Consider the following 121,896-nt stretch of genomic DNA (forward strand, 5'->3'; position numbering starts at 1 on the left):
CAGAAATGGTTGTCATTTAAAATGATATTAAATCATTACTGTTCTCAATTTATTCCATTAATAAGAAAAAGTACAAGTGTTAAGAATCACCCTATGTGGCTTAACTCTGAGGTAAAGAAGTTAATAGGGAGAAAAAGGAAAGCTTTTAAGAAATATAAGTCAGAGGGGACAGTAGCTGCGTTTAATGATTATAAATACTATAACAAGTGTTGTAAAACAGCAATCCGGAAGGCAAAGATAGAAAATGAGGAGCGCATCGCGGCCGAGGCCAAGACTAACCCCAAAACGTTTTTTAAGTATATTAATAGTAAAAAGATGCAGGTTGAGGGTGTGGCCCCATTGAGTTATAATAACAATATGGTTACAGCGGATACAGAAAAGGCAGATGTGCTTAACCAGTTCTTTTCTTCTGTGTATACAGTAGAGGAGCCAGTGGGCCAAGTCCCACCCAATAGCTGCACTGTTGCCTCAGCTCCAACTACACAGTGGTTGGCACAGGATATGGTGCTTAAAGGGTTACACACGATAAATGTAAACAAGGCACCTGGGCCAGATGGCATACACCCTCGGGTACTGAGAGAGCTAGGGGCAGAATTGCAGTGGCCCTTGTTTCTGATATTCTCAGACTCTCTTTCATCAGGTATGGTACCTAGGGATTGGAAGAAGGCGAATGTCATTCCCATATTTAAAAAGGGAGTAAGATCTCAGCCTGGCAATTATAGGCCTGTAAGTTTGACATCCGTGGTGGGCAAGTTATTTGAAGGCTTGTTAAGGGATCACATTCAAAATTATGTAGTGGAGAATGCCATTATGAGCAGTAATCAGCATGGCTTTATGAAGGACAGGTCATGTCAGACCAATTTAATTGCTTTTTATGATGAGGTAAGTAAGAAGCTGGACAGTGGGGATGCAGTAGATATAATCTATTTAGATTTTGCCAAAGCATTTGATACCGTTCCCCACAAACGACTGCTTTCTAAACTAAGGTCTATTGGTCTTAGTGAAGCCGTTTGCACATGGATAGAAAACTGGCTACAGGATCGGGTACAGAGGGTGGTTGTTAATGGTACATTCTCTACTTGGAATAAGGTCCTCAGTGGGGTCCCTCAGGGTTCTGTACTGGGTCCACTTTTGTTTAATTTGTTCATAAATGACTTAGGGGAGGGTATTATGAGTAATGTATCAGTGTTTGCAGATGACAAAAAACTCTGCAGACCAGTCAATTCTATCCAGGATGTGACATCCCTGCAGCAGGATCTTGACCAACTGGCAATCTGGGCAGCTAAGTGGCAGATGAGATTTAATGTGGATAAATGTAAGGTCATGCACCTGGGATCTAAAAATATGCAAGCCCCGTATACCCTTAATGGGACTGCACTAGGCAAATCCATAATGGAGAAGGACCTTGGAGTCCTTGTAGATAATAAACTTGGCTGTAGCAAGCAATGCCAGGCAGCAGCTGCAAGGGCAAACAAGGTTTTGAGCTGTATTAAAAGGGGTATAGATTCACGGGAGGAGGGGGTTATTCTTCCCCTTTACAGAGCGCTGGTAAGGCCCCATCTAGAATATGCTGTTCAGTTTTGGTCTCCAGTGCTCAAACGGGACATTATTGAGTTAGAGAGGGTCCAGAGAAGGGCAACTAAGCTGGTAAAGGGTATGGAAAGTCTCAGTTATGAAGAAAGACTGGCCAAGTTGGGTCTGTTTACACTGGAGAAGAGGCGCTTAAGAGGTGACATGATAACTATGTATAAATATATAAAGGGATCATATAATAACCTTTCTAATGTTTTATTTACCAGTAGGTCCTTCCAACGGACACGAGGGCACCCACTCCGTTTAGAAGAAGGGAGGTTCCATTTAAACATTCGGAAAGGATTTTTTACAGTGAGAGCTGTGAGGTTCTGGAATTCCCTCCCCGAATCAGTCGTGCTGGCTGATACATTATATAACTTTAAGAAGGGGCTGGATGGATTCTTAGCAAGTGAGGGAATACAGGGTTATGGGAGATAGCTCTTAGTACTAGTTGATCCAGGGACTGGTCCGATTGCCATCTTGGAGTCAGGAAGGAATTTTTTCCCCTCTGTGGCAAATTAGAGAGGCTTCAGATGGGGTTTTTTGCCTTCCTCTGGATCAACTAGTAGTTAGGCAGGTTATATATAGGCATTATGGTTGAACTTGATGGACGTATGTCTTTTTTCAACCCAACTTACTATGTTACTATGTTACTATGTTACTAAGATTGCAAATATCACGAAAATGCTTACCAAAAAATCGTATTAGTCACGATAATATCGTATTGGTGATCCGAAAGTCACAAAATTTTCGTACCAAACAATTGTAAACAGCGGTAAAATCTTTCCGATTTTTTCGTGCAAACGTCCGAAAAAGTCGTGCGGCGTACGAAAAAGTCGTGGTAGCAAAGATTTATAGTAGGCGACTAATCTCCTTGTGTGACAGTTCCCTAAGGGGTCATTTTCGACCACGTAGTGCAGTTGCCATCAAGCATTTTTGGTGCACTCATTTATGAGTGCAGTGTCAATTAAAATGCCATACACAAAGTTCTTGTACCTCTTTAAACTCATGTTGAAGTGCACCATTTTCTTGCTTTTACTACTTTGGCTTGGGCACAAGTGTTGCTCCAACCAGTAAAATTGCCAGCAACCTACCTCTTATGACTTGGGACCAAGATGGCTGCCTTGGCTACTAGGAGAGGCCCTTTGCTGGCTTCTTGTAAGGGTGATTACAAGATAAACATATTTATCCATATATGAAAAAATCTTCATATGCTAATATACTTTACAGAACGTTTACAGAAATAATAAAACCATAGTTATACAATTAATCTCACAAGATGTTAGTTGAGTGAATTTGGCAAATATTTGTGCATAGTAATAATTAACTAAACTATGTAATGAAAAAAGCAGAAGGTCATTGTTATCTCTTTATCACTAGACAGTGTAGAACTGTAGCCTTGGTTGGAGATTGCAAATCATCAATGTTTTTTTTCTAGGCTACAATTAATGAAAAATAGTGTATTATTTAATGTAATAGCAACAAAACACAATTAGATCTTAGCTCAACACATATTTCTATATTACAAAAATACACTGGCATTTATTGTTCCTATAATGGAGCGGCATAAAGACTGGGCAGGACATGGGATTCCCCTTGCACACCCCTAGCTTGCACAACAATCAGGGCATCTGAGAAGCACCATCGACAGATACAAGATGCTAGGGATCCCTATACTTACTACTTCTTTATGGCAGGCATTTAGTGATAACTTGCGCTTGTCAGATATGAAGTCTATGCTCTACACCATAGACCATAAGGCGAAGAGCAAATAGTATGTGTACAGGTTCTACAGGGTCATATTTGTGACCTACATTTTGCGCGCATGATCATCATAAATAAGATAAGATGTAAGAATGTATAACTTTGTCTTGGTATTATAATGTTTAATAATGCAGAGGAAAAGAATATATTGCTACCAGTACCATGCTTCGTGCTTTCCAGTGCAGATTTAGTGAAGCTCTATTCAGTCATATGACCCTTAGCTCAAAAATATCTGGAGTGTGTTTTTATCTATTTTCTTTCATTGTGAATTTCTTCTACTTTCTCTTATGTACAAATGCTACTTCTACAGTAAATGGCAGCATTATCCCCTATATCTTACAAATCTATGAATAGTTAAGCCAGAATGCTATTTAGTTATAATATTCACTCACTTTAGTAAACCTGCTTGTGCGTTTTTTCTGGGGCAAGTCATTATCGCTGTCTATCTTAGTAAATGGATGCCCAGAGTTTGCCCAGATGCAAGCCTATAGAACCTATAGCACAATCTGTTTTTGTGAGTATTTGTGCGCAATGTACATTTCACTGCAATTTACAAAAAAAGAAAGACAGGCACGGCAGTGCAAAATTTAAATTGTTTGTGAATAAATATGTGCTTTGCCAACTTTATAAATAACTGAGTAGAAAATGGTTTAGTATGGCCTGTATGTCAAAAGTCTTCAAGCTAGGTTTGTTAGGATCTCTAAGAGTGACTTGAAAGGGTTTTTGCACCTTTAAATTTTTCCCTATTATTTTTGACAGTCAGTTTATTTCTTTTAGTACATGAATGGAGTCTAAATTAAAAAAAAATACATCAGTATTGCTTTTTATTTTTGAAAAATAATAAAATATAAAAGCCCGAGTGATGTAATTACCCCCTAACTTCATCATCTTATTAAGGGGTAATTAGGACCAGTGCCTTGAATAATGTCTCATAAAGTCTCATTTGGGCACGCCCTGCCAAAACTACTTAACATCAAGGATAAAATTTTCAACATGAAGATTTAAAGAAGCCATTCTAAAAGTATATATCTGAAAGCCTCAAAAGAAGCATCTGGTTACATACCAATTTCTATGGTTCTGTATTGCAAGTGAACCATGGTCAAAGCCAGACTTATCAAATGGAGAAGTGAGTCTACCCAGGAGTGCCCATCCTGCCAAAACCTGTCATCAAGCAAGGCATAATATATTATTAAGCTGAAAATGTATCCCCAAAAGTTCATACAAACATTTTAGGCCTCTCTTGCCTCACCTCAAGTAAGAGGATAGCCAACTCAGGTTTTGTAACTAAGCTGTAAATGTACATGCCCCCAGAATCTTTTTGCTATTTACAATGAGTAATGTATTGGATGCAGTATACTGGGCATGCTTTAGTATTCAGTTTGATTCAGCTACTGAGAATCACTTTGAAGGTATTCTCACAAAGCCTTTTACATGGGTGAGCTTTGTTTAAAGGCGTGCTCTTGACGCTGATATCTTGGATGAGCTTTGCTCCGATTATCAGTTGATAAGACATGCATTCTATAGAAGCACAGGCACCTGAGTGCAGAGAGCAGTTTGAAGTGTTTCAATAAGAGGATATTAAAATGGATAGGATTTGGTCTGTATTAGTACTTCTTCCAGTATTTATGCAAATAGCCATCAGCAAGCCTCTATCTGTATATAGAAAAGAAACTACTAACAAACTGCTTGTTATATCCTTTGATGGATTTCGCTGGAATTATGATGAAGATGTTTATACACCAAACTTGGACTATCTGACTGAGATTGGAGTAAAAGCTAAGTATATAAGTCCTCCGTTTGTAACAATGACATCTCCATCTCACTTCACCACAATAACTGGTGAGTACAATCATTTTTAAAAAAGGAAATTATTTGTTTTTATAATGTTTGCCATATACTCTATGTACATAATCAACTATCCTAATAATACTCTCAACCTTACAACTGTAAGATTAGAAAAGCAATACAATTATATTAGAAAAGCATTACAATTGCCATAACAGATATATTAAGATGGGTACACTCAACTCAACATTAAAAGCTAGGGTTTAGGGAAACAGCAGATATTATTACTATAATAATAACAATTACTCATAAACATTGAAATAATATGACACAGTTTTTAAACATACATGTGGCTGTCCAAGATGTGATGTTACATTAAAATGATTAAGGGGCTACAGTTAACATGGAGGTGGTTGTGTGAGCAAGCAAGGAGCTTGACATGCCATAAGTCTAAAAGCTAGAGGAAGCATAAATGTATTTATTTAATGAGAAACAATTTCTTCTGTTACAGGTAATAGAAAAGTCTCTACTATAGCTGTGTCACTGAAATCAAGCATAATTTGAACACCCACATGTGGGGTCAAATTGCAGAGAGGTTTGGTTAAGGAGGAATCAATCTTGTGCAACAAGTCTTACAACCAAGTCTTTATGATCCTTTATCTAGTAAACAGTAACAAGAGAGAGAGAAAAGAATCCTTTGTGAATATAAGGAACTGGACCAGTTCCTAGATCAACTTTTTTACTGACCTTATTATAAGGTACCCTTATATATTTATACATGATTACCATGTATATTATGCTTATTTTTTTCAGCTTGGTTGCCCTTCTTTGGATTGTCTTAAAATTAATATCCTAATTCAGTACAGGAGACCAAAAGTGCACTGAATATTCTAGATGGGGCTTTACTGGTGTCTCATAAATGGGAAGAATAACCCCCTCCTCCCATGAACCTATACCCTTTTTTTTCCCTTGCAGCTGCTGATTGGCATTGCGCGCTTTAGCTATATAATCCACAAGCACCCCTAGGTCCATTATGGATTTGCTTAACACAGTCCCATTAAGTGTATAAGTGGCTTGCATATTTTTATATCCCAGCTGTATTACAGATATTGGATCCCTTATTTGGAAACCCGTTATCCAGAAAGTTCCGAATTACGGAAAGACCAATTCCCACAGACTCCATTATAAGCAAATAATTCTAATTTTTAAAAATGATTTCCTTTATCTCTGTAATAATAAAACAGTACCTTATATTTGATCCCAACTGAGATATAATTAATCCTTTTTGGAGGCAAAACAAGCCCATCGGGTTTATTCATTATTTAAATGATTTTTAGCAGACTTAAATTGTGGAGGTCCAAATTACGTAAAGATCCCTTATCCGGAAAACCTCAGGTCCCAAGCATTCTGAATAACTGGTCCCATACCTGTAACTTATATATCAACAATGAACCTCATCTGCCACCCAGATTGCCAGTTTGTAAAGATCCTGCTAGAAGGCTGCCACATTCTGGATAAAATAAACTGGGTTGCATAACTGTGTGTCATCTGCAAACACTGATACATTACTTATAATACCATCCCCTAAGTCAATAAATTAAATAAAAGTGGACCCAACACAGAGCCCTGCAGGACCCCATCAAGAGCCCTTCTACAAGTAGAGATTGATAATCACCCTTTGCACCTGATCCTTTAGTCTGTTTCCTTTTCATGTAAAAACATTACTCAGAACAATTGACAATAGTTTATAAAGCAGTTATGTGGCACTATATTAAATGTTTTAGCAAAATCCAAATAGATCACATATACTGCAACCCCACTGTCCAACTAACTACTTACTTACAACTTCATCAAAAAAGCAATTAAATTTTTCTGACATGACCTGCCCTTCATAAAGCCATGCTGATTACTGCTCATAATGCCATTCTCCATGAGATAATCTTGAATGTGTTCTCTTAACAAACCATCTACCAATAACTTTTCCACCACAAATGTCAAACTTATGGGACTATAATTACCAGGCTGAGATCATAATCCCTTTTAAAATATAGGAATTACAACCTCTTTACTCCAATCCATAGGTACCTTATCAGATGAAAGTGAGTCTAAAACATCAGAAAAAAGGCTTGGCTAAACCAAGCTATGGATGTATTCAATCAGGACGTGGTGCCTTGTTCATATTCATTTTAAGTAAACCTTTATGTACCACATTCTGTGTCAGCCACTGACTTGACTGAGCTGATCCCTCTGTGAACTGAATAAGTACATTTTCTTTTTGTGTATCCTTTATAATCAAATTATTGGCATTATTTAATGGAGCAACACCCTGAATTTTTTACATTTTCCCAGAATTTATGCTGCTTTGACGCCATCCCTTGGCAAACATAAAATTGGTTTCCTACTGTATTTTGAGGTTAGTCTTAGCCTGTGCTGCACAAAAGTTTCTCATTTTCTATTTTCATCCTCCTGATTGCTCTTTTATATCTCTTGTTATAGTATTTCTATTATTTAAGGAAAGTTTTTGTCACCTTAATGCTGCCAAATGCTGCATCTGATTGACCACAATTGTTTTTCCCAAAAAAAAGTTATTTGCATGCTCTGTGTGTTGGGAATTGCCTTGTATTTAACCCAAATTAAGAGAATATTTGAAATGTCTCTCTCTTTCATATAGTATACAAAACAATTCTTTTAAATGCTTTTTCCTAAACTATTTCAGATGTAAGTGACTTAGATATCACATTAAGTAATTCACTTTTTTACTGTTTTTATCGGTTATTTTCTGCATGTTGCATGTTTTTAATCTACATAAATCATATTGTAGAGGAATTTTTAGAGCAAATTGACCAATAACTGCTGCTTGGATTAAAAAACTGATCCTTACTAACCGACTTCCAAAACCTTTAAAATAGTTCATAGCAACCTTTTACTAGATGTTCATATGTAAAGTGTCTCATTACGTTCTGGATATACAAAGAATTATGCTGCCAAATGTTGGCAATCCAGATGAGGCTAGCCAACAGCTAAACAAATTAATGGTTAAAAAGTCTTTATAAAACTTGTATGTGTGGCAGACCTATAGTTTTTACATTTGAATGCAGCTGACCTGTGGCTCCTAAATAACTTTCTCCTATCGAAATGTGATAAAAAAATTTTGTTAAGCAGACTGATAACAGGCATATTCTAATATTTTTCCTCAAAACTGCAGGGCGCTGGATAGAAGATCATGGTGTAATCCACAATTTGATGTTTAACCCTGAGACTCTAGAAAAACTTAGCTTTAAAAAAACGCAAACTATGTCGGAATGGTGGGACAATGGAGTATTGCCTTTGTGGATTACTGCCCAAAACCAGGTGCTTTTCCTTACCCAGGACAGGCTTATGTGTTTTTATTTTGATGATATATACAAATAATTTATTCGCACATAAATGAGATTTTGTAGATAAAAGTTCTTTGTATTATTAGTCATGTCTAAACAGTGTATTCTTACAATTTGTGTGTGTAAAAATTATACCGGCTTGTATTTAGGTGCTGCCCTAGGCACAGGACCTCAACTCACCTCCTTCTCTCAGTGATCAGCACACATGCACCAATCACAGCATACATGATCCACCCCCTCCACTGGGCCTCTGCCAGATCACTGTGGTTTAATCTGACAGCAGGCAGGGGAATTTTTTGTGCACTCTTTTAATTTAGCATATATGTACCTGCCCTCCTTCAACATTCACCCTAGACATGGTAATACAGCTCTGGTGCGCACACAGCAGTGGCTGGGTCCAAGGTAATACTGAATTATATATTCAGATACATTGTTTATTGAGTGCTACATTATTTCCTGCACAGCTTAGTGGGAACATTGAGGCTGACCATACACCAAATGCATCTGACATAAAAACTATACAAACTATACTGGAGAAAACTTTTAGGATGCAAACTTCTGAAAAAGCTGCAGGAGTAATTTCTTTATTTTAATATATGTTTTATTCCTTAGCCAGAACTAAGACTTGAAAAAAAATTAATGTCTGTTTACCAGTGCTGGGTCAAGCTGGTCAGCGACCCTGGGCAAGGGGTAGATGACAGAGGGGAGGTACATGCCTAGTGCCCCCCCCCCCCAACATTGTGTCCCAGGCACATGCCTCTCCTGCCTACCATTAGTAGTTTACAGCAGTCCACAATCTTCTGATCATTTCAAGCTATCTTTCTGATGTCAGTGTCACTCTCCACATATTCTCTCGGCTGCTGTAGAGCAGTTAAACTAAGAGACACATGAGCCACCTGTAATGTACCTGACACCTTGAAACAGGCTAACGGCATAGGCTGCTACCATAGAAATCTGTATTCTAATGCCTACACCATGTGTTTAACTGAACACTATAATTGCATTCAACATAAATGCATGTAAATTTAAAGATCAAGATAGCAAATATTTTTGTGTATTTCCAGTTAAAGATTGATCAGGTTGAATATGTAGTAAAATTATGTGGCAAACCCAAGTGGCTGATTTTTGAAATAGTGAACTGGGGAAATTTTGAAGGATTCCCATTTTTGCTATTTAACAAAATTTGTTATTTTCAAGATGGGCAAGACAATTTCTAATGGTTTGACACATTTATAAAAGCTAATTGGGTTGGGATATTTATTTTCTGTGCTGACTATTCAGGCCTTTCATCAATTTGGCAGCTTATCTGCCCATGTATGGGGCCCTCCAATGGGCCTATGCAACTGATAAGTGGCCGCAAATCAGGCCGGTGACATTCAGGCAAGGTTCAAATCAAGGACTGCACCAGCTCATTAGTTAATTTGATTGTTTGGCGCTAAAGCCAAACCATTAACTGAAATATTAATTTGCCTAGAGTTCACAATATCTGGGATGGTTTAGGATATCCTTAAAGCTGTTGGATCTTTATGTAATCTATTTAAAAGACAAACCACATCTGTCAAAATAAAACCGACATTTAGTTTTAAATAATGCATAGATCTAGCAATAATGCATAGAGCATTTGGTACTACATGGCTGGAGACCCAAGGGAAGACACTAGCCATGTGGGCAGTCAGAAAAAAGTAACATTGATAGAGTGGGGTGTTCATATCTAAAGCAGCATAGAACTGCTCTGTGTGAAAAACAGTATAACACCCATATGCATCAAAGAAAACAAAATGAGCAATTGTTAATGAGCATTTCTTTTGGGTGTATTTTGTTTTCCTAAAAATGTGCAGGACTAGAATGCGAAAATATTGCTGTAAAAAATCAAATATGAAATCCTTTACCAGTGCAAAGATATTCTAATATTTACATAGTCATAAAGACAACTATTTTATCACAAATTAATATTTCAATGTGATATATTTTATTTTTCAGGGTCTAAAAACTGGATCCTTTCATTATCCTGGTGGAGGTGCAAAGTATGGTGAACAAGCAGTGTTTAAATCTCTGGTGGAAGAGCCTGACCATCCTGACAGCAATGAGACTGAGTGGAGGGAAAACATAGACATAGTTATGAAATGGTTCAACGAAGAAAATTTAGATTTTGTAACGCTCTACTATGGGGAACCTGACAAAACAGGGCACTTGATAGGCCCCGAAACAGAGAAGAGAAAGGAAATTATTCAACAGATCGATAGAACTATTGGATATCTGTTAGATGCAATTCAAAAGAACAACTTAAAAGACAAATTAAATGTCATCATTACATCAGATCATGGTATGACCAATGTTAAAAAGCAACCAGATGTTACTGAAATAAAACTAGCAGATTACATTAATTTTAAAGATCTCGTCAAATTTGACATATTGGATTATGGCGGTTTTGGGATGGTTTTACCAAAAGAAGGAAAAGAGGAGGAGATATATCAGAAACTAAAGAATGCACACCCTCATTTAAATGTATACAAGAAAGAGGAATTTCCTGAACATTTTCATTTTTCCAAATTTAAAAGAGTCTTACCAATCTTGCTGTATGGAGATCTTGGCTACAGTGTAAATGGGGTAAGTAATGTATACAAAATTATGGTTAAAAGGAAAACTATACCTTCAAAACAAATATTTAACCAACAGCTAATTTGTATAATAATAGGTGACATATTAAACAATTTTACTGAATTGGCATGTATATATCTGTAAATATTGGCATTTTTACATGTATTACTTTAAATTAAGTGATGGCCTGTGTGCCGCTCACTGGTCACCTGACATGACATAATGTAGGGTCTAATTGTGCCCTTGGTTTGTGTGTGAGCACAGTGAACCATACCAGATGTCCTTAGTACTTAATATGACAATTTTCCTATTTAGGATAACACAATGGCATATACTGCTAGAAAAATATATTTTTATGAAAATAGTTTATTTAGATGAAGCGGTGTTTTAGATATGGGTTGTTTTATACCGCATATGTACTGAAAAAAAATATGTCACTGTAACATTAAAATACTTAAGGTAACCTACTGTACAAATGCTAGCTATAGATAAGAAGAATTACTTACTTACCAGTTCTTAAGTTGGTTCTTTGCATCTTTAGCATAATTGCTACTATACCTTTCTATAAGAGTAATATACAACAAGTGCTAAAATGGATGCACATTTGGAAACCATTCATTAAAGGTACTTGTGTCCAAAATTGCTCCTTGCACTTCCTTCCCTGAGCACCATTGCATCTGTTTGAATGAAAGCTGTCTAAATGCAAATTGATCCAAAGAAAGGTGAAAAAGTCCCATCTGTAGCCTCTCCAATTGGCCTTAAGGAGGCCATACATGTTGGTGGCCAAATGAGGGGATCTTCTCCCAATATGCCCACCAAAATTGAGTAATATTGGGCTAATTATCAGGCATAGACACTGCCTGATCTAGGACCACATCAATGAGTCAACACGGTCCTTGATCCCATTGGGTTTCACGATAACGGATCCCTTACCTGTATGTACAGGGTGTATGTTATCATACACCCTTAAAGTGACCCTTTTCCTGGGTAAGCAACCCCAACTTGACCAGACTTTATTTATCTTCCACCTACTTCCACCTTTTTAGAGAACTTTAGAGACCTTCCACACCCTTTTTAAAGTTTAGGAATCATCATTGGAATTCCTCTGTTTCAATAATATCTCTTTTGAGCACTGGGGACTAAAACTACAATACACTCTTACCAGTGCTTTATAAAGGTGAAGAATTACCCTCTCTTTCCTTGAATCTAAGCCCTATATACCTATAGCAGATAAGTATAGGGAAGTGGCTCCAATTGCTGTGTCTTTCATCTTGTACTGGTTCTTGGTGCAAAGTGCAGTCTGGCACCAAATCTCTTGACAAAAGTGCTCTGTAACTGAGCACAAAGGGGTATGATTTTATACTCCTTAATGCTATGTTGCATCAGGATATTTAATAAATGGCCCCTATGATATCTCTCTGTATGATAAGCAAGCAATTGTCCCTTGGATGAGGAGTGATATTTATGGCTCTGTTCAGGTCATTCCCCAAAGATATGATATCTCAATCTAACCTGTTAACTCTCAAATGAGTGAAATTCCAGCAATAAGTACAACAGTCCAGCCAAGATAACATAAGAGAGTTAATAGGAATATTCATATATACGGCGATATTAAAACAAATCTGAGAAAATGTTGCCTTTAGCTACTTTGTTTCCCACTTCTTAGTCAGTTTATATCTTTATTTACATTTTATTTCTCTCTCTCCTTTATAATGTTGATAAACAAGAGTGAAGTTCATTTTTATCTACAAAATATTAGCTAAGTTGTTACTTCTGGAACATTTGTTTTTATTTATGGTTTTATTATTTAAAAGCATTCTGTAAGTAAGTAAGTAAAAAAAATGTGTTTTCCTGACATTTTAACTGTTCTGAATATTAGCTAAAACTAGCAAGAAAAGCCACAGTCAGTAAATTATTAAAATGTGCCTCTTGCAGCTTGTTATAAAAGTTATCAGGAACACAATTCTCTTGGGTTTAAATAAGGTAAAGAAGAAGCAGAGAAAAGGCAAATAAGAAAAGCTTTAAAACATAGAAGGAAAAATGGAAATTATTATATTTAAGAAAGATAGACTTGTATAGTGCTCCTGCAAGCAAAGCCTTAGAAATATTTGAATTTCATATAAATCCAGAAGCTCTTAAATCTACAATTAGATCCAGTTAAATTATTTCCAATATATTGTCTGTTTTAAGAATGTATTTTTTAGCTTGTTATAGAATATCCTATTCTTAGTAACTTTTTCATTGTTTTAATCATTAGTTTTTTTATGTGTTCTAGTATTTCAATTCTTTTTCAACTTCTTTTTCTGCCTCTTTATAGCTTTCAAATGGGGGTCACTGGCAACAGAAACCAAAACAGTATTGCTCTGTAAGGGTACAAATGTATTATTATTGTGGCCTTCTCTACTTATAATTCTTTTCAGGCTTTCTCCTATTCATGTCCCACTTAGTTATTTAAAACACTGCTAGTTGCTGGATAAAGTGAACCCAGGCAACCATCTAGTTTCTAGAATTCTGTGCTTTAGGGCCGCTGAACAAAAAGCCAAATAATTCAGCAAATGAAAGATGCAGATGAAAGATAAATACTACTTGTAAATTGTGTTAAGTTAAAGGTAAACTACCCCTTCTCACCATAAGAGAAAGCAGAATGGGCAATGCTATGAACAGGACAATATTTCCAGCAATCGTAGGAAATGGGAAGGTAACATAAATCCTTCTTCCAGACAGAACACAGAACAGCAGATAAAACATGACTAGATGTCATATACTGTAGCCCCCTATATTGTACAGTAAGGTGCCGCACAGCTCCCTTGATAAAAGATATTCATAAAACAATGCCAAATGCTGCTTGATTATCAATAGAACAAATACAGACACTTGTACCAAAAACATTTTTCTTATTAATTGTGAGGAGCACCTGATGGCACGCCTCTCCCATCTGGTGCCATGTCCAAAATGGCTGTTACGTGGGACACGGCACCAGCACAGTGACATCAACACACAGATATGTGATGTCATTGTATTGTGCATGGCACAAAAATCAAAATAAACAGAAGCCAAAGTCCTGGGTTTAATGCCCCAATATAGGTCTTACCCTGTGACTTCTGACTGTGATTGTTTGATGTCTGCCTTGACCTTTTGCCTAAATACCATCAAGAGCCTTCTTAATCCCTTGGACACCTCAAACTGGACTTTCTGTATAGAGGCTTCTTTCTTGGTTCAGACATTAATATTACAAATTTAACTATAAGGTTATGGGTTAATCCAAGTGTATCTCACCATTTTTGGGGAAAAACAGTGCTAAATGGTCTACCTTACTTCATATGAAAGTCTCTTCTGATTATTTGATTTCTTCCTTAACAGCTTATACTGATCTAATTAAAAAGGAAATATTGCGACAACCACACAGAGTTTATTGTATTCAACTTTTATTTGCCACAGGTCAGAGATTAATTTTTAAATATTGAATGAGCCCCTTTGCCCCAAAAAAACTGATACTCACCGGTTAAATTGCATTGTTTGGCCATAGGTGGGCTTATCGGGAGACGATTCGCTCGTTTGGTGGCCAAACAAGCAGATTGAACCATTTATAGCCACCTTATGGCTTACCTTAATTACCTATGGCTTACCTTAATTTCTTACAGGTTAAGATACACTACTAACACTCCGTTTTAAAGAATTTACTTAATAGAGACAAATAAGATTTATGCTTCAGTAGGTAATGCCAATATCTGTGGATATATTATATCGTTCAGCACTAGTGACTAAAAGTAAGCACCTGAAAGTTGATCAAGAAAAAATAATTAATTACAGTAAGGAATGAAAGTAACTAATGCTGTAACATAAATGACTGATTTACTAGAAAGAAATTTTAAAGACCTAGAAATAGAAGCAGTAGGCAAAATCTGGGATAGACTGAACCCTTGGGATCTAGATAATTTAAAGATTGCAGCATGTATTCAACAGTATTTTGGAAAAAGAGTCTAATGTAATTAATTTAGATTTAGCACTTTGGATAAACAAACCCAAAGAAATTTCCTCACATGATCCCAAAGATGTTATCTGCTGCTTATATATGTAAAGAAGTACTGGACAAAAACAAAAACAGTACCAACAATTTCCAAGAAGATGTGGATATTACTATTTTCAGGATGTATCCAGGACCACCCTATAAAGGAAAGGTCTATATTTTTTGGATTTCATTTGAATTAAGCAAATACATTTGGACATGAAAACACTAAGGGGCACATTTACTAATCCACGAACGTCCGAAAAGCGTCCGAATGCGTTTTTTTTCGTAATGATCGGTATTTTGTTATTTTTTCGTAAATTGTCGCGACTTTTTCGTAGCCATTACGACTTGCTCGTAAATTGTCAAGCTTCAGTGTCGTGACTTTCCATGGGCCAGGTTGGAGCTGCAGAGTGCCATTGAGTCCTATGGGAGGCTTCCAAAATCATGCAAAGTCGCAAAGGTTTGCCCGCCGTTTACGAGCGTTCAATACGAAAAAGTCGCGACAATATACGAGCAAGTCGTAATGGCTATGAAAAAGTCGCGACAATTTACGAGCAAGTCGTAATGGCTACGAAAAAGTTGCGACAATTTACAAGCAAGTCGTAATGGCTACGAAAAAGTCGCGACAATTTACAAAAAAATCGCAAAATACCGAAAAAATTTACAAAAAAAACGCATTCGGACGCTTTTCGGATGTTCGTGGATTAGTAAATGTGCCCCTAAGAGACATGGAAGCATTTTTTTGCTAAACTGAAATGTATCCCACCTAGCAAAAACTGGACTTTCACACTCAGATAGTGGACTGTGGATCATGATACCTGTGCTACAAGTTCCTATCTGAGTCTCACAGACCTCAGGCCAGAGCGAGTAGCATCTTTTCTACTTTGAAATGTTACTTTAGTACACTATTTATCATTTCTCTTTATAGAAATAGTGCTGCTATATGAAGTTAACAGTGCTCCTGCAAGCTAGATCACTAGTATCATCCCCATACATTAAACTACAATGCAATGCTAGCACACAGAGTAGTAATATTACAAAAAAATCTCACATATTTGCACTCTATTCTGTTGCCTATACTATATGATTGTTATGAACAATGAACATGCCAAGAACAATAGCAGTTTGTCCCGCGCTGCATATTTCCATTGTGGCAACTTGTACATTTCTGTATGGAAGTCGTTGCCACTGAGATAAGCTGCCTTGATCAGATTTTTAAAAAATTGAACTGACAATTGCCCATCTGTCTTCATCCTGCCACTAGTATCCCCTGGTTATAGGTAATGCTCTACCCAAATAAGTCATTGATAATATCACAATCCTTTGTGAACTCTTTGCCAGCTGCCACTTCATTAGCATAATAACAATTATTACAATTTTAAATTTAAGCTGAGGCCATTTACATATATTACATATATTATCATAATGCAAGCTCAGCACACAGTGAAGTAATACTACAAACACTTTTACATATATACACTGTACATGCACTTTATTGTCTTAAATAATTTCTGTGTTGCATAAAAAGTAACAAGAACATCTATTCACCTGATATAGGAGGGGACCCCCTTTAACTGCTGCTTATATATAGCATATGGAATATGCATGTTTTTATTTCATTTTGTTTGATACCTTTAAGAATAAAACATACATGTGTTATATTTAGCAATGATATCATTCTGAAATGAAAGATTTAAGCCTCAACTTTGTGGTTTGTAGTTTCAACATTTGTTTAAGTAATTTGTAATAATTTGTAATTAAGTAATTTGTTTAAGTAATTTGATAAGTAAACAAATTCAACATTTGTTTAAGTAATACTATAGCACTAGTAACACTGTGCCTTTTATTAAAAGCATATTACTTATCTGATATATATGATGTTGAGGGGTTTAGGAACATCAGCAAATATTTTAATATTAGTTAATCACAATGAAAAAATAGCTTATATTATTCTGACAAATCTAAATTTGGTTTGCCGCAACCACATTCTGACTAGGTAACATTTTTGTTTGACTGGAAATACAAGAATAGATCTAAAATGCTCAGGACATGAAGTTTTAGGTATCTTTCCATAATTTGTAAAGCCATATCTTGTTTTGGGAAAAGGGATCTGTTTTCATCTTACACATTTTTCTTCCTGCTGTCTGGTGCTTGCTGGCGACCTGACATGTAGGGGGGCACATTAAACCACTCAATATGACTGTTTGGAAATGGTGATAAGAATTTTCATTGTTATCACAGTATATAAAGTCAAGTTAAAGAACTTTCTGTTAGTGAAAGTGGTGACTGTATGTATGCATACCTAGTTTTGGATTCTTTTATAGCAAATGCAGTCCCATATGGATAATCATAAATGTATTCTTGTGTGCAGAGACTCATTTTGTATGTGAATAAGGGCGACCATGGATTTGATAACAATGAAATGGATATGAAGATGATATTTCGAGCATTTGGTCCAGATTTTAAAAAGAACTACATTTCAAACCCATTTGACAGCATTCATATATACCCTCTAATGTGTAAACTCTTAGGGGTTATACCTGAGCCTCACAATGGTTCCTTAGCCATTACACAGGATATGATTACAAGTGCTGCAAACCCAGGTGACCCAGATGAGCCAAATCAAGACAATACAAGTAAGTAGTCTAATTAATGAAACCTCATAGACATTGGTTTCTTTTTCCTCCAGCAATGGTAAATCCTTTATTTTTACTTTGTATTCTCAGCAGCATTTGGCTTACAGAAGCCAAACAGTCCCTAGGATGTCCATGCCTTCAGAATAAAAACTATTTACATTTGTTTGGGTTAACAAAAAATTAAACAGAGCCAATGGGATTGTTCTGCAACCAATATGAATTCATGCAACTTTGTAAGAATCAATTTCAAAGGTTCTGTTTTATTATTACAGAAAAAGTAAGCATTTTTATGAATTAGAATGATTGGGCCTCTAGTAGGGTTGCCACCCATCTTGTAAATTACTAAGGCCAGCACCAGTATTACAAATTTACAAGCAAATTTTCCATAGTGGTACAGGTACTCACATTTGGGCCAGGAATCTATTCACCTGGCCCAGACCCACCTATGTTCTGCCTCTGTTTTGCACACTCTCCACCCCTTTGATATGATCAACCTACCCTGGCACATATCACCTGCTTCGAATGCTGGCTGGAAAGTTTTGGCCAAAAGGTGCAACCCTAGTTTTAAGAACAAATTGCACGCATTGCTTAATGGGTTTCAGCAAGAATATGACATTCAAAAGAAACTCCTATGTAGGAACTCACTGCAAATGTGTGGGCAGTACAAGTGTCAAATTGCTAAAAGTACCATACAGTTGCTTAATTTAATATAACTATATAGCACATAAACTGTTTATATGGTAACAAAGTACACGCTATCAAAGGTCAATAGGGTTTATAGTTTCTTGATTTTTCTATAACTAAAACCAAATGTCTGGTTGGCTGAAATCTTCCAATAGTACATGACAGTGACAGGCCAAAAGCAGGCTACAATGGCTGCACCACTTACCTGCTTTTTACTGGTAAGTTTTGGTCAGGTCAGTAAAAGCAGCTATCTACATTATATAACGCTTTTGTCCAGGTTTAGAGTGGGAGCCAACAGGCCCCCCACAGGCCCAATAAATAGTGACTGTCTATGGTATCTTACAGCAGCCCTTTTGGCATTTTTGTCACAATGGAAGCAAAGCAGTGATTACTTGTAAATGGCAACTTGACACAGGCTTTTTCTGTGGTAATTAGACTATTATTTTTCATAGCAAACAAAGGAACTTTCTAGCTGGAAAAGAAAAATAACTTATGACAGAATTCATGAAAAACTGGAGACTAAAAAGTAAAAATAATTACCTGAAAACAATTCAGATGACAGCATTGCTAGTAAAAAAAAATAACATATCAAAATAGTTTAACAATTTAAGTTATTAAGGCATTTTATGTAATACTTTTTGAGATGTGCTAACATTTGTCTTTTGCATTTAATAGGCAGTGCAGCCTTTATTGCAGGGATAATAATGAGTGCACTTCTTGGAGTCCTTCTGCTGGTTTTTGTCATATATGTACCTTACACAGTGGTGAAAAGAAGGAAAGTGTGAGTATTTGAAAAACTAATAACACAATTCAGTTTTTTAACAACAAAACAAAAAATGCATTTATACAGTTCCACAAGTAAATATTTACCATTTGTTTATTTTGAGTTGACAGCCATTTGGCAGAAAAGGTACTAATAATTGGTGTAATAATTGACTTTTACTTTTGGCTACCAATTCCAAAAGAATTACAATATTTAGGAAACTAAAACAGGCTTTACAATAGACCTTCAACTAATGACTTTAACATTATTAGGACTCTATTACAGCAATAATCAGTATGTTACTATAGTACTGGGTTGTCATACTTATCGCCACAGGTGGTAGATTCTCAGTCTGTGAATAAACACATACCAAGAATTTGCCCCTCCACTTCTCCACTGAAAAGTGTGCGTGCTTCTGGAAGCATTGTTTATTATTTCATCCCGAAACTGCATACTCGAGCATGACATAGTACTTTATACCTTCTGTCATCCTAACCTTGGAACATATGATTAAATGTATGACCACACACAAACCATCCCTATTTTGCATTGTGTAAATAGTCACGTATATTGTATACCTTGTACATTCAGTGTCACTTATAAAACATTAGTAAGATTTTTGCATTAAGAAAGGCATTAAGAAAGGTGTCCAGAAAGCTTGGGTTATAAAGCTTCTTTTAGTTAACAATTAAAAGGCATCACATTTGTGCCACTTGTTTATCTGAGTACAAAAGTGCAGGCTTTTGTAAGAGATATACATTGAGGTCAGTATAGATAAAATGCTAATGAATTATATTGTGCAAGGTATGCTCCAAAAGCTGATAAAATTGTAAGTCTCATTTAGAAAAACAGATTTTTTATCCAGTTGTACTTTAGCCAGCGGAAAAGTGTTTCTGACCCCTGCACGCAACTTTAATTTAAAAAGGAAATGAAAGTGCATGTGTGAGTTCTTTGTGGTCTGAAAATGGGAAAGTTGGAGCTTTTCAGCTGGCCATTTTTAGCTGCTTATGACAGTAACCTAGCAGAAACGTACAGGTAACCCCAGGCATTCCCCCATACCAATATTTTCTTACCAGGAAAAGAAAAAAGTAAAACAAGGCAGATTGCAAGTATTTGTCCAGTCCAGCTTAACTTTGGGAAAAGAACAAAAACAGGTGCAAAGACCCTGTTTTTTTTTTCTTTTAATCCTTCATGTGGCACAAGGTGCAGTGCACAGCCTGAACAAAGCATTGCCCAAAATGCAACTGATGAGTGCATAGACCCTAAGGGGTACAATTTTAGAGATGTGCCACTGTCAGTGGTAAATGAGCACTTCTATCTTTTCATTTCATGATTTCTTATATGGCTGACACTTAATTTCCATTGGTACCATTTTGTACAGTACTTGACTATGATTGTTGTCTGTATCATTACTGTTCATTTTGGTTGTCTAATGTTCACCATAACACCCTTAGAAGGTACTCTAGCAATAATTTATTAATAGGACAAAGCCTTCATGGCCATTATTACATAGTTACATAGGGTTAAAAAAGACCAGAGTCCATTAAGTTCAACCCTTCCAAGTAAACCCAGCACACACAACCTATACATATCACATTGACATATATTTTTTGTTTGTTTTACAACTTAAAGGAGAATGCAAGTCAAAATTTAAAAAAAAGCATACTGCCCAATAGTCCTTCTATTGTTTAGTAAAAACGCCACACTTTTGGCTCACCTAATCAAATATTTACAGGCAGCCATCTCTAAAAAGGAATTCTCCCTTCCTTTCCCTCCTTGCTTCATACTGCACATGTGTTTCATTCCCTCCCCCCTTCCCTCTGCCAGATCCGCTTCTGATTGGCTGGTGGGTATGTGTAGCTCAGAACAGGAGACAGGATCAAGCTACACACATGCTCAGAGAATAGGAAGGCTGCCGCTGGCAGCCTATAGGAAGGACAGAGAGATTTCAGTGATGTCACTGTAGTCTTCACACTGCTGTAGGCTGCCAGCACCATATCTCAGAGAAGCAAGCAGGGATCTAGGAATTTAGATATGCAGTAAGTACTTAAAAAGAATGCCTCATTGTCTTTTAATTATTGACCCACACACTGAACAGCAGTAAATTGAACAACAATCTACTATGTTATAAATCCTATGCACAGGGCCATATAATGCATTGGTTCCACATTGCCAAAAGACAGAGATAGAGGTAACTTATAAGCATTTAGTAAGATCTGCAAAGCTACTAGAACTTTAACAGGAAATACTACATTATGTCAGAAAGAGCAGGTCATTAATTTGTTCCTCATTCAAAAGATTTTTGAGCATGTAATTAAAATGTATTTGTTTTACTACAGAGAAAAGAAAAATCAGAAAGCTGGAAAACAAGTGGAGGAACATAAAGAACCAACAACACCATTTTAACCAGTTATGAATTGATAATTGTGTCTATAAGTAAAATATGACTTAATGTACAATGTAATATGTGATTTGTTTTACATTCTGAATGCTATGTCTATTAATAACTATTATTATCGTTAGGGTTATGTCACACAGTTTATCCTCTGCCTTCCCTCCCGACATCCACACAATTTCAGCACAAAAATGCATGCTTTGTCATTTTCTTATTCCACAATTGGGTTGGAAGGAATAATATTATAACAAAACATGACAATGCGTAACGTGACATAGCCCTTACAACTTCCTAAGCTTATACTTTCTTTACTAATCAATGTCATCAGTGTCATGACCAGAATATAGCAAGTTTGTGTATTCTTGTTTTCAGCTCAGCTCAACATAATACATGTCCTTTATTCATACAAATAATGTCCTTATTCCAGGGTACATTTATAAAAGTCTCATTTTCAGTGTATTATAATGGCTCCTAATAGACAGCTCTCTCTTTTGTTAGAGAAGTCATTAACATGCAGGACTGTCAAGGGTTGTCTGCAGTGGCATAACTTCTTTGTGCCGACCCTCCCAGCAAAAAAACATCATCACAGGGTCCCAGCACAGAGTAGCAAACCCTAATTGGCCCCCTTCCCTCACCCGCACATGTCCCCCCACCCACTTGCATATAAACTTCCTGGTCTGCTTATTCTATCGTTACACCACTGGTTGTACGATTCTAATAGAAGCACAACATTTCCTACATCTTTTCTGCTTCCTGCACATGTATCCTATTGCAGGGGCAATAGATTTGATGCTTATGATTCCCCCCCCCCCAAAAAAATAAACCTGACAAGTCTGTTTATAATTATAAACAGACTTGTCAGGTTTATTTTTTTTTGAGCTAAAACAATTACTATAATATCTCTATGTTATAGTGGATATTACATATAGATGTATTTGGATCACTTACATATTTATGTAACTATCCATTTAAAATGGCAAAAAAGATCATCTTTATAGAGCAAAATTAAATGATTACTCTTTTTCATGCACATATATCTAATATATTTATAAGAATAAAGAAGGCAAAAAAGCAAAGAATCCAGAGGAAACCTATTTCAGTCAATAATTCCATGCCTTGTCTTTCATCAGCCCTTGAACTTCACTGGAAAGAATAATAGTAATATAAGTAAGACTGTGGAGAGAAAATGGACCACAAACACACAACCTGAAAAATGGGATTCCTGTGCTTCAACTTAAGAGGAAGAAGCTCATATCACAATACAATCATACATCAACATAAGGCCTCTAATGCAGGAAACAAGTGACCTGTTGTCTTATATGGGGAAAGGCACAAACTTTGCACAAGTCTTGTAGCCCATAGCAACCAATCACCTTACCAGTAAGGTATCTGCCAATTGTTTGCTATAGGTTCTGGATCTATAATTGACTTATATTCTAATAGAGCACAAATTCCTACATTATCCCAAACCCTGCAGCTAAATTTTTAAGGTTACAACAAATAAGGACAGCACTTAAAGTAAATAGACGAAAAAGTATTAAAGAAGAAGATATCTATCAGAGTGTCGCAAGGTTCATTCGGCTTTAAAGTGAAACTATAATATATTTTTAGTAGGATTTACATTTCATTTATTTTTCTAAACATGTTCAGTGAACTATATTGCATAGAGTGTTCTGTCCAAGGTGTATTTTATTTGCAAGCCTCTGATGCTTTGACAATTTAATTTTAAATAGGATAAGGGTTTGCACACAGAAAACACAAGCACAGTGGTAGTATTAAAAAATATAATCCTTTATATAGAATGCAAAAGACTTAACAGCAATCAATTTTAATTACAAGATTACAAAAAATAATACATAGATTTGTAAGATAATACATACCACAAAATGTGCATAGGCAAAAGAAGACACACAAGTTAGCGAATACACTTGCCAAAGATGAGAATTACCCCAACATTTCGGCAAAGAGCCTTTCTCAAGGGGAATTCTGATGCATAAGTTCATGCGGAAGATATAAATATTTTCTCTCATTAAGCGCCAATTTTCTCTCATAACGTGCACCTGGCTTACTTCCGGGTACGTGACATCACGTATGCCGACGTCACGTATGCCGACGTAACTTCCGCAGGAACACTTTCCCGCAGAGTAATGCAGCTTTTTCACGTAATTTAGCACGCACACATAAGCGTGCAACTTTACGCACGCACACACAGGCGTAAAATTTGATGCATGCGTGCATAATTTAATGCATGCACATAAATGTGCGAATTTGCACCCGCTCACACAGGCGCGTAATTTCCTGCATGCGAATATAGGCGTATTATTTCACGCACATAGAGAATTCTACAGGCACTACTGACCAAACTCGTATCATAGTAACCGACAGCCCTTATTCAAGAAAAACCTCATTAATCTCACACTACATATATAGAGAGAGGAATATTCATACAATAAACAGTACAGGTTTAAAACATAGCATGATGATGGCACATCATTTACTTAGTACGAGGCATAAAATCTTTAGAGAAAAAGAGTGAAAGTGCATTTTTTGAGAATTAAATATTGCATATAAAATTAATAAATAATTATAACTTGATAGGTAAACTATCAATATATATACCATATCATTCAAAGTACATATGTTATTTAAATCTCTCTCTCACAAGGATTCATTAATCAGTGAAGTAATCAAAATTTGTATACTTAATAAACAAAGTAACAATGTCTATCATATCATAAGCATGACATAGGCACCATGCATGCATCAAATTGCACGCCTGTGTGTGCGTGCGTAAATTTGCACGCTTATGTGTGCGCGCTAAATTACGTGAAAAAGCCGCGTTACTCTGCGGGAAAGTGTTCCTGCGGAAGTGACGTCGGCATACGGCGTACCCAGAAGTAAGCCAGGTGCACGTTATGAGAAAAAATTGGCGCTTAATGAGAGAATGTATTTATATCTTCCACATGAACTTATGCATCAGGATTCCCCTTGAGAAAGGCTCTTTGCCGAAACGTTAGGGTGATTCTCATCTTTGGCAAGTGTATCCACTAACTAGTGTGTCTCATTTTGCCTATGCACATTTTGTACTATGTATTATCTTACAAATCTATATATTATTTTTTGTAATCTTGTAATTAAAATTGATTGCTGTTAAATCTTTTGCATACTATATAAAGGATTATATTTTTTAATACTACCACTGTGCTTGTGTTTCTGTGTGCAAACCCTTATCCTATTTAAAATTACTGTTTTAGGTGCACTGTGGGGGGGTACTGTCTTTGGGTTTCTTGCACCAAACACCTATATTGCTGTTTTTTGCATGTGAAGTGAGTGCCCTCCATTTATGTATATTTACTATATGTTTTGACAATTTAATCTAAGTCAAAGACTTATGTATGCATATAGCAAAATTATTAAGCAAATATGAAATTATTATGCGTTGCATATGATAAAGGTGGTTGATTACTGAGAGAGAGATGTGTTGCTATACAAAAATTGAGTATACTGAAGTGAGTATTACATTTATCCCATACCAAAACATAATTATTTTTATTTCCACGGTTTATTCTATCTTTAACAAAATGGGACAGCTAAAGGTAGAACATTTGCATTTCCTTTTGCTAATATTTACTAGATCAATGATGGTCATATATTGAAATCTGAGCTAATATTGGGGGACAACATTTAAACTACAGGAGAAAAACTACTTTGAAGGGTCCCCTAGCATTGTCTATGGAATTAAGAACATCACTTTTTCTATTTATATAGAACCCAAGAATTTACTTTGTTTAAAGAGAACATTTAAGTTTCATGGCACACAATGCTGTGTGTGTTTTTAGATTTATTTTACTTTCATTATGCCAGTATATTAAAGTGTGTGTAAAGGGGGTAAAGGAAAATACTATTATAGGAAAATTATACCCCCAGAATGAATACTTAACCAACAAATAGTTTATATTGTGTTATGTGACCTATTACAGAATCTCGCCAAACTGGAATATATATATCAGTAAATATTGCCCATTTACATCCTTTCCCTTGATCCACCATTAAGAGATGGGCAGTGTGCTCCCTCAGAGATCACATGACCAGTAATAATGCAGCTCTAACTGTAACAGGAAGAAGTGTGAAGACAGCACTCTGTCCATTAACCCTTTTGCTGCCAGCCGTTTTGAACAAAGTGAAACTTCTACTGCCAGACTGTTTGACTTTAGGGGCTTTTCCTCGGGGGCACTTTTAGTTTACCCAAAATATATATTATTTTTTTCAGGACAACCTAAGCTTTCAAAATATGGTGGAATTTTTGTGTAATTCCAATTCTGTAACAAGATATAGATATATAAAAAATATATATTTTCCATAATATAAACACATACACCAGAAACGAAAATTATTTTATGCATGAAAATACAACTGATTTGGAAAGTTCCATGTCTCTTGAACGTGCCAATACCAAATATATATAGTTTTATGGAGATTTCTCACTTGTATAGGTCAAAAACTCCCAGCAGTACATTACACTACTGCTCCAGAAAGCTGCATACTTTAGATTTAAAGGTCAAAAATTCCACTAACAGAAGGTTTATCCCAGAAAATTATACATTTTTAGAAAGAACAGATTCTGTGGAATCCAGAATAGGTAGAACTGCCTGTCTACTCAAAACTACCAAGTTGCAATGCTTTCCTAAAGTTATTGGTTTTTATCAAAATTTGTGAAATTTCTTAAAAAAAAGCTTCTGCAAAATAAACACATTTACATAATTTTATGAAGGATAAAGCTACAAAAAGTACACTCACCCCAGAAAGCCATATATTTTTGGAAAGTACACATTCCCCCGAATCTAAAATGGGTACCCGTGTCTTTCTACTCCAAAGTACCAAGTCACAAAGCTTTCCTAAAGTTGGCATTTTTGATAACATTTCCAAAGATCCTTTCAAAGCTTCCAGTTTAGGTACCAAGATAAAACACCCTAAATTTGAATGCCAGGGGTCCACTGAACAGTTTGATGCTCAATATGTATAGGTTTACCTAAGTATGTGGCATGTAGGGCCACAATGTGAACATACCACATATGATCTGCCATTTCTGTAATTTCAGCTTCTGCAAAATCAACACATTTACATCATTTTGTGTGGGACAACGCTACAAAAAAGTATGCTCACCCTAGAAAGCCATATATTTTTGGAAAGTACACATTCTCCCGAATCTAAAATGGGTACCCATGTCTTTCTATTCCAAAGTACCAAGTCGCAAAGCTTTCCTAAAGTTGTCAATTTTGATAATATTTCCAAAAATCCTCTTAAAGCTTCCAGTTCGCAGCATCTTATCTCCCACATAGCATTAGGTACCAAGATAAAACACCCTAAATTTGAACGCCAGGGATCCACTGAACAGTATGATGCCCAATATGTTTAGGTTTACCTAAGTATGTGGCATGTAGGGGCCCCAATGTGAACATACCCCATATAATCCTTAATTTCTGTCATTTCAGCTTCTGCAAAATCAACACATTTATATCACTGTATGTGGGATAAAGGTAGTAAAAAGTACACTCACCCCAGAAAGTCATATAGTTTTGAAAAGTACACATTCCCCGAACTCTAAAATGGGTAAGCATGTCTTTCTACTCCAAAGTACCAAGCCGCAAAAGTTTCCTAAGTTTGCTGATTTTATGACATTTCCAAAAATCACCTCAAAACTTCCAATATGCAGCATCTTATTTTCTATAGGTGATTAGGTATCAAGATAAAACACCCTAAATATGAACCCCAGAGGTCTACTGAACAGTTTGATGCCCACTGTACATAGGTTTATCAAAGCACATGGCACTTAGAGACCCCAAAATATACCTTGTGCACACTAATTTCATGGCTTACCTTTACCTAATTCATAAACACATGGCAGTTTTATGTGGGATAGAAACTGCAGAAATGTAGGGTAACCTATATTTATGGAAAGTACACGTTCAGACAAATCCAACATGGGTAAAGAGTCCTTTCTACACCAAAGTAACAATCTGCAAAGCTTTCCTAAAGCTAGTGGTTTCTATGACATTTCAGAAAATCGCCTAAAAATGTTTTTTTTGCCGCATTTATCTCACACAATTTCTTGCATACAAAGGAAAATCACCCCAACTAGGAATACCAGAGGTCTACTGAACAGTTTGATGCCCTATATGCATAGAATTACCAAACTATATGGAGTACAGGGGCACCCAAATAAAAATAGTGCATATGAATTTTCACGAATGATGCTCCGATGCACCCGGTATGTGTATTATGTGCCATAAGACCCCCTAACAGTACGGAGACCCTAGAAACCCATACATTTTTCCAAAAGTACACATTCTGACAAAACAAAAATGAGTAAATACATCTTTCTACTGCAAACTACCAAACTACAAAGCTATGCTAAACAGAACGGTTTTTATAACATTTCTTAAAATTGTCACAAAGCTAGCATGTTGCCCCGTTATGTACCCCACATTTCATAATGTACCAACATAAAACACCCTAAATATGAACGCCAGGGGTCTACTGAACAGTTTGATGCCCAATATGCATAATTTTACCAAACTATGTGGGGTACAGAGGAAGCCAAATTGAAATACAGCAGACAAAATGTCCATGTGCAAGACAAGTAACAAAGAACAATATTTAATGCAGTAAAATCGCTAAAATCCCCTCCAAAAAAACTAAAATCAATGTTTTTTTTTTCCTATTGATATCTGCAGTCAGAATCACAGTTTGAGTATTCTGGCTTCGGCAAATTAGTTTTACAGACAAAGTCAAGCAAACAACAACTATGCATAACTGAAAATGCAATAAAATGGCTAAAAATGCAATAAAATGACTAAAAATGCTCCAAAATCAGAAAATTTAATAAAAACACCAACATAATACACAAAAGGTATTGTAAGGGTACCTGGTGGTCTAGTGGGGTGGCTTGTGTTCCCCCACCTTCCTGTCATACAATTAGTTCCCGTGCCTGCTCAGAACTCTCTCCTCGGGTCTCTCACAACAAGTCCTGGCGGCATCCGAGTAGCGAAGGGCTCCTCCCGACGTGAAAGGCGGCGGTTATAGGCAGAAGCGTGAGCCGAGACCGGGTCCTTGGAGTCTGTTCTGGGTTTTGGGATACTGATCGAGACATTACGTTGGGCCCTTAAACATGGACCCTGAAGGGGCTGCTGCGTCACCTCCATCCCCTGAAGTGATTCGAGCAAATCTCCTCCAGCGTCTTAGGGAACAAGAAGCCCAGCAGGACCAGATTATCCAGTGGCTCCAGAGACTATCTGAAAGGTTGGATGCGCTCCAGCAACAGCCTGCCGCTCCTACTCCCGCTTCTCTCCCAGGAGGCAGTTCACCACACACAGCTTCAGCAACGTATGTATTTGAGCCTAAGGTCCCGTTCCCTGAAAAGTTTTCTGGGGAGCGTAGTAAATTTTTTGCTTTCCAGGAAGCATGTAAGTTGTACCTTAGCTTCCTCCCTCGTTCTTTCCCCACGGAGGAGCTGAAGGTTAATTTTGTTATGACCCTACTGCTTGGGGATCCTCAATTATGGGCGTTTTCCTTACCACCCTCCGATCCAGCCCGTACATGCCTCGATTCCTTTTTTAAAGCCATGGCGATAATCTATGACGATCCTGATCGTTCTGCCTCTGCTGATTCCGCTATTCGTAACCTTAGGCAGGGTAAACGACGGGTTGAGGATTACTGTACTGAATTCCGCCGTTGGGCAGTAGAAACGGGGTGGAATGACATTGCCTTACGTAGTCAGTTTAGAATCGGGCTATCTGACGCTGTGAAAGACAGCCTGATCAATTTTCCCACCTCATCCTCCCTAGACTCCCTAATGTATCTGGCTATTCAAATTGATAGGAGGCACAGGGAGAGACATCAGGAGAAAGTATCCGTAGCTTCTCCACAACCCTCTCATACAGAGTTTATACCTAGACCTGAGGTTGCCTTCTCTAAGCCCTCAGAAGAACCTATGCAGCTGGGTTCTACCCGTTTATCCTCTGAGGAAAAGGATCGCAGACGGGCTAATGGGTTGTGTTTGTACTGTAGGGATAAAGGTCATTTTCGTAGTACTTGTCCCAAAAGGCCGGGAAACGACAGAGCCTAAGCAGATCTGGGGAGTTCTGCTTGGGCAATGTCGTTTCCACTCCCCAGCCTAGTTTATCCAAAGTCATGGTTCCGGTCCTTTTGGGATGGGAGACGAGTAGTGTGGAAAGCTTGGCATTCATTGATTCTGGGGCAGAAGGGAATTTCCTAGATTCTAATTTTGCTTGCAGGCACGGAATAACCACACTTCCTTTATTCCCTCCCATCAAGCTAGTTGCCATTGATGGTACGTCTCTGGGTCGTGGGCTTATTTCCTCTAAGTCCGTAAGTTGTTCCATGTCCATAAGGTCACACCATGTGGAACAAATCTCCTTTCTCATCATAGATTGCCCGCATACCCCAGTGATCCTAGGTCTCCCTTGGCTGCGTAAGCACTGTCCCCAGATTGATTGGTTAACTAGTAGTATACTCCAATGGGGAACAGATTGTCAGACCTTATGTATGAAACCCGTCCAGGCTCTGGCCGCAACCTCTTTACAGGGGCTACCTGCTCCTTACTTCCCTTTTGCGGACGTCTTTTCTAAAAAAGCTGCCGAAACTCTTCCCCCACACAGGCCTTATGACTGTGCCATTGATTTAATCTCTGGTTCCTCTCCTCCTAAGGGTAGAATTTACCCCTTATCACTACCCGAGACCCAGGCTATGGAAGAGTATATAAAAGAGAATTTGGAGAGGGGGTTTATAAGGCCCTCTTGCTCCCCAGCAGGAGCAGGGTTCTTTTTTGTAGAAAAGAAAGATGGGGGTCTCAGACCATGTATTGACTACAGGGGTTTAAACAAAATCACGGTTAAGAACCGTTATCCTCTTCCCTTGATTTCCGAACTCTTTGATAGAGTCAAGGGTGCCACCATTTTTTCTAAGCTCGATCTTAGAGGCGCTTACAATCTAATACGAATTCGGGAGGGGGATGAATGGAAAACTGCCTTTAACACCCGCGATGGGCATTATGAATATCTGGTAATGCCCTTTGGGTTATGTAACGCCCCCGCGGTTTTTCAAGAATTAGTGAATGACATATTCCGTGATCTTCTAGGTCGCTCTGTAGTGGTGTACTTAGACGATATTTTGATTTATTCTAATAGTCTCTCTGATCATCGTGCCCATGTTCAGGAGGTCTTATCTAGATTAAGGCAGCATCACTTGTATGCAAAAATTGAGAAATGTATCTTCGAAGTTTCTTCAGTTCACTTCCTGGGCTATATTATTTCCCATAAAGGTCTAGAAATGGATCCAGTCAAGGTTCAGGCCATCGTAAATTTGGTACAACCTTTGTCTCTACGGGCGATACAGAGATTTCTGGGTTTCGCCAACTATTACAGACAATTTATTAAGAACTTTTCTACATTAGTGGCTCCAATTACCGCTCTCACTAAGAAGGGTGCTGATCCAAGCATTTGGCCAATAGAGGCCTTAACAGCCTTTAAACTATTAAAGGAGGCTTTTGTTTCCGCTCATGTACTCCTGCACCCTGACTCGGCTCTACCTTTCCTACTGGAGGTAGATGCTTCTGAAATTGGAGCAGGGGCAGTCCTGTCTCAACGGCATCCTGTAACGAATAAGATTCACCCTTGTGGTTTTTTTTCTAAGAAGTTTTCTCCTACGGAAATAAATTACGATATTGGTAATAGGGAGTTACTGGCCATAAAATTGGCATTTACTGAATGGAGACACCTCTTCGAAGGTGCCAAACATGTAGTAACAGTAATCACTGATCATAAAAATCTCGTGTACATTGAATCTGCTAAGCGTTTGAATCCTAGACAGGCCAGATGGGCATTATTCTTTTCCCGTTTTAATTTCATTATAACTTATAGACCTGGTGAAAAGAACGTCAAAGCAGATGCCCTGTCTAGGAGTTTTGACCCCAACCCTCTGGAGAGATCTCCACCTGACCCTATTGTCCCTAAGGAGTTGATTATAGCTGCTCTGAATCCAGATCTGCTTACTTCCCTGACGGAAGCTCAGGTTGACTCACCTCCCAATGTGCCCTCAGGGAAATTGTTTGTTCCAGAAAACCTCCGTGAGGCAGTTTTTTTAGAGGCTCATGATGCTAAGGTAGCTGGGCACCCTGGTCGCAGTAAGACCTGTTCTCTCATGTCTCGTACCCTTTGGTGGCCAACATTAAGACAAGATGTTAATAATTATGTTGACTCGTGTCCAACTTGTCAACGTTCCAAGCCGTCCAGGTCCTTGCCTCAGGGTCTACTACAGTCCCTTCCGATTCCTGAAAGGCCATGGACTCACATCTCCATGGATTTCATTGTAGATTTACCTCCTTCCAAAGGGTATACTGTTATATGGGTGGTTGTGGACCGCTTTAGTAAGATGTCCCATTTTATCCCCCTTCCCGCCCTCCCTTCCGCGAAATCCCTAGCAGAACATTTCATGGTGAATATTTTTAGACTCCATGGGGCTCCGCTGAATATAGTCTCCGACAGGGGAGTCCAGTTCGTTTCTAGGTTTTGGCGGGCTTTCTGTTTATTGATGGGTACTGAGTTGTCCTTCTCCTCAGCATATCATCCTCAGACCAATGGGCAGATGGAGAGGACAAACCAGTCTTTGGAACAGTACCTTAGATGCTATGTTGCCAGTAATCAATCCCTTTGGGCTGATTTTCTTCCGTGGGCTGAGTTTGCTTTCAATAATTCCACTCACGCATCCACTGGGGAGTCACCGTTTTTTGTTGTTTTTGGCATTCATCCCAGAGTTTTTTCATTTTCCACTGTTCCTTCGGAGGTACCTGCAGTCAATTCTATAGTTGATAATTTCTCTAACATTTGGCAAAAGGTTCATAGTGCATTGTCTTCTGCAGTAGCTGTTCAGAAGAAAGCCTTTGATAAGCGTCACAAAACATCACCCACTTATCAGGTTGGTGAAAGGGTTTGGCTTTCTTCCAAGAATGTTCCTCTGAAGGTTCCCTCTTCCAAGTTTGCGCCCAAGTTTATTGGTCCTTATGTGATTTCTGAAATTATAAACCCTTACACGGTCCGACTAAAACTTCCTCCCGAACTCAAGATTACTAATTCTTTTCATGTTTCTTTGTTGAAACCCGCTAGAGTGGTTCGGCAGAGATCTCCTCCTCCTCCTGTTTCTATTGAGGGACAATCCGAATATGTGATTCAAAGGATAGTTGACTCTCGCCTCTCTAGGGGTAAGCTACAATACTTGGTGCATTGGAAAGGTTATGGTCCCGAAGAGAGGTCTTGGGTTCCAGCTTCTGATGTTCGGGCAGATTGTCTGGTACGGCAATTCCATGCTAGGTTTCCAAATAAACCAAGGGGTCCGGTGGCCCCCTCTGGAGGGGGGGGTAATGTAAGGGTACCTGGTGGTCTAGTGGGGCGGCGGGGACGCCCGCCGCCTCCTCCGTTGCGGGGACGCCCGCCGATTCTCCCTAGGCGCGGGCGCGCGCGACGTGCGGCCCTTTAAGGCTTCTGCCTTGTGCGCATGTGCGCTTGCGTCCGGCGCCTCTATGCATGCGCACGCGCGTCTACGCTCGGCGCGCGCATATGACGTCACGATGGCGCCAAATTCAAATATTTAAGGTGCTTCTAGCTTGAAATCATTGCCCAACGTAGGTTCTGCTTCCTGTAAGTTCCTGGGTGTGTTTCTCTGGTGTTCCTGCTGTGTTTGACCTTAGCCTGTACCCGACCTTCTCTTGTTTGCTGCCTGTATTGACCTTGCCTGTTCCTGATTATTCTTGCCTGCTGCCTGGACCGACCTTTGCCTGACCGACTATTCTACTGGATCCTGACTTTGTACCGCTTTGCCCGATTGTTGCTGACCCCGGCCCGTCCTAACTACGCTTGTGTTCCCCCACCTTCCTGTCATACAATTAGTTCCCGTGCCTGCTCAGAACTCTCTCCTCGGGTCTCTCACAACAAGTCCTGGCGGCATCTGAGTAGCGAAGGGCTCCTCCCGACGTGAAAGGCGGCGGTTATAGGCAGAAGCGTGAGCCGAGACCGGGTCCTTGGAGTCTGTTCTGGGTTTTGGGATACTGATCGTGACAGGTATTGCGCAGTGTGGTTAGCAAATACGCTATCCGCAATGGCAATAAAACATTTTTTTCAGGCAAGAATAAAAATGATGCAATTAAAAAAAAAAGAATTTACAAAATTACATAAGTGTGTAAGTGTGTGTGTACACATGGCAAAATGTGTTTTGTGTGCATGTGTGTGCAAGTAAGTGTGAGTGCTGTAAGTGCTGTGAATGTGTGAAACCCCCCAACCCCCCCCAAAATGTATGTGTGTGTGTAAGTGTGAGTATAAGTGTGTATTAGTGTAATATGTGTGTGTATGTGGCACCTACCTGGGGTCCAAGGAGCTGAAGATCGCTGGAGATCACAGGAGGGAGACAGGAGACGCAGGAACAGCAGCTTCAGTGGTGAGTAGCCGGCACAGGAAGCAGGGGGGCGGAGGGGGGAGCGCAGGAAGGAAGGGAGAGAGCAGAAAAAGTCTGGCACGTAGAATCTATGTGCCCAACTTTTTCTATGGGGCACCAGGCAATTGCGCCCCAGGGGCCACTAGTAACCCCCCTCTGCTCGTTTTCTAGAGGGTCCTTTACCTTGCGCTCGTTCTCTGCACTAGGATTAAGCAGCGAGCGCAGAGAACGAGCGCAAGGTAAAGAAAACGTAGCTCCTACGTGCTCGGCGGACGTGCCAGCTTGTAGGAGCTACATGATTGGCAGGGAAAGGGTTAATTGGCAGATGTGGCCTAGCATGTGTGCCTTGGCTTGTTTGTGTGCACTGTGAATCCTGTGATCCGAGGAGGCAGCCCTTAATTTAGCATTATGCAATAGCACATACTACTAAAAAAAAAATGTTATGAAAATGGTTTATTTAGAAGAAGCAGGGTTTTACATATTAGCTTTTTTTTTTTTTTTTGTAACTTACAATTTTTATTGAAAGATTTGGGGGGTACAGAAAGGAAGAAGGGAAAGGGTTAGCAGTTTCACTTCCACAAATGAACAAAGCATAGTGAAGCATTTTATATCATTGTTTATACATTTGTCGTCTGTTACAGTCATACATTGAGAAAGAAAAAAAAGGGACAATAGAAGGGGGATATATGGGTCGGGGAGGGGGAAGTTGTTTAACCATAGATTAAGGGGAGAGGGCCCCGGGGGGCTTTGTCTTATCTATATAGGAGTACACAGGTCTAAGTTTGTGTTGGCTGTATGAGTAGGTCCCAGGGTGACCATATTTTTACGCACAGTTCTGTTTTGCAGCCGGGCCAAGTTATACTCAAATTTTGATATAATTAACTTTTTGTTTTACTTCTGAGAGGGAGGGGGTAGTGGTCGTCTTCCATTTGGCTGCAATGGAAATGCGGGCCACCGAGAGCACCTGGTTGACCAATTTCTGTGTGTGTTTTGGCAGTTGTTTATATGGCTTACCCAGGAGTAAGGTGGTGATGTCTTTTTCTAGAGGTGTAAGCGTGATCTGGTGTAGCAGTGCCAAGATCTCGTCCCAGTATGGTTGTATCAAGGGGCAATGCCAAAAAATGTGGGGTAAGTCTCCGGGCTGCCCGCATTCCCTCCAACAATTTTGTGTTGTTTCCGGGAATAGTGCATGGAGTTTGACTGGTGTATGGTACCAGAACATATTTATTTTGTAAATGTTCTCTTGCTGCCTTACACGTGTAATACCTTGTTTCATGTTGTCCCATATGGATTCCCATTCAGTTTCCTCAATTTCTCTGCCTATGTAAGTCTCCCATTTACGCATGTAATTGTGCTTATAATTCTCCTCTGTGAAGGGGTTAACTAATAATTTGTAAATAGAGGAGGTCAAGCTTCTTTGTGGGAGGCCATGGACCGCCAAGTGTTCAAAAGGTGAGAGGAGATCCCTTCTGTCAGTTGACAGCATAGGCCTGAAGAAACGTTTTAGCTGAAGATACTCATACCATGCTAAAGTAAGGCCGGGGCTTTGCCGTTCAAAGTCTCCCGCGGGAGAAACCCAAGTCTCAAGCGGTCTGTCATGTCTCTCAAGGCAAAAAAAGGAGTATCTATCCATCTCTGTGAGTATTGCAAGGATAGTGCTGGTTGGAACCTTGGATTACCCAGGTGGGAAAGTAGTGGGGATGTAGCTGATGCCAGCTTAAATTTAAATCTGAGTTTCCACCAGAGTTTTAGGGTATGCTCTGTTGATTTGAGCATTGCTATTTTTGGCTTTTCTTTCCCTAGTGTGGACCATATCCAGGCGTTGGGGTGTTAGGGTTTAAACCAGTTTGTTTCAATGTTAGCCCATACAATATCCGAGGACCACCTTGACCATGCCAGTATCTGGCGAATTTGGGCTGCTCTATAGTACTGTTGGAGGTCTGGGACACCCAGGCCCCCTGATTTAGTTGGGGAAGTGTAACGAAGCACTTACCAGCGCGGCGGGGACGCCCACCGCGCTGCCATCGGCGGGGACGCCCGCCGCGCCGTTCTCCTCCTGTGCCGGCTCCTTCCTAAGTGTGCGCGCGCGCGCATTTCCGCAATTTAAAGGCGCACGCACGCTGGCGTCATGACGTCATCGCGCAATGGCGCGAAATTCAAACTATTTAAAGGGACTTTTGCTTACATTCATTGCCCGTGATAGGATTCGATTTCCTGGTGCCTTCCTGAGCCTTGTGCATTCTTGTTCCTGTATTCTGATAGTATTTCTCTTGTTTTGACCCGGCTTGCTCCTGACTATTCTGATTGTCCATATCTGACCTCGGCTTATACTTTGACTACGATTTCGCCTCATTCTGCTGTATTGATTACCCGGTTTTGACCCTTGCCTGTCTGACTATCCTCGATTGCTGCCCGCCCCGACCTAGCCTGCCTGAAGACGACCTTGTTTAACCCTATTTGTACCGTGATCTTTGGCCTAACTGACTTTATACAGTCGTGCCCCATTGCTAGCCAGAACTCCTGCTTTGCACCTCTCGTATAAGTCCAGGTGGCATCCGAGTAGCTGAGGGCTCCTCCCGAAGCCAAAGGCGGTCACGTTACTGGTGAAGCACGAGCCGAGACCAGGGTGCTTGGCACTAGTTCTGGTATTGGGTGCCGACCGTGACATTATCACGGGCCATGGAGGACCAAGATCACGTTGAGTCCGCTGCTGCTTCTCCCGCTCCATCTGCTACTACTGAAGCGCTTCTTACTGCCCTGTTATTGCGAACACCTTACTAGAGGGTTTACCTGCAGCCTATTCGGCCTTCGCCGATGTTTTTTCCAAAAGGGCTGCCGAGACCTTACCTCCGCACAGACAGTATGACTGTCCCATTGACCTGGTTCCTGGTGCCTCACTTCCTCGGGGTCGCACATATCCTCTTTCCCTACCTGAATCTCAGTCTATGAGGGAGTATATTCAGGAAAACCTCGAAAGGGGTTTTATTCGGCCCTCTAGTTCTCCTGCAGGTGCGGGCTTTTTCTTTGTGGGTAAGAAGGATGGTAGTCTTCGCCCTTGTATTGACTACAGAGGTTTAAATAAGGTCACAGTTAAAAACCGCTACCCCCTTCCTCTAATTTCAGAGTTGTTCGACCAGGTCAAGGGGGCTAAAGTCTATACCAAGCTCGATCTGAGAGGGGCATACAATCTCATTCGCATTAGGGAGGGGGATGAGTGGAAAACTGCTTTTAACACCAGAGACGGCCACTACGAATATTTAGTAATGCCCTTCGGGCTCTGTAACGCCCCCGCAGTTTTTCAGGAATTTGTCAATGACATTTTCCGTGATTTACTAGGGGTATTTGTAGTTGTCTACCTAGACGATATTCTTGTTTTCTCGTCTAATCTCCATGAACATCGTATCCATGTCTGTGAAGTCTTAAAAAGGCTAAGGGAGAATAACCTGTATGCGAAGCTTGAAAAATGTATCTTTGAGGTTGCTTCAGTCCAGTTTTTGGGGTTTATTATTACCAGCAAGGGTCTAGAGATGGATCCTGGTAAGGTGAAAGCGGTCCTGGACTGGGCACAACCTCTTTCTTTACGTGCAGTACAAAGGTTTCTTGGGTTTGCCAATTATTATCGGCAATTTATTAAGAATTTTTCCCTTATCGTAGCCCCCATCACGAATCTAACTAAGAAGGGCGCCGATCCCAGTATGTGGTCTCCTGAGGCTGTTCAAGCTTTTGAAACTCTTAAGAAAGAGTTCAGTTCTGCCTCTTTCCTTAAATACCCCGATTCTGCACTCCCTTTCATTGTAGAAGTAGATGCATCTGAGGTAGGAGCTGGGGCAGTCCTTTCTCAAAGACACCCGATGACTAACAAATTGCATCCCTGTGCTTTTTTTTCCAAGAAGTTTTTACCCGCGGAGGTAAATTACGATATAGGGAACAGGGAGTTGTTGGCAGTTAAATTGGCCTTTGAGGAATGGCGTCATCTTTTAGAGGGGGCTAAGCATCCGGTGACGGTCTATACGGACCATAAAAATTTACTTTACATTGAGTCCGCTAAGCGCTTGAACCCAAGACAAGCCAGATGGGCTTTATTCTTTTCAAGGTTCAATTTTGTTTTAACTTTTAGGCCTGGTTCAAAAAATACCAAGGCAGATGCACTCTCTAGGAGTTTCAATTCTGTTTCCTCCGACTCTAGTGAATGTACTCCCATCATTCCCAGGGAGATTGTTGTTGCAACCTTGGAGTCCGATCTCTCTTCCTTATTGTCTCCCTTACAATCTTCTGCCCCTGTTGAAACCCCATCAGGTAAATGGTTTGTTCCTGAAGAGCTTAGGGAACAAGTTTTAAGAGAGGTTCATGATTCTAAAGTAGCAGGCCATCCAGGTATTACAAAAACTGTTTCTTTATTGTCCCGTCATGTTTGGTGGCCTTCCTTTAAACAGGACGCTAAAACTTTTGTCAATTCCTGTGCAGTCTGCCAACGCTCTAAGCCATCTCATCATCTGTCCCAGGGTCTCTTAAATCCCTTACCCATCCCAGTGAAACCATGGTCTCACATTTCTATGGATTTTATTGTGGAATTGCCTCCTTCCCAGGGTAAGACAGTGATTTGGGTGGTGGTCGATAGGTTCAGTAAGATGGCTCACTTTATTTCTTTACCACAACTCCCTTCTGCTAAGGTCCTGGCTGACTTATTCATCACACACATTTTTAAGTTTCATGGGTTTCCTGAAAATATTATTTCTGATAGGGGGGTTCAGTTTGTTTCTAAATTTTGGCGTGCTTTCTGTTCTTTGGTTGGTACAGAATTGTCTTTTTCCTCTGCCTATCATCCCCAAACGAATGGTCAAACCGAAAGGGTGAATCAGTCCCTTGAGCAGTATCTCAGGTGCTATGTATCCGATAACCAGTCCACATGGTCTGAGCTGCTTCCTTGGGCAGAATTTGCTTACAATAATGCTACCCATTCCTCCTCAGGGAGGTCTCCTTTTTTTGTCGTTTATGGGTTGCACCCCAAAGCATTTTCTTTTTCTGGCTCTAATTCTCCGGTACCCTCTGTCAATTCCTCTGTCTTAAAATTTTCTGAAATATGGTTGTCAGTTCATGATTCGTTGTCGGCAGCTTCCCTAGCCCAGAAAAAAGCTGCTGACAAATCCCGTAGGGAGGCGCCCCAGTACAAGGTGGGGGATTTGGTATGGTTATCTACCAAAAATATTAAGTTGAAGGTCCCCTCTCCCAAACTGGGTCCCAGGTTCATTGGTCCATATCCCATCATTGCAATAATTAACTCATCTTCTGTCCGTCTTCAGTTACCTCCTAATTTCAAGATTTCTAATACCTTTCACGTTTCTCTCCTAAAACCTGCTTCTAATACTCGTTGTCTGTCTATTCCTCCCCCGGTGTTGGTTGAAGGTCAGCCTGAGTACGAGATCCAGGAGTTCCTCGACTCCCGTCTGGTGAGAGGTAAGTTACAATATCTCACCAGGTGGAAAGGCTTTGGTCCTGAGGAGAACTCTTGGGTCTCAGTTGATGACATCAAGGCTGATCGTCTCAGGAAGCAATTCCATTCAAGATTTCCTGAGAGGCCTGGGGGTCCAGTGGCCCCCCCTAGAGAGGGGGGTAATGTAACGAAGCACTTACCAGCGCGGCGGGGACGCCCACCGCGCTGCCATCGGCGGGGACGCCCGCCGCGCCGTTCTCCTCCTGTGCCGGCTCCTTCCTAAGTGTGCGCGCGCGCGCATTTCCGCAATTTAAAGGCGCACGCACGCTGGCGTCATGACGTCATCGCGCAATGGCGCGAAATTCAAACTATTTAAAGGGACTTTTGCTTACATTCATTGCCCGTGATAGGATTCGATTTCCTGGTGCCTTCCTGAGCCTTGTGCATTCTTGTTCCTGTATTCTGATAGTATTTCTCTTGTTTTGACCCGGCTTGCTCCTGACTATTCTGATTGTCCATATCTGACCTCGGCTTATACTTTGACTACGATTTCGCCTCATTCTGCTGTATTGATTACCCGGTTTTGACCCTTGCCTGTCTGACTATCCTCGATTGCTGCCCGCCCCGACCTAGCCTGCCTGAAGACGACCTTGTTTAACCCTATTTGTACCGTGATCTTTGGCCTAACTGACTTTATACAGTCGTGCCCCATTGCTAGCCAGAACTCCTGCTTTGCACCTCTCGTATAAGTCCAGGTGGCATCCGAGTAGCTGAGGGCTCCTCCCGAAGCCAAAGGCGGTCACGTTACTGGTGAAGCACGAGCCGAGACCAGGGTGCTTGGCACTAGTTCTGGTATTGGGTGCCGACCGTGACAGGAAGTAAGTGTCTTTTTGTTTATTCTATGCCTCTTTTTCCCCCAAATGAATACATATTAGCTTGTTTATGCAACATATTTTTATAGAGACATTGTTTGGGGGCAGACCTGTACTATTATCTTCTTATTGTAAGGTTCTGTCAAATAAGTGGACTCTTTTTTTATCTTTCAGGTGATACAAAGTTGTAGCAACTGTAATGACAACATATAATAATCAATTTTTATGTTTAGTATATGTACAGATATGAATTAAAATAAATTTCTGCCACAAGATGGCAATATAAGATAGTCTATAAGGGAATGCAGCATTAATTGGCAACATTTTAATACTCTTATCTGCTAAAGGTTGTGTAATCATGTGAATATTCTAAAGCTCTTCGAGTTGGCTGGTTTTTGAGATGTCTGCCCTCTAAATCTATAAGGCTAAGAATCGTTCAGCCAGATTGCACCAACAGAAACATAAATCCTCAAAAAAACTAATAACCATCTAGATGAGACTAACTGACATTTTGATGCATCAGAAATGTGCCAAAATAGCAATATAGAAATAGGTCTGATTGTGCACAAAGAGGTTCTTTCACCCTGAAAAAAAAGTAGACCGGTGTCCTGGGTCCATTTTTACTGTATTGCATTTAAATGTGTGGGCGATGTTAAAGATATAGGTGGGGCACCAACACTGCACCACCCACAGCTGTATCGATTCGTAGCGTAGGACCAAATTAAAACTTAAAGGAGCAGGAAAGGCTAATAAAGAGTTAATCTCAAGATACAGGCATACCTTCAGTTGTCTCAATAGTGCCCTTAAGTCTCCCCATATTTCAACTGTTCAGATGATCAGAAGCCAAACAGGAAGAAAAAACGCTGAGCTGTGTAAAGAAAGTTCCCATAATGCCTCACTCCTGCACCGAGACCGAGTGTACATGCTCAGTTTGTAAGACTATGGGGCCTATTCATTAAAACACGAGTTTGAATCCCGAATGGGAAAAATTCAGATTGGATACGATAATTTCTGAAGATCGCAAATATCACGAAAATGCTTACGAAAAAATTGTATAAATCACGATAATATCATGTTGGAGATCCAAAAGTCACAAAATTTTCATACCAAACGATTGCACACAGCGGCAGAACCTTTCCGAATTTTAGACCTTTCTGATAAAGCTTACTTAGTTTTTACCTTTCTATCTCCTTTAAAGGAGAAGGAAAGGTAAAAACTAAGTAATCTTTATCAGAAAGGTTGATGTAAATACAGCCATGAGCACTTGCATAAACACTGTGCAGCTCTCTCTTGCTCCCCCCTCCGACTAGAATGCTAAGAACCCCCTTCCCCTCCCTTAGGAATAGGTACCGGGGTCTTGGTACAGGAGTGTGGCATTATGGGAATTTTCTTTACAGAGCTCATCGTTTGTTTTTTTCTTTGAGGCTTCTGAACAGGTGATATATGGGAAGACCAACGGGCACTATTGAGAGAACTGAAGGTATGCCTGTAGAGATTAACACTTTATTAGCCTTTCCTTGTCCTTTAACCTTTAATTAAACATTAAAATATATCAAAAAATTAAAAGTACGGCTCGTGACACACTAAGGTGCCCACAACAGCACTCTGTGCCTGGCTCAAGGAGAGCAGCTGGGGAGAAAGGCAAGTGCGGGGGTTAACTCTATCTGTGCTGGTTTGTATGACACACCATACCGCCCACATAGTTCAGGACGCACATTTCGCATGCGTCAGGCACTTATTTTAACCTAGCTGGGTAGGCAGGTGTTGAAGTGCCGTGGGTGTTAATGGTGTGGTAGGGGGGAAGAGGGTACAGTATGGTTTGGTAAAGGGTGCGTGGTGGTCCTGAACAATGTTGGTGGGTGGTATGGTGTGTCATACAAACCAGCACAGGTAGCCGGCACTTACCTTTCTCCCCACCTGCTCTCCTTGAGCCAGGCACAGAGTGCTGTTGTGGGCACACCTTACTTTTAGTTTTTTTATATATTTAATGGTTAATTAAAGGTTAAGTTTTAATTTGGTCCTAGTCTACAAATCGATACAGCTGTGGGGTTTGATCTTCTTTCTTTCTCCTTTTTTTACATTTAAATGTGTGTTCAGCACAGTCCATGCACTCAAATCACTTGATAAATTCATGAACATGCATTATATGCAGGTGGCTCCTCTTGTTCTGTTCTTGTGCATCTGACCCTGATAACAATGCAGGTAGCTCTTAGAACAAGCTACTGCTGTACGGTAAGCACACAATTCAAGTGCATGCATGGACCCAAAGTCTCAATCCCTTTCCCTTTCATTTATGAGGGATGACTTTTGCTGATGTACCATAAAGTCAAGGGTTTGCCTTAACGACTCTTCTTCTTTAGGATAGCCATTGAAGAACTGTGATTATTATTCTTGCTAACCATACTTCCCACAAGTGTAAACTTGCTGTGGTTAGATATATACAGTAAGTGGGTCCTAGCTGAGGAGGTGTGTGAGCTTTATAATGCATGCATCTTGACACAAGTGAGAAAGGTGAGAGATTGTGAGAGATTTCTGTCCATGTAAAAATGAAAGAGTATCAGTGGGTTCCTTTACGATTGTGGAGCAAATACTATCCTACTGATGTCAGATGAAATACAAGTTCAGAATTTACAGAAATACACCCGTTAAGAAGAGTCTTCCTGCTGAAGAAAGCAGAGAAGATGGAAGCTCTTGCATTCGTTCTAGAATCCTGCAGCACTGTAGTCTATCTGAAGATAGACCTTTTCCTATATACTTTTTCCTAGATAGGTTAGTCTGTATGATGTAGTAAGGTGGAAGACAACATGTGACAACTTGGTATTCATTTGTTCAATAAGACAACACAAACATTAACTCCCCAGACTATTGTAACTAAAAATATACCATATAGTTAGCATTATAAATTATAATTTTGTGATTCTCCTTTGATAAACTTCTACTAACTAACCACTGTTTCAGAAAGACCTGCTCTAAATGGGAACACTGCCATTAAGAGTCTTTATGCTAAAGAAGATTGCATAGAAGATGGAAGTTCTTGCAGATATCATGCAGCATGGTAGTCTGACTGAAGAAAAAGCTTTTCTCCAGATAGCATTGGTCTGTACGCTTTAGTAAGATGGAAGAGAGAAATTTTGTTCCATCCATTTCTGTAAAACTGTTAAATGTTTATTTTAATATGCATTATCTGCTTAGCATTGGGGGGAGTGAAAAAAGGCTGTGTACATAGGAGAGAAAAGTGAGGAGGAGGTTGAGTTGCCACCATACTGGCCAGCGCTGAGAAGGGGCTGGGCAATGATATAAGGGGCAGGACTAGGAAGGGAGGAGTTGTGATGTAGAAGTGAGTTGAGCTGAGAAATAGTTGGGCACATCAAGTGCAGATTTGTTGAGTAGGCAGGGTTAAAGAGCTGTTGGGGGTTAGACAGAAAATAGGGAGAGTTAGATGGAATTGAGGTTGGACTGGGAAAAGAACCATTGGGGATTACATATTTACTGCAAAATACATTGCAAGTAAATTTGTAATACCAACTAGGCCAATGAAATACCGGGCCGGATTAAAGCTAAATTCTATGCTGTAGTCTGGCATCCCTGTGGATTTTTCTAGTTCTGCTACACCCCGCATTAGGGCATCAAAAAGAGGATATATAATAACTTGGTATCCATTTGTTCTCATTAAAATAGCACAGAAAATTCACTCCCCATCCTACTTTAACTACATATAAAATTGATTATAATTATGTATAGTAAACTTCTGTCCTCCCCAAGGTGGGACTTATTCCCTTTTTCTCTAAAGATGATTAAAAGGCAGAAAAGTTAGAGATTTAGTAATTTCTGCCCCTAGGTTCCTGATGTCATAGCCTTCCTATAAAGGGACCAAGAATGATGATTATTTCATAAGGATCCCGCTCAGCAGGGATGCCAATGCCCTGGCACTGGTTGAAATGCCTGTTTGCATAGCACATAAGCTACTAATAGGCATATACTGTACATAAAAGTGTGTAAAAAAAACCTGTAATAAAATGTATTAAACTTTAAACCTATGATATGCTATTATAAATCTATGCTTATTTATAAAGCCGTGTAATAGTTTAATGCAAATTTTATGTAGATTGCATCCAAAATTGTACTTTGCATATTATGGTGCAGTGAGCAGTGTGTCTGCAGCTGATAGCAGTTACATTGCCAATAGCTTTCTGTTTATACCCAATGCAGAGTACAACTCTACTGGACCCTGTATACGGCTACTTCAGCTGCTATAAAAAAAAAAACCTCAATTTTATAAAGGATATCTGAGCTTTAAAATGCATGATATCTTCAAATTTTGTGATGATACATTCCCTTTAGAAATTAATTGTGATCAAAATTCCAGACCCGCAGGTTTATGACAATAACAGGGCACTTTAGATTAGTGGCCCTAAAGGTACATCTTTCTTGGACAATACAAGACAAGAATGTACTTCAGCATATTGTTCCACCTGATGCTTGCCCTAAACAGAAAATACACTGGGTATAATACTTCTTTACTTTTCGGTGTTGCTGGTCCTTTAAACTACAATTTCGTAATCTCCAAATTGAAGTCTATTGAGCTGACAGTAGAGGGCACACTAACAAAGCTTTAGGTTCGCTGCCATAGCTAGCAACTAGAGGTGGAGCGGAACGGTCTCTGTATTCCTAGGAGCAGTGTTTTGTGGCGGCCGCCCTAGGTCACATCTGTTCCCCCACATTCGGACATATATACTGGGATTTACACTTTGCAACTGTCTATGAACACGGCCATGGAGCCTGAGCCGGAAGCTCTCAGCAACACGTTTCAGCGCAGCTTCTTGGGTTGCCGGCGCCTCGCTTCCTTTCCGTGGCACGTAAGTAGCGCCATGTGCCCCCTCTTCTGCCTTCCGGGTCCTTGTCAGTTTTTCATTTTCAGGGAGTTGCCTCTAACCTGAATCGCACTTGTCAGCAGTCCCAAAGATGTATGGGCAATTTCCCTCCGTTACCGAGCTGTGTGTTGGACCGGAGGATGTGGGAGATGTGTTACAGAAGCTTCTGAGCATGTTTAGTTTACGTAACATTTATACCAAGTCAGTTGAAACATCAGGTACACGTATCAATAAACACTTAACATTTTAATTAAATGCAAACAGATTTTAGTGGTATTTACACTTGCCCAGTTGCATAAGACAAAGTTAAAGGGGTTGTTCACCTTTAAAATAACTTTAACGTGATGAAGAGAATCATATTGTGAGATAATTATTATTTGTGTTTTTTAAGTTATGTTTTTGTGCAGCACCTCTACAGTTTGGAATTTCAGAAGCTATCTGGTTGCTAGGGTCATATTTACCTTAGCATCCAGGCAGTGGTTTAAATAAAAGACTTAAATATGAATAGAAGGGGGCTGAAAAGAAAGATGAGGAGTTAAAAGTAATAGAAATAAAATTGTAAGCTCACAGAAAGCGAGAACGATGTAGAGGAATAATAGTAATAGAGGTAATAGTTTAAATACTATTAAACATAAATATGAAAGACCAATGGCAAAGTTGCTTGGAATAGGACATTCAGTAACATGTTAAAATTTACTTCAAGGTGAACCACCCTTTCAAGAACATAATTTATGGGGGTGCCTGCTTCTACCATAATGCGCTAAAAAGGGGGCTGAAGTGCTACACAATCCAAACAATATATACCATGCTTAACGGAACAGAAACCCCAAAAATGAAAGTGTTTTAAAGTAATTATATTATAATATACTGTTGCCCTGAACTGGTAAATGTTGTGTCTTTGCTTAAGAAAGACTACTATAGTTTATATAAACAAGACACAGGTTACATAGCTGGTAACAGAAGTTCCATAGAATTTGTTTGTATGTATTTATATCTTTATTTATAAAGCGCTACTTATGTACGCAGCGCTGTACAGTAGAATACATTAATACAAACGGGGCTGTTAAGATAATAATAGATAAATACAAAGTATAGCAATAAATACAAGATAAATACAGTGCAATAAGTTAAGAGTCAAAGACACAAGAAGATGGATGTCCCTGCAGACACAAATAGGCAAATATAAATGCTGTAGGTCACAGTGGGTGACACTACAATATAAGTGCTAGTTTCCAAATCAGGTGCAGGTATTATTATTATTATTTACATTTATTTATAAAGCGCCAACATATTCTGCAGCGCTGTACAATAGGTGGGTTACATACATTGGACATACAGAGTAACATATAAAGCACTCAATAACCGATACAAAAGGTGAAGAGAGCCCTGCCCAAAAGAGCTTACAATCTACAAGGAGTAGTCTTTAAGTTTAGTTTTAAAAAGACTGAGGGAGGATTCTCTCTGGAGGAAATCAGGGAGGGCATTCCAAATGTAAGGGGCAACAAGGCAGAAAGGTTTAAGGCAGGAAACAGCAGTAGTAGTGGGGGGCGCAACCAAGCGTTTGCTCTGCGAGAGTGAAGAATTTGGCCAGGAATGTACGGAGACACAAGGGAAGAGATGTAGTGAGGAACAGAGGAATGGAGGGCTTTGAAGGTTAAAAGAGTAAGATATTCTTTGTTTAATAGGAAGCCACGATAAGGACTTTAGCAGGGGAAGGGCCTGAACTCTCCTGGATGACAGGAGAATTCTGGCAGCAGTATTTAATATAGACTGTAGGGGGGAAAGATGGGAGTTAGGGAGGCCGGTTAGTAGCAGGTTAAGTAGTCAAGTCGGGATAGGATGAGAGCATACATGAGCAGCCTAGCTGTTGCAGTAGAAAGAAATGGATGGATTTTGGCAATATTGCGTAAGAAAAAGTGACAGGTTTTGACAGTGGTGTTAATATGGTCAGAGAAGGAGAGACAGGAGTTAAAGATCACCCCCAAACAATGCGCCAAATCGTCAGGGTTGATGAGGGTGCCATCAATAGAGATAGTAAAGGGGGGGGGGGGGTGTAGGACCAGGCTTAAGTGGAAAGATCATTAGTTCAGTTTGAGGTGGCAATGGTTCATCCAGTTGGAGATACCTAGGAGGCAGTTAGAGATTTGAGTCTCTGTTTCAACTGTTAATGATAGGGTTGAAAAATAAATTTGGATATCATCAGCATACAGATGATATTTAAAGCCGAATGAACGGAAAAGATCTCCCGAAGACAGCATGTAGAGGGAGAAAAACAACGGCCCAAGTACAGAGCCTTGGGGTACCCCCACATTAAGAGGAACTGGAGATGAGGTTTTGTTAGCATAGGAGACAGTGAATGAATGGATAGAGAGGTAAGAAGAAATCCAGGATGCAGCCTGACTACGGATACTAATCAAATGCAGAATTTGCATCAGGAGTGGTCGACCGTATCAAACGCAGACAATAGATCAAGGAGGATTAGTATAGAAAAGTGGCCTTTGACTTTGGCATCCTGAAGATCATTTGTAACTCTGCACAACGCCCTCTCAGTAGAGTGCACAGGCCGAAAACCAGATTGCAGTGGGTCCAATAAATTATGGGCGTTAAGAGAGTTAGTTATACGGGAGAAGACCATACGCTCTAAGATTTTGGAGGCAAGCAGTAAAAGCGATACAGGACGGTAGTTACAGAGACAGGACGGGTCCAGTGTGGCCTTTTTAAGGATAGGCTTGACACAGTCCTATTTGAGCGAAGAAGGGAAACTTGCAGAGTTTGAAGAGTTGAAGATGTAACATAGTAAATTAGGTTGAAAAAAGACGTACGTCCATCATGTTCAACCATAATGCCTATATATTACTTGCCTAACTTCTACTTTATCCAGAGGAAGGCAAAAAACCCCATCTGAAGCCTCTCTAATTTGCCGCAGAGGGGACAAAATTCCTTCCTGACTCCAAGATGGCAATCGGACCAGCCCCTGGATCAACTTGTACTAAGAGCTGTCTCCCATAACCTTGTTTTCCCTCATTTGCTAAGAAGCCATCCAGCCCGCCCCTTCTTAAAGCTATATATTGTATTAGCCAGTACAACTGATTCGGGGAGGGAATTCAACAACTTCACAACTCTCAAAGTAAAAAAAAGCTTTCCGAATATTTAAATGGAACCTCCCTTCTTCTAAATGGAGTGGGTGCCCCTTTGTCCGTTGGAAGGACCTACTGGTAAATAAAGCATTAGAGAGGTTATTATATGATCCCCTTATATATTTATACATACAGTGGTGTGAAAAACTATTTGCCCCCTTCCTGATTTCTTATTCTTTTGCATGTTTGTCACACAAAATGTTTCTGATCATCAAACACATTTAACTATTAGTCAAAGATAACACAAGTAAACACAAAATGCAGTTTTTAAATGAGGGTTTTTATTATTTAGGGAGAAAAAAAATCCAAACCTACATGGCCCTGTGTGAAAAAGTAATTGCCCCCTGAACCTAATAACTGGTTGGGCCACCCTTAGTAGCAATAACTGCAATCAAGCGCTTGCGATAACTTGCAACAAGTCTTTTACAGCGCTCTGGAGGAATTTTGGCCCACTCATCTTTGCAGAATTGTTGTAATTCAGCTTTATTTGAGGGTTTTCTAGCATGAACTGCCTTTTTAAGGTCATGCCACAACATCTCAGTAGGATTCAGGTCAGGACTTTGACTAGGCCACTCCAAAGTCTTCATTTTGTTTTTCTTTAGCCATTCAGAGGTGGATTTGCTGGTGTGTTTTGGGTCATTGTCCTGCTGCAGCACCCAAGATCGCTTCAGCTTGAGTTGACGAACAGATGGCCGGACATTCTCCTTCAGGATTTTTTGGTAGACAGTAGAATTCATGGTTCCATCTATCACAGCAAGCCTTCCAGGTCCTGAAGCAGCAAAACAACCCCAGACCATCACACTACCACCACCATATTTTACTGTTGGTATGATGTTCTTTTTCTGAAATGCTGTGTTACTTTTACGCCAGATGTAACGGGACACGCACCTTACAAAAAGTTCAACTTTTGTCTCGTCGGTCCACAAGGTATTTTCCCAAAAGTCTTGGCAATCATTGAGATGTTTTTTAGCAAAATTGAGACGAGCCTTAATGTTCTTTTTGCTTAAAAGTGGTTTGCGCCTTGGAAATCTGCCATGCAGCCTGTTTTTGCCCAGTCTCTTCCTTATGGTGGAGTCGTGAACACTGACCTTAATTGAGGCAAATGAGGCCTGCAGTTCTTTAGATGTTGTCCTGGGGTCTTTTGTGGCCTCTCGGATGAGTTGTCTCTGCGCTCTTGGGGTAATTTTGGTCGGCCGGCCACTCCTGGGAAGGTTCACCACTGTTCCATGTTTTTGCCATTTGTGGATAATGGCTCTCACTGTGGTTCGCTGGAGTCCCAAAGCTTTAGAAATGGCTTTATAACCTTTACCAGACTGATAGATCTCAATTACTTTTGTTCTCATTTGTTCCTGAATTTCAAAAATGAAAAATTATTGGTGAACTTTGTATAAAGTACTTACGAAAAATGCTTTAGCTCCTAGTTGTTGCTCTGTGCTGCAACCAAATACAACTGCAAAAATCCAAAATTAGGAAAAAAAAGCTCCAGCAGATTAACTGCAAAACATTTATTATGGGTTACCACTACCCATAATAAATGTTTTGCAGTTAATCTGCTGGAGCTTTTTTTTCCTAATTTTGGATTTTTGCAGTTGTTCCTGAATTTCTTTGGATCTTGGCATGATGTCTAGCTTTTGAGGTGCTTTTGGTCTACTTCTCTGTGTCAGGTAGCTCCTATTTAAGTGATTTCTTGATTGAAACAGGTGTGGCAGTAATCAGGCCTGGGGGTGACTACAGAAATTGAACTCAGGTGTGATAAACCACAGTTAAGTTATTTTTTAACAAGGGGGGCAATCACTTTTTCACACAGGGCCATGTAGATTTGGAGTTTTTTTCTCCCTTAATAACATAAACCTTCATTTAAAAACTGCATTTTGTGTTCAATTATGTTATCTTTGACTAATAGTTAACGGTTTTGATGATCAGAAACATTTAAGTGTGACAAACATGCAAAAGAATAAGAAATCAGGAAGGGGGCAAATAGTTTTTCACACCACTGTAGTTATCATATCACGTCTTAAGCGCCTCTTCTCCAGTGTAAACAGACCCAACTTGCGCAGTCTTTCTTCATAACTAAGACTTTCCATACCCTTTACCAGCTTAGTTGCCCTTCTCTGGACCCTCTCTAATTCAATAATGTCCCGTTTGAGCACTGGAGACCAAAACTGAACAGCATATTCTAGATGGGGCCTTACCAGCGCTCTGTAAAGGGGAAGAATAACCCCCTCCTCCCGTGAATCTATATCCCTTTTAATACAGCTCAAAACCTTGTTTGCCCTTGCAGCTGCTGCCTGGCATTGCTTGCTACAGCCAAGTTTATCATCTACAAGGACTCCAAGGTCCTTGTCCATTATGGATTTGCCTATCAAATGCTTTGGCAAAATCCAAATAGATTATATCTACTGCATCCCCACTGTCCAGCTTCTTACTTACCTCATCATAAAAAGCAGTTAAATTGGTCTGACATGACCTGTCCTTCATAAAGCCATGCTGATTACTGTTTATAATGGCATTCTCCAGTACATAATTTTGTATGTGATCCCTTAACAAGCCTTCAGATAACTTGCCCACCACGGATGTTAAACTTACAGGCCTATAATTGCCAGGCTGAGATCTTACTCCCTTTTTAAATATGGGAATGACATTAGCCTTCTTCCAATCCCTAGGTACCATACCTGATGAAAGTGAGTCTGAGAATATCAGAAACAAGTTTCAATCATTTTTATTGGGATTTTTTAAACATTATAGCCAAATAAAGGCATTAACCTTTTTAGTGCCATAGGACGTAGATTCTACGTCCTAGGTACTAAAGGACCAAAGTGCCATAGAACGTAGAATCTACGTCCTATGGCACTATCTGGTTTACAAGCGCTGCGCTCGCTTTTAAAGCAGCGCAGCGCTTGTAAACCCTGCACAACCCCCTAGGCAACGAGCAATGAAGAACATACTCACCGATCCGGTCCCCCAGCCGCACCGATCGGTCGCTCCAGCCAATGACAGCAGTGGACACGCATTGATGACGTGTCCACTGCTGTACCTTTAAATATCGCCGCCTACTGTCGGCTCTTCATTCCTGCTGCGCACGTTGGACCTGCTAGAGCTCCCCTGCTGCCTTCCTGCTGCCTTCCTGCCAGATTGATCGCCCCTGATCGCCTGCCTGCCTTGGGTAAGCTGAACTACAACTCTCTACCACTATTTATTTTGCTTATTTCTATCTCAACTGTCTAAAAAATTTTTTTATTTTTTCTTCTATCTTTGTCATTATTACACTTTTGCACACATACACACTTATTTACAACTTTCCCAAGCACACACATACACTTACACACACACTTACACTTACACTTTTTTTTTTTTTTTTTCTTTCTTTTCTTTCTTTCTTTGCTTTCTTTGGCAGTCTTTTTTTTTTTACTAAAACTTTATTTCTGATCTTGCTCTATAATTATCTGATTTATTTGGTTGCATTTTAGTGTTTTTTTGGCATTTTCATAATTGATTTCTGTTTTTTAATTATTTTATTGCACTGTAACTTTTTTATTGCTATTGGGTGCTGAATTTGCAGTGACGTTTGTGGATCCAGGGCTCTGGCCACTGATTTCATTGCAATAATTGTTCTTCTGTTGGTTTGGGTGGTTTTATTGGATTTTAGGGCTCTGGCACACGGGGGAGATTAGTCGCCCGCGACAAAACTCCCTGTTCGCGGGCGACTAATCTCCCCGAGTTGCCATGACCCGCCATCCCGCCGGCGAACATGTCAAGCCGGCGGGATGGCACACGCGGCGGCGCGATTTCCCGAAATCGCCGGAAAAGACTCGCGAGTCATGGCAACTCGGGGAGATTAGTCGCCCGCGAACAGGGAGTTTTGTCGCGGGCGACTAATCTCCCCCGTGTGCCAGAGCCCTAACAGATTTTACTGTGTTTTATCTTTGCATTGTTCTTTATTGTGTGTTTAGTGCCCCCAAAAAGGTTGCTTTTGCAGTGACATTGGTGGATCCAGGGCTCTGACCACCGATTTCATTGCAATTATTGTTCTTTTGTTGGTTTGGGTGGTTTTATTGGATTTTACTGATTTTACTGTGTTTTATCTTTGCATTGTTCTTTAGGGCTCTGGCACACGGGGAGATTAGTCGCCCGCGACAAAACTCCCTGTGCCCGCAACAAAACTCCCTGTGCGTGGGCGACTAATCGTCCCGAGTTGCCATGACCCGCCATCCCGTCGGCGAACGTGTAAATCGACTTACACGTTCGCCGGCGGGATGGCGGGTCATGGCAACTCGGGGAGATTAGTCGCCCACGCACAGGGAGTTTTGTTGCGGGCGACTAATCTCCCTGTGTGCCAGAGCCCTTATTGTGTGTTTAGTGCCCCAAAAAAGGTTGCTTTTGCAGTGACATTGGTGGATCCAGGGCTCTGACCACCGATTTCATTGCAATTATTGTTCTTTTGTTGGTTTAGGTGGTTTTATTGGATTTTACTGATTTTTACTGTGTTTTATCTTTGCATTGTTCTTTAGGGCTCTGGCACACGGGGAGATTAGTCGCCCGCGACAAAACTCCCTGTGCGCGGGCAACTAATCTCCCCGAGTTGGCATGACCCGCCATCCCGCCGGCGAACATGTAAGTCGATTTACATGTTCGCCGACGGGATGGCGGGTCATGGCAACTCAGGGAGATTAGTCGCCCGCGCACAGGGAGTTTTGTTGCGGGCGACTAATCTCCCCATGTGCCAGAGCCCTTATTGTGTGTTTAGTGCCCCAAAAAAGGTTGCTTTTGCAGGGACATTGGTGGATCCAGGGCTCTGACCACCGATTTCATTGCAATTATTGTTCTTTGATTGCTTTTAGTGGTTTTATTCCATTTTAACTTTATTTGATTTCAGTTGTTCTAGAAAGGTCCAGAGGTGCTAAGTTCAGATTGTTCTGGTAGTTTCTATTGCCAAGGGTTAGGCTGATGCCACACATGGCGTAGGGCTGATTTTTTCAGCAAGCGGAAAAACTCTTGCCAAAAATTCAGCCCTACGCCTGCTACTTGTGCCTGCACCTGAATGAATGGAATACGCTCGAGTGCAGGCACATGTAGCCGATATACGCATGAAAACGCGAGAGAATGCAAAGTATGTGCCTGCACCCGAGCGTATATCATTCATTCGGGTGCAGGCACAAGTAGCAGGCGTAGGGCTGAATTTTCGGCAAGCGTTTTTCCACTTGCCGAAAAAATCAGCCCTACGCCACGTGTGGCATGAGCCTTAACTCCTGGTCATCTCCTGCTGGCTTGAGTTTATCAAAAGGTTACAGTGAGTTTTTTTTTACAAGTGTTCCAAGTGTTGTCTTGCTTTTTTTTTTTTTTTTTTTTGCTTGCTTGTTTTGACTTTGCCTGCTGATTGGATTGCTAGATTTGCAGTTGTCAGTATATTTCTGGCACAATGGCCAAACGGTTTTACAGATACATGACAGATACATTACAGTTTTTTGTGCTTGTAGTACAAATTGAATATCTACTGTATGTTCTGGTTAGGTTACACAAGTTGCAGTGGCTCTCTAAATATAAAAACTTTGTGTAATACTGGTGTGCCACTGGTGACTGCTGCACGGCACGTAATGGTGCACATAATTTTATTTCTGATGCTAATGTCCCAAGCTTTATTGTTGGCACCTAAATTCCTAACCTTTAGTGCAACTTCTAAGGGCTCTGACACACGGGGAGATTAGTCGCCCGCGACAAATCTCCCTGTTCACGGGCGACTAATCTCCCCGAGTTGCCTGCCATCCCACCGGCGGCAATGTAAGTCGCCGGTGGGATGGCACACGCGGTGGAGCGATTGCGTGTGCCATCCCGCCGGCGACTAATCTCCCTGTGTGCCAGAGCCCTTATTGTGTGTTTAGTGCCCCAAAAAAGGTTGCTTTTGCAGTGACATTGGTGGATCCAGGGCTCTGACCACCGATTTCATTGCAATTATTGTTCTTTTGTTGGTTTAGGTGGTTTTATTGGACTCGCAAGGCTTTTTTGGCGATTTCGCGAAATCACGCCGCCGCGTGTGCCATCACACATCATTACTTACGTGCCGTGCAGCAGTCACCAGTGGCACACCAGTATTACACAAAGTTTTTATATTTAGAGAGCCACTGCAACTTGTGTAACCTAACCAGAACATACAGTAGATATTCAATTTGTACTACAAGCACAAAAAACCGTAATGTATCTGTCATGTATCTGTAAAACCGTTTGGCCATTGTGCCAGAAATATACTGACAACTGCAAATCTAGCAATCAGCAGGCAAAGTCAAAACAAGCAAGCAAAAAAAAAGGGGTGCATAGAGTGCAGCCCCAATATTATGCATTTTCAGGTTCGGCGGCCATGTACTTATGTGCAACCAGACATATGGGGTGTAATTTTATTCTGGGTATCTTGCTAATTGATATTGAGCAAGTTTTTGATAGTTGCCATTGAGATTTTGGGGAGAAAACTAACTTTATATTTTTTTTCAGACTAAAGTCCAGCTTGTATAGGGAACTGCATCCACAATTTTGCCTGTAGAAAACCAAGAATGGTGTCTCTAAATAGCTGAAGTTGTCTATTTTTAATCAATGTACAGTTTATATGGGTTTTTTCACAGGTAAGGGGCAATTTTGTCTGAAAAGCTTTGAGATGTGCACATAAATTGCAGCCCGATTATTATGCATTGCCCCTGTTTTGGGGCATGTGGTGGCCACGTCTTTATGTGTACCCATACATATGGGGTATCGTTTTATTCAGGGGAACTTGCAGATTGATGTTTAGTAAGTTTTTGGTAGTTGCCATGGAGATTTTGGGGAGAAATCTAGGTTTGTATCCGTTTTTTCCTTGATTTCTGACCAATGCGCTGACTTCTGCAAGGGACTGCGGCCACAATTTTCCATGTAGAAAGAGGAGAGTGGCGTCTCTGAATAGCTGAAGGTGTGCACTTTTCAGAAATATATACAGTGGAGGAAATAATTATTTGACCCCTCACTGATTTTGTAAGTTTGTCCAATGACAAAGAAATGAAAAGTCTCAGAACAGTATCATTTCAATGGTAGGTTTATTTTAACAGTGGCAGATAGCACATCAAAAGGAAAATCGAAAAAATAACTTTAAATAAAAGATAGCAACTGATTTGCATTTCATTGAGTGAAATAAGTTTTTGAACCCCTACCAACCATTAAGAGTTCTGGCTCCCACAGACTGGTTAGACACTTCTACTCAATTAGTCAACCTCATTAAGGACACCTGTCTTAACTAGTCACCTGTATAAAAGACACCTGTCCACAGAATCAATCAATCAAGCAGACTCCAAACTCTCCAACATGGGAAAGACCAAAGAGCTGTCCAAGGATGTCAGAGACAAAATTGTAGACCTGCACAAGGCTGGAATGGGCTACAAAACCATTAGCAAGAAGCTGGGAGAGAAGGTGACAACTGTTGGTGCGATTGTTCGAAAATGGAAGGAGCACAAAATGACCATCAATCGACCTCGCTCTGGGGCTCCACGCAAGATCTCACCTCGTGGGGTGTCAATGATTCTGAGAAAGGTGAAAAAGCATCCTAGAACTACACGGGAGGAGTTAGTTAATGACCTCAAATTAGCAGGGACCACAGTCACCAAGAAAACCATTGGAAACACATTACACCGCAATGGATTAAAATCCTGCAGGGCTCGCAAGGTCCCCCTGCTCAAGAAGGCACATGTGCAGGCCCGTCTGAAGTTTGCCAATGAACACCTGAATGATTCTGTGAGTGACTGGGAGAAGGTGCTGTGGTCTGATGAGACCAAAATAGAGCTCTTTGGCATTAACTCAACTTGCTGTGTTTGGAGGAAGAAAAATGCTGCCTATGACCCCCATAACACCGTCCCCACCGTCAAGCATGGGGGTGGAAACATTTTGCTTTGGGGGTGTTTTTCTGCTAAGGGCACAGGACAACTTATTCGCATTAACGGGAAAATGGACGGAGCCATGTATCGTGAAATCCTGAACGACAACCTCCTTCCCTCTGCCAGGAAACTGAAAATGGGTCGTGGATGGGTGTTCCAGCATGACAATGACCCAAAACATACAGCAAAGGCAACAAAGGAGTGGCTCAAGAAGAAGCACATTAAGGTCATGGAGTTGCCTAGTCAGTCTCCGGACCTTAATCCAATAGAAAACCTATGGAGGGAGCTCAAGCTCAGAGTTGCACAGAGACAGCCTCGAAACCTTAGGGATTTAGAGATGATCTGCAAAGAGGAGTGGACCAACATTCCTCCTAAAATGTGCGCAAACTTGGTCATCAATTACAAGAAACGTTTGACCTCTGTGCTTGCAAACAAGGGTTTTTCCACTAAGTATTAAGTCTTTTTTTGTTAGAGGGTTCAAAAACTTATTTCACTCAATGAAATGCAAATTAGTTGCTATCTTTTATTTAAAGTTATTTTTTCGATTTTCCTTTTGATGTGCTATCTGCCACTGTTAAAATAAACCTACCATTGAAATGATACTGTTCTGAGACTTTTCATTTCTTTGTCATTGGACAAACTTACAAAATCAGTGAGGGGTCAAATAATTATTTCCTCCACTGTAGTTTGTGGGGGTTATTTTACAGGTAGGGGGGGTTAACACTGAAAAACTGCAGGAAGTGCACATAGAGCGCAACCCCCAAAATTTCAACTGAAATTGCCCTTATGCATTGCCCCTGTTTTGGGGCATTTGGTGGCCACGTCTTTATGTGTACCCATACATATGGGGTATCGTTTTATTCAGGGGAACTTGCAGATTGATGTTTAGTAAGTTTTTGGTAGTTGCCATGGAGATTTTGGGGAGAAATCTAGGTTTGTATCTGTTTTTTCCTTGATTTCTGACCAATGCGCTGACTTCTGCAAGGGACTGCGGGCACAATTTTCCATGTAGAAAGAGGAGAGTGGCGTCTCTGAATAGCTGAAGGTGTGCACTTTTCAGAAATATATAGTTTGTGGGGGTTATTTTACAGGTGGGGGGGTTAACACTGAAAAACTGCAGGTAGTGCACATAGAGCGCAGCACCCACATTTTTAGCTGTAATTGCCCTTGTGCATTGCCCCTGCTTTGGAGTGTTTGGTGCCCATGTCTTTATGTGCACCCATACATATGGGACATCATTTTATTCAGGAGAAGTTTGTCTTTCAAATTTGCCTTTGTTAGAAAATTTTTATGAGATTTTTTTTGTCAAATCCACATTTTATCATGCGTCCAAGTTTACGTTTTAGAAAAAAAAAAAATGTCAAAAAAAGTTCCAAATTTCACAATGCACTGACAAAAGGTATTTGGCTTTTGAGTGAAAACTACATTGCACCTAGAAACCTGAAGGTCTGTAGTTTCTAAAGATACCAAACATGAGGGGATATTTTAGATTTACATATAAGTTATGCTGCATCAACTGTTACAAGCGCTTTTCCGCTTTGTTCTGGTGTGATATTGTACAAAGTATTTCTTTAGTTTGGGGGTTACTTCTGGACAGGAACTGTGGGGTACCACCACATATTTGGTATCGTTGGACTTGGGAGTATCAGGGCTTTTATAAACAACAAAAAAAAGTGTGTAAAATTAACTTTTCTGTGGAAAAAAAACTCAAAATATACAGAAATTTTTCATAATTTTTTTTTTTTTTTTTACATATTTCACCCAAAATACACATCATATCTCCAGAAAAGTTATAAAATTTGGTATGTATGTCGAAGCCCAATTAGTGACGAAAAAAACGATATATTATTTCCCTAGTTTCATGGAGGTTTTCCTACCAAAAAACATTGTTAAAGTGAATGAGTACAAAATGCTTAAAAAACGTCTGGCATTGGGGGGAACCGAAATGACGAATTCGGCTGGTACTTAAAGGGTTAAAATATTTTCAAACATTAATATTTACATTATGCAGAAAAATAATCTGCAGTACAAATAATAACAGCCGTTGAAAATTTATACATTCAGTATTGGTCAACATATGATAAAATGTGATATAATATAATTTAATATTGTTGGTTAAGAAATTTGTTATGTACACGTATATTTATACCCGTATACTAATCACGCGTTGAAAACGTGCAAAACACGTATAAACTGACACTACTGAGATCCTAGGGGTCGCATCCATCTAAGGATTGATTGAACATCGTGAAGCTGTATCATTAAGAAATTTTGCTTCACCAAAAATATAGAGCAATATTTTACTATAATAAATTGATATATCCCAATAAGGAAGTATACATATAGTAAAAACTATAACTACAACTACACCTAATACTACAACTAATGAAGTTGTATTCAATTGCTAAGAGTTAAGAACAGTACGCTCTCCTCATAAATTATTGTGTTATGCAGAGTACACAACTGGAAAAGTCTCTGTGAGAGGGTTTATAGGATGTATTGGATTTATGGGATTTATAACCTCTAATTAAGATCATTCAATTTAGTATCTGGGTATATCGAATGCCATAAACTTGATCTCACCAGAAAGGACTGTAAATTTCCTGATCTGATTGCCCAGGTTTTTTCTGCATTGAGATTAAACTCTACAGTTTTAAGAATATCTTCAATTTTAGGAATTATTTTAGATTTCCAATTTTCTGCTATCTTACACCTGGTAACCACAAAAATGTGATTAAAAATCAGTCTCTCCTTGGGACGCAAGTCCATGGTCTTTATGTGGAGAAGGGCAATACTGGGAGGAATACACATCAAATTCACAGGTAATTTCCTAAGAAAAACCTCTATTTCCTTCCACAATCCTTGGATTTTAGGACATTCCCAAAAGATATGTTCCAAAGAACCTGCTTGTTTACAGTCTCTCCAACAAAGTGGAGTAACTTTGGTATCGAATTTGGCGATTTTTACTGGAGTGAGGTACCATCTCCATATCATTTTTAAGAGATTCTCATGATGAGACACACAGTGTGTGGACTTTCTCAGCGAACTGTAAATATTCCTGCCATCTTGTCAACTGACACCTAGGAGGTTCTACTCTATCCGATAATAATGTCTTATAGAACACGGATAAGAATATCAGAAACAAAGCCCACTGTAAATCTGACCCTAGCTCTTTCAGTACCCGAGGGTGTATTCCATCTGGCCCAGGTGTATTGTTTACAAATGTAAACAAATTTTGTGTAACCCTTTAAGCACCATATCCTGTGTCAACCACTGCATAGTTGGAGTTGGAGGCAACAGTACAGCTATTGGGTGGTACTTGGCACTCTGGCTCCTCTAACTGATTAAGCACATCTGCCTTTTCTGTATCCACTGTAACCATATTGTTACTATAACTCAATGTTGGCACACCCTCAACCTGCATCTTTTTACTATTAATATACGTAAAAAACTTTTTGGGGTTAGTTTTGGCCTCTGCTGCAAGTCTCCTCCCCCATTTTCCCTTACTATGCCCACTACCTCATCTATCCTGTCTCCCACAGAATTACCCGCTGTACCCTCCACCCCCCCACTTCTAGTTTAAAATCTCCTCCAACCCTCTAGCCATCTTCTCCCCCAAAGCAGCTGCCCCATCATCACTGAGGTGCAGCCCATCCCTGGAAAACAGCCTGTAGAGAAATCAGCCCAGTTCTATAGAAACTCAGAACTAGAGTAAGAACTAGAGTAAATTCAGCAGCACAGTGTTTAAGCAGAGAAGAAGGCATAGGGTCAAGAGAGCAAGTGGTGAGCAGAGCTGACAATAGAAGCCGGGAGACTTCGGAGACAGTTACAGGACCAAAAGAGCTAAGACATGCAGAAGGGGGCTGAGGAAGGAGGAGCTGGTTTGTATTAGTAGAGGGAGGTATCTGATTGCGGATAAACTCTACTTTGTTCATGAAGAAATCAGCAAAGTCCTGGGGAGAGTGCATAAAGTTAGGTAATGGAGTCTGTGAGGGACACAGAAGGGTATTGAATATAGAAAACAGGTGTGGCGAGTTAGATTTATTATTGTTTATAAGGTTATTGTAGTATTCCTAGCCTACGACAAGGCAGAGTTGAGGCTGGCCAATAGGAATTTATAATGGAGAAAGTCCGCTTGCATACGGAATTTCCTTCACATACGTTCCGCAGACCTCGCACAGGAGCGTAAGAATTTGTGTAGATTCAGCCAGGGGCGAGGGTTTTGAGCCAGAGTATGCTTAGGCTGGGGTGCAAATGAGTCAATGGTGGAGGCTAGTATGCTGTTTTACTCGCTAACCAGGGTATCAGGGTCAGACATCTTGTTAAAGGAGGAGAGACTGGACCTGAAAGAGTGAGCTAAAGCCGGGAGGTCTACGCCACGTGTATTTTGATTTAATAGAGTGGGGGAAGGAGCAGGTTGGGAAGGAGAGACAGAAAATGTAACCAGGTGATGGTCAGAGAAGGGGACACTGTTAAAATGAGAAAGGGACAGATTTTTGGTAAAGACTAAATCCAGAAAGTGGCCATCCTTATGAGTTGGAGCGTTTTCCACTGCTGGAGTTCAAAGGAGGAGGTTAGATGGAAAAAAGGTGAGGGCCAAGGTTGCGAGGGATCATCAATGTGGGAGTTGAAATCCCGAAGGATGATTGCAGGGCCATAAGTACAGAGGAAAAAAGAGAGCCAAGTTTCAAAATCAGAAAGGAAGGTAGCAGAGGGGAAGGCTGACGGGGGTCTGTAAATGACAGCCACTCGTACAGAGAGAGGATGGAAGATTTGAACGGCTTGCACCTCAAATGAGTTAAATGAAAAAGCTGGAGGAATAGGAATAGATATAAACCGACAACGGAATTTAGACTTTATCTGTTAACTGCTATGTAACCTGTGCCTAGTTTATTTTAGTTGAATATGTATCCCTTGGTGACACAACAGCTTTAATTATATAAACTATAGTAGTGTTTCTGAAACAAACGCTAACCTTTCTATGGTCAAACCTGTATAACCCGTGTAAAGGCCAAGCTATTTTAGTGTATTATCAGCTAATGATTTTGCTTGTTTTTCTTCTCACCAGGATCTTGATCAAGCAGTTAAGCAAGATCCATTACTGATATCACAAATTTTGAAAAAGGTAAAATATGATTTATTCAATTTCATCCATTTTTGTCATTTATGAGGCTGAAGATTCTTTAGGTTAATATAAATACAAAAACAAAGATATAGTGACTCTTTAATTGACTCTTAAAATTACCTTGTCCAAGTGGAATGTTACAACAGTGCTTCGTCAATGAATAGAGTGGGGAGGCAGTTACTAAAGCAGGCACTACAATTCGCATTATGCAATCATACAAATGAATGCTGTCTGTGGTTAACTAGACTTCTGATGCAGAGAAATGCTATTAGGAGACATATAGGATGAATGAATCTGGTAGGCACTTATGAATAAGTTAGGTCAGCCTAGCTGCTGATTGGTTACTACCCTTCAGTGCAGTGTGCTGAGTGCTTCCAGCTCCCCTGCACAACCTTGGAAAGGAGGCAGATGGAAAGAAGTGAAACAGTTGGGTGGGAGAAATGTTCAATAAATCAGCCCGAAACACTACTTTTTAAAGCACATTCCTTCTAAATTTATATGAGTAGAATTCATTGGCACAATATTGTTTTACACAAAAAGCATTGTGTACCAGTTATTACAAAAACAAAAATTCATGGAGTACATTAAATTGGCATAGCAGACTCCATATTAAGTTAAAATGAATAACTGTGTATCCTTTAGCACCCCTTTAGTCAGTGGCAGTAAAGAGCTTATCCCAGCACTGTAAATGGACTGCCCACCCTCATGTAACACGCAAACAGTTGTGGTGGAACTTTTATGTGTTTCACCGTAAGGGAATGCCTCTAAAGCAGCTCTGTGCTTCCTATCAGATTGTACTCACTGTGCCCCAAGTAAGTGCAAAAGCAAGTAAAAAAGCAATGATGCAGGCAGTGAGGACATGGCTCTCCTGCAAACTCCAGATAAACAGCAGAGTGCAGCTTTCCTCAGGATGTAGGTGCTTGCTAAGTGAGCACAAAGGGGATTGCGCTTGCACCTCTTAGAACTCTAACATGTGTGCCCCTGAATACAGATAAACAAGATCAAGATCTACTTTTTTTGCATTTAAATTTGGTGTTATTGTGCATGATGTGCAATCACCTGTAAAGGCCTGCATCCAATGTGTTGGCTTGATAGAAATAAAGGATCAAGATAATCTATACGTGCGCTTTCATGCTATGTAATTGTTAAACTGCATTGCAAATGCATTTAAAACAGGCATGAATATGTGCTCGTAAAATACTATTTGGCAACTGTAGGGTAAATTTGTATTAAATTAAATGATCTCATCAGCCAGCAAGTATTTCCCCTTTAAATACATATTCACTTCCTGTACATGTCTTAAAGGGGACCTGTCATCCTAAGAAATAACTCCAAATTATTTTCTATATTGTTAGTTGAGCAAAATAAACTTTACTTACTCTATATAAATAATATAAATCTTGTTTCTTTCTGTCTTGGAATTACTCAATCAAAGCAAGCAGGCAGGTACCATTTTGTGGACACTGTTATGAAGGCAAGCTTTGTATAATGCCAAAATCTTGTTTATGTGCCAGAATGGGGGACCAGATGCCCATATCCATGCACTGGCTACACAATTAGATGAGGAGGAGGGAGGGGAAAAGTGAGATGTGCAGTGACATCTAGGTAGTACTGAACGGAAAGCTAAAGTTATTGTCTGCCCCGCCTCTATGCCTAAGGCATAGAGGCGGGGCAAGCAATCTATGATTGACAGCTGGGATTTTTAAATGCCTTTATAATGGGTTTGGATGTGTTAATATAAAAATGAATTTGGGTTTCATTTTTAATTTGAAAAGGACTTTTATTATGCAGCTTTTTATGTCTGGGTGACAGGTCCTCTTTAAACAGATCACAAAGGGTTCATATTTTAAGTAAATGTTCTGGTTTGTGTTCCTTTTTCCTTTAGACTGCTCTGCACCCACTGTGCCAAAAATACCCGCCATCACCACAGTACAGAAGATTGTTCCTGTCAGAATTGATCAAAAAGGTGATAAAAATAAGACTTTCTGTACACTGACATACAAATTTACCATTTGAAATAGTTTAGTTTATACATGTTGCCTATTTTATCATATTTATTAATACTTTCCATCATGTATACACCCTTAATGTTAGAAGCTGCCAAATAATAGTCCAAGGGGGACAACTTAAATTCTTTCAAGAGCTGAAAATGGAATATTAGCTGCCATCTTGTATGTAATTTAGGATGTGTCCAGCTGAGACATGCCTTTCAGTCCCAGTTCCCAACTAGACTCACTGACACATCCCAAAACACACTGGAACATTACTTCCGACAGCCTAGATTATTAAAAACGGTTACCCTAATATATGCCATCCTTCAAAAACCTCTGGACACCCACCTGGAAAGACTCTGCTTGAAGTGGGCAGCAGACATTCCTGCAATAGGCGAGGAGCCCTGGAAGGGACTCTTGGAGCAGGTCCCTGAATTTACAGTAACCAATAGGCACCAGCTAATCCCGAATATACGCTCACCAGAACTGTGTCTGATGGGCCATACATGAAATTTGATGAAATACCTGAAAATCACATCAAATCTTCCACTTTCAAGCACCTTATCTCCCACATGGCATTAGGTACCAAGAAAACACACCTAAATATGAAAGCCAAGGGTCCACTGAACAGTTTGATGCCCATTGTGCATAGGATCACCAATGTATCTGGCATTTATAGACCCCAAAAGGAAGTTAGTGCATACAAAGTGTATACGCTGTAATATAAGCTACCGGTATGTGCATTATGTGTAGTGATGAGCGAATTTTTTCGCCAGGCATGGATTGACAGCGAATTTTCACATTTCGACACTGGCGAATTGTTTCACAAAACTTCTGTGAAAATTTGCAGCGGAAAAATTTGTTGCGCATAATTTATTTGTGGCGCGTCAAATCGGACGTGGTCGCATCGAAAAAGGCGCGGTCGCCTCAAAAAGTGCGGGCCACAAAAAAAGACGCAGGCCACAAATAAATAGCGTGGCAAATGAGTTTCGCGAATTTTATGGCGAAGCGAAACGGGATAGATTCGCTCATCACTAATTATGTGCAAAAAGACCCCCTAACAGTACGGAGACCCTAAAAAACTATACATTTTCCGAAAGTACACATTTGCATCAGTATGCATTTTACCACATTATGTTCCCCCAGATTTTGTAAGGTATGAGCATAAAACTTTCTAAATATGAACGCCAGGGGTCTACTGAACAGTTTGATGCCCCATATGCATATATTGGCCAAACTACGTGCCATACAGGGGCACCCAAATAAAAATAGTGCTTATGAATTTTCACATAAGATGCTCCGGCTCGTGTAGTTTTTGCAACCAGTATGTGTATTATGTGCCGTAAGACCCCCTAACAGTATGGAGACCCTAGAAAACCATATATTTTCCGAAAGTACAGATTCTGACAAAACAAAAATGGGTAAATACAACTTTCTACTGCAAACTACCAAACTACAAAGCTATGCTAAACAGAACGGTTTTTGTGACATTTCTGAAAAGCTAGCATGTTGCCCCATTATGTACCCCACATTTCGTAACATACCAACATAAAACACTCTAAATATGAACGCCAGGGGTCTACTGAACAGTTTGATGCCCAATATGCATAGATTTAGAAAACTATGTGGTGTACAGAGGAAGCCAAATTGAAATACAGCAGACAAAATGTCCCTGTGCAAAGACAAGTAACAAAGAACAATGTGAAATGCAATAAAACTGCTAAAAAAAAAAAAAAATCACTAAAATTAATGGGGTTTTTTTGCCTCAGAAAAATAACTGTCAGAATAACAGTTTGAGTATTTTGGCTATGCATAACTGAAAATGCAATAAAATGGCTAAAAATGCAATAAAATACCTAAAAATGCACCAAAATCACAGAAAATATAGTAATAGCAAATACGCTATCTGCAATGGCAATAAAACATCTTTTTTCAGGCAAGAATAAAAACGATGTGATTTAAAAAAAAAAAATTACACTAGGCAAAATGTATTTTTTGTGCATGTGTTTTAAGTAAGTGTGAGTGCTGTAAGTGCTGTGAATGTGTGAAACCCCCAACGCCCCCCAAAAAATGTATAAGTGTGTATTAGTGTAATAAGTGTGTATGTGTGTGGCACTTACCTGAGGTCAAGAAGCTGGAGATCGCAGGAGGGACACAGGAGAGGCAGCTGCAGTCGGGTCCGGTGAGTGGGCGGTGCAGGAAGGGGGGAGTGGAGGAAGGGAGAGCAGTGAAAGCCGAGCACGTAGAATGCACGTGCCTGGCTTTTGCTATGGGGCCCCTGGGCGATCGAGCCCCAGGGGCCGCTCATTGCCTAGGGGCTGGGGAACGAGCGGGGACTGAAGCCGCTCCTCCGCTCCCAAACCCAGAAGTGCAGCAGGATATAGAATCTACATCCTGTGGCACTTAGGTACTTTTATACACAGGAGGTAGATTCTACGTCCTGTGGCACTTAAAGGGCTAAGCCATTACTTCAAGTCTTACGTTTACCATTACCTTCAGTTGTTTGCAGTAAGAAATGTAAGTGAGCAGTTCAAGTTAAACTGTTTCCTCCTGAAATCAAAAAAATATCATATTTGTTTCCATTAATACTTAGTTAATTCTGTATCTGTCAGTAATAATGCAAGATACTGTAATACTGAATGGCTATTCACCTTTAATGTACTTGATATGAACAATCCTTGATATGGGTTCTGATGGATAATTTTACAAATATATCAGCACATCTTGAAAGTAACTTATGTTATACAGCATGAATCTTCAGGAGCTGAGCCTTTGGACGACTTATATGATGCACTTGCCGAAGTCTTGAACTCTGAAGAAACCACTAGGTGCTACAAAAGTTACCTGTTGGTAAGTGATTGCTCAGCTTCAAACCCAGTGGGTGAGCTGTAGCCTATAGGATAAACCCATGTAAATGGGATTTTTTTAAGAGTTTGGGATTCACTCCCAGAATTCCTTTTGTTTGCTCTAACCTAGAAATATTATTTTGTTTTTAATGAAAATAACAAAAGTTCTGAATTCTAGAGCTTAGACCAAATGCTTTTCTTCAGTATACAGTTCTGCATGACTTTGAATTGTTGCCTAAATTGTTCTTACTTTTGATATAATATAATATATGTCCATAGGGTAGCACTTTGCTTCAAGCAATCTCTACCCAGGTGGTTGGTAAAAAACAAAAAATCCACAAAAAGACCAGCAACACTGGGATTTTTTAGTGATAAACCAAATGTTATGTTTTTTTAGTGAAAAACCAATGTTATGTTTCGGGACCTTATGTTGGGACCTTTTTTTAAATATATAAAGAAGAAAGTTAGTTTGATGGGGTGTTCTTAATGCATTTTAATGACCAGCCTCTTACCTATAAGGACATGAACAGGTTGGTTATAGACACTGGGCCCCTCCATGCAATGGCACTGAACATCTCAGTGGTCCTTCTCATAGTGGTTCCAGCTGACACAAGAGTAGCATATTTAAATTTAACACAATAGGTTTGCTTTAGAAAAGGAACAAAATAATGCTTGTTGTATACTGGGCCATGTAAGTCATCAAATAAAAATACTATATAGTAGGAAGAAACCCCGCACTACAGCTCTGCTATAGGGTGCTCAAATGTGTAATGGAAATTTAGGGTAATTGGGAAGACACATGTAAAGGGCTGGCACACCTATGATCAATAAAATCTAACCTTTATTATGGAAATAATAAAAAAAAAATTGGTTTAAAAAGGATAGAAAAGCAAGAAAAGGAAACTCTAAAATCAATACCCTATGCCTTGATTAAGGATTCAACTGATATATCTGTGATAAATATCACATATACTGCTCTTCAGGGTTTTGAGGTTCCTTGAATCAGTGTAGCGCATACGTAACAGATGCGTTAAATATGAGCAGTTTTGCTAATAGTATCGACTGAGACCTCTACTTTGTTGCAATTGGGCGGCAACTGTATCGGGTTCATGTGGAGCACGGGAACCAAAATACAAGGTAAGTTTATAACCAATTTGTTTCACAGGGTTCTGTAGTTCAACTCCCAGACCTCCCCGAGTGTTTCGTTTTAGTAATAAAATATTAACAACTCTTAGGGGCACATTTACTAATCCACAAACGTCCGAATGCGTTTTTTTCGTAATGATCGGTACTTTGCGACTTTTCCGCGAATTGTCGCGACTTTTTCGAGCTCTCAATACGAAAGTTGCGACAATTCGCGAAAGTCGTAATGGCAATGAAAAAGTCGCGACAATTCAAGAAAGTTATAATGGCAATGAAAAAGTCGCGACAATTCTCGAAAGTCATAATGGCAATGAAAAAGTCGCGACAATTTGCGAAATTTGTAATGGCTATGAAAAAGTTGCGACAATTTGCGCAAGTCGTACTGGTTACGGAAAAAGTCGCGACAATTTACGGGAAAGTCGTAACGGCGACGAAAAAATACGAAAAAGTCGCAAAATGTTCGTTTTCCAATCCGAATTTTTCTCATTCGGATTCGTGGATTAGTAAATCAGCCCCTATGTGTGTTTGCGTTTTTTATTTAATATTATTTTTTCTTGTATTTATTATTTTTGCTTTATTTCAGACACACTTATATGTATACAGTCTTGTAGTGCAAAAATAGGGGGTCAATCGTGCTTATCATGAGTAGCTTTGTGATGGCGTTTTGATTTAAATACATCTAGCATGACTTAAGGCACACACCATCGCCGCACAGGGCTATAGTACTGGGTCACACAAGAATCCTAAGCTGCAAGCCAAATTAGAACTCTCCCCTACTCAATTAAAGTATACAACTCCCAATAATGAATTAGCGTACCGGCTTGCAGCTTAGGATTCTTGTGTGACCCAGTACTATAGCCCTGTGCGGCGACGGTGTGTGTCTTAAGTCATGCTAGATGTGTTTAAATCAAAACGCCATCACAAAGCTACTCATGATAAGCACAATTGACCCCCTTTTTTTTTGCACTACAAGACTTTATACATATAAGTGTGTCTGAAATAAAGCAAAAATAATAAATACAAGAAAAAATAATATTAAATAAAAAGCGCAAACACACTAAGAGTTGTTAATATTTTATTACGAAAACGAAACACTCGGGGAGGTCTGGGAGTTGAACTACAGAACCCTGTGAAACAAATTGGTTATAAACTTACCTTGTATTTTGGTTCCCGTGCTCCACATGAACCCGATACAGTTGCCGCCCAATTGCAACAAAGTAGAGGTCTCAGTCGATACTATTAGCAAAACTGCTCATATTTAACACATCTGTTACGTATGCGCTACACTGATTCAAGGAACCTCAAAACCCTGAAGAGCAGTATATGTGATATTTATATATCAGTTGAATCCTTAATCAAGGCATAGGGTATTGATTTTAGAGTTTCCTTTTCTTGCTTTTCTATCCTTTTTAAACCAAATTTTTTTTTTATTATTTCCATAATAAAGGTTAGATTTTATTGATCATAGGTGTGCCAGCCCTTTACATGTGTCTTCCCAATTACCCTAAATCAAATAAAAATACAACATGCTGATATACCATGTTCAGTTCAAGATTGCCTAATATGTGACATGTTTTTATAGCCTTCAGGAGAATCTGTTACCCTATCTGAAAATGTAGCAATTATTTCTGAAGGTACTACAGGACTGGTAACCTGGGAAGCAGCTTTGTCTCTAGCTGAGTGGTCCATTAAAAATAAAGATATATTCAAAAATAGGTAAGTCTTATATTCACATTCACATGCTGGGAAATAGGGATAGGACTAAGAGCCTTTTACAGTGTAGATGCAGTAAATGAGCCCCTCCAGATGCAAAGCCTTTGTGGTGGTTACAGCAAAGTACTTCAGTCTAGCCTTGATCCTCGATTTGTACCACCTTTTCTCCAAACACCTGCAAAAGCCCACTGTTTGCTGAATGGGATAAATGATCTCCCCTCAATTATGCATTTTTTTATTTATTTTTTTTGCTTTTCCTTGTTACCCACTGCTTTCTTATATGTTTTTGTATACCAGATTTAAAAAAATACTTTTAATAAGGGAAAACCATATTGATCTGTCCATTTTTGCACTCCTGATTCTGAGTCCTAATACTAATACCTAGTGCTGTAGAATCCAATCCACACCTGCAATGCCTTACATTATTTACTACTGGTTTTATAATCAGCTGTCTTCTAAATTATTTCAATATTCAATACAAAAGTGTAGGGCATTTTAAATCAAAATTATGTAAAGAGGGCTGTAGAGTCAGTAAGCAGACTGCCCCTTAAGGGTACCTAGTTAGATAGTTCTTTCATAAAGTGTGTAGCTATTCACTGACTCAGCCTTTAACCTTTTACTGCCAGCCGTTTTGGTCAAAGTGGAACTTGTATTGCCAGACATTTTTTGAACATTTTGCACTGTTTCACTTTCATCGGGGGGGGACTTTTAGTTTACCCAGGAAAACAATATGTCTTTTTTTTCAGGACAAACAGCTTTCAAAATTTGGTAGAATTTTGGTGTAATTCCGATTCTGAACAAGATATAGGCTTCTAAATATCTAAAGACTAAAAAAAAAAAATATTTCCATAATATAAATACACATACTAGAAACAAAAATTATTCTATGCACGAATTTAGAAAGTCCCATGTCTCCTGAACGTGCCAATACCAAATATATATAGTTTTATGGAGATTTCTCACTTGTATAGGTCAAAAACTCCCAGCAGTACACTACCAAATTGTCAAAGCACTGCTTCAAAAAGCTTGCATACTTTAGATTTCAAGGCCAAAAATTCCACTAACAAAAGGTTTATCCCAGAAAATTGTACATTTTTGGAAAGAAGAGATTCTGGGGAATCCACAATAGGCACAACTGTCTGTCTACTCCAAACTATCAAGTCACAATGCTTTCCTAAAAGTATTGGTTTTTATGAAAATGTGTGAAATTTTTAAAAAAATCACTTCAAAGCTTCCAGTCTTTAGTATGTTATCTCCTACGGGTCATAAAATAACCAAATAAAACACCCTAAATATGAATGCCAGGGGTCCACTGAACAGTTTGATTCCCAATATGTATAGGTTTACCTAAGTATGTGGCATGTAGGGGCCCCAATGTGAACATACCCCCATATGATCTATCATTTCTGTCATTTCAACTCCTGCTAAATCAACACATTTACATCATTATATGTGGGATAAAGCTAGTAAAAAGTACACTCACTGGAAAAGTACACATTCCCCCGAATCTAAAATGGGTACCCGTGTCTTTCTACTCCAAAGTACCAAGCTGTAAAGCATTCCTAAAATTGGCAATTTTGATAACATTTCCAAAAATACCCTCAAAGCTGCCAGGTTGCAGCACAGCGTTAGGTACCAAGATAAAACACCCTAAATTTGAACGCCAGGGGTCCACTAAACAGTTTGATACCAAATATTATATTAGGAAATTAAAATATTATGATTATTACAAATTACAAATTATTACAAATATTAGGATTACCTAAAAATGTGGCATGTAGGGGCCCCAATGGGAACATACCCCCATATGATCTATCATTTCAGCTCCTGCAAAATCAACACATTTACATCCTTTATGAGGGATATTGCTACAAAAAAAGTACACTCACCCCAGAAAGCCATATATTTTTGGAAAGTACACATTCCTCCGAATCTATAATGGGTACACATTTCTTTTTACTCCAAAATACCAAGCCGTAAAGCTTTCCTAAGTTTGCAGATTTTTATGACATTTCAGAAAATCACATAAGAATGTTGCAATTTGCCGCATTTATCTCTCACAATTTCTTGATAAAGATCAGATAAAGGCAAATCAACCCAAATAGGAATACCTAAGGTCTACTGAATAGTTTGATGCCCAGTATGCATAGATAGTGGTATATACTGACCCCAAAATGAAAATAGCGCATATGGATTTCTTGCCTGCCAAATGAACTTTGCATACAGAGCCCCCCTGTCAGTGTATTATTTTATTATAACACCCCCTAACTATAACCCCCTAAGTTATTTTTGTACACCAAAGTTACACATGGCAAAGCTATGCTAAAAACAGATTAGGAACACTTATACAGGGATAAAAATGCGATAAAACCACAAAAATTGTGCAAATCAGTGAAACAAGAAAATAAGTCACACACACAGCCTTTAGGAAAAAGAAACTAAAAACAAAGTGGTAAAATTAAAAAAAAAAAAAAGTGTTTGTGTATACATGTGTGCACATGTGTAAAAGTTGTGTGACCGTGTGTAAGTGTGTATATGTGCACACTTATATACATAAGAGTGTATATAAGTGTGCAAAAAAAAAAAACTAAATTGTGTGCTGTAAGTGTGCGTGTGTAAGTGCAAAAAAAAAAACATCCAGATCGCTGCTCTGTCCTCCATCTGCAGTCCTGGGAACAGGAAGTCACTGGGCCAGCGCTGGGGGGAAGCAGGAACAAGCAGCAGACGCAATGCAATCGCGTCTGCTGCTTGTAGGTCGGTCCTGCGACGATCATGTCGCAGGACCGACATGACAGCCCCCTGGCTCGTTGCCCAGGGGTCTGTCACCGCTACAAACTCTCTGCAGCAGTGGCATGTGAGTATGCGGTATGAGACACGTTGTTGGCAGATAAAGCCTTTTTCTCGGTCGTCCCTAGGCAGCACAGGCACCAATGGGTTAATGCGCTCTTCCCTTTAGGAGGCAGGATAGCAAAAGAAAAAAGGAAAGGCTAGGTCCTGTCCCCCTGCTCCCCCTCCCTTATCACTGCATTAACCCCGCCTCCAACAGTTTTTTGTTATCCTGCTTCCTGGAGGCAGGAAGCCTGGGAGCTCTGCTCCCTTAACTTCACTTTTTTATTGTACTTTTTTCCTTTTAATTTTCTTTTATTACATTTCATTTTAATTTTTGTCCTTTATCTTTTATTTTGCTTACTACGGACTCTCTGTACCTCATCTCTTTTTTACCTCAGGAACCAGAGGCCCCACTCCCACCGTGGCAGACCGTGGCGCTGCCCAAGGGAGACACAAGATTGAGCACATATGGTATGCTTCTGCGCTACCAGGCTCACCTAAGGGGGACTGAAAGGGCATGCTGTAGCGCTGCACCCAGCCCTCTCTCACGGGAAGGCGGCCTTAAAGGTATGCAGGAGCGCTGCCTGGGCCAGCCACTCCAAAAAAGCCAAAAGCATGCCATAGCGCTGCTAATGAGGCTACCCGTGACATACCACCAAAATCCGCCTAACAGCGGCGGTCCTGCACTCCCCGTACACGCAGGGCGCATTTTTTAAATAAAGCGCCATTTGTTCTTTTGCGCGCAGACGCGCCGACCGGAAGTTCCGGTACTCGGCGCACCACGCACTTCCGCCCACCGCTCGGCAGCAGCGGCAGAAGCAGGCGCGGCGCAAGAACTCTCACAGGGGCCCCAGGACAGTGCGGAAAGCCCTTCTAAGGCTCCTAACAGGTACGGTGAGCACAGCAGCTCCTGCTTTCCCCCTGTACCTTTTTAATTTACTCTCTTCTCTCCATTTTTACTCACACTTACTGGGCACAATTAGCCTAACTTGGCCTCTGAGGTAAATAATTCACCTAAAACAGACCCAACAGACCAATCACGGTCCGCGGACTTTAGTCAAGGAACAGGCAAGCGGCAGAGCAAACGGACTAGGCCCAAAGACCCTAACCCAGAGAGTAAAAAGACCAAGCTTTCCACACAGCAGGTAGAAAGCTCAACCGAAATTCCGGACTAGTTCAAACCTTTCCAGTCCACGTTATTAGGTATCTCTTCTTCTCTAGAGAAGATTTCTACTATGCAGTCACCACACCAGGGTACTTCCTCAGACAAGGCAGGTACACGTGGTATAACAACCGACACCGTGACCAACCTTATACAACCAGAAACAGAGGAATATACCTCTGATGAGGAAAATCCAGTTTTCAGTGATTCTGATGGCACAGACCTGCCCACGCATTCAGCTGACTCATCCCATAGGTCCCAATCAGAAGCTGTGAACATTTTGCTAACAGATATGTTTCAGACATTAGATATACAGGAAGAAATAAAGGAACAAAAGACTTTAGACAAGCTATTTGGCTCAGTCCACAAACACCAAAAACACTTCCCTGTTCATGGAACAGTGCAAGAACTCATTAAAAAAGAGTGGAAAACTCCAGATCGGCGTCTGTCCAAAGATAAGAGACTAGACACCCTGTATCCCTTTGATCAGTCACACAAGGACTTGTGGGACAATATGCCAAAGGTGGATGCACCAGTAGCTAGGCTAGCTAAACGCACCACCCTCTAGAGGATGGAACATCCTTTAGAGATCCCATGGACAGAAAAGCTGAGAGCTTACTCAAAAATATCTTCTCTTCAACCAATACTACCTTTAAGCCAACGGTAGCAGCAGCTTGCGTATCACGCACAGCCGTCTTATGGCTCGAAGAAGCCCTCGCGGCAGTCACGGACGATTCCTTTGACATGCATAGTCAACTATCCAAAATCCTTAACGCAGTACATTTTCTCTGTGATTCCTCAATGGACACTCTACAGCTCCTGGCTAAGACCTCGGCCATGGCAATTGGAGCCAGACGGGCTCTCTGGATGAAAACCTGGAGCGCCGACCCGGCCTCAAAGAAAAACTTAGTAGCCCTCCCTTTCACGGGTACTTCACTATTCGGGCCCGAATTAGATTCTCTTATCAACAAAATCACAGGAGGAAAAAGCAATTTTCTTCCGCAAGATAAGAAAACACGTCCAGGCAGCTCACAACCCAAGCGGTCCTTTCGTCCCACCAACTATACCAGACGATTTCCTCAACAATCAAGACCCCAGAACACATATTCAGGACCCACAAAGGGCTACCGACCCAATAGAAAACCAACCTGGAACACACAGAGACGCCCCTTTAAGGGAGCCTCAGACAAAACTCAGGAGGCATGAAAATCAAGCCACCCCCGAGAGCACAGAGGCGGTAGGGGGCCGCCTCCTACTCTTCAGGGAGGCATGGCTACTCACAACAACAGACAGGTGGGTGCATCAACTTGTGTCTTCGGGCTACAAGATGCAATTCCATCACCAACCACCTTGCAAGTTCCTAGAATCAAACACCCCCCCAACGCTTCAAAAGAGACTCGCTCTCAAACGAGCCATAAACGCTATGTTGTCCTCCAAGGCAATTATACCGGTCCCAACACCAGAAAGAAAAACGGGGTTTTACTCAAACCTCTTCCTCGTCCCAAAAAAGGACGGGTCATTCAGACCAGTGCTCGACCTGAAAGCCTTAAACAAATTCCTCTTCATACCATCATTCAAGATGGAGTCACTCCGGTCCGTGATAGCCAACGTCCAACAAGGAGACTTCTTCACGTCTATCGACCTTCGGGACGCCTACCTTCACGTTCCCATTCATTACGACCATCAGAAGTACCTACGCTTCGCATTTGCTGGAAAACACTTCCAATTCCAGGCACTTCCCTTCGGGCTAGCCACGGCTCCTCGGGTCTTCACGAAAGTGATGGCAGCGCTAGTGGCCTATATGCGACAACAAGGCCTTTACGTGCTGCCCTACCTAGACGACCTTCTGCTAAGGGCGCCGTCCTACTCCCAAGCACTCGCAGGGACCAACGAATGCATACACATACTCGAATGCCACGGGTGGCAGATACATCACAAAAAAAGTACACTGCTCCCTACGCAGTCCATTGTCTTCCTAGGAATTCACTTCAACGCCACCCTACACAAGGTGTTCCTCACACCAGAAAAACAAAGAACCCTATCGGCAACCGCGCAACACGCCAGGTCAGCCTCGACAATCACCGCAAGAACATGCATGCGCCTCCTGGGCCTAATGACCTCTTCCATAGAGGTGATCCCGTTCGCCCAATTTCACATGCGCCCGCTACAACTAGACTTCCTCGGGCAATGGGCAAGAATCCAACACGATCTCAGAAGCCCGATATACCTATCTCGACCCACAAAACGCTCACTACAATGGTGGCTCCACCCCGACAAGCTCCTTGCGGGCAGAACCTGCTCCTTCACCGACTGGGCCGTAATCACTACAGACGCCAGTCTACTCGGGTGGGGGGGCGTATTCGACCACAAGACCATACAAGGAAGATGGTCTCCGCGAGAGACAAAACTTCACATCAACCTTCTAGAACTCCGAGCGGTATACTTATCGGTCACCCACTGGACACGCCTCCTTCAAGGGCGCCCAATCAAGATTCATTCGGACAATGCCACCACGGTGGCATACATAAACCACCAAGGAGGCACAAGAAGCCGCAAGGCCTGGAAAGAAGTCTACCGACTACTCCTATGGGCAGAGGTCAACGACTGTCACCTGAGGGCAGTATACATCCCAGGCCACCTCAACTGGGAGGCAGACTTCCTCAGCCGCAACTTCATGGATCCAGGGGAGTGGTCCTTAAACAAAACCGTGTTCCGTCAGATCACGCATCGCTGGGGGACCCCGCAGGTGGACCTCATGGCCTCCCAGTTCAACCATCAGGTTCCCAACTATTGCACCAGGTACCGAGACCCACAAGCATTCGCGATCGACGCAATGTCCACCCCGTGGGAATTCAATCTGGTGTACATATTCCCACCTATACCCATGATCCATCCAGTCCTCCGCAGATTACAGCAATTCCAGACGACAGCCATAGTCCTCACCCCATTTTGGCCACGAAGACCGTGGTTTTCCGACCTCCAAGCGCTAGCTATAGCGCCACCATGGAGACTTCCGCTGAGACCAGACCTCCTACACCAGGGCGAACTTCACCACCCTGGGCTGGAAAACTTAGCGCTCACGGCATGGCTATTGAGGCCGCCATCTGGTCACGAAAGGGCTTCTCCACCAAGGTGACATCCACACTCATGAAGGCCCGAAAACCAGTAACCGTAGCTTCCTACCACCGGATCTGGAACACATTCCTCACAAAGTGCACGACCGAGCAGCGCAATAGGTCCACCTGCCATATACCTGCCTTACTAGACTTCCTGCAGACCGGACTCGACAAGGGCCTTAGGGTGAACTCACTAAAAGTACAAGTGTCCGCCCTCTCGCTACTTTTCCAGCACCAGCTCGCAACACATCCAGATGTCAGGACGTTTCTCCAGGCAGCGACACGCATTAAACCACCATACAAAAATCCACTTCCCCCATGGGACTTGAACCTGGTTCTTCGAACTCTACAGAACCCACCGTTCGAACCACTGGCAACAATCGACCTGCAGCTTCTAACCTGGAAGGTAGCTTTCTTGGTTGCGATCTCTTCGGCCCGGAGAGTTTCAGAACTGGGGGCCTTATCCCATAAGCCCCCATACTGCATTTTCCACCAAGACAAGGTGGTGCTCCGGACTCTCCCCACTTTCCTACCGAAAGTTACCTCGGCCTTCCACCTTAATCAGGAAATTGTACTGCCTTCACTTTGTCCAAAACCATCGTCCCCAAGGGAAAAACTTCTCCACAACTTAGACGTGGTGAGAGCTCTGAAGTTTTACATTCATAGGACAGCGAAGATTCGCAAGTCAGACTCACTATTCATCCTGTACGGCTCTCAACGCAAGGGCGACAAGGCGTCTAAAACATCCATCGCTCGCTGGATCAAGAGCCTCATCTCCACAACCTACCGTGACAGGGGTCTTCCTATCCCGTTCAAGGCCTCCGCTCACACCACGAGAGCCCTCAGCACTTCATGGGCGATGGCCAATACAGTATCTGCGGAGCAGATATGCAAAGCGGCCACGTGGTCCTCACTACACACTTTCACAAAGTTTTACAAGTTCCACGTTTTTTCGTCGGCAGAAGCTTCATTCGGCCGCAAAGTTCTTCAATCAGCAGTGATGTAATTACTACTCACACCCAGTTGCCATGTTAGAGCATTTACAGTTCCCTGTTATTCTATGCTACTTATATATGTTCTTCCTTCTCCTGCTCTCCAAATATCCCACCCGCTCTCTTCTGCTTTAGGACAAACCCATTGGTGCCTGTGCTGCCTAGGGACGACCGAGAAAAGGGGATTTGTTATACTCACCGATAAAGCCTTTTCTCGGAGTCCCGTCACGGCAGCACAGGGAGTCCCACCCCTCTATCTCTAGAATCAGCTGTGCTAACCGGAACTGTTGGAGGCGGGGTTAATGCAGTGATAAGGGAGGGGGAGCAGGGGGACAGGACCTAGCCTTTCCTTTTTTCTTTTGCTATCCTGCCTCCTAAAGGGAAGAGCGCATTAACCCATTGGTGCCTGTGCTGCCGTGACGGGACTCCGAGAAAAGGCTTTATCGGTGAGTATAACAAATCCCCTTTTCTGCCACAACGTATCCCATACGTCGTTGGCAGTAAAACGGTTAAAGTGTCACCAAAAACAGCTGCATTTTGTACAAAAAAATAATATATATTGAAAATGTTTAACATATGCACGTAAAGTAATGTTTAGCATATTGCAAGTAAAGTACATGCAAGACAATAAGGTGGTGCTGATCCTCACTTCTGTGGAGGAGTCAATTTTACAGAACTGCGAGCGCAGTACTGTTCTTCCCATGTTCTCTCGGACCAGATCACTCCTCCTCTTTCAATGTCTGTTTTGCCGATGTTTTGTCTAAGTAAATTGTGTTCAAAACTTATTTTATGTCTTTATGATACTTAATATTGTTATTGTGCTATTTCATATTAATTTTTATTAAACACAGACCTGCCCAGAATCTATTTATATTATTTGAGCAAGAACTGCAGATGATTTCTCCTAGGTGCTTCTATTTCATAACTTGCTTTAGGCACCTATTACAGGTATGGGATCCCTTATCTGTAAACCCAATATTTAGAAAGCTCCGAATTATTTAAAGCCTGTCTCCCATAGACCCCATTTTAATCAAATAATTCAGATTTTTAAAATTGATTTCCTTTTTCTCTGTAAAAATAAAACAGTGCTTTGTATTTAATCCCTACCAAATAATCCTATTGGGTTTAATTAATGTTTTATTGATTTCTTAGTAGACTTAAGGTATGAAGATCCAAATTACGGAAAGACCTCTTATCTGGAATACCCTTGTTCCCGAGCATTCTGGATAACAGGTCCTATACCTGTTTTTCTCCCTTGTGCAATATTAATTATGTTTCATGGTCTTTTGGCAACCCTGAGTTGTACTACAAATCTCTGCACAGGCTGTTATATAGTTCTTCTAAGTATACTAACACTTGGTTTTTATTGCTATAAAATCACAGGCACAACTAGTATGTGTGATGCAGTAAGCTGTAAATTATCCCTGTAAAGAAGGCATTTAGTTCTGTGAAGTACGATACTACTGTCTGAGATGAAAGTTTGCAGAGAATTGTAGTTTACAGCTGCAGCTTTTTATTCTTTTTACAAATACGTTTTTCTTATATTTAATAAGACAATGTATTTATTTCATATACTTCTTTGTGAGATCCATTTTAGAACTAGGAAGTGGAATTGGCCTGACTGGACTTGTCATATGTAAGAGCTGCTCTCCAAAGAAATATCAGTTTAGTGACTATCACGACCGAGTTCTCCAGCAGCTGAGAGCAAATATTCACCTGAATGGCTATAACCTTGAGACAGAACAAGATAATCTGACAAAAGAGAAGAATGCAAAAGAATATGGTGACGGGGCAAATCCAGAATGTGTTCAAGTGTCAGTTACTGAGCTTAACTGGGATTTGGTTACAGAAGAGCAACTTTTGCAGCTTCAAGCTGATGTAGTTATTGCATCAGGTAAAATTATTGTTTAAATAAAGCATAGTGGGAAAGTAGAAACAAAAAATGTTTATTTGAAATACAATATGAAAAAGGTCATTGCAGTGTAAAATATAGAATTTACAATTACACTAGCAGCTAAACAACTCCTTATTTACATTTAAGTTCTGTATTTTCAACATGCAAAGTGCAAGAACTAGCTATGCATGCAAAAACATGTTTTGGGGTTTAAAGGGGCATTATGCCCCCTTTCCCCTTAATGAGTAGGGCTTGCATATACTTTCTGCCGTGTTTTAATCTCGAAAAAAATTATGTATCTTCCTATTTCTTGAGTTAAACAAGGAAACTGTTTTCCCTGGCTATCCATGTCAGCATTCACTCATGGGTGGAGTAAACCCACGAGTGAATGCTGCCATGGATAGCCAGGAAATGAAAATTCCGGTAAGTTGGTATTGAATTTTCCATTTTCCCTGGCTATCCATGTCAGCATTCACTCATGGGTTTACTCCACCCATGAGTGAATGCTGCCATGGATAGCCAGGAAATGAAAATTCCGGTAAGTTGGTATTGAATTTTCCATTATTTAGATTACCACTATACAACCCCCCTCTCTGTACATCCTTTGTTGTGACTTTTTTGTTAGCAGGAGTTATGCGGTGCATCTGTGCACTGGTAATCTAATTCTCTACCTCACAAGAAATAAATATGAAGTAGCTTCAGTTGTCTTGTTTAGCTCAAGAAATAACAAAAATATATACTTTTTGCCTTTTGTTTTAATCACAAGAAATTATGTTGAACATAAGTTCCATTCATTGAACTCATGTTAAACAAGGGGGTATACTGCCCTTTAGAGCAACTGAAGCCAGTACAATTTGTCATCCTCTGCTTAATCTCCTCTAGCAGGGGCAACAATATATGAAAATATCTTTGCATTGATGTCACTGTGAATAATATAAGCACTGGAAAATGCACTGGAAGGCCATTTCCAGCACTTCGTTATTCACTGAAAGATATTAGGACCAGGTAACAATGCATCATGTGCCATTGCCCTTAACAAAAACAGTATTTAATGAAATTAACACACTTAGCACAGCAAATCACTTTGTTTCAAGTCAGTGACCCATTTATGTGTCATATATATTACACTAGTTGTACTATCTCATACAGGGGACTTTGGCATAGCAAACTATGACTTGTGTAAAATGGATTTTATGCTGACAGCTGGGATTTTTAAATGCCTTTATAATGGGTTTGGATGTGTTAATATAAAAATGAATTTGGGTTTCATGTTTAATTTGAAAAGGACTTTTATTATGCAGCTTTTTATGTCTGGGTGACAGGTCCTCTTTAAAAATACTACCAATAACTGTGATAAGAGAAACTAACATTTTGTTATTCTTTTAGAATACCAATATGGACTTCAATGACTTTGTTTTGCTTTGTTTTCTCTAATCAGATGTTGTGTATGACCCAGCAATAATCATCTCCTTTTCTAAAGTTTTAAAAAAGCTTTTTAACTGTACTAAAGATGGAAGGCACCTAGATGTGTTTGTGGCTTCAACCATTCGCAATCCTGAGACATATGATTTATTCTATACTACACTTGGTATGTAATATGCATATTAAGGTACAATAGCAATGCAATATTATAAACTCAAATTTATACCCCTGCCCGTGGCCATATTTCCCCCCCCCCCCAAACATTATGGTCTCTGCCATTGTACATAAAAACATAACATTAAAATCTGTTCAGATGACCCCCCCCCCCTTGCGGGAGGAGCATGGGCATGGGGATCAGGAATGAGAACTTCTTGGCTTGGGAGCTCCTGTGACTTGGCCTAGCACTGCAGCCCTTTCCCTATAAGAGGTCATACTGACCCCAGACTCTGAAAACATTTTTTGACCCTGATTTCCTAAAATAACAGTTTAAATTCTGTAAATCACATTTTAAAGGGTCAGTATATATACCTATATAGACCTTTTTCAACATGAACACAATAAATGTAGCTCCTGCTGAAAAGGCATCTTTAGTTTTATTTGAATTATATTTATAAACCATATACACTTGCTATCTAATAATTAATTAGCTGAATTTTAACTAGACATACTGATATCTGTATAGATGTCCCCTCCTTTTACTTTTTATTGTGACTGTTTTTCATACTGATAAGCAGTCCATTATGCATGGGGAAATCGGTTACAAAATAGACAGAGACAAGAAAACAGTTGTGTTTAATGTTGTTGGTTTAAGCTCATAGGTACTCAAAAAAACAATATGGAATACAGGGAGTTTTGATTACCACAGTCCTCATAAGAAAAATCACAGCAATGAAAATGCCCTTTTTAATTTGCAAACACTGCCTTTTATATACACTCACCAAAAGGATTATTAGGAACACCTGTTCAATTTCTCATTAATGCAATTATCTAATCAACCAATCACATGGCAGTTGCTTCAATGCATTTAGGGGTGTGGTCCTGGTCAAGACAATCTCCTGAACTCCAAACTGAATGTCAGAATGGGAGAGAAAGGTGATTTAAGCAATTTTGAGCGTGGCATGGTTGTTGGTGCCAGACGGGCCGGTCTGAGTATTTCACAGTCTGCTCAGTTACTGGGATTTTCACGCACAACCATTTCTAGGGTTTATAAAGAATGGTGTGAAAAGGGAAAAACATCCAGTATGCGGCAGTCCTGTGGGCAAAAATGCCTTGTTGATGCTAGAGGTCAGAGGAGAATGGGCCGACTGATTCAAGCTGATAGAAGACCAACTTTGACTGAAATAACCACTCGTTACAACCGAGGTATGCAGAAAAGCATTTGTGAAGCCACAACACGCACAACCTTGAGGCAGATGGGCTACAACAGCAGAAGACCCCACCGGGTACCACTCATCTCCACTACAAATAGGAAAAAGAGGCTACAATTTGCACAAGCTCACCAAAATTGGACAGTTGAAGACTGGAAAAATGTTGCCTGGTCTGATGAGTCTCGATTTCTGTTGAGACATTCAAATGGTAGAGTCAGAATTTGGCGTAAACAGAATCAGAACATGGATCCATCATGCCTTGTTACCACTGTGCAGGCTGGTGGTGGTGGTGTAATGGTGTGGGGGATGTTTTCTTGGCACACTTTAGGCCCCTTAGTGCCAATTGGGCATCGTTTAAATGCCACGGCCTACATGAGCATTGTTTCTGACCATGTCCACCATGTACCCATCCTCTGATGGCTACTTCCAGCAGGATAATGCACCATGTCACAAAGCTCGAATCATTTCAAATTGGTTTCTTGAACATGACAATGAGTTCACTGTACTAAAATGGCCCCCACAGTCACCAAATCTCAACCCAATAGAGCATCTTTGGGATGTGGAGGAGCGGAAGCTTCGTGCCCTGGATGTGCATCCCACAAATCTCCATCAACTGCAAGATGCTATCCTATCAATATGGGCCAACATTTCTAAAGAATGCTTTCAGCACCTTGTTGAATCAATGCCACGTAGAATTAAGGCAGTTCTGAAGGCGAAAGGGGGTCAAACACCGTATTGGTATGGTGTTCCTAATAATCCTTTTGGTGTGTGTAAATGGAGAACACTACATTTTATCCTAAGATGATTATGGTGGTCAAAACTCATCTTGTGCAATTGCAAACATAAAGACCACTTTGAAGGAGTTACTCTAAAATGATCATGTTTTTCTCTTTTTAAATCTTTCAGATAAATCTGGGCTGACGTGGCAAGTTATACCTGATCATAAGACGACTATTTTTCAATACAATACAAATAGCAATGTAGAGATTCTGAATATAAGCTTAAAGGTGTAATAAAGGTCATAAGTTTTTCTTATTTGCTTTCTTGTAACTGAGATTTGGCTAAATATTCTCATTAGCCACAGTTTATAAGTATACCTTCTATTATGTTGTTATAAAATGTGTTATTATAAAACATGTAAATAAGCTTAGTGATGGGATTCTTTAATAATAAAACAAATATCTGACAAGTGCCCAATTTCCAGGCAACCCCCTTTCTCATCAAATAAACACAGTAATCATTTATTGGTGTTGCAGATATTACCCTAGGTGACACCCAGATGAGCCACTCATGTCCAGTTAACTGGTACATTTTCATAAAAAGACAGAACAAACTTCATTTTGGTTTGTAAAACATGTGAAGTCACTGACTGAAATCCAATTGGCTGTTGGCTCCACCCAGTTCTTCTAACCTTGGGCCACAGTCATATAGGAAAACACTATGAAGAGTTTGGGGACCCTGGTTTTAATAGTGTGAGAATGCAAGCAATTTAAATTTCCCCCACTATAAGTCAATGAGTGATATCCGATTGCGGCTGGTGGCTCTGCCCTCTTTTTTTTAACCTTGAACTGCAGTTACCCAGTGACTAATTTAAATTTAAAATGATAAAATTCAATGGGTGAAATCTGACTGGCTGTTGGTGGCTCCAGCCACTTTTTCTAACCAACTGTGAAAAGGTTGGGGACGTTAAACGTGTGAAAATGGCAGCAGTTTAAATTTCCCATTAAAATCAATGAGATAAATCTGATTGGCTGTTGGCTGCCCTGCCCACTTTTTTCAAATCTTGAATTACTGTCACCCAGTGACTAAATCTGCAAAGTTTGGGGACCCTGGTGTAAATAGTATAAGAATGGCAGTATTTTAAATTTAAACCAATAAAATTCAAAAGGTGACATCTGATTGGCTGTTGGTGGCTCTGCCCACTTTTTCAATCCTAAAACTGCAGTCCCCAAGGGACCGACTGTGAAGAGTTGGGGACCCTGGCATTAATACTGTGAGAATGGCAACAGGTTGAATTCCCCATTGAAAGTCAATAGGTTTTTTCCTAAAAATGTAGTCACCCAGTGACAAACGGTGCAAAGTTTGGTGCCCCTGATGTTAAACATGTAAGAATGGCAGCAGTTAAAATTTCCCTACTGAAATCATTGAAAAACATGATTGATTGTTGGTGACTCCGCTCCATGATTTTTATAGTATACTTTTTACTTCTAAATTACACTGTTTACATAACAAATAATGATTCTCGAAGAAACCGGTTTGGAGAGTCACATTTCTTCTGCTGCTACTAATAATCAGACACCATAAGTCAAATGCAGTGCGAGAAGGATTTAAAAGAAGAGTGTGCAATGGGCATTCAAAATCTCTGTGACAATACAAACAATACAAATATACAAACAATTTATCATATTTTCTGAAACTATCAATGGCATATAACCATAGGAAATACCTCCCAGTATAAAATTGACATGTAATGGATAGGAGGTAAACATTATGGGATTGTATCTTTAAAAGGAGGAGCAATTGTGAAATGAATTACAACAGCATTGTTTAGTACAGAAAGTTTGTTCCAAGTTTATTAAATTGCCATCCATTTATGCACATGACCAGTAACAATTCATCAAATCTCTCACTTCACTGTATTGCCTGCCCCTTTACCATAAAAAACCGAGACCTACAATTTTCACTTTTTTTAACTGAGCAGGTTTTTCTGTTCTTTCCAATTTTACATTTTGGCATGCAGTCTTACAGCAACACATAAAGGAAGAGAAGAAGTTCTATGTAATGCTGCATTTATGTCTTATAGTTTTCTGTAATTACTGGTAGAACAATCTGATCCCAGGTTTCATCCCATCGTGTTTGTACAGATTCTCGAAGATTTTGTTGAAATCTTTTCAATTTGCTTGACTTACTTGTAAAATCTGTAAACATATCCTGCAACATAACAATTGCATAAGAATCAACAGAAACTAAGGTATAGATAGCATAGCACCATTATTCCATTATTTAGAATAATAGCTTTTTTCTGCTCTGAAATACACATCAATAAATAAAATCAAAATATACCATTAACAACATAAATGAGTAGAAATGCACCATCAAGACTATGGATCCTTTATTTTAAACAATTACTACAATTTTCAGAGGTAAAATTATAAAAAATATAAACTCTCGGTATATAGGTATTTTACATAAATACCTATATAAATTGTTTAATGCTAATGTGCAAATTTGTACAAAAGAATTGTCAGTGCCTACCAGCACAGAGCACTGTCTCAAGATAATCCAACTACCCTGCCTTATGTTCAGTGTTGGACTGGCCCACCATGATACCAGGAAAACTCCTGTTGGGCCCAGGTGTCAGTGGGCCCTCTTGCTTCTATCTATTTAGACTATTCCATGGTCATTCCCTATTTCTGTAAGTGAAACCTCCTCTTTCTCTCTTAAAGGGGATTTAAACTTGAAAAAAGATTAATTAAAGTTAACTTACTCACTTTACATTCCTTTTCATTTTTTAGTGGTTTCTGAGATAAACAATTTGTGACAGTTTTATACTGCTAGTTTGGGGCTGTTTTCCATGGTTTCTGCTTAGACCACTGGTTCTCATTAAGCAAACCATTACTGTGTACAATTGTTTTGTGCACCCTACTCCCAACATTAGGGCAACAGTTTGGAAAGTTTTTTTATTTCAAGGGTTGAAGCGCATAATTTAGAGTAACCTATCGTAAAGAAGTGTAAGAACTCTACTCCAAATTCATAAGCAAAAATATTATCAATAGTTAAATATAAAATAGAGATAATATTTGAATGTAGAATACAGTACCTTTAATTGTTCCGCAAGCTCTAGTGAATCTTTGAATATTAAACCGTTTTCTCCATGTTTTACGAGTTCTTGTAAACTGCAAACAAAAAGAAATTTAAAAGAATATCATCTGTATATGTGGCTCCTTAAACAGAAAATAACTGTTTGACCGTTGGCACAAATGTACATCTCTGTATTGTCTGGTGACAGTAGGGGTTAGCAGAAGAGGCAGGAACCTCGACACACTATTGGAAGGGGCATAAATCTAAATTTTATTTACTCTTCAATCCATCCCTGTACACACGACTAGAATAATTATCTACCTGGGATCAGACAGAATGTATGTATGGAAAGAGAGAACTCTGTTTAGTTCAGTGCAGGAGCATTCTCTTCCAATACAGCATATGCATCCCAGTCCAGGGGTCTGTAATTGTGTGATCTGAGTTTGCTGCCAAACAATGTATAGGTTTGGCTTTATTTTTAAGTATAGGATTGGCATATATTTATCATGCAAAGTCTGCAAAGATACCCCAAGATCAGAAAGCCAGTTTTAGGGGACAAAAAAAAAAACTTATTTAGACATTCTTACCATTTAAAATTAATTGCACAAACAGGAAGACAGCAACCGAACATATCCACCACTTTCATAGGAAGGTCCAGACCACTGGATGATTTATGGAGACACACTCCCAGATTAGCAGATCCTAGGTGATATTTTAATTTCACATAATTGTTTACAAATTATTATGATTAATATACTGGTCAGTCAATTACAGTAATTCTTTTTTCAATGTATTTTTTTTTTAGTTAATGTCTTTGCACACTTTTTTTATTTGCTCTATGGGTCTTTCCAAGGCTAGCTTGGCCACTGGCAAAAACTATTGTAATGATCCTTTTTTTCTAGGGATTTTTAACTGCTGTCTTTGGTTAATTTGTTTTCAAACTTCAGGTGATATTGTCAGGAATACAAAAGTCAAAATAGCTTCCAAAGAGGAATCAAAATCTGCAGTTTAATGTTATGCAAAGTAGATACAGATAACTGCACATGAATCAGCAGATATCTACATACAACTAGCAATATTGACCTGTTCATTAAATGGAAGACACAGATTCATGGTGTGGATGGGTGCCTGACAAGCATAGGGACACAAATCAAACAAAGAAAGACACAGAAAAATACTGGGTCATGGGAAATGATTATTTTACACAGAGGGTTTTCACAAACCCCATGATTGTTAAAATACACTCAATGTAAAGATCATGTAAGGTTAAAAGGTTTTATGTTTTTAAAAAAGAAACAAAGTAATGCAAAGCAGGCGAAATTAGATGCTCACATCAAAGCACAAACTGGTCCACTATAATATGTATTCTACAATAATAAGAGTATTATGAGTTTCATTACAGGTGGTACAAGCTTCCTTGTATTTCCATAAAACTTTTGCAAATGCTTTGTGTACCTTATATCGCTTAGCCATGGTAAAGACTGGTACCGGGCCAAAAACCTTACATTTTCTTGCTTTTTAAGTGCATTTTCTACTGGACTCACTTTCTTATTGATCAAGTACACGCCATCTGCTTAGACCCTTTAAAAGGCATTCAGCGAAAGTAGATATTCACACATATATCAACTTTGTTTCTCTTGCACAAACTATTGATTGTAGAAGACCAGAAAGAGACTATAATTTTTACAGGCCATTTAGTTTAGTTTTAAACTTATTATTACAAATACATGCACAGGGGTTCCTTTTTGTCCCAATGCTGTGGGATGCCGTTCTTACCCAATAAAAGAGGATAATCTTCTGCCTCCAACCATGGTGTGCAAATCTGGATGTTCTTGAACTGCATCTCTCTAATTAGCTTGCTGTAGTGTTCTTTTAAAGGCCCCTTTCCTAGAGTTGTAAAAATCAAATAATTTATTTGCATAAAATATAATTCTTATTTTATGATATTCTCCTTGCCAGGAGCAACTTTGTTATTTTCTGGGAGGGTTTACATTTTTTTTTATACTTAATTTTTACAGTTTTCATGTCAGTAAAAAGCCGAGTACCTGTTATAACACATACAAGTGGTGGAAGTTTAGCTCCATTTCTAATAAACAATTCATACTCTGGGGAAAGAAACAAACAAGTATAAATTATTGTGTTCCAATTAATTTAGTAATCAAATCACAAACATGGCTTAATTTATTTATTTATTTAAGACCCTGTGCATAACAGGATGAGAGATAATGATCAGTGTTCCCAAAAAAAAATCACAGAAATCCAAAGGGACATATTTACTATAGTTGAAATCTCAATTTTTGCCAAAAATATATCAAAATAGCAGCAATTTACTAAAACATCTGCATCTTTTTTCCTGGTGTAATTATATAACATTGAAACTTCAAATATATGCTTATTTCTAAAGAGCAACAATGTTGTTTTTTTTTTTTTTACTCAAAAAATAATTTCTCCAGGTCCAGGCTGAAGAACTACCATTAAATTAATACAACAGCAACTGCTTATCAACGTTATATACTTCATGCTTATATCCCATGTACGGCATTGTATTGTATACGCCATTGCATTGTAGTATTTATGCCAGAATATTTTCCCTATAAAGTAGCACGGGGAAAATATGCTGGCATAAATAGTAAAGTATTAGTGTCTTCTACATATCTGTCCAAGGACTATGTACTTACATTTCTCACTTAAAACTACATTCAAGATCCCATCCTAAATCTAGGCAGTGACACAGCTATGGACAAGCAGTAATCCAAACACTGGTGCCATGAACAATGTTTCTGAAGGTGTTATAGAAAATAGAGGAGTATGGTAGCTTTGCATGAATGAACTTTCACTATCTGATTGATAGTGGGTAACTTACAGACACAAAATAGGCAAATATAAGTACTGTAGGTCACAGTGGGTGACACTACAATATAAGTGCTAGTTCCCAGATCAGGTAGTCTTTAAGTTTAGTTTTAAAAAAACTGAGGGAGGATTCTCTCCGGATGAAATCAGGGAGGGCATTCCAAATGTAAACTTAACAGCCAGGCAGCAACATAGTACCTGAATTCCGTGTTATATTTTAATCAGTAGGGAAAGTGCATTAAACATGTGGTTCTTAAAATGGTTTCAAAGCATTGCATGGGCCCATAAAACACGGTTTTCTGTATAGAAGTACAGGTGTAGTTTGGTATTACTGGGTCATATATAGGTAGTTCAGATGCTTTTGAAAATTATTTCATATGCTACTACATTTTGGCATATTTCATATTTATATGATGAAAAGTGTTGATGAATAGTGCTGTAACAAGGTCCTTAGTCACCTCTTCAGTTGTTCGAGAAGTACAATAATTTTTGCAATGGAAAATGGAAGCTCTTGGATATTTAACAGAAAAAACCTGGTTTATAAATAAGTATTTTAAACTCACCTTCCAGTGCTTTCAGTAATATTGAAAAGTCTTCATCCTCTGCAGAAGCAGAAAGCAGTAGTCACAAGAACAGTAGACAAATGCATTTTCTTTTTTCAGGCAACTTAGTGATTCAATTACAATACAATTTACTGTACTTATAGAATCTAATGTTTTCATAAAGAATGTTTTTCCTCCTTCTAAGTGGAAATTAAATTGTGAATTCAGCTACGTGTTCAAATGAAAATCCATTCTAAGAGCTCTGAAAAGAAGGGCAGAATGGTAACTTGCTGTTATGAAGGCAAGTTGGACCAAAAAAGAGTTATGTAAGTGTTGGGGTAACTATAGAGGAGTTTACAGGCTCAGTTGACATTAAAAAAATCAACTGTGGATTTTAAGTGGTTTGCAAACTGTATGAGCAAGTGTGTGAGATTCCTCAGTGAGTAGGTACTGCAGTTTAATTAGAGCCTTGGAATAGAGCCCCTGTGGACAGTGAAGGAGAGGAGGTGGACATATATCTAAGGATAAGGTCAGAGCAGTGTGGGGCTATCAACTAAAGATCTGGTGTGTGAAAAAATATCTTAATGATAGTGAAGGATATTGTATGGTAGCCAGTAATGGTATTACTGCAGAGTTTAACTTTCTGCTCAAGGATTGGTTTATCATGGGAAATGGACTTATATTCTGAGAAGGCGAAAATAAGATTCAAATCAAAATAGAAATAGCAGCCAATATGCAATTAGAGAATTAACTCACTGGTCTAAGGGTGATGGCACACTGGAAGATTTGTCACCCATGAGTAAATCGGGGCTACTGTGAGCGCCAAATATCCCCTAAATGCTTTCCCACCGGCAATAAAGCTAATTGCCAGGGGAAAAATAAAGCACCACATATGCTTTCCCACCGGCAATACAGCTAATTGCCAGCAGAAAAATGAAGCACCACGTATGCTTTCCCACCAGCAATCAACTTTATTTATTGCCAATGGAAAAGCATTGCAAGGACCGCAGACAACAAATTTCCCTGTGTGCCATAGCTTCATACACTGCCAGCATTGGTACTCATACACTGCCAGAATTGTTACTCCACAATTCATACTTTCAAAGTGACTCTAGCAGAATAAGTCAACATTATGGGGCACATTTATCAAAGTCCGAAATTTCGCCAATCAAAAGCACGATCGGAAAAAATTTTATACTGAAGCTTGAATGAATTCCGAAACTTTGCAAAACTTTGCAAATACGTATTTGTTGAATTGATGAGAAGCACGAAAAAGTTGCATAATTTAATAAAATTGGAAATTGTGTAAAGTTCTATAAATTAGAAAAATGCAAATTTTTCCCATTCGGACTCAATCGTACTTTGATAAATGTGCCCCTGTGAGAGCGAAACTTGCAGTCTCACTTTTCATCCCAAAGGTGCTGAACTACGTAAACCGCATATATTCTATTTAAGAGTATTCATTTTCAAAGCATATAAAGCAGACCAGTGTTAATCATAAAATAAAAATGTATTTTATAATTTTTATGCCTCTAAAAAGGACAACCATACATAGAAATTCAAGACTTGTGGTCTAAACACTGACCTGTCCAGCTTGTACTACTGATTAATAATGCAGGGCATTCCTTATTGAAGCTAATGGTGCCTTTTTCCAGTTTTAATTCCGTAAAAGCAGTTTTTTCAGTGCCTGAGCATTTCGATTGTGACCTGGACCAAACAAGAAACAACTGTCACTTTATGTAACATATTATTATATTACCCATATTTAATTAATGTTATGTATCAATAAATATGATTCATTAATTGACTAAGTTCAATTAACTTAGATGTTGCAGAGCAAACCAAATCCTAGTTTTTTCACTGGGCTTTTTCCTCTGCATAGAAACAGAGGTGGAGAAAACAGCTGATGAAAGCAGATCCACACCCAGAGTGTGCACTGAGAAGTCATGCTTGCTGCCTTTCATTCCTCTATAGCAGAAAATCCTGGTTTTAGAAACATTTAACTATTCCACAACTAGGGCTCTTACACATGGGCGTTTTACATGAGTTTGCAAATACATGCAGGGTGCTTGCTTTTTTTTTTTTTTTTTTTTTTTTTTACACTTTATTGTCTTTTGATCATCCATCAAGCATAAGAAAATGCAGTATGTTGCATTAAAAAAAGCACAAATTCAATGAAAAGCAACTCTGAATACTCATGAGCACAACTAGGCAGGTACAATGAATTAGTTAATGCGTTTACATGTGCTCAAACCCACATCTTAAACATGCATCAAATGCACAAAAAAAAAATTGTACTTGTGTAAGAGCCCTCAATTTACTGCAAAAACAATAAACAACTAGTAATGTGTGGGTCCAGTTTTACTGGACCCGCACCTGGCCCTAACTGGCCCGCTCCCAGCTTGAACGCAGCTAGTCCCCTCTATTTATAGACTTGCACCTGACCCGCCCACCGATGACATCACAAAAGGGGCGGGCACGGGTCTATACATAAGAGAACCAGGAAGTCATCAGTGTTGCGGGCGTGGAGAACAAGTAGAGGAGATAGACCCGAACCCACCCGTGACCCAAAAATGTTGTGCAGATGTCAGCCCGAACCTGCCCGGATCACGCACATCACTGTTACTCATATTTAATGAAACTTTTGGCAACTTTGTGATTTAGTTACCTGTAAAAATCATGATCCTCACAGTCTCATATAGCAAAGCAATACAAGTCAGTTAAGTTTATTTAAAGAATACTCACGGATATTTGAATGGCGGATACTCCTTTGCAAGTTTCATGAATAACTTGTGCTGCATTTCAATTGGAGTTTCTTGAAAAATTGAGGCAGGCTTATCATAGAGAGTAGCAGCTCTGCAATAAATGAGCAGATGGACCAATTAACAACATGCACAGCTTTGGTTGACCATTCAGAGAAACTTGTTCACTTTTAGTACTTTAGAAACACATCAGTGTAGCTTGTACCCGGAAAAAGAAATATAAATATTAACTAAAAAAAACATAAGAGCCAAATAATGTGTATGTTTTTAGGCAGCTGACCAGTAAATATTACCGAATGATTGGTTGTTAAACTAGTAGTAAATTAGTAGCAAGTAACTAGTAGTTTTATAACATTATAAAATGCTTTAGCAGCATCCAACGAGTAATTCAGGTATGGGGCCTTGTTATCCAGAATGCTCTACTTAAGTCTACTAAAAACCTTTTAAACATTTCATGAACCCAATAATATTGCTCTAATAATATTGCTATAAATTGTATATTTTCTTTTTGGGCAAGTTGTCTAAGCTGAGGTTTGTAACTAATAAATTCAGGCACAAACTTCAGCTGCAGTTGACAGTAATCACATTAACAGCTTAAGTCTAATCATCACATTCCTCCTATTGATCAAAATTTGACAGCAGCAGTAATGTCACACAGTCAGATTTTGGGCGATTTGCCAGAAGGGTTTCTCTTTTTACCCCCTTGGTAATAATGTTGCATCAACTGTTCCAAAACAATACGTTCAATTGCACTCACTTGCACCATTGCAAGGACCTGTTATGCAATTGTCACCTGAAAATGCAACTGCCACAGGCAATGGAGGGCAAGCTCAGGCATTCTGAAAATGTACAGGTATCGGACCCCTTATCTGGAAAACAGAAAACCAGAAAGCTCCGAATTGCGGAAAGCCCGTTTCCCATAGACTCCAATTTAATAAAATAATTCAGAATTTTAAAACTGATTTCCTTTTTCTCTGTAGTAATAAAACAGTACCTTGTAATTGATCCCAACTAAGATCTAAATAATCCTTATTGGATACAAAACAATCCTATTGGGGTTAATTAATGTTTTATTGATTTTGTAGCAGATTTAAGGTATGGAGATCCAAATTATGGAAAGACACCTTATCTGGAATACCCTTGGTCCCAAGCATTCTGGATAACGGGTCCTATACCTGTACTTGAATAATGGAAATCATTCAAAGACTTTGTGTTTAAAGACTTTTTGTGTGTTTAAAGATCTGTATGAGCATGTGCACCCTGCGCAAAGGAAGAAGCAGCAATAGGATTGCTCACACAGATCTTTAAACTCAAAAAAGTCTTTAAACATAAAGGCCCCTGGGTTTTAAAAGGGAAGAAGAGAATCGCTTACTCAAATGTACCTGGCTGTATCTGTGCTATATGTGAAATAAAGGCAGTTTTACAATTATGAAATGGGAGTGCTGCAATTTTGATGAACTACAGCCATGTGACTTGTGCCTGATAAACCTCAGTCATCCTTTTCACCCCCAGCAGCCAATCAGCAGAACTAGCAAGATAGTAGCTACCTGACACCTATATTTCTAAAAGTGGTATTTATTAAAATAGCACTCAATAGTAAAAAAAATCAAGTTCTGCTCATGATTCCTTCAGTTTAAATCAAGAATTACATTGGAAAATGCTAAAAAAAAAAAAAAAATTAATATTTGCAAAAATATTTTTTTCAGTTTACAGCTTATTACATTTTCCCCTAAAACTGCTAATACCACTAATTATACTGCAAATTATTGTACACTGAAAAAGTGGTCAGAGAAAGTTTACACCAATTCATTTTTTTGAGGTTTGGATTATGCTCAGTAGGGCTGAAGATAAGAAATGTATCAAGCAATGCATCAATGTATTAGATGTATTAAGGTGGCCATACACGGGCCGACTATAGCTGCCGATATCGGTCCCTTGGACCGATTCGGCAGCTAATCGGCCCGTGTATGGGGAGAGCAGAGCGGCCTGGCCGACCGATATCTGGCCTGAAATTGGCCAGATCTCGATCGGCCAGGTTAGAAAATCTGGTCGGATCGGGGACCGCATCGGCTCGTTGATGCGGTCCCCGATCCGACTGCCCCATTGCCGCCCACATAATCCGATCGTCTGGCCCCAGGGCCAAACGATCGGATTATTATTTTTTTTACCTAAATGGTCCCCGATATCGCCCACCCGTAGGTGGGGATATCGGGGGAAGATCCGCTCGCCAAGCGAGCGGATCTGCTCGTGTATAGCCACCTTTAGAACAGTTTATTGGGGGCCCATGCTCACAGAGCTGCTCCAAGGTGATTTGTGAAGGTGAAAAATGAAACTTGAAACTTTAGCGTTGAAAAAGGGTAAAAAAAAAAAATGAACTATTAGAAAACAATGCAAGTGAAGAAATGTTTGAAATGCAAACTACCAGTAACACCAACATTTTTAATGAACAAAATCTGCAAATATGCTGTTAAAATAAAATGTTCTATCATACTGTCCTCATGACTACTGTAATCACTTCACCCAAAATTAAACTATTATCATGCAACCTGTGCACGCTTGCTCCTGCTATAAACTGAAGTCATTGAAGGTCAGAATTCTTTGCAGCCTGTAAACAGAACATTTCAGTTTGTGTTGGGGAGAGATGTAAAACAAGCCCCTTCACAACACAGCTTTGAAGATGGCTGACTTCTGGTTTAGAGCAGAAGCACCCATGTAGAGTTGTGCATGTTGTCTGGCAACTGATCGCCCTATTTGGAATCTTCCAGCAGCAACATTTTCTAAGGGTAATTAAGAGTAAAGCAGCTGGAAAATGTAAGAGAGAGTAACATGTACCTATTATTACAGTAGTGTACAGAAAAATATAAATATATTTAATAAAGTCTATTGGCAGCAGGCAGTGAATGTTAAACAAGATCAATACAAAGATTTAAATTGGAAAAAAAAGAACAAAATGATTATGATTTTAGATTGTAAGCTCATTTGAACAGGCCCTCTCTTGTAGTTGTTTTGTGTATATAATCTGCATGATCATGGACACAGCCTTTTTTGTACAGCATTGCAAAAAATGTTGATGCTTTATAACTATGTGTTAATAATGATTTTAGCATTACACAGTGTACTGATTTGATGGGGTAGTGGATGGGTATAACTTTAGAATTCATATCAGGATTTAGCACAGTTCAAGAGTAAAATACATTTTTGTCAAAAATTAAAAAAATCATCAGGAACCACTGATAGAAGCTGATACAAATGTATGACTAGTTTTATAAGTGATTTATAAGTACAAGGCTATTTTGAGTTTAATAATAACCTACCATTTTTAGATAGGAAGGTATTGGGCCAAGTACAGTAAAAAAGCAAGATGCTTAAAAATATAAGCTGCTGACCCAGAACATGGGATCTTCAGTGCCCCTGGCTGAAATTGGCATAGCCACATTGCCAAGTTTAAATAGCTTATGTTCCATTTATAGATAGATTTTCACCCATTAATGCATTTATTTTATCTTTATACCATATAACTTAACAGAGCTGGCGCTATATTTATATCATATAAAACACATTTCAGACTGTGTAAATTGCAACAGCTTGTTACCAAGTATTAATTTGCAGTATAATTCCAATTAAAGTGTCTCACATCAAAACAAAAGCATTAAGACAATCAGTAAAATGTTATACTATGAACCAATTCTGTGTCAGACTGTACAGTTTCACTAGGAATACTAAGTCAGTGTTTTAATGTAAAGACATTTTTGTTTTAGGACTACATACAGGTATGTGATCTCTTTTCTAAAAGTGTGATATCAAGAAAGCTCAAAATTACTAGAAAGGCCATCTCCCATAGAGTGTATTTTAAGCAAATAATCCTTTTTTATTACTACATAAGTTAATGCAAATCCATGTTGGTGGAAAAACAATCCTGTTGGATTAATTTAATGTTTCAATGTTTCTGGTCATCCAAATCATGTAAAAAAAAAACCTTATCCAGAAAGCCTCAGGTCCCAAGAATTCCAGATAATAGATCCAATACCTGCAATATCATCATGTAAACTGTGGGTCGAAGTTTCTTTGCATGTAAATTTAGTTTTAATGGGCACTGATCTTACTTGATGTTCCAGTTGACCATTAAGTCCTCCTTCATTGCGTTTGTTACACAAAAGTTGTAGTCAGACAGACGTCCAAACACTTTTTCATACCTGCAGCAAACAAAATATTTGGTTTTTGTAATTAAATGTTTTGTTTTTATAGCCGACATATTCCAATAAGAAATGTATCGGCAATTTCCACTGCAGCATCTTTCCAAAGTAGGAGCGCACACATGTTCAACACAAGCAAAGAAAATAAAGCTATAACTGAAAAGAGTTTTGATTTAAATAAAAACTATTAAGTTCTAACCGATGGTTGTTTACTTTTACCCTAAGGAAAAAGCCACCAAGTCTTTTGCCACTGTGCGATTATTAGTTCCAAGGCCACTAAGAGCTAGTAAACACCATGAAAAACAGCTTGGAATCACCCCATAGGCTAGACCTCTTACTCTCTTTGAATTTACGAGAGTTATTTTAAGATAGATTAAGAGCTCTGTAAACCTACCTTTCCCTAAAATATACCTGTTTCTAAGGCTTGCAGATAAGAAATTAATTATACAGGTATGTAAATGGGAATACCTTTAACTCAGTGATCTAGCACTTGGGTTTGGGACAATATTTAATTAGAAATGCAAAACTGCAAAGCACAATGCTGTCAGGCACAAGACAGCCCTTTCCATCCTGTCTGCCACAGTAAAGTGCTCTCCGACTCAACCACCACTTTTCAGTTTTAGGTTAAAGACAGTTTAATTTGTCTTTTAAACAGTTTAATTTGTCTTTTAAATTACATTTTTCCCAATATTTTCTAAATGGAGTAAAGTTCAGTGTAACAGATCAATTCTAAGTTGTTTTTCTTGTGTGTTTTTTTTTTTTTTTGTTTCATGAAGTCTTCATTTCATACCTCTTGTATTGATTCATTTGGGGAATCGTTAGCATATTAATGGGGATTAGCAGCCTATAGTCAGGGTACCAGTTTCTCTCTAACCCTAGAACAACAGGTGCAAAAAGCCTCATTACCCTTTGAAAAGCACTGATTAAACAATAAGTGTAATTTGTACAATCTTATATATAAAAAGTTTTTACCTAATTGTAGAAATTCAAAAAATAGGAAAAAAGCTCCAGCAGGTTTGCTTCAAAACATTTTTTATGGGTAGTGTTAAACAGTGTTACAACTACCTATAATAAATGTTTTGCAGCAAACTTGCTGAAGCTTTTTTCCTATTTTTTGAATTTCTACAATTGTATCTGGTTGCAGCACAGAGCATCAACTAGGAGCTAAAGCTTTTTTTTCGCAAGTATTTTATACCAACAATTTTTTATTTTTGAAAGTTTTTACCTAACACTTGCATAATTATGCTAGTTTTAGCTTAAAGTGGACCTGTCACCAAGACATGAAAAGTTGTATAATAAAAGTCCTTTTCAAATTAAACATGAAACCAAAATTCATTTTTATATTAACACATTCAATCCCATTATAAATGCATTTAAAAATCCAAGCTGTCAATCATATACTGCCTGCCCCGCATCGGGCAGACAGTTACTAAAACTTTCCATTCAGCACTCACATTCTCCTTACCCTCTCACCATCTAATTGTGTAGCCTGTGCATGGGCAAGGGCCTCAGGTCCCCCATTCTGGCAAATACACAAGATTTTGGGGTGATACAAAGCTTGCCTTAATAACAGTGCCCACAAAATGGCAGCTGCCTGCTGGCTGTGATTGTATATTCCCAAGGCTGAAGAGAACAAGATTTATATCATTTATATAGTATGTACCCTGGAACCCAAACTGGGATATTGGGGTACTGTGAACTCAAGGTTTGACTTGCCCTACAAGGGCACTGGGAAAAAAAACGTTTTGGGCCCCTGGGCATGATGTTGGGTGCGCTGGATTGCTACTGACCAGTAATTAGGAGCGGTAGAGATGTGGTGCAGTGGCACTTGATTAATTTCTTCCCATAAACCCCCAAATACACCAGTCTGACACTGTGTGCACGTTTCTAGTTGAAATCCATACTGGTATTTCAAGATGACTAAAAAATAAATCTTTGTGGTTTGGTAGTTTGGAATAGAAAGCCATATTTACACATTTTGGGCACCTCATATGCACTTTCAAAAAATATATGGTTTCCTGGGGTGAACTACTGTTAGGGGATTTTTTGGCCTTGAAATCTGAAGTATAGTGTGCATATTTCTGTGGTGGTGCTTTGAAATATTGTTAGTGGACTAAGTTTTTGACACATACTTGTGAAATCTTTATAAAACTATAGATATTTAGTATTGGTACATTCATAAAACATGCAGATTTCTAAATCAGTTTTATTTCCATATATAAAATAAAACATTTTTGTGATATATATTCCTATATTATGAAAAACAGAATTTCTTTGTTTTTTGGTATTAAGACCCTTAAATCTTGTTACAGAAGTGGAATTACACGAAAATTCAGAAACAAATTAGAAAGCACAGGTTGTCCTTAAAAAATGATGTATAGTTTTCCTAAGTAAACTAAAATTCCTCTTCATGAAATTCCCCTAAAGTGAAATGACTGGAACATGAAATGCAAAATACTACTGGCAAAATCATTATTACAATGCTTATGTAAATGTGGGACTTATTTTGATGCCACATCAACAAATTTAATAAGAGCTAAAGACAATTTTATTAAAAAATTTTGGTAAAATGTCATTTAAAAGACAAATTCACAAAAGTTAAGCTAGAGGTTTGTGAATAAGGTGGAAAATCCAACACTTGCGCAATGAGCTAGCATGGCAAGGTGCTTTACACAATTTATTGTACTTTTATTGTTACCCATGGCTTAGTAAATAAGGCCTTCAGCCTGAATGCCTTATTCTCCTTCCAAAACTGTACCACTGTTTTGTAGGCAAATGTACGCCCCAATATATCATAAGCTCTACTGTCTGTCCATAGCCAATGATTCCTCATATTGAGAGCAAACCGTGTATGGGGCGAACTGCTTGCACCTTGCAGAAATTCAAAAGTAGAAAATGAAAGAGTTAGACAAGTATATAATTGGGAAAAAATAGAGGAAAAGGAATCTTGCAGGGGCAAACCTAAAATACCTAGGAATAGAAAAAGTTAATTGTAAATGTAGTTGTAATTGAAAACATTATTCTTTTGTCCCTTTCTGGTTCTAAGAATGTTAAGATACTGTTTTAATTGCAATTACATTTACAAATAAAACAGTTTAAAATTTTAGTCAGTGTATGTTGGAAAGTTATAAATAGTTTTATGCTTAGAATGACATTTTCTTTTACTGTGCAAAAACTTCATAAATCAGCTAAGTGTTTTTACACTATTGCAAGACCCAGTAAAAAGCAGCACCGAGAATATTAAGACTCAGATACTGCTCTCAATAACATTACAAATAATCACTGTGCAAAAAATACTTTTTGGGTGGATGATCCCTCTAATGTACAAAGAGTTGAATTTAGTGGGAATAGGATTACAAAAAAAAATTCATGTTATGAAGAGCAGCAGGTAGCGGGAGGGTCTCCTGATTATACATTCAAGACCATTAATTCACCACTTAATAGAACACATACATAAGCTATACAAACTAAAATTAAAAACTAAGATTTACAAACCATTTTGCAATTCGCACAATTGGATGCTTTGGTCCATTTGTCAGGCTCATGATTGAATAGCCATAGTTATGCCAGTCAATTATGAGCTGGCTCCTTCTCAGAACACAAAACAACCACGTAACTGCAATACTAGGCAAGCCTGGTGGATTCTGCCTTAAAAGAAATTAAATAAAATTAAACAAGCCATTACATCTCATAGTTCATGTTAATAATACATGTAAACGAAGAGGGCAAGCTGTAAATTAAAATGTTAAAATTAGGTTCACAACTGGCTCATTCAACAAATACTTTTTGTTTTGTTTCATCTTTTTGAACTTAAAATTTACTGAAATTTTTGATTACACTGACGTTTTACAATAAAAATATCCATGTGTACATTTGTGCTTGGTTTTATTTAAAAGTTGATTGTATAGCTATCCCAAAAAATAGCCACGTATACAAGACAAAAAGAAAGAAAAATCAAAGAAAACCAATAGAAATAAAACATAACCATGTCACTATAATGAAAGGAGAAACCTAGTAACATAACATAGTATAAAACTATTTTCTTAAGAAATTAAAAAATTAGTTGAGGTTCCTTTTTTTTTTTAGTTATCTAAAAGTAGTGATGAGTGGCATTCAAGTAAATAGTAAGCTCTAGGGACTGTTTCCACCTTTTTGGTAGCTTTCATAATTTGAGTAACTAGCTTTTGAGAAAAGACAATGGGTCTTTTGCTAAATATTTGTGAATTACTTTCCAAAGAAGGGTCTGTATATGTTCAGTAGTACTAATGAGCAGGCCCAAAACATACAAAATGATCAGCCTTAATATGGGAAAAGTTTATTTAGTCAAAGAGCACTTACTAGAGCATAAGAATTTTATCCATTTTATATTTCTGTGTTGTAGATGTCTCTATTTGTCAAGCACTGTCTCAAATCAGGGCCCATTCTTAACAAAAAGAACGTCTCTTGTTTAGAAATCCCTAGCTGCTGCTGTGGGTTATGTGTATGCGCAGTACTCTAAACATTCTAATTTTGCTCTACTGCGCATGCAAACTGCCCAGGGCAGCTGTAATGGATCCTTATACAAGAGATAATGTGGTAGCACTTAAAGGAGAAGGAAAGGCTAATACAGAGTTAATCTCAAGCTGCAGGCATACCTTCAGTTGTCTCAATAGTGCCCTTAAGTCTCCCCATATTTCACCTGTTCAGAAGATCAGAAGCCAAACAGGAAGAAAAAACGCTAAGCTGTGTAAAGAAAGCTCCCATAATGCCTCACTCCTGCACAGACACCCAGACCAAGTTGAACATGCTCAGTTAGTAAGACTATGAGGCAGCTTCCTCCTGATTGGCTCAGATCCACATTCCTAAGGGGGGGAGTGAGTTCTTAGCATTCCTGAGGGAGGGGGGAGCAGGAAAGAGCAGAAAACAGAAAGCTGCGTGACTGTGGCACAGGAATTACAGACACAACTAATCTTTTTTCAGAGAAGTCAGTGCAGCGTTTCTGTGAGTGCTTATGGCTGTATTTACATAGACCTTTCTGATAAAGCTTTCTTAGTTTTTACCTTTCTTTCTCCTTTAAGAGAATAGCACCCTGTGCCCGGGAAAGTTTTAGCAAAGACAAGCCATGCCCTGCAGTCTGAGGTCAGTGATTAGTGTCAGAAGGTGCAGCTCAACTTTGTCCTAACTCAGGTGGGTGCAGAACTTTAAGGTTAGCCTTTGCAAATTAAAAATAAACAACCACAACAACCAATTATATTTCATGTAAAATTAAGATTCATGCTCAAAAATCTTTGGTAAAGAACAATATAAAAATAATCATCTCTGCAAGACTACACAAAATCACTTACCTGAAGAATGATATAAGAAAGGGGATCAATCTTGAGTAATATGTAAAAAAGCTGAAAAGCCTGCACAATCACCTTAATAAAGTACTGAAACATCCGTGGACCAACTGCAAAACAAAATTCACTCATAAAAATCAGAAGATGAAAACATAAATCTATGTGATTGCTTGCATATATCAGCTACTTCAGCTTTTTGTTTTCATATAAATATATCAGAAATCAAAATGGCCAGTCTATGTTACTATAAAGAAAAACACTGTAAACTCATTACGACAATTTTGTGTGCAGCAATGATACATTTTTGATAAAGCACAGAAAAGCATAAATAACTTACCTTTAAGCATTCTAAATTCAGAAACCGGCTGAATATTTATTCTTTCATGATGTAAGAGATCTCTATGGGGTTCAGTTTCTTAAAAATTAAACAAAAGCAAAGATGATCAAACTGCTTTTAAATATTATTATAATAACTACCCTTAACATATATCCCCATATGTAATAAAAGGCATGTAATATTATTTTTATAGAAATAATAGCCCATGTTTACAATTACCAACTGCAAGTTATGCATTTTATAACAAATGAAGAATAGAATAAATTAATAACCTCTGCCACACCTCTGGTTTGTGAACTGTTACACTCAATTAGGTGATCACTGTATCACATCTTTCTGCTCCACAAAGAAAGATACCTAAAAACAACAGGCTGTCCTCCTGAGGAAGCGCTGTTGAGTACAACATTTTGAGGCTGAAGGGGATTTTCAGATTTTGAGGAGTCTTTTATTCATTCGCTTTGATGTGAGTGCATTTTTAACTTTTGAATAAACTTTTTTTATTATTACACTTGGAGTTTTCCTCTCCTCCAATATGAGCATTTTGGGGGTAAAATACTATTATTATCCTATTATTGCTCTATTAGCCTGCACCTCCGGTAGGGCAAGCAACTTTCTTATAACAAGTGCCCTTTAAGAGTCGATCATGTTCCACATTAGCAACCAATGCAAAAGCATTGTGATCAGTGTTGGTTCATATTCTTAAAAGGATGTAAACATGTTAGCAGTTGGAGAGAAGCTAATGGGCTGCAGTGTGTCTCTGCACTGATAGACACAGTATTGGCCTCTGTTCAGACACACAGAGTGGATTTTAGGTGGAAAGTGCATAGTTTTGCTTTTCCGTGCAGATACTAGCTTTGCGTTTGAATGCAGGCCGTCGTCCGCCGCTATGCCAGTCAGTGCAGAGACACAGCAGAGCAAACGGGAATGCATTGGCTTCTCTGATGAGAAGCAGAGAGATGTTGAGGCTTTGCCTTGTGTGCCCCTAGATCTTATGCCTAACAGCATGATACTAGCAAAACGTAAATAATATTTCACTTCACTCTGGCAGGTCTCTTAAAGGAGAAAGAAAGGTAAAAACTAAGTAAGCTTTTTCAGAAAGGTCTATGTAAATACAGCCATAAGCACTCACAGAAATGTTGCACTAACTTCTCTGAAAAAAGATTAGTTGTGTCTGTAATTCCTGTGCCAGAGACACGCAGCTTTCTATTCTCTGCTCTTTCCTGCTCCCCCTCTCTCAAGAATGCTAAGAACTCACCCCCCCCCCCTTAGGAATGTGGATCTGAACCAATCAGCAGGAAGCTGACTCATAGTCTTACTAACTGAGCTTGTTCACTTGGGCCTGCATGTCTGTGCAGGAGTGAGGCATTATGGGAACTTTCTTTACACAGCTCAGCGTTTTTTTCTTCCTGTTAGGCTTCAGATCTTCTGAACAGGTGAAATATGGGGAGACTTAAGGGCAATATTGAGACAACTGAAGGTATGCCTGCAGCTTGAGATTAACTCTTTACTAGCCTTTCCTTCTCCTTTAAAAAATGGCACCCACTTAATGCCGACATCAGAAGACTTCAACACAAATGGAATTACTATATAGGTTAGCAGTCCTGTTCCCAGCGCCTAGATAACAATGCACGCAGCAAACCTGTGCAAGCAAGAGATCTGAAAAGATACCTCCAACGTCTAGACATATTATCCCCTTAAAGGACATATCAACCTAAAAAAATATTTTTGCCTAATAAATGAAAACATAATTCTAAGCAACTTTCCAATATCAATTTATTAAAAATTATTAGTGCTTTAATAGTTATTTGTAAATGTAATTGCTTTAGAAAGCAGCATTAGCTGAAATCCTGGTTGTTACTTTTTAAACAATGTTGCAAGTGCTAGGCTCCTCCAGCAAGATGGGTCTGTAAAATCTGCTGCCTTGTGTTACATTGTTTCAAATGCCAGAGCAACCAGGGCAAGGAATAGAAAGAACAGGCAGACACTGCTTTTAATAGCAGTTATATATACAAATAACTCAAACACCATTACAAATACGTAATGAATGTATGTTGCAAAGTTTCTTAGAATTAAGTTTTCTTTTATTAGGCAACAAAAAATAATATTTTTGGAGATTACATGTCCTTTAGGGGTAGACCCTTACCAGTATTAAACATTTGCATCTCTCAAAACATCCAAATGGCATGTCAAATAAGTAACATAGTAACATAGTAAGTTGGGTTGAAAAAAGACATACGTCCATCAAGTTCAACCATAATGCCTATATATAACCTGCCTAACTACTAGTTGATCCAGAGGAAGGCAAAAAACCCCATCTGAAGCCTCTCTAATTTGCCACAGAGGGGAAAAAATTCCTTCCTGACTCCAAGATGGCAATCGGACCAGTCCCTGGATCAACTAGTACTAAGAGCTATCTCCCATAACCCTGTATTCCCTCACTTGCTAAGAATCCATCCAGCCCCTTTTTAAAGTTATATAATGTATCAGCCAGCACGACTGATTCGGGGAGGGAATTCCAGAACTTCACAGCTCTCACTGTAAAAAATCCTTTCCGAATGTTTAAATGGAACCTCCCTTCTTCTAAACGGAGTGGGTGCCCTCGTGTCCGTTGGAAGGACCTACTGGTAAATAAAACATTAGAAAGGTTATTATATGATCCCTTTATATATTTATACATAGTTATCATGTCACCTCTTAAGCGCCTCTTCTCCAGTGTAAACAGACCCAACTTGGCCAGTCTTTCTTCATAACTGAGACTTTCCATACCCTTTACCAGCTTAGTTGCCCTTCTCTGGACCCTCTCTAACTCAGTAATGTCCCGTTTGAGCACTGGAGACCAAAACTGAACAGCATATTCTAGATGGGGCCTTACCAGTGCTCTGTAAAGGGGAAGAATAACCCCCTCCTCCCGTGAATCTATACCCCTTTTAATACAGCTCAAAACCTTGTTTGCCCTTGCAGCTGCTGCCTGGCATTGCTTGCTACAGCCAAGTTTATTATCTACAAGGACTCCAAGGTCCTTCTCCATTATGGATTTGTCTAGTGCAGTCCCATTAAGGGTATACGGGGCTTGCATATTTTTACATCCCAGGTGCATGACCTTACATTTATCCACATTAAATCTCATCTGCCACTTAGCTGCCCAGATTGCCAGTTGGTCAAGATCCTGCTGCAGGGATGTCACATCCTGGATAGAATTGACTGGTCTGCAGAGCTTTGTGTCATCTGCAAACACTGATACATTACTCATAATACCCTCCCCTAAGTCATTTATGAACAAATTAAACAAAAGTGGACCCAGTACAGAACCCTGAGGGACCCCACTGAGGACCTTATTCCAAGTAGAGAATGTACCATTAACAACCACCCTCTGTACCCAATCCTGTAGCCAGTTTTCTATCCATGTGCAAATGACTTCACTAAGACCAATAGACCTTAGCTTAGAAAGCAGTCGTTTGTGGGGAACGGTATCAAATGCTTTGGCAAAATCCAAATAGATTATATCTACTGCATCCCCACTGTCCAGCTTCTTACTTACCTCATCATAAAAAGCAATTAAATTGGTCTGACATGACCTGTCCTTCATAAAGCCATGCTGATTACTGCTCATAATGGCATTCTCCACTACATAATTTTGAATGTGATCCCTTAACAAGCCTTCAAATAACTTGCCCACCACGGATGTCAAACTTACAGGCCTATAATTGCCAGGCTGAGATCTTACTCCCTTTTTAAATATGGGAATGACATTCGCCTTCTTCCAATCCCTAGGTACCATACCTTATGAAAGCGAGTCTGAGAATATCAGAAACAAGGGCCACTGCAATTCTGCCCCTAGCTCTCTCAGTACCCGAGGGTGTATTCCATCTGGCCCAGGTGCCTTGTTTACATTTATCGTGTGTAACCCTTTAAGCACCATATCCTGCGCCAACCACTGTGTAGTTGGAGCTGAGGCAACAGTGAAGCTATTGGGTGGGACTTGGCCCACTGGCTCCTCTACTGTATACACAGAAGAAAAGAACTGGTTAAGCACATCTGCCTTTTCTGTATCCGCTGTAACCATATTGTTATTATAACTCAATGGGGCCACACCCTCAACCTGCATCTTTTTACTATTAATATACTTAAAAAACTTTTTGGGGTTAGTCTTGGCCTCGGCCGCGATGCGCTCCTCATTTTCTATCTTTGCCTTCCGGATTGCTGTTTTACAACACTTGTTATAGTGTTTATAATCATTAAACGCAGCTACTGTCCCCTCTGACTTATATTTCTTAAAAGCTTTCCTTTTTCTCCCTATTAACTTCTTTACCTCAGAGTTAAGCCACATAGGGTGATTCTTAACACTTCTACTTTTTCTTATTAATGGAATAAATTGAGAACAGTAATGATTTAATATCATTTTAAATGACAACCATTTCTGCTCTGTGTTTTTATCAGAAAACATAATGCCCCAATCTATGCCCTGAAGCGCAGCCCTTAAGGAGCTAAAATTTGCCTTCCTAAAATTCATTGTCTTTGTTGCCCCCGTGTAAATTTGTTTCCTGCACCAAACATTAAATGAAATAACATTATGGTCACTAGTACCCAGGGGTTCAACCACTTGCACATTTGCTATACGTTCTGGGTCATTAGAGATCACTAGATCTAGTATAGCATGGTTCCTGGTTGGCTCCTCAACAACTTGTGACATAAAGTAAAACAAATAATATAAAATTATTATATTTCTAATAAAATCTAAAAGCAGCTAAGTGCCTACTTAAAAGAGATATTTAATGGTACACCATATATACCAAACACTTTCCATGCTTGTCTACAGATTGCATTATTAAGTGATCTGTATAATCCGTGCTGGACAGTGCACAAGTTATTCCATATGCACAATTTTTGTGCCATATTCTCTTAGGAAGGGGATAAGAAACTTTATAACGCAGTGGAATTGTTTGTCTTGAATTCCTTGTGCACTGCCACACAATGTATCTATCATAACTCTGTCACTTGGATGTCAAAAGTTGCAAGTTGGTGATATGAATGTCATTATTATTGGTCTTCTGAGTACCCACCCATAGGGTATATAAGTTGAAGTTATAAGCAGAGTACCAAAAGAGTAAGAGTAGAGTAAGAAGTTAATACCCTCACAGTTTTTTTTATCATTCTTTGAGGGTGCAAAGTTATCTGAATTTGCAGATGGCCCGATTCAACTATATCAGCTTAATTATACTAAAAATAAGATCACAAATATTGTGAACTTATGAGAACTCCAAAGAAATCCTGCACCATTCCCCTAGCAATCAGACAGGCAGAAAGATCCTGGAAGATAATCTAAAATATAACTTTTATTGATCATATTAAAAATCTCATCACTTTATATATAAAAAGAGATAAAACTTGCATTTGGTTAGAAATAGTTATTTTATTTGTAAAGTATATCAGCTTGTAAATAGATATTACAAAACCATGGACAAATGGACGGAGCTGCATTTGTCCATGGTTTTTGTCCATCTGAGGTTAATGTTGACAACATAACATAATGCATTACATACACACTCAAAAAAGCTGCATAGAGCTTTCATGTAAAAAATTCAAAATATTTGCATAGAGGATAGTGGCTGACACGTTACTTTGATTCAGGGTCTAAGTGCTGCTAATTGTATGTTAGTTAATCTGAAGTAGTTTTACCGAGTAAATAAGTGACAATATCGCGTATAGTCATCACTACGGAGTTATATCAAAACTGGGAGCTTTTCAACTTTTATCTATCATCCACGTTACCCAATAAAAGCCCCTTTAACAATGCTTTGTACGTCTATCAGATCTTACCACGGAAGCCTGTAAGCGTCACAAAAAAACCATGGCGAGCCAATGACAGCGCGTGATACGTCATCCGTGGGCTACGGCCGATGTCTCCAAGAACTAGCACACATATCCGCTTGTTACCTTTCGGATCATCAGTCCAAGCAAGCAATAGCGCAAGTAACAGAGGAAGAACTAGAAAGCAATATATAAACCTAGCACCACATAAAGTCACGGTGCCAAAGAACAAAGCTACTGCAAGCAATATGGGCTTCCTTAAGCACGCCATTTTTGTTGCTTTGCGAGAGAGTAGTTGTCATCTTTCCCGGAAGTACGGTGTCCTGTATGGGTTAAGACGCGCTGTTTCGAGTTTTGCCTAGTTCGAATTAACTTTACAGTGGAATATCACCCGTTATTTTTATTTTCCATAATGAAATTATAAGTGAAAATATAATTACTATTAAAAGCAATATTTGCCCCCTTTATGCACTTCTGTTTCCGAAAGTATTTTAAAGCTTATAGTTACAGTTTCTTTCATTACACAGAAATCTCTAGTCATAAGATGAGTAATGCGGAAAAAATCAATTATCAATGTTAATGGAAATTTAACTTTAAAGAAGACCACAATAAAACGTTGTACTTTTATTTACAATTCTTTTTTTACCACTGATAAAACAGTGATAAAAAAAATTGTGTTGTAGTGTGAGAGTAAATAAATATAATGGGCCTGATTCACTAAAGTGTGATAAAAATTAAAACGCAAAATAATTTGCGCGCGATTCACCATAGTATTATCGCGTGCGAAAAATCGCCATTTTCGCATGGGTTATTTCTCGCACTAGTTTTACCGCATGCGTTAATTTCCGCGCTGAAAAGTATACGATCGCATGATTCACTATAACTTTTGCGCGCTAAATATCGCATTCGGCTATGAGAAAATTAACACCTACTACAGGCAGGCGAAAAATGATACAAAAGTACAGTAAATGATTTTTTGCAATAAAATACGGACTTACAGTGTTATTTATTCAAGTATGTGTTTCCCCTAGAGTGGCGCAGCCGCCAGTTTGCAGCGAAATGTTCATTTTTAATACAGTAATTTTCTGCAAGTATTGGCGTGTATGGCTAACATGGCGTGTGTTCATTTGCGCGACTATTTATATTTGGCTACAAGTGATGAAATGTTTCGCCAGGCATGGATTCGCAGCGAATTTTTGGACGTGCGTTGAATTTTTTTGCGGCGGATTTTTTCATGCGTTTCGCAAAACAATCCGCCAATGGCAAAACGTATGAAAAAATTTGCCACGCAAAAATTCACCGCACATACAAAAATTTATACAAGCGTCAAAAAATAATAGTCACAGCAACAATTTTTTTGCCCGCACAACATTTTTGCCGTTTCGTGGATCTTTCGAAAGATTTGCTAATTTTTCACTAAAGATAACCAGAACACATTTGCTCATCACTAGTGGCTACTATTTATAAGCATCTACTATTTATATGATACTATTTATATGCTACCATTTATATGTGGCTAATATTTATATACACCATTTATATGCGGCGACAATTTTTATACACTATTTCTAAGCTACCATTCATATGCGGTGACTATTCGCGGGCGTAATTTAGCACATGTACCAGCAAATACCGCATTGAAATAGTCTTTGCGATTTAAATAACGCATGCAATATTGCGCGTAAAAAAGCACGAGTATGCTTATAGTGAATCGTGCGAAAAATCGCCAAAATTAAGCCGCGGTAAAAATTTTAGCGCGCAATAAAAATAGCGCACGTTTTATCGCCCTTTAGTGAATCAGGCCCAATGTGTTGACACTCTTCACTGGTTAAAAATGAGTGTTTGCTCTATTCTACTACTGCCAAATTTTTCCCCGTTACCCGGAGGTGATGTCAAGCATGTCACGCATGCTTGCAGAAGTGATGTAACACGCATGTGCAAAATCGCCACTGAAGCCATAAGGTCTGTAGCGTGTAATTGGTCGCCTGTCACTAAAACAAAACCCCCAACAACCAACTTCTATCACTAAACAGTAATCATAATAACCACTCAGACAACATAATTAGTTTTTGGAAAAAAGGGGGAGGTCATGTTTATTTAAACTTTTACTATAAATTCACCAAATAAAATGCGGGCCCCAAATCATTCTCATTTAAGGGAGAACACAATTTGCACCGTTGCAAATGGGCAAGCCCACCACCAGTTGTCATAGTAGACATATATGGGCTTCTCCTGTAGGTTCCTGCCTGGAAGCAAAACCAGTGCCAGTGAGCCCCTCAGTTGTTGTCCCTCCGAAAAGACACTTGGGCTTTTCCTGTAGGCATACTCGTTGACCTGGAAGCAGAGCCAGTGCCAGTGAGCGCCTCAGTGGTTGCCCCTCCCTCTGAGCCCCAAAACAAACTAATGCCTGTACATGACCTCCAAGTTTACTCTCTGTTATGGTAAAATTTTTGTGTTTTTTTTATCACATGCTCCCTGATGGTTAGGATAAAGAAATCATTCTAACTCTAAAAGGTGGACACCATCTCATCAATCTCATACAATCCAGGAACTTAACTCTAATGATATTTTTTTTTGTTTTTGAGAAACCCCAACCAGGACAAATGAGCCTACTCACTGACTACTCATTTTCCTTCTCTGTGGTTACTTGTCAGGTGTCACAGCACCACTCCTCGTCAGAATTCCCTTTTCTTAAGACAATATAAGAGTATGCTATCAAAATTCTTAAAATACAAAACTAATGCTTGATGTAGGATATAAAAAGTACCTGAGCAATAATACCCTAACCCTTTTATCTGCGACTCAGATGCCCCATTCTTGGCAGCATTCTTTTTTTTTTTTTTTGCTGCTCCTATCCTAAATGAATGTGTAGTTATTCTGCTTTTAGGGGTGATTCATCCTGAAGTACTAACAAAAGGGGGCCCTGCACCATTGGCCTGGTCATTATATAATTTTGTACGGTTGAAAGGGAAATGTCGCCAGTAGCTTTTAAACTAACCCAAAACCCTTTACTCATCTCATCACTTTTTTTCCCTTTGAAACATAATACTTCAGATAGTGGCAATTTCTGTAGGCCAACCATGTGCAAAAAGCAGCTTAAAAGAGTTGTTACCTAAAAGTGTCACTACGAACCATAACTAAAACCATAACTAAAGTTGCCAGCCTGTCTCTAGTTAAGGGTTTCCTGACCTCTCTGGTTGCATCTAGCTGCCTGGCCCATCCCTTTAATCTGGCAGCCACTCTGACATCTCTAATAGGTTTAACCACAAACATTTTTGAGGGAAAAAAAGTATCTGCTTGCCATATATGCAGTGACAGATGCCCCGGACATCTGTTTTCCTTTTAAAAAGGCAATTGATAGTGCAGCAAGGAACTACTCTCACCATTCTTACCACCACTGCCCGGTTCCTGCGTGAAGGATGGTCAAGCTTCACAGCTGCTTATATACCTGGTCCAGGTGTTGGTGATCAATGAATCCTTAATGAGATCCTTTACCTGGCAGAGATAATCTGCCAAGTTGTTGCTGACACTTATCTGACAATAAATGCTATGTCCTGTGACCCATATCTCTACCACCCCTACTACTAAGAAAAGCTCAATGCTAGTTTTTGTGCTATGTGTAAAAACCACTGACCATTAAAATGGGCCCAAAACCCATTTGTTCCAGCTGCGTCTGTAAACAGGTGTGATTTCTGGTTAGAGAGTGAGCTCTGTTGCAACCCCATTAATTGAGCTCAGAAAAAAGCTCCCATACTCAGAGATCCTCCTACACTTGGTAATTAAGGCTAATTCAATGGTGTCGAGCAATCCCCCCAGCCAACAGTTTCTCAAACCTGCGATAAAAAGTCCCCTCCATCACATTGTAGGTAAAGTTTCAAAACCTAGTGCTGAATTTCCTTAAAATTAGCCTTTTTTTTCTTTTTTACCTCCCATTAACTTTACAGTTTTTTCCCTCTGTTAACCTACACAGACCTAGGGGCACATTTACTAATCCACGAACGTCCGAAAAGTGTCCGAATGCGTTTTTTTCGTAATGATCGGTACTTTGCAACTTTTTGTGAATTGCCGCGACTTTTTCGAGCTCTCAATACAAAAGTTGCGACAATTCGGGAAAGTCGTAATGGCAATGAAAAAGTTGCGAAAATTCACGAAAGTCATAATGGCAATGAAAAAGTCGCGACAATTCACGAAAGTCATAATGGCAATGAAAAAGTTGCGACAATTCACGAAAGTCATAATGGTAATGAAAAAGTCCCCTCCATCACATTGTAGGTAAAGTTTCAAAACCTAGTGCTGAATTTCCTTAAAATTAGCCTTTTTTTTCTTTTTTACCTCCCATTAACTTTACAGTTACAGTCGTAACGGTTACGAAAAAGTCGCGACAATTTACGGAAAAGTCGTAACGGCGACGAAAAAATCGCAAAAAATACAAAAAAGTCGCAAAATGTTCGTTTTCCAATCCGAATTTTTCTCATTCGGATTCGGAAATCTTATCTCTATTCCTACATGTTAACATGGGAATGGGTTATACTGACTTATCCTCTGCCATGCAGAAATGGAACTTTCAGGAACAGGAGAAGATTTGCAGGACAGTGCAGAATAAAAAAAAAAATCACTGTGCGACATAATACACCCTGCATGGCTAATATATTTTAAGCATCTTTAAATAATCCAGGGATGCAGAAGTAGGACACTGAACTGAATTTCTTTAAAAGAGCAGGCTGGAGCAGACTTTGGTGCATCTTGGTACAACATGTTCACTTTCAAAGGTTGAGCAGTATACATAAGTTGTAACAATTACTACTGAAAGCTTTATTATATTGCCCTGCTAATAATTTGGTACATTAACCCTCAAGATTTATTGACAGAGATTGTATACTGTACTCTGCAGGGACACGTGAGACACGTGATTAGTGGGACCAGGGTGTTGAGGTCAGTACCCTGCAGCTGGCTGAAAAAAGACAGGCACAGATTAGTTACTAAACTGCCCATGTGCCAATCTATTGAGTGTTTATAAATGAACCCCACTGCACTGAGTCATATTTTTTACTAATTTTGCATAGGTTTGATATCTTATATCTTGTATCTCTTATACTGTGAGTATTGATTGGGACAATTGGGGGATCATTTTTATAAACACTTGTCTAGTAACAAATAACAACTGATCAGCAGCTAGCATTTACTGGTCAACTGTTTAAAAACAAACATCTCATTGGTTGCTATGGGTTACTAGATGCAGGCAAACCTAAGACTTTTTATTACATTACCCTGGAAGCGTGCTGTATGCACTGTTATATTATTGTATTTATTTTCCAGGGAGAAACACTAACAACAGATTTGTATTTGAAACAATTTGTTGTGGTGTGATGGTTTTGATTGTGTGAAGAGAATAATTTCAGCTGATGTAAAATCTAGTCAGTAAAAAACTTACACACCTTTTATACATACACATCCAGTGATATCCACTACATTATATAATAACATAGTAAGTTAGGTTGAAAAAAGACACACGTCCACCAAGTTCAATCTTTTGTGCCTAACTTCCCTTTATTAAAGAAGACCTATCCAGAAATCACAAAATGTAACAAATCAGTGTCACAGTGTCATCTTTTTAACCTGCAGGATTTGCTGTTTAGGGCCAATTGTAGTTCCACATGGAATTTGCCTCAAGAAGTATACTTGTAAATCATATAACTTTAATAAATGATCAAGTCTAGTATTATCATGACTACGTTTATTTACAAATCTCAACTAAGAAACATTTTGTCATCCTTTGACATTATACAGGCGATTCTCAGTATGTGCTTTATGAACTTAAACAGCTTTTTGGTCTTGGCCAGAAGGGACCTCCCTAATGGCTTCTGTATCCTTGGAAAACCTTTACTGACTCTTAAAGGCAGTTTGTTAGCAATGAGCAGGAAGCACATTTTGCAGCAACCAGGCCCTACTAAGGGAGGCTACCTTCTATCTTGTTCTTGCACCATGCCAACAACTATTTTCTCAGCCCCCTTTGTAGACCCAAAATCTTAGGCACCCAAATTTGAAGTTAGTCCTGCTGCCCACTAGTGTCAAACCGAGAAATTACACTAAATCATAACATTAAATAAAGAAAATATTTTTCCCTCTTACAAGGCAAAAGAGTTTAAAGGGGAACTATCACAAAAATAAAACTTTAATATAGTCATTATCATATAGAAATAAGGAATTTTCTCAATATTAATAATTAATTAAAAATTCCGAAAATTTCTGAAATAATCAAGTTTCTCTTTACTCACTCTCTCCCGACATATGATTAAGTGCGCCTGCGCACGAAACGCGTTAGGCATTTGCTTTTTAATGGATCAATAAAGATGGAGTTTTATATCTGAAGTCCGGAGTGTTTGGAGCTTCTTTCGATTGAATCTCTCCCGACATCTGTCTTCTTTCTCTCTATTCATGCAGAAGTTGAGACTAATTTTGAATGACACCTAGGTTTAATATAAACTTTGACGGTACTCCTTTTGCCTAGATGTATTAGAGCTCACCAGAAACCTGTCTTTCTAAATGCAGGATTTGTGCCAGAATCAGTTATTATGTTAGATTTTGTTTGTACTTAAATCATTTATTTGAGTAAGCTCTAATACATATGTTAGGAAGGGATCACCCCCAAAAGATATATTGGATCTGTGGACACCCAACAGATGCTACAGATTCTAAAAGAGGCATGGTAAAGATAAGCTTAATTTTTAATTTAGTACTGCTTACCTACAAAGTGAACTTGTTTTTACCATGTTAACACATTTCTGAGTGGACTGGCAAGCAAAAAAACCTGGTCTCCTAAAAAAATGAAATGTTACTAGCCTGTTTTAATACTAGAATGGAGGGTCACTTTTTAATGGCATTGGCATTTTCTGTTGAATTTGTCATGTGTATAGACATTTGAAGACTATCCACAAGATATCTACAGAAGCAGAAATGAATGGGGGTGCAGGAGGGCCATGGGGGCCCCAGAAAGCCCCCCCCCCCCCGGTTTTGGAAATTACGGCTAAACTGGCACAGACACATAGAGATGGAGGCGGCAGGGTGGGCTGTGCAGGTGGAGGGGCAGGCAGCTCGGGTGGGAGAGGGACAGCAGGGGTGGGTTTCAAGGGGGCTCTCTTTGGCCACAAAAGTGGGCATGGCCAAGAATTTCAGCCACAAATCCTCCCTCCCCTTGTCCCTCAACTAAAAACATCTTCTGCTGCCCCTGGCAATGAGGTACAGTTATGGAACCTATTACTTGGGACCTAGGGCTTTCCGGATAAGGAATTTCCATACCTATAGTCTACTAAAAATTATTACATATTTTATTATAAAATTATAACATTATTTAAACCTAATAGAATTGCTTTGCTTCCAATAAGGATTCATTATATCTTAGTTAGGATCAAGTACAAGGTACTGTTTTTTTTTTTTTGAAAATGTTTTTATTGAGTTTTCAACATATAGAAGTTTTGTACATCACATGTTTTCCTTATTTTCTGTGTTTTTAACAAGATGTATATATATTTGTCAACATTTTTGTTTATTATGATCCATTTTTTGTATCATTCTTGTTTCTTTGCCTTCTATACATATTTCGTTTGGCAAGATAATGTTTAATATTCAAATAAAACATAAACTTTATGACCAACCTTCGAGCTCAGTTTGTTTATTTATTACCTAGGAGGTATTCACTCTCATTGACAGTATCCTGGCTGTTCTGTGACTCCTGGGAGGCTCCATTCGTTGTGATCTTTCGTCATTTGATGATGTTTGTATGTAATTCTGGGTTTCTAGTAATAATGGGTTGTTTCTTATAAGTTCTGTTTCGTACCATGTTGTGTTCTGTAGGGAATATATTGTTAGATATTTTGTATGTTCTGGGAGGGATGTGATATAATTTTCCCAATGTGTAAAGAATTTAGTTGTATTTTGTTCTCTGTGTGTCATTGTTTCCAGCCAATCCATGTAGAATATATAATGTAATTTTTGTTTAGCCAGTTCTATTGTTGGTTGTTCTGAAGTCAACCAAAGATGCAATATTGTTTTACGTGCGGCAGCGGCGAGATATTCTGCGAGGATTTTTTCAGATTTTGTGAGTGGGGTTGTTTGTTTTAATTTGCTGAAAAGTGCCCATTCGAACGAAGGGTATAATGTTTTATTTGTTAAGCTAGCCCAGTAGTTGCCAATTTGTTTCCAAAAATTTTGTATTTTAGGGCATGTCCAGAGGCAGTGTTCTAAGTCTGCCTCTGGAGTGTTGCAGCGTAAACAGTTTGAGGTGGGTAAGTTGCCCATTTTATGTCGTTTAAGTGGAGTCAGATAAGATTTATGTAGGATTTGAAGTGCCATTTCTTGATATTTGCTTGAGGTAAGGAGTTGCATTGAGTGATTATGGAGCTTGAGTATATCTTTTGTCGTTGTCTGTGAGGCCATGTTTGTCCATTTTGCTAGTGTTTTGTCTTCGTTTTCTTTATAGATCGAGATTTTTAGCATATGGTATAGTTGGGATGTGGATTTTATTGATGTTTTGTCCTTCCATAAGAGGTTGAGGGGGTTAGTTTTTTCTGTTTCTGAAAGATGTTTCAGTATGTTTTTTGTAAAATGTGTGATTTGTAGAAGGAGGAAGTAATTTTGGGATATGAAGGGGTATTTAAGTTGTAACGTTTCTTGTGGGAGAATCAAAAGATTTGGTCCTAATAGATTTTTAATGTTATAGAGACCTTGTTGCTCCCATTGGTGTAATATAGGGTTATTTATGCCTATTGGAAATGATGTGTTTCCATTCCATGTTTGGTATATAGAATGAATGTTTAGTAGTTTGAATTTTTTTTGGAGTATCTGCCATGTTTTATATGGGTGTATAAATAAGGGATTTTCTCGCATTGTTTGTGGGATATTAATAAATGGTGTGTGTAGTAGCTGGTTTAGAGATTGTTTGATGGTTGGGAGGCTATCTAGTTTGTTTGTGGTGTATGTGTCTCTATGCCATAGCCAGTCTCCTATATATCTGGTAAGGGCTGCTTCATTATATTCTTTGATATTGGGGAAGTTGAGCCCACCTTCTTGTTTAGGCTGTTGTAATTTTATGAAGCTTATTCTGGGGCGTTTTCCGTTCCAAATGAAAGATCGGAATGTATGGTTTATTCGTTTGAGATCTTTGGGTCTTATCTGATAGGGTAGCATCTGTATGAGGTATAGTAGTTTGGGGAAAAATATCATTTTTAGTAAATGTATACGGCCTAGGAAGGTAAGATTTAATTTTTTCCAAATTGAAAGTTCTTGTTGTAGGGAGTCTATTTTCTGTCTTAAATTTAGTTTATATAGTTCTGTGTGATGTTTTGGGATTTTGATGCCTAAGAATTTTATGTATTGTTTTGCCTTTTGAAAAGGAAGGTTTTTTGACCAGTCCGTTTTAAGTGTATTTTTCAAGGGTAGTGCTTCGGATTTTTCTAAATTGATCTTAAAACCTGCTATGATGCCAAATCTGTCTATTATTTGCAGTAGTATGGGGATGTCTTGGGTAGGGTTGTTGATAAATAGCATGATGTCGTCTGCAAATGCTACTAATTTTTGAGATGTTTGCCCTATTTGGATTCCCTTGTATTGTGGGTGAAGTAAGATATGTCTAATAAGGGGGTCTATTGCTACGTTAAAAAGGAGGGGGGAGAGGGGGCAGCCCTGTCTTGTCCCTCTTTGAATTTGAAAATATTCCGAATTAAGTCCGTTTACAGTAAGTTGCGCCATAGGTGAGGTATATAATGCTTTGAAGAGATTGAGAATGTGAATGCCAAAGTGTTGGAATTTCAAAAGTCTGCGAAGGTGTATGTGAGAGATTCTATCGAATGCTTTATCTGCATCTAAGCTTAAAAACATGCAATGTTCTCTTTTCTCTAGATTACATTGGTATAATAGTGCTATAATTTTTCGAAGGGCTTTGACTGGATGTCTTGTTTTAAGAAATCCTACTTGATTTTCGGTAAGTATTCTTGGGAGAATTTTTTGGAGTCTATCTGCTATTGTTTTTGTTAAGATTTTCAGGTCTTGGTTCAGTAAAGATATGGGTCTGTATGAAGATGGTTCTGTAGGGTTTCTGTTTGGTTTTAGTAGCAGGATTATTCTTGCGTCGTTTGCTGTATGCCAAAGTGGGTGGCCTTGTAGTGTTTGGTTGTATAATGTTGTTAGAATAGGGGAGATATCTATTGAAAGTAGTTTGAAAAATTCTGCACTGAAGCCATCGGGCCCTGGTGTTTTTCCTGACTTTAGATTTTTAATTATTTCTTTTATCTCTTTATCTGTTAAGGGAGAGTCAAGAATGTCCCTATCTTGTACTGTTAATTTTTGGAGGTTCGCTTCTTGAAGGAAGCTTAGTCCATCTATTGGGTTGTCTGGCTCACTCTTATAGAAGGTTTTAAAATGCTCTGTCATTGTTTTGTTTATATTGATGGTGTCTGTGGCCCATCCCTCAGTTAGTTTTAAGCGTTGTATATGGGTGTTTGATCTTTGTGATTTAACTATGTTGGCTAATAATCATCCTGGCTTATTTCCCCATCTATAGTAGGTGTTCATTGTATGTCCGAGTGTTTTCTGAGCTTTATCCGTCACTAGAGTATCGAATAGAGCTTTGGTTTCTGCATATTTTTGTTTTGCTTCAGGGGTGTTTGTGATTTTGAATGATTTGTAGTTTTGTGTCAGTTCTTTTTGAAGATATTTGTATTTTTCATTGTAAAATTTTTTTTTGTTTGATTTGGTAGGTGATTATATGTCCTCGCAGAACTGATTTCGCCGCTGCCCAGAATAGTTGGGGATTGTCCCAATGCTCTAAGTTGTCATCTACATAATTAGCCCAGCTTGTTTTGATGTATGCTTTGAAGTCTTCATTTTTTGAAAGATATGTTGGAAATCGCCAATTTTTTGAGTTTGGTTGTGGTTTGGTTAGTTGTAATGTTACAGATATCTGTGCCTGGTCTGAGATGTCTATATTTCCTATATTTGCTGTAATTAAGTTTGGTAGTTGCGCTTGGGATATTAATAGATAATCTATTCTGGAGTGAATGTTATGAGCTCCTGAGTAGTGGGTGAAATCCCTTGTGAGTGGGTGCTTGTATCTATACGTATCCTGCAGTTGAAAGAAATTGCAGAATGTTTGTAAAGGTTTTGCTCTAATTTTTGTTTGTTGGGTGTATGTACCTGTTTTGTCCATGGTTGTGCCCCAGATTACGTTTGCGCCCAGGATCAGATTGGATGCCTCCCAGGAGTCAAGTCTTTGTAGCAGTTCTGCAAAGAAATATTTGTTTTCATTATTAGGTGCATAAATGTTAACCATTGTGTATTTAACTCCTTGTATATCTAAGTCTGTTATTAGATATCTCCCTGCTTTGTCCTTGTATGTTTTTTGGACTGTACAGCATAGGTTTTTATTAAAGTGTGGCCACTCCTCTTGTTTTATTCTTATAGGAGGCTACTATTGTATATTGTAGCCACTTATCATGTAATGTGCAGTTGTCTTTCCGGCGCCAGTGGGTTTCTTGTAAGAACATTATATGCGCATTTTCGCGCTTAAGTCTATCCAATACTTTTCTTCTTTTGATTGGGGTGTTTAAACCTCCAACGTTCCAGGAGATCACTTTGATTTTTTCAAGATTATTGTTTGGGTTTTCTAAGTTAGTTGTCATTTTATGGTTTCGAGTTTAATGATTTTATCCTATTCCCTTTCTGGGATTTCCAGAGGGGTTTTGGTTGTAAGTTTGGGGATATGGTCCGTCCCAGCGAGCGGGCCATCTCCCTATTTGTGATCTCCTGTAAGGTTGTGTTTTCATCACATAGTATGGTATATCAGACTGAGCTTTTGGTCTATAGGTCATTTGAGTTAACCTTAAAACTATTATTATAACAATAAAACTTAAAAATTTTATCAAAGCATATAGTTGCATTTATTGCATTTGGACCTTGCCTCTTACTTTCAGAGGTAATAGGGAGAGATAGCGAGGTAGAGATCTAGGGGGGGGGAGGGAGGGGGGAAAGTGGATAGAGTATATTGTTGGGTGGTTGTTAGTTGGTAAGTTGAGGTTCTCTTCTCTTTTTCAAGCTATGTAGTATAGCGTGGACCTTTTGTCAATGCGTGTTGTTGCCTTTGTTGTGTTTAAACCTTTCCTTTTGCTGTCAGGGGTGACCAGGGATGGGGGGGGGGGTATGGAGGGTGGGGGAGGGTGGGGGAGGGGGGGAGGGTTAGGGAGGGAAGGAGAGGTGAGGTAGAGTGGGAAGGTTGGGTGACTTTCAGTTAGTAGATTAAACTTCACATTTTTATGTCAAATTAAACCTTAGGTCCCTTATAGGTAACCTTAAAAAAAACTGTTTTTATAACAGTAAAAGTTAAACATTTTCGTCTAATCGTATAGTTACGTGTTTTGCGTTTAGTCTTTGCTTTTTACTACCAAGGAGAGTTCGGTGGGAGTTGAGTTGGGAAGTGGATACAGTTGTAGATGATTTAACTTGTTTTTGTTGAGTTGTCATTTCGGTGAGTTCGCATTTTCTGGTATTTTCAGGTTTTGTTTGTGTCCATTATGTTCTGTTTAGTTCCAGGAGTTTCTGAGTTCATGGCTGATCTGTTAAATTTTGTTGTTGGAGGTATTCTGATGCTTGTTTGGGGTTTTCAAATAGGTATGGTTTGCCGTTTGTTTTGTCCCATATCTTTAGTTTTGCTGGAAACATCAGTGCAAATTTGTATCCTGAAGAATAGAGCTGTTTGCAAATGGTGGAGAATTCTCTGCGTTTTTCTGATACTGAAGCTGAAAAGTCCTGAAACATGAATAGCTTTTGGTTGTTGTAGGTCAGAGTTTTAATTTTTCTGTAAGCTGCTAATATCCGTACTCTGTCTGCATAGTTTAGGATTCTGAAGATGACTTGTCTGGGTCTTGCGGTGTCATTGGATGGTGGAGGTCCTATTCTGTGAAATCTTTCTATTTGAAATGGGGTTTTAGTTGTGTCAATTTGAAGTTCTTGTGGAAGCCATTCTGTTAGCAGTGAGTCCAAGTCTTTTCCTTTTATAGTTTCGGGAATTCCCACCAGTCTGAGATTATTTCGTCTACTGCGGTTTTCTAGGTCTTCCGTTTTTTCTGCTAAGATTATGATTTCTTTTTGTTGCATATTTATTGTTTGTTGTGCTTTTTCTAGTTCCTCTTCCAGAGTGGATATTCTATCTTCTGCTTCAGTCATTTTTTGTGCTTGCTCTGTAAGTTGTTGAAGTACTTCGCCAATAGAGTCCTTTATTGTGGCCAGCTTTTGGTCCAGAAGTGGGCCTAGGATTTGTATTAGCTCTTGTGTAGATGTTGTTTCTGTTGTTTCTACCATTGATGTAGATTGTGTATCTTGTGGAGAGTTTTGCTCTGTTGTTCCTTTTTTGTCTTTTTGTTTTGTTTTAGGGATTCTTTGTGGCATTGTGTTAGATTGTCCCAAATATTTTTCCATATTTGTGTGTTTCTCCTCTTTTTGTGTGTCTCCTGTTGTTGTCACCTGTTACATTTTCGATTTGTTTGTATTGTCCCTTATTCACATTTCTTTTGCTGTGAGGCAAGGTTTCCAAATGATGTTTGTTTTTTTATTTGTCCATTTTGTTTGGCGTCTTGCTGGTTTAGCAAGTTGTGTAGTTGTTTTTTTATAATGTTGTGGTCTGCCTTCCGTAGCTTGATTTAAATGGGTTTGTATATAGTGTTTTGGGTGGGAGTTCCAGTTCTGTCCTGGGCAATAGTAAATATGTGTCAATAGTATAGTTGTATACTTTCTAGTTGGTTTATGTCGTGTTCTGGTTGTCTTGGTATTTGTTAAAAGTTCTATTTTAGCAGTTTTTGTTTTTTTTTTAGTTGCGGTTGTTCAATCTCCTTCCCTGTAACTCGTGCCGTATATTTGGTTCGTTATAGGGGGATTGTGAAATTATTGCCCAGTTCTGTTTTTGTATCTGCCCTCCCGTGACTTTATATGTTTCCCCTTATGTATTTAGTTGGTTTGAAAGGGGTACCTGATTTGTCCGGGTCCGCAGCGTTTCAAGATCAGTTGTTGGCGCGTTGGTGTCTCGCATAGGCCTCAGTGTTTGACCTTATGGTTCGCCGTCTTCCCGTAACCTGTCCGAACTCCGGTAGTTATATTTTTGTTTTATTTGCTAATAGTCTCTTTTTGTTTTTTAGCAGCGAGCATATATTTATAGTTGTATGTACTTGCCGGTTGGTCGGTATGGTTCGGGTCCGCGGCTACAGTATGTTGGCTTCCGGGGTTGCAGGGTGAGAGGGGCTGGAAGATTGTAATTCCTTTGCTCTCAGTCTTATCCTTTTTCCTTGTACCTGATTTATGCTGGGTTTTGTATGCTTTTCACCCCAGATGGCTGTTGATTCAGGTATATCGGCAGGAGCCTCTGTAA

At 39.3% G+C, this 121,896-nt stretch overlaps 3 protein-coding genes across 4 annotated transcripts; 2 read left to right on the forward strand and 1 right to left on the reverse strand.

Annotated features, from left to right (window-relative positions):
- The first annotated feature begins 4,872 nt into the window (after window positions 1-4,872).
- Window positions 4,873-21,644, forward strand: enpp7-l (ectonucleotide pyrophosphatase/phosphodiesterase family member 7-like). The gene is made up of 6 exons (XM_031893763.1): window positions 4,873-5,175; window positions 8,327-8,472; window positions 10,479-11,105; window positions 17,477-17,741; window positions 19,101-19,206; window positions 21,528-21,644. Exons 1-6 carry the CDS (start codon window positions 4,920-4,922, stop codon window positions 21,592-21,594), a joined length of 1,467 nt encoding a protein of 488 aa, XP_031749623.1. The 5' UTR covers window positions 4,873-4,919; the 3' UTR covers window positions 21,595-21,644.
- A 23,332-nt stretch (window positions 21,645-44,976) lies between these two features.
- eef2kmt (eukaryotic elongation factor 2 lysine methyltransferase) lies at window positions 44,977-83,020 on the forward strand. Its single transcript, XM_012971225.3, has 8 exons — window positions 44,977-45,243; window positions 61,347-61,403; window positions 63,289-63,369; window positions 66,143-66,244; window positions 68,966-69,099; window positions 78,782-79,089; window positions 80,528-80,677; window positions 82,785-83,020. The coding sequence occupies exons 1-8, from the start codon at window positions 45,148-45,150 to the stop codon at window positions 82,889-82,891; spliced, it is 1,035 nt and encodes a 344-aa protein (XP_012826679.1). The 5' UTR covers window positions 44,977-45,147; the 3' UTR covers window positions 82,892-83,020.
- Window positions 83,021-84,190: 1,170 nt separating this feature from the next.
- Window positions 84,191-107,808, reverse strand: alg1 (ALG1, chitobiosyldiphosphodolichol beta-mannosyltransferase). 2 transcript variants are annotated; one of them, NM_001030435.1, is made up of 14 exons: window positions 107,499-107,775; window positions 104,218-104,302; window positions 101,682-101,759; window positions 101,351-101,454; window positions 99,522-99,670; window positions 95,937-96,026; window positions 91,817-91,927; window positions 90,657-90,778; window positions 89,093-89,131; window positions 87,725-87,784; window positions 87,456-87,566; window positions 86,267-86,381; window positions 85,699-85,774; window positions 84,425-84,809 (listed from the first exon to the last, which is right to left on the reverse strand). In NM_001030435.1, the coding sequence occupies exons 3-14, from the start codon at window positions 101,689-101,691 to the stop codon at window positions 84,669-84,671; spliced, it is 1,128 nt and encodes a 375-aa protein (NP_001025606.1). In that variant the 5' UTR covers window positions 101,692-101,759; window positions 104,218-104,302; window positions 107,499-107,775; the 3' UTR covers window positions 84,425-84,668. The 2 variants fall into 2 exon arrangements, with proteins under 2 accessions (XP_012825942.1, NP_001025606.1); XM_012970488.3 differs by lacking the exon at window positions 104,218-104,302 and having other exon boundaries at window positions 84,191-84,809; window positions 107,499-107,808.
- Between the last annotated feature and the right edge of the window lie 14,088 nt (window positions 107,809-121,896).

The sequence above is a fragment of the Xenopus tropicalis genome, chromosome 9, assembly GCF_000004195.4.
Source record: "Xenopus tropicalis strain Nigerian chromosome 9, UCB_Xtro_10.0, whole genome shotgun sequence".
Classification (NCBI taxonomy): Eukaryota; Metazoa; Chordata; class Amphibia; order Anura; family Pipidae; genus Xenopus; species Xenopus tropicalis.

Excerpts from the sequence above, each read along its gene's own strand:
- enpp7-l (XM_031893763.1), top strand. The coding sequence starts at position 4,920 with ATGGATAGGATTTGGTCTGTATTAGTACTTCTTCCAGTATTTATGCAA. Across the intron at positions 8,473-10,478 it reads GGATTACTGCCCAAAACCAG|GGTCTAAAAACTGGATCCTT; the intron begins GTGCTTTTCCTT and ends TTTATTTTTCAG. Across the intron at positions 19,207-21,527 it reads GTGGTGAAAAGAAGGAAAGT|AGAAAAGAAAAATCAGAAAG; the intron begins GTGAGTATTTGA and ends GTTTTACTACAG.
- eef2kmt (XM_012971225.3), top strand. The coding sequence starts at position 45,148 with ATGAACACGGCCATGGAGCCTGAGCCGGAAGCTCTCAGCAACACGTTT. Across the intron at positions 63,370-66,142 it reads TGTCAGAATTGATCAAAAAG|CATGAATCTTCAGGAGCTGA; the intron begins GTGATAAAAATA and ends TATGTTATACAG. Across the intron at positions 79,090-80,527 it reads TGATGTAGTTATTGCATCAG|ATGTTGTGTATGACCCAGCA; the intron begins GTAAAATTATTG and ends TTCTCTAATCAG.
- alg1 (XM_012970488.3), bottom strand. The coding sequence starts at position 107,760 with ATGGCGTGCTTAAGGAAGCCCATATTGCTTGCAGTAGCTTTGTTCTTT. Across the intron at positions 101,760-107,498 it reads GACGCTTACAGGCTTCCGTG|AAACTGAACCCCATAGAGAT; the intron begins GTAAGATCTGAT and ends TTAATTTTTAAG. Across the intron at positions 89,132-90,656 it reads CAGTAGTACAAGCTGGACAG|AGGATGAAGACTTTTCAATA; the intron begins GTCAGTGTTTAG and ends CTGCTTCTGCAG.